The sequence below is a fragment of the Cheilinus undulatus genome, linkage group 7, assembly GCF_018320785.1.
Source record: "Cheilinus undulatus linkage group 7, ASM1832078v1, whole genome shotgun sequence".
In the NCBI taxonomy this organism is placed as follows: domain Eukaryota; kingdom Metazoa; phylum Chordata; class Actinopteri; order Labriformes; family Labridae; genus Cheilinus; species Cheilinus undulatus.
In genome coordinates, this window is record NC_054871.1 from 22,051,126 (window position 1) to 22,195,304 (window position 144,179).

Sequence of the window (144,179 nt, forward strand, 5' to 3'; positions counted from 1 at the left end):
AGAGAGCTTTCAATATCTTGTCATGTCGTATCATATCACATGGTATCGTAATGTCCTTCTATAAACATTCAACACACCTGTTAGATAATATTTGATCCTGTCTTATTCTGAACCAGCTTATAAAGCCTAATGCTGACATAATGTACACTTTAAACTTTGTCCTTTTACCTCCTTTATCCCCATCCATCACAGATAATGCTGCACATTTAATTCACCCTATCTCATATAATCTACCACTTTCTCAGAGCTAGCACTCTTCCATTTGTCCTCTCCTCATGGGACAACACGTTGAAAATCTTATCAAACAATGACTATTCTCTGATATGTAGGGCATCTTTTAACCACTATAGAGAATTGAGATGTCAAGGAAGATTACAATGTTGGCTAACAATGGCACATACAAAGCAGGAGACACACACCTTGGTGTCTTGTTGCTCAACATAAAGGAGGAGCACAGAGACATGATGGCCAAGCCTTAACCTTCATCTTATTAGGTAACCAGAGCCAGATGGTTGGAGGTGAAAAACTGTGACTGGTGAAAATGATGGCTGCCAGTAATGAGTAACAGAAGAAAGTCTGAGACACTCTGTGAAAAATGCAGCAGAAATTACATTTATAGTAAAGGAAACTTAATTTTAGCAGGATGTGTATATGAAAGATTAATTCATTTTTTTGAGGTGAAATAAAAAAGATACTTGAACTCCAGGTCATAATCAAAATAACAGAAATAACTGCAAGGGCCCTCACACCCAGGTGCATGTAGAGGTGTGTCGTAACTATGGATGTGTAGCAATAGTCTGGTGTTAGCAACTCGTACAGTCTGCATTACCATAGAGAGACCATGTAGATCCTTCCAGGATTTTCATTTAATCCAAAATAATCAGCATATTGCACTTTATATATGAGATAGAACTAGCTGTCAACAGTAGGTGGCAGTATGACAACGTAAGAGGCTAATATGTAAATGTGATCAGACCAGGACTGAGATTTATCATGTAAAATTAAATGAAGATAGGGTATTTGATGTTGGAGGTGTTGGCTTACAGTATGTAGAGGAGCAGACTATGATCCTATACCAACATGTGAGATTTGAAGCCAGTCAGATGTTTCATATGAGAGTTACAGTGACTTCCTGTCAAATGGCGAGAAATAGAAATTCTTGCCATCACCAGTGAAGCGTCCCTCAATGATACATGTCTGTGTTATGAAATACAGAGACCTTTATTTCACAATCTAAGGTTAATAAGTTCAGCACTGTTAAAGGAATTCATGTTTGCACATGTGCATGTTCAGTATGATACTGTTGTGTTGCCAGAAATTTTTGAAGAACACACACTAGCCAATACACAAGTTATTACAGGTTAAAGTCAATTAGAGCCATAAAAATAGCCTTATTTTGAAACTGAGATGACGCCAGTGGACTTCTTTGGGTATGGGCCCAGTAGGCTTTTTAGTAGGACTAGTGATGGTCCATTTGCAGACCTAAACTTATCACATTAGGTTGAATGTTGTGCAGGAGCTGACTGTTTGAAGTGTAGGAGGGGAAAATATCATAATCCAAATATTGGGGTCATATTGTGGCCCCACCGGAAGGTGAAAACTCAAGCTTTTGATAACTTTAGATGTCAAACTTGTCCAAAACCAGCTAAAAAAATCTGACGTCTATCAGATGAGATCCCTTGAACTAGTTTGTTAAAATGTGAAACCTGTAAAACATCCAAAAATAGCCAAAATTTGACCTTTACCCTTTATGATACCACTTCCAGTTCATATTTTTAACAGACAGTAATTCAGTTTATTGTTTGTCTGGATTTGATGCATATGTTCACAAATTTATATGTATCCAGCTCAAACTTTGAAACTTTGGGTCTGAGGTCATGGCTCTGGTCCTATGGTTATTATCATTGTGTTTTAAAAATTCATATGTCACTGGAAAAAAGGACTGATATCATTTAATAGGGTTTCAAAATAAGACACAGGAAACCTTTTAACCTTGTAAATTAGCTTGACAATACAAAGCTATCACTGTAATTGCCCTGTAGTTATTATGCACTGCCTGCATTTCCACCTCACACAGTGAACCATACATTTATGTCTTGGGTATTATATAAACACTTGGTAGGGGGTGAGACTTAATGAGAAGAGACCTGTTAGCTATGCTGCTGAATGATTTATAGTCATGATGAAGATTACGGCCTGTTAAGTTACCCATGACTTGCAACATAGGACAGTAGAAACTTATCAGAGGGCACTGTTTTATTTTGATTTGATGCTCAATGTTTCATCATTTGTGTTTGTCTTATTTCATGTAAATAAAGTGAGCATGTGTACATGTCAAATCAGTGTAATTGAGGATGAAAAAATCATGAAACTAAAGAAAAGTCTGTCTGAAACAGGACATGGCAGGCAATGAGTGCTCATCAGATTCCCCCATATGGGAATTAAACCAGCATCAGTGCCCTTTGTGTACAGACTAGATTTTCCGCTTCACCATCCCTCCTCTCTGTCATGTGGTAAATACTTGAATGAGGTCCCAGTGTTCGTCATGTGTCCCCTCCAACTGATGCGCACTGATATGCAAAATGGCAGCGATCTACTCTGGAGACAAAAAGGGAGACAAAGCAAATGTCAAACTGTGCTCCTCTGTACTGGGACTGGGGCTTGTGGGGTGCAGAGGCGGGGGCGTGTTGGTGTCATGGGGAGGTTATGCAAAATTTCCGTATGTGCGTGCATGTCTGTTTGCTGGTGAGGGCTTAAGTGTGCAAGCAGATGTGCTTGGTGTACTTATGCATGGGTGCATGTGTTTGTATATGCAATTATCAGCTTCATCAGACATTACCTTGTCACAACTATCCCCCCATCCCTGTAAAACACACATGTCTCACAAGGCTTGATACTTAATGCATGGCGGGGTTGGGCGGGGGGGGGGTCTGGTGTGACTGTGGGGCCCTAAGCCGGTTAATGACGCCGGGCACCAGAAGCCCCACAGATGGCTAATCTAACCATTGTCTTCCCCACCCAGCCCCTCCGCACAAACTCCCATCCCATTGGCCCCCCATGCAGCATGCTACTGTTTACCCCTATTCTAACCAATTCTAATCCTGTTTAGCAACATTCTCAGAACTCTGAATGGCCTTTCCCCCCTACCCTCTCCCCTCTCCTTTCTCTCTGTGCTCCTCTTTTGTTTTTTCAAATGATAAAATGGGACGGCTGGGCGAAGAGGGGCCTCGGTTTATACTCACTTGTGTTAAAAAGGACAGATAGGGCCACTGGGGAAGAGGAGGGGAGGGAGCGGGGATGAAAGCAAGAGGGAGGCTGGGAAGACCTTGGAATGTTCAGGGTTTCTTTCAAGGCGAGTTCATGCCCCAGCTAATTAACGATTATGCTTCATAGTTCTTGCATACACTAATATGCTGGGATGATGGATATGGTGCTGACATCTTCAGCCTCCTGATGCTGCTCCCGGAGCCTCCCTCTTTTTTTTTTTCTTGAAAAGGCTGTGACTCTTATTTGGCTATGTTAATCTGAGCCCCAGTCTGGTGGACCGATATTCCCTTTCTCTCTATCAGAAGGGTGGAGTATGGCATCTATGTTGCATATAAAAAGGCCTCACTTTTAATGCCACTGCATGCAAAATGAGACTCACATGCAAACACAATGGCTGCCTGTAACCTCTACCAAAGCGAGAATGTCATAAAGCCGCCTAGAGAGGATCAGTGGATGGGGCCCGTTTGTTCACATTGCCCTCTCTGCTAGCCTTTTTACTTTTGTTTTCATACATATCAAAGCATTTTTCAGCGCGTTTTTTGCCTAGCCTGCTAATATGACACATTGCCGTTTATACTGATTTGAATAAGTGGATAAGGGGGCACAAAGGCCCACGCAGACTAGGGAATGACTCAAAACTCTTTCATCGACCGTTGAAAAAGACATTGTGACTGTCGACCTATTCGCCGACTTCCACAGGCGTTTCAACAGAGCTGGGAGATTACAGGCGACGAAAGAATCCACTTAACAGGTTTTGTTTTGTACGTCTATCTTTTCTTCTCCTCCTATTTGCTCAGCAGCAGACCTATGAAAAGGGGAAATTTACGCAAATGGGATTGCTGTCTATCTGTTGCGACAAGGTATTGGCACGCTATGACTTCAAAGACCGATGAAGGCTTTGATGTGCAGCTTGAGTGAGACACCTGTTTTTTTTTTTTTCTTGTCATGATAATTGTTTAACACACTGACACTTAACACCATGGTGAATGACAGACTTGGATTTGGGGAACATGACAATTGGTTTGGGTCACAAAATCCTCGTATCCAGTGACATAGTAGGAGGAAGCACTCCAGGAACAACAAACGGCAACTTACTGGGAATTTTTGGCCTGGAAATTCCCTAAAATGGGAAAGAAGAGCTAAACAGTGTGTTTCTAGAAGTAAAATTCCCATTCTTTTTCTCAGTAGCCAAGCCATTTTGTTATTTTGTATAGTATCAAAGTTAGACTTATCACAGGCTACCTGAGAGTGGAGTATACGCTATAGGAGACAGAAGTTTTTAAGACATTAACCTCTTTTTGAAAAAAAAGAAAAAAAAAAGGTTTATTTGTGATGTCAGCCAAAAATACTACAATACTGGGCGCTCAGATGGATTAGTGGTTTAAGGCGTGATCCATATACGCAGGCAGCCTGGGTTCGAATCTGGCCTATGGCTCTTTGCCGCTCTCCCGCTCTCTTCCCCGTGTCCAACTCTATCCACTGTCCTCTATCCAATAACAGCACAAAACGTCCAAAAATAAATCTTTAAAAGAAAAAAAAATACTATAGTACCAACAATCTCCATGCTGCTGTAGTGTTAAGAAATATAAACTCAAACTATGATGAATCATAGCATAATTATCCAAATATAAACACTAAAAAAAAGATATGCTTTGAAAAAAGGTACATCTGTGGTTTAAAAGCTTAAGAAACTATCCTTAACAGGTAATAAAATGAATCCCAGTGAATTGTGGGATATGTAGTTCCTTCATCCTTGTAGCGTATTTTTTATACAGCTTTGTACCTTTGCCTTCTTTCTGATTTTGAATGCCATTTTCATTGCAAATTTTAAATAGTCGTGAGAACTCAGGTAGCTGGTTATTGATTCATTAATGAAAAGTGTTGTTATAAGGATTTTTGCAATGTGTCAATGGAGGATTTGAACACTGATTTTCACTTACGGAACCAGAGCCACCAAAAAGTTGGTAGATACAGTTGAGCTCTATTGTTATTTATGTGTTCAATTGAAAAAAAAAAAAAAAACATTAACACATCCTTTCCTTTGATTTACTTCTGTTATCTTTCAGTTGTGAGTGTTGCTGTGGTAACAGATACTTCTCCGGAAAAAGAGTTCTGTTAAAAGTATAAGTTTGGACCCCTTTCTATGCATCACTTTTAATTTGCACTTTTGGCTCGTGCATAAGAAAGTCTGAATGGAAATGCTGCAAAATCAAAATACCTCAGTATACTGCAAAAATATTTTCACGTCTGAGGGAGGTGAAAGCTTGCCATGGATAAAGGAAAGTGTGATCTTTGCAATGGAAACACACTGAGCAAATAAAAAAAGACATCTTTGGATTAACATGCTAGAGTAAGCACCTAGGACTGTTACTAGAACTCTTAAGAGCACATAGTTTAGAAAAAGTTGTTCAAAACTTGTTATTTCTGCAGATAAAACTCCTCACTACTTTCCAAATCTAAAGGTGCTGCTCCACTCAGAGGCAGACCTGACCATTAGGAAAAGGTAGGCAGTCGTCTGGGGTGCTTGATTACTTGAGGCTCTGTGAAGACATAATTAACTTAACCCTTTCTCCCACACCAGCCGGTATTCTGGATATTTAGAATTTCAAGGGCTTATTAGAAGTGCAAAATATGGAAATAATATGTCTATAACATGTTAGACACACTATTAATTAGCACTGAATGCATTAAAATACTGGATAAAGAAACTGAAAATGAAGTACATAAGGCTGAAAGGGCAAAGGAAATACAAAAAATTACATTTTTATACTTTCTATAGTGATTGAATTTGTTTAACTGTTTCTTTTTTTTTAACAGTCCGTTCTCTACAACCATTTGCACTGGTAGCACTGATTTATCGATTGAATGGATGGTATGTCCTACTCCACTAAAGTAAGCCCAGCTGCATTGTCTAGGTGTAAAATGTATATTTGTACAAAGTCTGTGAAGCTAAAGCATGGATGTGTTTTTATTAAATACCATTGAAGTTTGACTAATACAGTGATTAGACTTTTTTATATTATGAACATGCTGAGTGATTTTCCTTTGGTATGATTTTTTTTTCTTTTAGTTGGTAATACTAGAGTGTATAGGCAATTGGAATAAACAAATATTGTCCAAGCATCTATAATTTTCCCTTTAAGAGCCTTGTGAAATGCTGCTCAGATCATTAAGAAAACCTATTAGAAGCCTACCTCGTTATTCACTCTAAGATACTGAAAGTTTCCTCAGGCGTTCTTGTTGTTTAAGAGTTTTCTATGTGAAGATGACGGGGTGACCCGATGTCTGCTTCAGACAATCTGCAGCCATAATTGTGACTCCTCCGTCTCGTCTGTAAGATGAAAATAAAACAGTATTATGTTTCTGACCTCCAGACAAACAAAAACACTCCCTACTGCTCTCAAGTGAAAACTCTTGAAGCATTTCTAGCATTCAACTCCTGTTCTCTCCTTTTTATACTGCATTTGCTTTTTTTTTTTTTCCAAAAGACCTTACAGTTCTGAAAATGAGTGCATGTTTAGTATGGGTGGCAAATGCTCTAATTTAAACCCTGCATTAATTAAATCTCTTCCTGTTATTTTTTCCCTGCTCTAACACAACTCAACCTTAAATTGGAGAGACAGGGACTCTATGCTGAGTAATAATTCTAAATTTGGCAGCATGGGACTGTAAAGCTATTCAAGACAGATTAATCCAGATTTGTGTTTTGTGATATTAATGCTTTACAAAATTTGCAATTAATCACAAAGCAAGTTTTAATATCCGATGTTGATCTTGGATTATCGTCTTCTTAATAAAATATGTTGCTTTGCTGAGTGAGATTTTATTGTATTACTGAATGCAATAGTTTCTTTTTTCCAACCATGCATATTTGAATACATGTTACACAAGCATACAATACCAGTTTATAGCTTAAAAGGAATAAAAGCTGAAGTGGGCTTTCCGTTCAAGCCTGGAGAGCAAGGAAGTTGAATGGATGCCAATGAATAATAACTATTTATTCCTTTTTATTATCTAGTTGAGGCACTGATTTGGTTCACATTTCAAAAATATGAGGTTAGATAACTATTTTATTCATGTAAATGTCTCTATAAAGATTATAATGAAGAATTTGCTTTTCATAAGTTGGATGTTATGAAATTCCAACTTTCCCCTCTTTGAAACTGCAGTATTAAATCATGTCAAACTGCTTTGCCTTCCAGTAGAAGTGTTTTTTCAGCATTCTGTTAGCAATTTATAGTGCCTATAAAAAGTTTTACTCTTTATTGATTTAATCGATCATGGTCAATATTTTTGGGCTTCTGACAAAACTCTCTCTTAAATGTCAAATCAGAAACAGATTTTTACAAAGGAATGTTAATTAAACAAAAGAATGTTTTGCATAAAAGTGATTGCATAAGTATTGACCCCCTTTAAAATGACTGACCTATTTCAACAGAGTTCATGCCAAGTGGTGCTAGCAGTCTCACAGTTAGTGAGATGGGGGATCACCTGCAGAGCCGACCCTAGCCATTTGCTTCCCCGGGGGACGTTCAGTGCTTTAACATCACCAGTGAAGAACGCCACCAGTGAAAGCTTAATGGGAAACTGGAAAAGAGATGAAATCTGGACTACAGTTCGCAAAAAGGCATGTGGAGGACTCCATGTTCAAGCAGGATCTTTGGTCTGATGAGACCAGAATGGTGCTTTTAGGTCATCAGACAACACGTTATGATGCAGCACATCACCACAAACACACCATCCCCACTTTGAAGCATGGTGGTTGCAGCATCATGCTGTGGGGATGCTTCTCAGCAGCAAAAGCTACACAGAAATGGTTTAAAGACAACAAGGAGAATGTTCTGGAGTGGTTGAGTCAAAGCTCAGACCTCAATCCAATTAAGAATTTGAGGCAGGACTGCCTGATCCCTGTGCAACCTGACAGAATTCGAGTAGTTTTGCAAAAAAGAATGGAGTAGAATTGCAGTGTCCAGATGTGAAAGGCTGATTGAGACCTGTCTACTCAGACTCAGTGCTGTCATTGCAGCCAAAGGTGACTCCACTAAATACTGACGGGGGGAGTATTTTTGCAGTCACTTTTTTAATATATTTTTGTTAATTTACATTGGTTTGTCAAAATCTGTTGTCACTTTGACATGAAAGAGTTTTTTGTAACATTCATTTTTCAGAAAAGTTCAAATCAAATTGACCAGGATTAATTTATAAAATAAATAAAAGGGTCAAACATCCAAGGGGTGAATACTATTTATAGGCACTGTCATAGTATTAATCATTCTAAAATTTTACAGTCCAGTCTACCACTACTCAGGTATCCCACCATGACTTATGTCAACAACAATGGCTGCTCAGCAGCATCAGCAGCATGATACTACAGTATGGTTTCTGATCTGAGCATGAAGAAGGTTCCAGCACAAAGAGAAGCTCTGTTCCCCTGCTGATGAGCCAGCACAAACTGCCAGTCCCCTCACTGAATCATTCCCCTAGTAAATGTCCTTCACCATCGGCTTTTATGCAGCGCGGCTCCCTCCCCCAGACTGCAGGCACTGTAAACGGCAAGCAGGGTCAGAGTAATTGAAATCATTAATCGTGTTTTATTCCACTTTGGGGCAAAGTAAGCTTGAATTGGAAAGAGGTAGGTAATGGCTCTGGATAATGTAGCAGTCTTTGAAGGAGGCGAATGAAACAATATTGAGTTGTATAGAATATTGAGTTTCAAAGGTGGATTAGTTGTACATCAGGTACTATTATGCTGTCATTATAAAATCTTTGATTTATCTTTTGGAATTAATGTCATGGTGTATTTATTTATGGCTTTTTATTACGACTACAGACACAAATAGAAAGGAGAACACAGTCCCTCAAATACATTTTCCATTATCATAAATACAAAACTGGGCTGTTTTCCTGCACAGCTGTCAAACAATGAAACACTGACAACACAAGACAAGCAAACAAAGAAAGGAAAGCCAGTAACCAGCTTTGCCTCATACTACAAAGGTGATTTTTCTTGTTAGCCATGTGATTTCCCATCTAACTTTATTAAAGACATCCTTTCAATATTCTGTTCACATTTTGCTCCAGTTCCTAAAGGCTGTACTGGTAACAACTATCATATGTCTAGACCAGACAGGGCAAAGGTGACTGTATAGTTGATTGCATGTCCATAGAGCAGAACACCCTGAGGTGCAAGGGCACAAAATGTCCTGCACACCCTGGGAGCTGAACGGCATGCTGACCTCTGGCGCCACGCTCCCAGTTTTGCTTTCACCTTGTGATGTTCCCCCACTGGTGGAGACATGCCAACAGTGTCAGCTCATGTCTGACCTGTCTCCACCTCAACCTGTCTCCAATTTCAACATCAATACGCTCACTTGAAGAGGACTCTAAATATGGTGGCACACGATTTCCCTCGAAAGCAGCTCTTGATAGAAGTTTTCTCTGTCTTTAATGATGGCACAGGATCATTACCATCTTTGTTTTTCAAGACATATTAGAAAAATTACGAGGATGTTAATAATTAGGTATAAAATCAGTCATATTCCCAGTTAAATTCTTTTTGTTGTTGTCAAGGTTTGAGAATGTTTAAGGGAGATTTCTGAAAATGTGCCCTAAAGTTGTCCAGAATTTTAGATGGAAATTTTCATGAAACATTCATAATTTTCATGAAACATTCATAATCATCCCCAAGGTGGAGAAAAACTCCAAAAATATTCAACAAATTTCCTGTTTACCCTTTCAGGTTTTTTTCCCTTTTTTTTTTTTTAAACATACTTGTTCATTGCTGATTCTCTATTCCTCCACCCTTCTTCTCAGAGCATCCCTTTCTCCTTTCATTCTTCCTGTTCACATTTTTCTCAATTTTTTTCCCAATAGCATGGAAATTTAGTAATTTTTCTGAATCCCTATTCATCTTAGGAAAATCAGCTTTGTTATCCAGGAAATTAAGATAAGTTGAAATCTTGACAAAAAGACTATCATCTTAAGAAAACCTAAAAATTGCATAGATACTCTGTATCTCCACTTGGAATTTTATTCACCTTATCTTTTACTGCACATATGGCTGGATAGCTCAGTGGTTTGCATTGCTGACTGTGGTATGGGAGATTGGGGATTTGAAACCCAGTTAGAGCATGAGTGTCCAGTGTAGGTCCTTGGTAACACCAGGAACATCTGTCCCAAATATAAGTCTCTTTGGATAAAAGCGTCTGCTAAATGGCATTGTAAAATATTTTTTCTTGGAATACATTCCTGACCCACTGTAAACAGATTTGCAACCTGCTTTTAGGTCCCGACCCACCCCTTTAGAATCAGAGACTTAACCCCTTCCCCAACAGTAAACCAAGGGTTAATCTAGTTTTGTTTTGAAATTTTTTGCGTGTATTCCCCTTCTGATATATGCAGTCTAAGATGAAGGGTCTGGAGGACAGGCCATCAAAAATGAACGGTCTGCAGCCTACAGGATGCAGGATAAACCCTTACACCAATGTGCCGCTCGTCAGTCTTTGGTTTTTAGGGGCTGGTGTCCTGTCTATTACTTTACAGCAGCTCAAAACCAAGTTTTTGATACATCTAGTGAAGGCAGGACCACTCCAGTTGTTCCCAGCTGGGCTTGAAACCCTGAACCTTTGGAGTGCTAAGCACTACACCAGGAACCAAACTTCCCCACCAATCATCTTATTCTAGGAAAATCTGTACCTCCTTTTCTTCTGAATGCCACTACCACATCCAAATCTGATCTCAATCAAGATTTATTAACCATCTTTAGTACAACTAAAAGCTTCTAATCATTCAAAACAATTAAAATGATTAATTACAAACTACTTTTAAACTATCTTAACGAAGACAAATTTACAATTAGGGTTGCTTTGGGAACACATAAGCCTATGAACCCATCCCCTCTGCTCTCTAACCAACATGGTACAGTCTGTCTGTCTACAAAGACCATTGGTACCTTCTAAGGTACTTTTGACACATCAAAGCTCTTTCCCCTTGGTTTTCTCCTTCAATGTTTTTATGCCCGGCTTTTGCTAGCTACAATGCAATCTAAATTTAACCAGACTTCTCTATTTGTGTAAATTTCTTCTATAACCTGTATTAAATATCACAGCTTAACATTAGCCAAGGAGTCACTCAGAGGATATTTCTCCTTTCCACTTCACTTTTTTACTTGTTTCATATATTAGTCTTTGTTACTTTGAACTTAACTGAGCAGGTAGAATAGAATGTGTGAAATGCTGCTAAGGCTACATATTGTAACCCTAGCTCTATGCAACCATGTTTCTCGTCATTAGTAACTTTTGAGAAGCCAAAGTAAACTTGTGAAAGTCATAGATTAGAATTTAACATATCATTCATCTCCCCTTTTTTTAATCCATAACCACAAGCAGAACACAACTTGACTAAAAACATTAACATCCTCTGATCATTATTTTAATAGCTTTGTGGTAAGGTTGGGCGTGTGTTGATTACTGGCCCGGGGCTCAGAGAGGATGTGGCTCCATCCTGCTGTTCCAAGGCAAGCTGATCGCCTCAGGACAGGGCACAGCATGCCTGTATGCATGCTGACAGTTTGTGCCACAGCTGGGCAAGCTTTAAGCACTAAGTGAAGATTGAATAGGATTGCTTTTTCTCCCATCATGCCAGCTGGCGCACCTGTCCTTATCAGGTTAACCAGCTTAGGACAGGTTAAATTGTGCTCTCTCACTGGCACAGAAGAGGAGTTGAACAGCAAAGGTGACAAAGGAGGGTGACAGCTGCTTTTGAAGGGCAGGTTTCTTTTTAGCTGTCTAAAAAGATTGTCATTGTCCTCTAGTTTGTTGTGCATGATTGCCTTTTCCAGACAGCCTTGCTCAGATATCAGTAGAATTGAAGTTTGACTCGTATTTCTATAGGTTTTACATGATAAATGCAAATGATAAATGCCAACTCAAACTGTAAAACCATACCGCTTTCCTATCTGATTTGTACATTAAATCCACCTCATGCTTTACATCAAAATACAAATGTGTATCCTTAGTTTGTACCAACCAATATATATGCAGGTGCATAACCAATGCCCATATATTTTTCAAACACCATTGTGGATAAAAACTCATAAATCTCCTGTGATGAATTTAATTGATTGAACTGAAGTGATGCAAATCAATTACTTGAGGGAGAGGAGCGTGATGGCAGCCAGAGTTAGTTGTGTCAACAGTTGTGTCACTCAAGGTCAAGCCTGAAGACATCTCTTTTTTCAGGCCTTTGTACCTCTGGTGATATGACCAGAGACCACTGGCAGTTTTTGGTGGGCCCTTGGGACATCCAAAGCACAATCAGGGGCTCATGATGACCCTACTACACACCCGGATGGTACCTAAGGCCATGCTTATTCACCACAGGCCCCCATGAATCTCCCCTTAAGGTGTGGACTTTGTTATTTTTTCAAAAGAGTATTAGATGGATGGATGGACAGACGGATATATAGAGCACTTTAAAAGCTTTAAGTATAATGCTAATGTACTGTAGAAGCCTCACCCCATAATCTGCCCCTAATGCTAAGCCCTATCCCTGCGTATTGCTAGTTCCTGTCTAGAGATGTGTGTTTCCCAATTAATTTTGTAAAGAAGGGGTAGGATGATGTGTTAGAGCTACATGGTCTCTTTAAACAGAAACTTTCCAGAAGCATGCTCCAAACGAAGTGTTGTGGGAATTCTCCCAGAATGCCTTGAGAATCTTTCGCTAGACTTGAAAATGACTACTAATGACATATCAGGAACTTGAAGGGTCATCCCATTTCATAGGGGATGTTTTCACCACTACCCTTTTGTAACAGTTTCAAAGGGCAAGGGAGGGAGGTTTGAGGCACTCATAATCAGGGGTTTGGGGTAAAAGTTAGACATGGGACTTTAGGCTCATTTATGCTCTACACACACATGAAAATAGATCTGTTGTCATACAGAAATAAAACAAAGCCCCCCCTAACCTTGACAACCTTCAAACCTCACTCAAATTAACTTTAACTCTCACTGATCATAGGTGAATACAAATGATCTTTAAAAAGGGCCAAAGAGGCATTCCAATCCCTCACAAGGTTAAATATTTTTTATACTTACTGATGAATCCCATCAGATTGTAATATATTTCTGACAGAGTAGTCCGAATAGACTTTCTCCTGAACAGCAATTATGTGACTAAACTCCTTCCCAGAGGTGTGTGAACTCATTTTGCAGCTTGATTGAAAGCTATTCATCACATCTGGCAGTATTGTGAACGAACATGTGCCACATCTCAAAAGAAAAATCCACTTTTCAGAATAAAGTAAAGCAGTCTGCATTTACTGAGCAAGGCAAGGTAAAGGCCTTCTAGCTTTCAATCGGCCAAACACTTGATACTTAGAGGATAAAAACAATCTAAACTGGCTTACTGCAGGTGTATTGATGGTGACGGTGACATTGGGATGTACTTGTCTCTCTAGTCATGGTCATGAACCGGTGCCACATCGAGGGGCTGTCCTTACTTCTACATCTTATGTGGTGTGGTAGAGGTGATATATAAGACACTCTGCCTGCAGGAGGATTAGAAACCGTCAAAATTGTAGTAATGTATTCCATTTCATTCTGAAAAAACCCTGGAACCAGACCCCTGCAACCACATTGGTAAACAACCTGATGACAATACCTCACAGTACAATTAAAAATTAGTACTAATAAGTGATAAACTGATGGGACAAATAGTAATGCATAATCTGTATAACCAGCAGAAGAAGGTCATAATATCAGAAAAACATTTGGCTTTTGGTGTGAGGTTAATTTGACTTTTTTTATATTTACATATTTATATAGGACAGTTCATTGGAGAGAAGCAGGGGTAAGAGAGTGTAATATGCTTTAACCAGCTGTGGATGGTGGATGAGGGCCCAGCCAAATGGAGGTCAGCAAAATCATGGTCAATTGTAAAGTTAACCTGTTATTACCATATTTTTTTTTATTTTATTTGAATTGTAACCACTCATCGAAAACAAACAAACAAACAAACAAAAAAACTTTATTTAGTTACGCTGCAGTACAATATAGTAAATGGGTGGTCAGAAGTGGTGGAGAGTGGTTACAGAGTGTCAGAAATGGGTTAAAAGACCCATGAAATTCAATAACAGCAGCATAAATGGGATAAGAAAGGCAACACAGGGAAAACATGGGCAAAAAAATGGTGAAAAGTGGTTAAAAAGTGGCAAACATTGGAAAAAGTGGCAAAAGGGGGGTAAAAGGGGCAAAAATGAAATAGGTGTAGCAAAATGGGTTAGAAGAGACAAAAGTTGGATAACAGTGGCAAAAATGGCTCAAAGGTTTTGAAAGTAGATTGAAATTTTTTTAAAAGTGGCAGAAATTGGTCAAAAAGTGCCAAAAATGGGTGGACAGAAATGGTGAAAGGTGGTTATAAAGAGGTGGAAATGGATAAAACGTGGCAAAAATTGAAAAGAAGTGGACAAAGATTTAAAAAGAAAAAAATAATAAAAGCAAAAAATTGGATTAGAAAGGCAAATCATTGGCAAAAATGGGCAAAGAATGGTGAAAAGTGACCAAAAAAAAATTGTAAAATGTGGCAAAAATAGGCAAGAATTGGCAAAATGGGCTAAGCATGGCAACAGTGTGTTTGGGGGTAGAAAAAAATGCAAAAAGATGCAAAAATTAAAGACTAAAGCAGTTAAAATGGGTTTAAAACGTAGCAAAATAGGTCAAAAATGGAAACAGTAATTAGGGGTAAAATTGGTAAAAAGTGGGAAAACTGTGGCAAAAATGGGCGGAAACGATGATAATAATAGCTTGTCACACTTGATCACAAACCTGCTAAATTTCTTTAAAAAAAACAACAACAACAACAACAAAAAAAAAACATTTCTTTTCCTGCGATTAAATTCAAGAATTGAAATGGTAGATAAAGCTCTGTAATACTATGGGGGTAAACCTGTTATGGTAGTTTTGGCTTCACTGTGAGCAGGTGCCAAGTCCTGCTGGAAAAGGAAATCAGTATCTCTGTAAAGCTTCTCAGCAGATGGAAACATGAAGAGCTCTTAAATCTCCTGGTGGATGGTGGATGGCTGACAGCATCAACTCTGGGCTTGATAAAGCACAGTGGACCAACAGCAGCAGATGACATGGAACCCCAAACCATCACTAACTTTGGAAACTGAAAACACTGGACTTCAAGCACCTTAGATTCTGTGCCTTTCTTATCTTCCTCCAGACTCTGGGACCTTGATTTCGAAATGAAATTAAAAATGTACTTTCATCTGAAAACAGGACTTTGGACCACTGAGCAACAGTCCTGCTCTTTTTCCTCTGAGATGCTGATGACGCCCGTGGTTCAGGATTGGCTTGACACTACCTCCAGCCTTAGTCCACTCTTTGTGAAAGTCCCCTACATTCTTGAATCTGTTTTGTTTGACAATCCTCTGAAGGCTAAGCCCATCACTGTTGCTTGTGCTCCTTTTCCTACCACACTTTGTGCTTTGACACAGCCTCTGAGAACAGCCTGCCCCTTCAGCAGTGACCTTCTGTAGCTTACTGTCCTTGTAAAGGGTGTTATTGATTGTCCTTTGGACAACATTCAATTTCGGAGTCTTTTCCATGATTGTGGTTGTGTGTACTGAACCAAATGAGAGATTGAAGGCCCAGGAAACCTTTGCTAATTGGACTTTTCCACAGTTTTCTAATATTTTGATATAGTGGATTTTTGATTGTAATGAGCTGTAAGCTGTAATCATCAAGATTAAAACAAAACAAAAAAAGTCTTGGAATATTTCACTTTGTTTAAGATGAAACAAGTAAATCACAGGAAAAAACAAACTTTTCTATGATATTCCATTTTTTTTTAGATGCATCTGTATGCTCATGTTCTTACTCAGAACTTAAAAACCAAACTGTTCAGTTTACCTAAAACATACATCTCTACAATAATCATTTTAATTCATTGAGTTCAGACACAAAAGTGTTGAATTTACATCATATTCATTTAAATCAAAATAGTGGGAAGAGATTTTGAATTGACGTCATGTGGAAGTGGGCTTCCTACATTCAAAATACATGAGATTTATTTTGTAAAGATTCAGTCTGTTTTGTTTTTCCCCTGTGAATTATGTTAGCTTTTATGCATGTTGAGATTGTGTTTCTTAATTTAGTAAAAGTAAATATACTTAACTTAGTGATACCAGCTCTGACAGTGAAGCATATTCCAGTTGCTGATGAGTTTGTGTTCATTTGACAAAGAGTTAGGATGTGAACCAGATGATACACTATTAAAGTCCCTCTCCAGCAAGTGGAAGGATAATGCAAAGAAACCCAGCATTGCACAGTTACTCTTCTAGGTGTAATGAAATGCATGGACACATTATTTTTCTTGCAGAGTAAATACAAAGGCAGTAAGGCTTTGAAGCATATCCTTTGTCTGCAGGTATCCCTGTGGAAGAGGACAAAGGAGGAGGGAAAACATGATGAGAGCAGGAACAGCACGGCTTTGTATAAAACCTACAGTACATCATAATTTTTCACCAGAGCTGAACTCACTGACCACTCTTTGACCTCTGTAGAAGGGGGCAGATGGAGATGAGGATTAAAAGGAAGGCAACAGACTAGGGAGGGGCGCTAAAGGCACAGCGGATCAAAGCAAAACACAACAAGAGGGGAGAGCAGTGAGAAATTAGCGTCCCTTTTTAGAGCTAAGCTGCGTTTTTTTTTCCTCTCTATACGCCATAACAAAGACGTATTACCATAATCACCGCTTCTCCACTATCATCAAATCGATTCAATTCCCCTCCACTGTGCTCAAAGTCCTTTGGGAGAAACATCAGTATCTTTGTGTTCAAGGTGAAGCGTGCATGCTCCTGTGTGTAGGAATGCATGTGTTTTGTGCATGCTTCAAGTGGAGACGGGGGGAATGTTCTCTGGCAGAGGCAATAAAGTCTGGTAATAATCAGCAGTCCGGTGAGGTGTGTGTCCTGAGAAAAAAAGCAGCTCTGCCGGTAACCACAGCCACATTACTTTGACTACACAACAGCGAGTTAACAGTGAGAGAATTGAGCTTTTGACCAGAGGGGCCGACAGTTCAAACCGATTTTCTGTGTCTAAACAGGAAGGTGTACAAGATGTCTGCTTGCTTCTCAAACGCACCCTGTCATTACGGGTTTTCCACCCTTGAGCGAGGAGATGTGACAGAAAGAGCGATTTATTAAGCGGTGGTGCAAAAATGATCCATGTGGGTTGGTTATCAAAAATATTTTAGATCTGATCCTGCCAAGAAATAAATGACCCTATCACTCTTTGACTCAATTCAAAAGGAATGTTTACGATTTGAGCATTTTTGTACCTTGTTATTTGGTGCTGTTTTTCACAGTAGACATAGTAAGTAGACGTCATAGCTGGAGTTCCAAGAAAGCCTCTAAAAGAGATGGAAAGAGACACTCTTGCTTTATAAAAATGACATTGAGGATGTTTTCTTGCAATATATCTATAAGCTGCTGGCATTGTACATTACAAGTATTCCCCAGGAAACATACTTTTTGATGATAATTGCATTCTAGAATGATCCTTTCTAAATTTTCATAAAGTAGTTTATGTTTAACTTTCTGACCTTGGAATATATTTGATGTAAGTAACATTAACTCATATTTCTGCATAGCTTTTCCATGTTGTTGATCTTTTTTTGAGTAGTTTTAATATAACCTGTGTATATTTTGTCATTATGCATGATATTATTGTGATGTCATCAGTATCAGCAGATGTTAGCTTTAAAACTTAAGAATCTGTATCCGCAGATATTGAAATTTCTTGATACTGATAATCGACTAAAATATTGTCATACTGGATATCTGCAAAAATCATCCAAATATTCATTACATTTTAAAAAACATCATTTTCTGTAAAGTTGGAGAAGGATTCCACATTAAATACAAAAATCAGCTTTTTCACATCTGGAGGCTGCAATTTTACTCCTTTCTTCTTTGCTCTACTGCTCAAGCTCTGTCAGGTGCACAGGGATCGGGCATAAACAGCCATTTTCAAGTCCAGCCACAAATTCTCTATTGGATTGAGGTCTGGGCTTTGACTTCACCACTGCAGAACATTCACCTTGATGTCTTTAAACCATTTCTGTGTAGCTTTTTCTTTTCATTTTCCAGCAAAAATGCTTTGGCATTTTTGCTGGAAAATAAATCTTATCCCAAATAAATAAATCTTCTCCCAAGCTGTAGTTTCTTTTGCAAACTGAGTAAGATTGTCCTCCAGGATTTTCTTATATTTTGCTGCGTTCATATTACCCTCTATCTTTACAAGCCTTCCAGGGCTGGCTGTCAAGAAGCATCCCAACAGCATGATGCTGCATCCACCATGATTCACAGTGGGGATGGTGTATATAGTGACGTGCAGTGTCTGGCGTCCACTAAACATAGTCTTGTCTGATGGCCAAAAAACACCATTTGGTCTCATCACACCAAAAATCTTCCTTCCACTTGATCATGAAGTGTCCTACATGTTTTTTTATTGAACTGTAGTCCAGATTTTAATTATTATCATCATTTTTTTTAAGTGTCTTTCTCCTTGCCACTCTCCATAAAGCTTTGACTAATGAAGAATCCGGGCAACGTTTGTTGTATGCAGAGTCTCTCCAATCTCATCTTAAGCTTATAACTCCTTCATCATAGTCATAGGTGTCTTGGTGGCCTCTCTCACTAGTCTCCCTCTTGCAAGGTCACTCAGTTTGTGATGATGGATTTATCTGTATTCCAGATGATGTTCAGTGACTTGAAAATGTTTTTGTATCAATCCCCTGACTTATACTTTTCAATAACCATTTCTCTGAATCATTTAGAGTGTTCTTTTGTCTTCATGTGTAATGGTAGCCAGGGATACTGATTACTGACTGGACCTTACAGACACATGTGTCTTTATACTACAGTCACTTGAGACACATCCACTGCTGGTGATCCCAGTTTTATTGATTGTGTGACTACGAGCATCAATTGGCTGGACCTCTGTTGAATTAGGTCAGTCACTTTAAAGGGGGTAGATATTTATGCAATCACTTTGTAGAAATATTTTTTCACTTTGACATTACACACTATTTTTTGGTCTAAAAGCCAGATTATATTGTTGATGATTGACTTATAACCTTAGTAAAAGGGTACTAATACTTTTTGCATATTGCTTGTATATTGCATTCAACTTAAATTCTTAAAACAAACAGCAAAATGATCTTTTAAAACTCTGAACATATTGACAGCCAAGATGTGGACTACTGCAAAAGCATGATACCCATAGTGAGGGGTTTAACATGAAAAATCATAATGAAATATAATGAAATTTTCCCCTTTGTAAAATCATTTTCATGAGGTGCAGGTGCTCACTGTGCACATAATGTGCAAGCCGAAGAGATAGTCATTGGATTATGCTGTGTCTGTGCATGCCTTCCAACTGTCTGCCATGCCTCTCAGGCTGTGTGATGGTTTTTATCACATCACACGGGACCACTGGAGCATGTGCGGTAGGAGGTGTGCTTGTATTGTTGTTGTCATGCATGTCTGGATTTTTTTTTTCTTAAACCTGCCGCTAATCCTTTTTTCTGCTCTCGTCAGGGGAGGATGGTGTTCATATGTCAACACAGCAAAACCGTCTCTTCTGAAGACACGCACACTTCTGCAGCTGAGTGTGAGGACATGAAAAGTAAACATGCACAGCCAGAGGTATGACCACACACAGTCATAGTCATCTACGGATACACAGGGTGCCTCGTAGAGGTGTAACCATGAGAGGAAGGCTAAAATCACAACCTGTGTAGTTCAACAAACATGTTTGACTTAAGAATAAGAGATTGTGAAGAAGCTGATATGCAAAATTCACTGGCTTCCTTTTATTCTAACTCCGAATGCTGCCAAAGCTATAGCTCAAACTCACTGGCTTTGTAATTAAAGCTTCCTCTGCTTTTGCAAACCAATACGGTATACTCTTAATCATCAAGTGTAGGATTAAGGGGAGGAGGATTAAGGGTAGAGGAGAACACACAGGACATCACGGCTGTTGAAATGCTCTTCCAGCCATTTTCCTTCCTCGCTGAAGTTTTCTTTCTCCTTTATCAACATCTTCCCTGATAATGCTGCAGCACAAATTAGCACATTCCAATCTTATTATAGAGGCTGAGTTTATGGGCAGCCTTTGATGTGTGGAGCATCGTTTTTATTTCACATTTTCCATGTGTTTAATATGACGGCTCTAACGATGTAGAATGTAATGAGAGGTAATTGCCAGCGCTAACTATGCTTCTATCGAAAGCCTTTATTGTTCTTTATTGGACACCATTTACACTCTGATAGCGCACTCTGCTAAATTAGGCTTGATGCAAATCTTTGTTAATGAGCGATATGTGAGCACTGTGTGTTTAGGCCCGCCTCACTACAGCTATTAAACACAGAGCTCAGTGGTGTAGCATGAGGGCAACTATCCCTACAGCGTGAATGTCTGATTGGTTTATTTAAATCTGTGTCTAGTTAAACAGAATGATGGCTTCTCTGTTTACCAGCTGTCCTACATTTCGCTTTCACAACTGCCCTCCTCCTCCTCAGAAAAGAGGACACATTTTTACCCAAGATGCATCACGATCTGGCCTTTGTATGACCCTGTTCGCCATGATGCGAACGTCTGGCCGCGGGCGGGGTCACATATCGGTCACTTCCGTCCAATCAGAAGCTTCTGCTATAGAGGGGCTGGCTGTGGTAGGTGGGAAGTGAGCTGAGGTAGTGACGCGAACGAGTGTCTGCAACAAATGTAACGCTGATTTTAAAAGTCCGACATAACATGGTCGCTCCTAATCTGTGAAATTGGACGGCGTCCCACTTTTTCGTGATTCGTGTTATTTTATCGGACAAAGAACTCTTTGGATTTCCCGCTGTGTTTAGCTTACACTCAAGCTGCACTTTCTTACCCCACGCCTTTGTTTCCTGACAACTCTGGGCGACTCGTCCTGTTTACAGGTCATTGGCGGTGCAGGGAGGTGAAGCCAAGTTCGTAACGAATTGACACTTGGTTCCACACAAAAACACCTCGCTTGCCTACGAAGCCACACAGCTGCACGGCCCACTGGAATGTTGGCACATTATCTAACACCCCCCACCGCCTCACCTTTGTCTGGCTGCCACCTGAAATTAGACTGCTTCACTTTGGCCTCGTTAGAGGTCCTTAGTGAGGTCAGGGGGTAAGACCGGACACCCCACGGTAGATTTAAATGTATTTAACAGATTTAAATTCAGATTTTTGTGGAGATATTTTGAGCATGCAAGGGAGTGTGTCTATAAAAAAGAAAAAAAAAAAACAACTTTTCTTTTGTCTTCTGGAAAATCAGTTCAAATTTTTGACAGTTTTTTAAAACATTAATATACAATCATTAAATAAATGTGGGTTCTTCTGTATTTATTCAGGATATAATGGCCTAATATTACATTTTTATTATCTTTACTATCTTGACTGTCAAATTTCATTCTTACTTAAATCTGACAATACTACCCGGAGTACCTTAAGTTGGTTTAATGATTTCTTTTCTTTTTTTTTTTGGGAGGGGGGGTCATCATTTTCTTCTTTGGCTGACTGCATATTAACAATATTATCTAACTGCTTTATGCTGTGAATTTGGGTGTCCTTTGTTCGAAACTATTCAACGTGCCTAAATGCAAAGAAAAGAATTGTTCTGTCATCCACGTCAACATTTCTCTGGAACAGACAGAATGAAATTAATTCCCACAATATACATAATTTATGTAGGCCTATTTATTTATACATGACATTTATTATAGGGGACAGTGTACATTAATGAACATGGACATGTAAATGTGCCAAATTGTAGCCATAGGTTAATGTCCATCTGTAGGTTGAAGGTACACATGTAAAACTCATCAAGCATGTACATGAAAAAATTAAAAACTAGTTTCACGATAAAAATACAAAACTGATTCATGCTGTTTAAGTTTAATAAAACTGTGATACTGTTGTAAAATTGACTTAATCACATATATTTCACATAATATTACTTTTTTTTATAATTACAACAGAAAATGTAAAAATCAACACAAAAACTAAATTATCTAAATTAATGTAAGCAGAAATAAGGCCAGGAGTAAAAATAAAAACTGATATGAACCACGTAAATGTAATAAAACTTTTTATAAAGTTATATAACTGACTAAAACTTGTGGCTTATTTATTAATTATGATTTGAAAATGTCTATAAATCAGCCAAATTTACCAATGGATCACTCTTTATTTTTTTACAAATATGTGGCAACATTCACCTACATCATAGAGTACTATTATCCTACATTATGATGAGTTATTTTCAAGAAAATAACCTAAGTGTGGTTGCTAGATGAAACCGCTAGATACCATTTCACACCTGTAAATGGGCATATGTCCAAACATGGTTCCTCCATTTTCCCACTAAATTTCAGTAAATGCTAGAAATTCTACACAAACAAACCTATCATGATATTCATTTCTACTACTCATCTTTATAATGTGTGAGTTTCATCAGCTTATCGTGGTCATTCATGATGTTAGGGACATTAGTTTGGGACCAAAAGAGACGGAAAACTGCATTTTGTGAGTTCTGGAAGAAACGGTAAGTTTGGCCGCTGCTGATGGATAGTTAGTGTGATGTCACTTTCCCGGATGTTGACTGATCTCCACTGTTCGGCTGAGAAAAATCATTCTGGTTCTACTATAACACAGACAGATGAGAAGTGGCCACAAAGGAAGTTGACCACAGTGACCCTATATGATTCCTGGCCCCATAAAGGGTTAATGAACTTAATCAATTAGGAAATCACATTGAAAAACATACATGTTTATTTCAGTTAAAAATGAATGCTCATTTTGGGGTGCTCCATTTAGAATAAAATGGCACAAATGTGGCTGACAGGTAGAATATGTTAACATCCTGAGATGTACAATTGTGGACACACAATGATTCAATCCTTCTCTGACTTGTGAAGAGAGAAAACCTTGTCTTCTCTCCATATAGAGAGATAAGGCAGGAGCTGGGAATGAGCTTCTTTTCAACTCCATCTTTTTTCTGGTCCTTTCAAACCTCCTCTTACATACGGGACTGTTTTTCCATCCGTAAATCAAGGACAGTGGGGAGGACGAGGTGTGATTGCTTTCACACCCAGGAAGTAATCACAGCAGACCTGCCAGTGCTCTGATTAAGACTGATAAATATCGACAAGCAGTTAATGACATGTCAGGCAGGAACAAGGCCCTTCCCTTCATGCCTTCCGATGACACCAGTAGAGAGTTGGAAAAATGACCCAGACTTGGCAATGTCATGGTAGTCTTTCAGCAAAGCATAAACTATTAATTATCAGTGGTTGGTGAGCAAAATATTATGGATGCTGGGCTGGGTTATTCCCATAAAAGAAATAGTGGCCAACAGATGTTTGCTGGGATATTATACTTCATAATTACATTAGCTAAAGTGAGACTGATTATTGTGAAGTTTTATTCGGTACACCAACTCTTTTCAGTTGTCAGCAAACACAACTGAAGGCAGCTGTCTATAAGATCGTTTAAAGCAATTAAAAATATATGTATTAAAAATGACTTCCATGATTTTTTTTTAAATATATTTAAATTTATCATTGAGTTTAAGGCAATAAAATCCAATTCAAGAAGGGACAGATTGACGTCAAATATGTTTACTGTTAGTATGATGACACAACACTATTTTTTCTCTAAAGCAAACATTCCTGAAGCCTCCTGCAAACACCACACTGCATAAAATTCAAATAAAGGCATGCAAACACAAGCCTGCTAGATGTCTGCTGAACTATAATGAGGTTATGTTCTCAGTAGGGTGCTGGAAGAAAGTAAATTCATTATCTCACCGAGCATCATGTATGCATTGTCGTACGTGTGAGCTCCATTCCCCTGAGCAGCAGGCTAACGTCAGTGCGGTTTCATGCTAGACCATGTGATTTATGCACCACTGTGCTGGCATTACGCTCTGTTTAAAGTAAATTAAGGCTCTATCTTGATAACAGCAGCCACGAGGACATCTTATCTCTCCACAGCAGCGTTTTGATGTTCTTGTTCAATGGCCCCGCTGTACCTGAAGGCCGCTGCACCGCTTGCATCTGATAGATTCCCACCAACTGTCCTGCTCTGACCGTGAACTCCAGGTCACCCTTATGGTTTTCCCGGGTGCAGTCCTGTCGAATCGTGTTCCTCTGGCAGACGTGCTCAACTCATCAGACAGAAAGACTGTGCAGCTGCACCCAAACACCCAACAATAGGATGCTTGTTCTGGGACAGCAAAGGTCGGGTCCCCTTTTTGGGGGATGTGGGTGATGTGAACGGATGGTCAAATATTTCAGGGGTTTTGCAATTGGATAATCTGTTAGGATGTTTCTCCGAATGGCAGCAGATTTCAAAGACGTTTGGAGAAGTTAAAACTCATGTTTCTAGTTTACAAAAAAGCATTTTTATTATTTATTTAAATGATGGCAAGCCACATGGGACAGACACATCTCTGTGGATCCTGGATCCAAACAAATAAGCATAAAAAAACATTTATATTTAACACTATAAAGACAATAGCAGTCTTTTTTGGCTGTTTTTACTTTAACAATTCTTATAACTTTACTGAATTAAAAATACTGACTTGTTCCTGACTTGTCTTGAAAATGTCAGTTTATTAATTATACATGTAATTTATACAAATTTCACTGAAAGCTAAAAAAATTTAAACTAATTTGACTAAGAACAATGGATGTCCAAACAATGGCCTGGGGGCCAAATGTGGCCTTCTGTTCATTTTTGAACACATGGGTTAAACAGGGGATTGCCGTTTTTAACAAACAACACTTGCTAGAGTTTAGGAGCACTTTTCAGTGCTGATCTGAGCAGATGGGGGAGAAAACTGACCTGTAGCAGTGAGTACATGCTACTCCCAACACAGCCAGAGCCTCATTTTGGTTTAACTTGTTTCATGATGCCAATGTTCCTTGAATATACTTCCCTCTTTAAGAACTTATGTAGGCCTATGATTTAGCATCAGTGATGAGATAAAATAGCATTACATTGCATGCGAAATTCTATAACAGTACTGGTAAGTTAAAATGTTATCATCTTTCATGTTTTGAAAAATATAGAAGCGGGTATTTATGTACCCAGATTTGGATCTATAACCTGGAATAAATCCTCTGAGATGAGGAGTTTGTAATCTTACCCTTAGCATAAATACCCTAAGAAACCTCTAATGTCAGAAAATCCTGTTGCTGCTGCTGTCAATGTACTGTTATGTCTTTTGTATGATCTCTATGTATTTTATTGTTTTGCTATTGTTGGACAGACTTTGAAGGAATTCATCCTGCGTAGCCGTAGTTTGACATCCTAACCCTACATCAACATCAATCTGACACCTACCAATAGTTGAGCATTTGTTCTGACCTTTGTATCATCATTGACCAGAGTGACATAAAACGAGTCCTTACTTTTCTCCCACTGGGGATTTATGTGTACCTTTAGCAATTTCCTGACATTTTATCACATCAATACCTCAAGTGCTATTTGGAGGAGAGCCGGTCCATATTGCCCCCTTCTTTATACATCGGGACATAATTGTATCATAATTGACAGCTAACATAATGTAGAGCACTTCTATGATTTACTCTCTCTCTCTGAGTCTACAGTCTTGGAGACAGTTGTGTTATGGGGACCAGAGTCTTGTCACTTAGTCTGACTTGATGCCAGGGTGAACAACCAAAGAAATCATGTAGTTTGAGCTGGCCTTTAGATGGCACTAAAATAAGTCCTATCTAATGTTATACTTGAACTTCTATTGCGATTTCCTGGTCGTCTGAGTACTCAGAGTGGTTTTACAACACAGGTCAACCTACCCATTCACTCTACATCCCTACACTAATGGCAGAGGTAATTGTAGGGAATTTGCCATCAGTATTTGCTGATCCCATTCAAATGCATCTATACACATTTACATGCAACCAGCGCAGCAGTGGGAGGAAACTGGGGTTACGTGCCTTGCCCAAAGACACATTAACATGCGGCTGCAGGAGCTGGAGATCAGACCCATAACCTTCTGATTGCAAGTTGACCAACTCTACTGAGCCGCTGGGGACACACAATGCATGTAAGAAAAGCCCCCCTCCGTCTCATATTTTTCAGGTTTAGATGTTATGTAAGTAAATTCCCAACTGTGTCCTGTCAATGGAGAAAAAGGCAGAAATCTATACTACATTTAAAACTAATTTAGAAAAGCTCTCAGAGAGTGCAGACCTCTGCCTTTAGCCCTATCTCCCACTAGTACAGAATCCTTCAAAAAATTCCTGGATCCAGACGGTGATCCAGATCACTCCCAAAATCTAATCAGTTCTTCCTCACGCCATCTCTGACTTTTCCTGAAAATTTCATTAAAATCTGTCCACAACTTTTTGAGTTATGTTGCTAACAAACTAACTAACTAACAAACCCTGCTGATCACATAACCTCCTTGGCAGAGGTAATAATATTAAACTAATGCTGGATATAAATAGTCTCTAAGTTGGTTCATGTGTTCAGAAATTTACATAAATTTATAAATAAAAATGTGGAAAGGCAAAGGTGGTGGTGTTGGATGGGGGTGCTGAACAAGCTTAGCTAATCAAGCATTAGTTTTAATTAGCATTGCCATGACGGAAGGCAAAAGAATATAACACCAAAAAAAAGTGACTTGTGACACGCTGAGACTGACACAGATGTCCAGAGGAAATGCAATTTACGGAAAGTTAATGACACATTTCTAAAAACTTAGCCAATTCTCATCATGCATTTTCTAACTTTTTTTTTTTTTTTTTTGCTCTGTGAGAGCGTTTTATTGAACCTTTAAATAAGAGAGGGAAACAAATGTCCACACACCCAACCCAACGTAGGCACACACACATATTTCTTTGTTGAAAGTATTTGCCAATTAGCAAGTGGGGCTGGAGTGGTAATTAGGCTTTCCAGTCGGCTGGTGTCTGTGTACAGCTTAGCTGAGACAGGTCCGAAGCTAAACGCCTCACTATTTGTCCAGCAATTATGTCAGGTCCCCATGTCACAGTACAGACGTGACCAATTAGCTGTGCCAAACCAAAGTGAAAGAGAGGGATTATGGCGGAGGAGATGGGAGAGGATGAAAAAGTAGACAGAGGACGGCTGTGGGGGTGTTAGCGGGGAGGGGGGGTGGATGAGGGGGAGTGAGGGATAGTCTGCAGGGAATAAGAGAGAATAAAGGGAGATACAGTTTGGTTTTGGAAATGAGGCAAAGGCAGGGTGAGGAGGCTGTAAGGGAGCGGATTTCTTCCTTTTTCTTTTGCTGTGTGATCGTGTTCTGCATTGATCCTCCTCCTGACCGACATGTGACTAAGACATGCTAATGTGTAACAATATTTATGCTAACGCTGCCTCACTGACCGAGTAGGGATAAGAAATTGATCTTAATTGACGTCTCAATAATTCTCTCTGGCATGGTACGACATATTTTGATAAAACACGCCAGCATACAATCAATATTCTCCCGCTTGGAGTAATGTGACACAGTGTCAACAGCCGTAGGAAAGTATGCAGTGCTCTAGTTCATCTTGGCATGTGTCCATATTTGCTTCAACCTGACAGATTACACTATTGTATCGAGCAGTGAAGGAGCCGCTGCTAGTCAAAACAACTCAAAAACTGTAAAATGGTCCTCAGTCTGTCCTGGATACATGTCTTAACTGTGGCTAATCTAATTTTATTACAGTCTGCTTGATTTCATTATGGAAAATACAGACTAGATAGAAGAAATGTAGGTTTATGAAGTGCTGCTGAACCTTCATTATGTGATCCCATCATCTGGCAACAACAGTGAAGGACAAGAAGCTGTGAAAGTCACTGAGATTTGAGATTAAATGTACTCTGTCTGCTGCAGTGCAAAAAGAACCCAAATAATCCTTAGTTGAAACTTCACTGAGTGCATCTTGGGGGGAGCGTTTCGAAAATATCTGCTCTACCCAGACACCGAGACCACCCGATGCAAGGCTCCGTATTTAATTGGACAGGGAGAGAGAGAAGAGGCGAGCCAGGGGACAGGCAGAGGGGAGGATGAGGTAGAATCTATGATCTGAGCATCTTTCCCCTCCTTTTTTTTTTTAAAGCTGGAAAACAAGACTGCTGGCTCGACGCCTGCAGAGATGAGTGGAGCTAGTATAAATTAGCAAGCTTGAAAGACAATATGAGGAGCTTTAGTGTTGCATGGTCGTGACACAGCTCCACTGGGGATTGCGAACTTTTTGATTAGATTGTTGCGACGTGGATTGCAAATCTGTGAAGCTGAAGGCAAATCAACTCATTTTTGAATGCAACTTTTGAGGAAATATATCTTATTTTGAATTTTTTGTTGGTATTTGACTCCTTTTTCCAGCTAAATTTGGGACTTCAGAATGATGGTGTTTAACTCATAGAAACAAGTTCAATAACGGAGGAGAACTTGGCCACTGAAGGAGGTTTAGAAATAGATGAACTCTGGGTACCTTCTCCCAAGGATCAATATCCATTCATCAGGTGCCTGTAGCTATAAAGATGAAAGACAGCGTAACAAAAAATATCTTTTTCTACAGACACTGTTACTCTAAATGTCCTCAGGCTTTTCCAGGACGGGGGGAATAATGCAACCTCAACCTGTCTGAAAAACAAGCATCAAATCAGAGTGCTTTGGATGAAAAATGAATGTTTCCTGTTTGCAGGTGCGCTGAGGACGTTAATACAAACATGCAGAGGTAAATCTAGGGGGGTGGTATGTTTATGCTGAGCAGATTGCTATCTAAGCTCAGGATTTGGTGCTGCTTTTAGAAAGAATTGCTAATATGCAAACTGTATAAAAACTACATGAAGTGCTGGTAATTATTGAGCAAGCAAGAGATGGCCACAAGTGATAAGCAATGAAATAGAAAGCGTTCATCTTGGGTTGTTAGTTTCTGAGAGAACATCAAGACAACTACAATTCCTATCAAAAGTATTCATCCCCTTGGATCCCCTTTTGTTGATTTTATTTTATTATTTTTTTTACAATAAAGCCTCTTTAATGTTAGTGAAAGCAGATTTCTACAAAGTATTTTCAATTAAATAAAAATATGTGATGTAAAATAATGGACTGCATAAATGTTCACCCCCTTCAAGTATGCATTTAGTAGATGCACCTTTGGCTGCATTTTTACCCTCTACCTTTACTAGCCTTTCAGGACTGGCTGCCGAAAGCATGATGCTGCCACCCTCGTGCTTTACAGTGGGGATGGACTGAAGATTTTGCTTCTACTTGACCATGGAGTCTCCCACATGCCTTCTGGTGATCTCTAGTCAAGATTTAATCTGAGTTTTCTTCAATGAAGCTTTCTCTTTGCCACTAAAGCTTTGACTGGTGAAGAACCCGGGCAACAGTTGTTGTATGCAGAGTCTCTCCCATCACAGCTGCTGAAGCTTGTAACTTCCTCAGAGTAGTCATAGGTGTCTTGGTGGTCTCTCTCACTAATCTCCTTTTTGCACGGTCACTCAGTTTGTGAAGACAGCCTGATCAGGACAGATTTACACGTGCCATATTTTTTGCATTTTTAATGATGTATTTAACTGAACTCTCATGGATATTTTTTGCATCCATCCCCTGACTACTACGTTTCAATAATCCTTTCTCTGAGTTTCCTTGAGTGTTCTTTTGTCCTCATGGTGCAATGGTAGCCAGGAATACTGATTAACCAGTGACTGGACCTTCCAGACTCAGGTGTCTTTATACTGCACTCACTCGAGACTCATTCACAGCACTCAGATGATCCCGATTTTACCAACTGTGAAACTACGAGCACCAATTGGCTGGACCTCTGTTGAGTTACGTAGATCACTTTACATGGGCTAATTTTTTTGTGCAATCACTTGTTTTACTTTATCATTATTTTTTTTTATTTAATTGACATTACTTCGTACAAATCTGGTTTCACACTGACATTAAAGAGTTTTTTTTTTGTAACTTTTTTTTTTCAGAAAAGCCAAATTATTTTGACAATGACTGATTTATAAAATCAATAAAAGGGTAAAACAACCAAGGGAGTAAATGCTTTAAATGCTGGCTTTCATGGATTCATCAAAATACAACATAAAGACTCAGTCAGAGATCAGTTCAAATTTCTTAAATAATTTAATTGCAAAAGGGTCTTTTAAAAATATTTCTACAAGAATGCATCATCATTTTTTTTAGTAATTTGTTGTGTATGTTTGCACCATTAAATACATCTTAATGCTTTTCAAAGAGGAATTAACAATTGCATTTTTCAACTTTATCCCACCCCCCTCCCACTTCACTATACATGTACAGTACTCTCTAAAACTTCCTTGCAAGAAGAGGGGGTTTGCAAAAGTGACAAAAAAGATGTGTGGAGTGAGCTTGTTAGAAGACAGAAGAAGAAAAAACAGAAATGAGTATATTTATTTAAAACAGATAACTGAAAAAAGTTAGGTTGTGTAAGTAAAAGGGGTATTTAGGGAGGAGGGGGTGTATTGTCTGTATGATCTTAGAGGATGGTAAAAAAGGGGAAGAAAGGAATGTTGGGCTTGTTTAAATCTAGTTGGCACACGTAGAGAAAACCACATTTGACAAAGCCTGAACTCTGCAAATCAAAGTATTTCTGTATAAAATGGCAATCCTTTTATTTCATACACTCACACACACAAACATAACAGTCCATCTTAATTTCAGCAGAAAGATGAGCAAGAAAAAAAACACACAAAAAGAGTGTGTTCCTGTCCTCTCTGTGAATGTTGAGAATTAAACACACCAATGGACGTGTGAAAAATCCACTAAGGAGATAAATGGTTTGCAGTTGATGTGGTGGCAGTTTAATCGTTTTAAAATGTGCAACAGTGCCAGTCGAGCTCATCACTCACGGCTGGTTGACTTTGGTGAACACAAATCCAGACCCCAGTGCGCCATGTGCACCTCATCAATAGTTCATGCAAGCTCCAAAGCACTGCCATTTTTCATGAGTGGGAATGTCTGCCATCTGATTGTGTTTAGCTCCCCATATGCCCCCCTTCTTTACTCTCATGCTCATCAATTGTGTCTTTTTTGGTGTCATGTGCGACTCTGCAACAGTGGAGTTTACCGACTGATTAAATAATTGAGCCGAGTGCAGGAAAAGTGAATGTATACTCCTGGGAGACTTTGGGTAAAAGCGAGCTTCTGATTGCATTAATTCTGCTCTTTTTGCCATCTCCAATTGCAGTCAGAGTTTTCTAATCAAAATACAGTTTTTCTTTAGAGGTAAACAAACTAATTCTGCTGAAAAATATGAAGCAACATTTGCTCATTTAACAGGCACTTTCATCACTTTCAGCATTATGACAGATTCGCTCAAATCTAAACTGACACTTTGATGAAAAATAAAGAAATACTTTGAGTTTCCAACGGTAAAATTACTCAGTGGTGTCCTGCAACTGTTCCAGGTTAGTACACCCTTTGCAGAGGACAAGCAGGAGTGTACGTGGAATAAGATGAAACAAGATAAAATGGGGAACACATTGTGGTTTTGCATAATCTCCTCCATGACTTTTGAAGGGACTTAAGAGAGGCTGACAAAAGTAATATGGGAAGACACTGCATGGCTGCTAACATCACGCTATCATTACACATCTAACTAATAGTATTCACATATTGCATTGATCAGCTCCAACCCAAACAATATGGGGACTTCATGGAAGATCATCTTTTAATGCGCCACCTCATAGGGAAGTCTAAATATCATAGTCTCCAAGATGCAGCTGCTATCATTTAGGATGAGGGGGGGGGCTGCAGATTTTGTGTCTGTCTGTGTGCCCAGGCTGTTGATCCTGCACTGTACTAATCATGCAGCAGCCCAAGCTGAGACAGGATGATTGCAGGCCAGACAGGAAATGAAGAGAGATAATGATAGGTCAGCACTGCCGTATGTCTGCGCTCGCTGCATGCGCATATCCTCCCAATGCCAGATCGGCTGCTGCATTAATCAACCTGACAGAAAAAGACCAATAGGTTTCTATTCTGACAGGTTTGATTGTGTGATGAAGGAGGCAAAGATGGTTTTCTCATGATTGGCAGATAGGCTGCTTCATGAACAGTCCTCCATAAGATGTGTTGGGAAGGTTCTATCATTAGATGGTTATTACATAAAATTATAATACAGGGAAACAACCATTTCAAGATGAAAACAATGTGCTTGGAAGACTATTTGTAACAGCTCAGTGCCTTACAAATGCTCTGTGTGTTGAATGAGAATGGATTTTGGAAGCTTAACAGCCATTTAAGGTGTCACATGCACACAATCTTAAACACTCACAACAATGGACGGAGCAAAAGGGCGACACATTTAGAATTTAACACAAGTGATGTGAATCTCCTCTTCTTTCAAAATCCCCCCTTCCTATTTTGCTTTCTGTTAATTTCACTCTGAGTCAAACATTTCACAACAGCACTTCCATTTTTTTGTCAAAACACCATTTTTTTCTTTTGTTATTTATCATATTTTTGTTACAAAACATGTACAGGCTGTTTAGAACAACAACAAAAATACAATATCCAATTTATATGCCATTTCTTTTAGTTTAATAGTCATCAATTCATTGGGTGAATCCTCTCTTCCCTCTGATTGTTCCAAGTCCATATTCCCAGATGGGACAGTCCATCTGGGTGTAGGTTGTGGGGGGGCTGGGTAGGGGGTTAAAGGTGAGGTACAAATAAATACATAGGGCAGGATATCAAGAAATTAAAACAAGAAATTTGATTATTTCTAAATCCAGGTAATAGTAAGTAGAAAGTAAGGTGTCCGTCTGGGTTTCTCTGTTTCTGCATGATGCATATATATATAATTCTATATATATATGTATGTTCGTCCTAAGTTCATTTTTTGGATTCAGTAAAAAAGAAGGTTTAACAGTTGTCCACAGAATATAGCGTAATTGTTTCAGATATATTTGCTCCTTGACACGGTTCAGTTCATGCGTTAATTCTCCACGGTGGCAAACAGCGGAAGCCGTATTGTACAGTATACTCGTGTGCAACTTTGACACACCCACACATCCAAGCACGCCGAATCACAGATACACTCACACATGCGCACACGCACGTACAAAAAAACACACAAAAAAAGGCCAAGTGGTCTTTCTCTAGTGTTGCCACAGTCCTTGTCTCCACTTCATCACAGGAAAGTGTCCAGTGGGGGGTTCTCAGGTTTGACCGGCCGTTTTGAAAGCACAAAATCTCCCCAAAAAAAAAAAGTGTAAGAAAGCCAAAAAGGAAGGGAAAAATTGCTGTGTGGACAAACAGAAAAAAAAAACATTTTTATGTGTGACAACACAGTTGATGAAAAGGTGATCCCAAGCTGTGGAGCAATCCTGAGTCACGTCAGGTCAAGAGATGGTTGAAGAGGTCTCAGCAGCCTAAACGTCCAGAAATTTTGGCTGCCCACCTCTGAACTCTGTCATCCTCCAGACCTTAGACCTCAGCCAGTCTTTTCTTCCTCCCCCTTCATCAGCAAGTGCCATTATAGATAACACACCTTCAATATGAAGATGGAGAATGACACACATGTGCATGGTAAATAATCAGGAAAAGGACTGTCCTCTATGTCCCCTGGGTCCAAAACACCTCCACTTTTTCACAGCAGGGTGTCCATTTCTCACTTTGTCCATCAAAGCTGGGTAGAGAGGTGAAGGTGCATGAGGATCAGAGGGTGACACTTCAGTTACAGGGCTAAGGCCAACCTCACTAAAAACACACATGCATGCAAATGCAACCTACACCAGAGCTGGTGTGGCACGCATGATGGGATATCAGGGGGGCTAACTCCTCTTCCTTTCAAAGATACACAAAATCTGATTGGATGGTGACAGATCAATGATGAATTACAAAAACAAAGCAGGAACAGGTATGGAAGTGGTAGTGACATAACGAAAATTAAAGTCAGAGGCACTGCAAGCCAGTTTCAAAGCATCTAATTGGCAGAGTTGGGTCAGGCAGCTAGGGTTTTTCCAATGGCTCTCTCTGGCACAGTTCCTCCCCCCTTTTTTCCTGTCTGGTTGTCCTTTATATTTCTAGTGCGTCGGTGTGTTTGTCCAGCCTCTCACACCTGGACAGGAAGTGTTTGGTTCATCTGTAGTCTCATGTCCTGAATGCTACCAAGAATCTTCTTCTGATGGCCAGCCAACGTCACCCCTATCCGCAGCAAGTCTCTGTGGAGGGAGAATAAAAAGGAACAAAAATAAGAACAGGTGGCTGGGTTATAAAAAGAAGCGGACAAGCACTGCATGTCCAATTTCACTTTTCATTCAAAAGTAAACACCCTAACAGGCAAAGGGCAGAGAAGCAGGCTGGTAGCCACCTATAAAAGGGCTAACAGAGCGTAAGTCAACAAAATGCACATTCCCCTCCAGTGAATCCTGCTCTTAATGCGTATACTTCTGTTACCAGACAGGTGGGCGAGAGAAGGGGAGTCACATGGCTATAATGTGATAGTTAATGATTAAAGAGGATACTATGCCACTGTTCGGCAGCTGGCAGACTTTCACAGAGTTCAGAGCAGCCTGCCAGGAACAGGGAAGCAGAAAATCTTCCTTTTTCAGTAAGATACTAGACTGATTACCCAGTACGGAGCCTGTCATTCATGCTTTAGAATCACTCTGTGAAATCAGCTTAAACTTAACACTGAAGCACAACATTCCTCAGTGCTTAAACACATCCAAGAAAACCTACGGCAAATAAGACTGAGGAGTGTAAATGAGTCTTTTAACTAGAGGCTACCAAGAGCTATAGTAGGATTTTGTTAGAGTATGTTAAGGACTTTGACCACAGTAAGAAAATACAAATGTGTTAACATCCTCTAAGGGCCTGGAGAACACACCTGCTTTGGCCGTCATTACCGTAACGACCATGTTAGTTTAAACCTCTATTAATAATAATACAATGTGAACCCTCTGTCTGATTTCCTTACTTCATGGCTGGAAAAGAGCACTGCGTCTGGGGTGGTGATTAGCTGATTGAAGGGGCTCTATAAAACTGTGTGCCCTCTCCATTTAGTCACACACACACACACACACAAACAGTGGATAATCTAATATCACACACAGACGGCATACACTCTGCTTGTCTCAATGACTCTGTAGTACCATTTGTACTACAAAAGTGTGTAGCTACACAAAAACCCACACTGCACATCCATCCTCTCCAAAAGCTAAATAAGGTAGCATCACAGCAATTTCTCACAAATAAATGGTGTTTTTCTGTTTTTTCATATTGCGCCGTCCCCATCAGTGCAGCGATGGAGGATGAAATGATAATAAATGGGTACCATTAGAGGAATTACTGGCCATTAAGGGCAACAGAGAGCCACGGTACAGAATACCTGTCAGCCTAGCCAAATTGAAACAAATCACCCCCACCTCCATCTCCTATTATGCTGCTAATGAGGATAATTTATTTATCATTATAATCCTAATTCCTTTATTTGATCATCACTGGCCCTCCAATTTCCATGATTTCTATTACATCATTTCCTGTTTGTAAACACAGTAGAAGATGGGTGGGTGGTCAAGGTTAACTGGCAAACAGGTCAAGTAAACAAATGTGAGCGCTTGCTAAAAATACTAAAGGGATGTTCAATTTGGGGGTTTGTTGATTGCAGTGTTTTTATTTTTGACAGCTATTTACAGTTTTATTCTTAGTTTAAAGGATTTTTGATCATTTCTACCCTTTAAAGTTTTTTGTCTTTGAGAACAAGAAAACATTTTGGTCCAGTTTAAGTTCATAAAAGATGATAATATTTTTGTCCTCTTTGCCTGAATCTGGTGCCAAATCATACTTTAGTGGTTTATGTTGCCTCCAAAACCTGGGATTCCTGCTTTCTACAGCAAAGAGTCAGAGGAACTACAGGTTTGTTTTGTTTTGATGAATTTTCATACAGTGGAGAAATATCATGGATACCGAATGCCCTCCATCTACATAACATTTTGGTCCCTGTGACGAAAACTAAACTTACTTTTTACTAGAGTTTTTGTCTTTTGTAAGAGTTTAATCTTAAACATTGTTCGCACGGGATTAGTACCTGTAGACCTTTGATAATATACCCCCTGATGTCAGTGTTTGGTGTGGTACAACCACACAGGATTTGTGAAGTCTGTAATGAACTCAACTTTATGAAATGAAAACACAAAGATGCTACAAAACTGCAGCACAGAAAACACAAGGTCAAAATTGACTACAAAAGTTCATACAAAAAAACTGCATTGTTCTGCAGGCTATATTTCCTGCATGTGCCCTTTACTGTTAACCAGAGTTTCCACTGGACAACATACACTTAAGTGTTTTTTCCTCTCTCTATATATTTATTTTAACTTTTTTTTTAGATATGTAGCAAGCTGTATATTACTAATAAACTATTGAATTATCTCCTCTAACTCTCCCAATATGCTTCAAGGTTGCTATAGTCACCTGTGCATATCTGCTGCCGATCAAAACAGAGGAAGAGAGAGAAAGTCCCTCTCATTAATGGATGAGAAAGGGAGACGTCTTATGTCAAATATGAATCTCTCCTGTTACTTTTAACAGTTTTTATGAAGTTGATGTTATTGATGTTATTCTGTGCTCTATAAATTTTGGGATCATTACGCATCCCCAAAAGCCCTCCCCTGCGCAGATCTGCTGTTGTAGCCAAATTACTGAATACTAAGCGACACATTAATGTAAATTTTGTTATGTAGTTTCAAATGTACAGCTAAATAATACTAACATAAGACTAGGCAATTGTAAAAAGAAGCAATGGATGGCAGATTAAAGGTGCTGTGTGTATTAAGAGAGCAGCAGTGAATGCCCATAGATTTGGACACTGAAGTTTAAATAAATAAGTAAGACAAAGCCATTTTTACTAATAAGATGAAATTAAGTGGAAGAGAAGCACTATTAATAACCTGTATGTGTCAAAAGTTTGTTAACAGTCTCCTACATGCCTCCATCATTTTTTCAATCAGAAAAAAGCATAATTACCACCCTAAATCCCAGAGCTACTGATTCTCATGGGATTAGTATCACCTGGACCTATGTATGTGCTAAACAATTATAACTCCACAAATTACAGGCATGGATGATTTGCAAGGGATTAAAAATACAGACATCCTGGGCGATTATCACAAATTACCAGAGGTCTCTCTTGGTAATACTAATCCTGTGCAATGGGGCTTTATTCTTGTCTTTCTCATGGAATAAAGGTTGTAGACATACATTTTTTGTCATAGTTTTAGTCTGCAAAATCAACACTGACTGTGTCTGTTTCAACCACTTGTGAATGTGATTTTACAACCTCCTCCTGATAAAAACAGCCCAGATTGGTCAGTTATGTGTTGAAATACAGGAAGAGCAAGGAGGACTTTGTGGTTTTTGCACTCCTGCATAATCTCCTGTGTGCCTTTTGACAAGTTTTGTTGCAAGAAAATCACAAATTTTCTTAACGTAAAACTAGTGTTAATACAATAAAACAAGCATGAATACTGACATAGAAAAACACAATACATACTGCTTCCTATTTTCAAGGCATAATTTATCTCCAAACATTACAATTGCCTATCCGAGACATCTGCTAAACGTACTAGTAGAGTAAAATATGTTTTCCCTCCTTTATATTAGTCATTTGATGAGCCTAATCAGAGCCACTTTTCCTCATCTTATCAAGTTTGATTAGACACACAACTATTTTTATTCCCTGAAGGTCAATCTTTATATCACTAATTTGACTCTCAGACTCATCCTAGTCAATCACTGCGGGCCTGATTAGCCGAATCCACTCCCTCTCCACTCACTCTGCTGTCATCTGGGCCACCAGGTCAAAGGAAGCAAATCCGGCGTTGACGAAGTTGTCACGGTAGCGGCTCATCTTGATGGCGTCCAGCCAGTCCCCCACAGTGGTGAAAGTGGTATAGTCTGGTACACAGCGGTCAAGCAAGGGCTGGGATACCCTACATTGGAGAGCAGGGGTGGAGGAAGAGAAACAGAGAGAGAGAGAGGGTGTTAAGGTCGTCAATCTACTGCCTCTAACGGCTCAACCTCACCCCCAAACGCCCCCCGCTGAGCGCCACCTCTCCATCTCTCCTCCTCTCCTCTCCTCTCCCCTTCTCTCCCCTCTCCTCTCCTCCACATGTACGGAGTTGTGTGCAGGGGGTTGGGGGGGGTTGCTTATTTGGGATGGGGCGGGGGCTTTTTAAACTGTGGAGAGACTGGCTGGAGGCTTGGGTGGTGGAAGCTGGCGCTGCAGCTGGTAAGGCTTGGGTGGTTTTTTTTTTTCATAGAACAGATGTCAGATCAGTTCTTGAATGATGACTCAGCATATTGTCATTTACGAGGAACCAAATCACACTTACATTGAGGGAATAAATCTAAATCAGTGCTATTAATAAACAACAGGTGCCAGAGTAAACATGTGGGCTGTTTCTAAGTCAAGGATGCATTTAATTGGCAGCATCTGTGATTTAAGAATGCAGAATGTCCAACATTTACAGTCACAGTGCTCATGGAAACCATGGAAATATCTGCTTTTGGTGTGTTATTTTTGGGTTTCATCTAAAAACGAATCTACTGGTAATCCAATTTGGAATGGATGAACCATCTTCATATGTCTGTATATCTACAAAATGGTTTGGATCTAATAGAAAAAAATTTGATTTCTTTGTCTTCTGGTCAACTTATATCAGAATAGGCCCATGTGAGCCAAACTAAAAGGTATAGAAGAATTATCCCAGGGTTTGTAAAAGCCCTGAGACAAAGCTTGGTTGGCTTGACACAGAGATTTATGCCTGACAATCCCACAAAGGGTATAAGACTTTTGGGAAAAAGGTTCTCGACAATGAAGAACTTTCTGTGGAATTTAAACAAAAGTGGTCTTCATGAGTTTTTGCACTGATGTTGCATGATGCTTGCAACATGAAAGGATCATTTGCATGTGCATTTGTTTGTATATCAATTTAATATGTGTAACAGGTGCATGTTTGTTCTGAAAATGTGTTTTGCATGTTCCTGTGCACCTGTTGACAGCCCAAAAAGTCTTTCCAATGAAAGAGCAAACCCCTTGTTCTGATCAATGCTGCAGATAGGGAGGCCACCTTGGGAGTTTTAATAAAACTGTGCTACAACTCAAAGTGAAGTGGAGCGGATGAAGAAGAAGTGGAGGTGGAGGTGGAGAGGGGAAGGAGGGGTAGGCAGGGAGGTGAAGGAGGAGAAACAGATGAGGGAGCGAGTGAAGTGAAAGAACACCACTGTCTTCCCTCCTCTCTGCTCGGCTGATCCCTGTCATCCTTTTTGATGGCATTAGATTCATTAACAATTAAAAGAGGAATGGAGAGAGAAAAGAGGGAGAAAAGAGAAAAAGGCATGGGGAGTTAATAACAGTGATACAGAGGCTCCATTGAGTGGTGTAGATGGAGTGATTTTTAATAAGGCCTGCGCTTCGGAGCCCAAGGCCTCGGGCCGTCGTTAACACCAGACTCTGGCTTCTCTTAATGGAGTATTGTTAGTGTTCCCTCACTAAAGCTGGCTTCAAAAAGGTCCACGCCGATGCTGGCCACATGTGAGCTACAGGCAGAGATGATTTTGTATGCTTGCTGGTGGAACAGTTACAGAGCAGGCATGGTTCAAGGTCAGCGGTTGGGACTTTTGCAGTCTCACCAGGGTTAAGTTTGTTAGAGAACTCTACAACTCTAAGAAGAAGAGTGGATATGATTCAGTTTTAAGCCTTATTTCTGCATTTTCCATAAAAAAATTAGATAGAAATGTGGCACAGATGGCCTAGTGGTTAGTAGCGATGAGTATCAAAATCCAATACCAGTACCAACACATCTGATACCTAGCTATCCAAATTAAAAAAGACATTGATACTACATTTAGATACCCTGCCACCCCAAATAAAAGGAAAAATATATGTAATGGGATTTGTATGATTTTAAGTTGAGATACACCAGTTTCCTTTTCTTATCCCATGTTTGATTGGCCTCTTATAAAACTAGAATCATCTATGATACACAGACAGCTTTTTATTCTTCCCTGACTCTCAACACACTTTGTTCTTTCAAAAGTATCGATTCAGGCACTGTTTAAGTACTGGCACTGTATAAGAAGTATCGATTTAGCACTGGTATCAGAAAAAACTTAAACGATTCCAGCCCTAGAGGTTAGGTTAGGTTAGCCCCGTGTACATGGGTGACACCGGGTTCAAGTCCGCCTGCAGCCTCTTTTCTCCATTTCTCATCCCTATTTGCAACTCGATCCACTTCCTCACAAATAAAGGAATAAGGAGTCTCAAAAATATATCTAAAAAAATAGACAGAAATGATTTGAGTAAAGCCTTAACTTAATTTCTCCCTAAACCTGAAATCCACATTGCCCCAGTGCAGCCACTCAAAGAACAAAAGAGCCAAATGACTTTTACACCAGACAGTGTTAGCTAACCTCCAGCCACCCTTCAATGGCAGCCAGGATGACAGTCTCATCTCTCACTCTTCCCTTGTTAGGTTTGTCGGCAGGAGGCCACCTCTCCGCTGGCCCGTTTAAAATCTCGTTAGTGGCTAATTAAAAGGCGCTCCCAACTCTTTTTGCATCGCCCTAATCGAGCTAATTAACCGCAAGCTTAATCTTCCAAGAACGTCACTTCGGTAGCCAACCGAGACCTTGCTTTCCCTCATGAGCCCAAACCAGGATTGTCTGTAGCCCTCCCTCAAGACAGTAAGACCCTGTTGCAGGGACAGATAGGTAGGTCACCCACACCCCCACTCACTGTCTCTCCAACTCTGCCACCTTCTATTCTTCGAACTCTTTCCAAGAAACAGGTTGTAGAGAGAGAGAGAGAGGCTAAATGTAGATGTGACATCATTGATCGAGCTCCCGGTTGGCAGGGGAGTTGCTTTAAGGGCTTTATTGAGCGATGGTAATTTGGATTTGCATAATGGCCCTGGCTGCATTTGTGAGAACTAGAGAGTTGCAAGCGAAGAAATTTGCACTTTATAGGTGTTAAGAGATTGTTACAGCTGAGTCAGAGTGGCTCGCAAACGCCATATCAACTTGGATATGGAATATTTGCACAGAGGAAATTATTATTGCCTAATGAAATGGCTCGGCCAGTGCTCTAGCGGCTAGAAAGTCAAGCATGTTCTTGTGATAAACTAATGACCTTATTACTGCAATCCATCAGTGGAGTCCTGCAGGTCTACTCTAATGTTTGATTTAAGAAAACTAGAGAAGATTTTTTAGAAAGCCAGCAGCACAAATATTATAATGATATGGTTGTAATTAGACATTAATGCCCCTCAGAAAACCATCTAATAAAACTTAACAAGGACCTCCAGGGAACCAAGATCAAAGTTATACTCCACTTTCATACTAAAAGTTCCACCAAAAATACATATCACATAAATTTGCTCTAATCTTTGCATGGCAGGACTCTCCGTTGTCACTGACACTTTTTGTATTCCAACTTACCCAGTGGACTGTGTGCTGTTGGTGACCACCTTAAGGCTGGCAGCATTACGAATAAGCTTATCCAGCGTGGCCACAATCTGGGTGAATTTTGGTCGCAGATTCCTCTCCTTCACCCAGCAGTCCAACATGAGCTGGTGCAGCGCCGTGGGGCAGTCCATGGGTGGGGGCAGTCGGTAGTCCTGCTCCACCGCATTTATCACCTGGTGGAGGGACAACAAAGAAATCAGAATCATTTCTAGTCGCAGAGGCTGGCATACAGTGAGGATGAGCAATACAGGGAGAGTGATCGGTCAATTCAAAGAGCAGGTGAGCTGTAACAGAAGATGAGGAAAAAGCTGGGAGAGTCAGAGATAAATAGGAAAAATGCTTTAGGGAATACATAGAAATAAAAGCTGGAAAAAGATTATCTTTGAGTGGTGGTGGTGGGTGGATTTGAAGAGAGAGAATGGCTTTTAGACAGTGAAAGCTTAAGTGGGTAGAATCTATTATAATTTTAAATATCTACATTTATTATCTTGAAATGCAAAATGCTACCGCTGCTGCTGAATTTTTCAGCAGAACAGCCCTCTTTACAAATCTATCTAGATTTACTCTGCATATATTAAATGACACAAAGCACACTAATATCAGCTTACATCTTGATTGCTCATGTCCCAGTACGGCCGTTCGCCGTACGACATCACTTCCCACATGACGATACCATAGCTCCACACATCGCTGGCTGAGGTGAACTTCCTGTAGGCAATCGCCTCGGGAGCTGTCCAGCGGATGGGGATCTTTCCTCCCTGTGGATATGCGAATGAGTAGGTGAGCATGAAATACTGGAGGGATGGAGCACAAACACAGAGTCACAGACATACAAGAGGAAGAGAGAGGGTGAGAAAAAACACAGTCTAAGGGAAATGTCGATGCACAACACAAGGGTGCATGCGACCCAAACGCCACATACACACAAGGTTAGTAACACAGTTACAGAAAATGACAAGTACGAACATGAGGGGTTATAATATTTAATGTGCTACTAATTGTACTTTTCAACATCAATATATCATCATTTTATCCCTAGTTAACCCTTCAAAAGGCACTTGTTGAAATACTTGGAAATAATATTTAAGCCCTACACTTTTGTAAATGTTTGTGTTTTTTTTGTTTTTTTTTTTAATGGTGAAAATCAAGGTCAGACACAGCAGTGGTTCTCAAACTAGGGTCCAGGGGTCCACAAAATAATCTTAAATAAATTATTATTTATTAGTAATGCCATGTCATTAAAAGCAATTAAATACTTATAAGGACTACAGCCCCACAAAACAACCATACTAAACCAATGAGTCCCACATAAGTCAGCTTTGGGCCAATAAAAACTTAGATATGATTGTGAGATATCACGTAAATCTATCACTCGTCATGCATCAGCCATTTTGCTGAGGACACATTTGGTGTGCAGGTCCAGGTAGCAAAAATGGATAAATATTTAAGAGCATCCACTTCATTAAGTAATGCTAGGCCCAAACCAGCTAAACTGAGAAAATATGAAGACAGCTATCTGGAGTTTGGTTTTATTAAGAACAGCGATGGAAAACCAAAATGTGTTGTTTGTCTTCATGTGCAGCGATGCAGCCCACCAAGCTAAAGTGTCAGCTGATCACAAAGCATGCAGAGTTTAAGGACAAAACGTTTTTTTTTTTTGTTTGTTTGTTTGTTTGTTTTCAATGAAAGGTGAGGAATACATCCGCCAGAATACACGAATGGCGAACCTGACCACAACATCAGAAAAAGCACAGAGCGCTTCTTATTTGGCTGCTCAAAGGGTCGCAAAAAGTAAGAAGCTATACTCAATAGGACAAGAGCTTGTATTTAGGTTGAAGAGTTTAAAATACAGCATCTAGTAGTACAAATAGCAGTTAGCATATGTTTAATCAGTGCATGTCCAAATATATTTCCTCCATTTTTCATTTCTGGCACTAAAAGAGACATAAAACTGCATTTTTTTTTTAGGTTTACAGAAAACAGGAAGTTTGAGACACTCTAGGCCACTGCTGATTGGTCATACGATGTGATGTCACTTTCTATGATGTTGACTGATCTATAAAAGACATTCTAGCGCTACTGTATCACAGAGAGTTGTGGGAGGGCCACGATGGAAGTCAACTGAAGTGACATTAAATAACAAGGTAACCAACAGGGATGTATGGGTTTAGTCAACTAAATGTCATCCTGGCTAGTCAATAGTAAAATCTGTACATGTTGGCTAGCATTTCCATTCAAATATCATGTACAAGTTCTATATAACATTTAAGACAGGACCCCAGTTTTTAGCCGGGGCTAGAGCCGTAGACTGGATTAGTTTCCCTACTGCCAAGACGTAAAACAAGCACAGTTGGCATCTTGTAATGCAGTGCAGTTTAAAAATATTTTGAACTGGGGAATAGAGACTAATTGGATGTGAGCCATGTCAGGTTATGCTGGCGTATCAACCATAGCATGCAGCATAGGTCTGTTCATGTTAACCTACAAGGAGGACTGCAGACTGGTAGTACAAAGATGGCTGATGTTGATTTTGACTGTTTCCTGAGTTTTATTAACTCTAGAGTAGTTTGTTAGTCTGAGTTTAAATTTGCATTTTCTTGACTTTGACTTTATTTAGGTTAATCAAAGTTAGTTAGTTCGTTAATCCGAGTATCAATCTGCCTGAGGTCATCAAACATAAGCTTGCATAGTCATTAGGGTTCCCAGGCTTGTGTTATGTCAGTTTCCCACTAAATGCAAGAATTAACTCCCTGAGCAACCTTTCTGTTGCTGCACTAACAGCACAGAGAAGAAGAAGTAGAAGAATCTTTCACTCAGCTTAAATGACCTGTTTTAAGGTCTGACATGGGTACATATTCAGAAAAGTCTATTTGCTCTGGAAGGAAAGAGACATTTTTCCTGTTTAAAAAGTCAATAAACCTAGAGAACTCAAACTTCCTTTTTGTTTATACAGTATGTCTGAGGCTGAGCTCTTGCTCATTCATGATGACTGAACCTTGCCTTTACCTAACCTCCTTTGCCAATTTTTCAAGTTTGGTCATGTAGGATTAAGAGCCTGAGTTATTCAATTACATCAGACATCCGATTAATTTGTCAGGGAACAATCTTGTTTCATTTCTGGCAATCTGCTCAAAAGTACAAGCAGAAACATGTCCTGAGAAATTTCTCTACAAAGTAAAATGTGTGTTCAAAACAGTCACTTTGAAGATATTCTTGGAACCAAAAATGCCACAAATTCTTCTCTTTTCTTATTTTATGCAACATCTCCTAATTCTCAAATTCAGTCTATAATAATGTGTTTACACCAAAGTGTTTTTGCAAAGTCATAAATTAATCATGATTTATTGATGTTAAAATGTGAAATGCAGCACCTTTAAACATTGACAATTCAAACATGAGTACACAAACACATAAACTACACATGGGTATGTATGTCTGACTCACCAGGGAGCTGGTGTAAGTGGGGTCTGTGGGGTCATCCTCGAGGAAACGAGATAGGCCGAAATCAGACACCTTGCACACCAGATTACTGTTGACTAAGATGTTTCGGGCTGCCAAGTCTCGGTGCACGTAGTTCATGTCTGACAGGTACTTCATACCTGCTGCGATGCCGCGCAGCATGCCAACCAGCTGGATCACTGTGAACTGCCCGTCATTGAGCTGGCAGAGGTAGAGAGAGAATGAAAGGGATAAATTGGACGGTAGATCAAGGTTGAATATTCAAAGAAATAAATATTTATGTTTGTACCCCTTTCTACCTTGATTTGTCTGACCTCTACTCTGTTTTCTTTGGCTCTACAAGTACTTTATGTCCTCTTGCATCATGTTAAGTCTTTTTCAGCTCTATCTACACATACCGTATTTATCTCTCTTCTATATCTCCCTGTATCAGTCTTCTTTTCACTGCAGACAATGTATGATGTGACTTTGATACTTTGATTCATTTCAGGCTGAGCTCTCTTTAAATGTCACCAATTGCCTGAATGCAGCATTTGCCAGATATCCTTTTTAAGCTCTGCAACAGAGTTCAAAAAGGCCTTTCAAGGGTTGGAAAGAAGTGAAATAACTCAAAACAAGATCAATCAGATCTGGATGGGCTCATTTTCTTGATAGTGCATTACTGATACAATCTAAAAATGAATCTTTTTTTAACTTCAAGCTAACCAGAGATCATTTAAGAGGCGTCTGGCTGCAGACCTCTATGGTGGGGGAGTTTGGGCTCATATACTGCAGACCTCAACATAGGATGACCTCCACAATGGGGCAGGAAGTGACGTACTAACCCTTGTTGGGTTTTTCCTTAGTTTGTGGTGTTATTTTTAATCTCATTCCCCTCCCCCTTACCCTAAACCTAACCTTTAGGGCTTGGGTACCTGACCTTAACCCTCTTTGGGTTTTCCTTAGTTTGTGGTGAGTTATTCAGAAAATAGCCTCTCTAACCTAAGCAGAAATATACATCATTCAGTAAGTCATCTTTTTGTGAGTCATGTCTTTGTGTATCAGATTTACTTACCCTTAAGAAAGAGTCCAGTGCTCCATTTTCCATGAACTCTGTCACAATCATGACAGGCCGACTCTTTGTTACCACACCTTCCAGGCGGATGATGTTGGGGTGGTCAAACTGACCCATGATGGAAGCCTCAGACAAGAAGTCCCGCCTCTGGCGATCAGTGTAGCCCACCTTGAGAGTCTTTATGGCTACGATGATCTCTCTGCGCCCGGGAAGCTTTAGGCGACCACGACACACCTCCCCAAACTCTCCTGCGAGAGCCAAGGCAAGACAGCAGGAGAAAAAAAAGAAAAAAGAGGAATAGGAGAGATGGGAGGAGAGTGAGAGAAAGAGGGAGGGGAGAGAGGCATGACGGAAGAGTGGAGGAGAGTGGGGGAAAAGAGGGGAGAGGGTACAGTTAACTGGTTAGAACCAAGGAGCCAGGGAAGGGTAGCAGGGAAGTGGAACAGGGAGAGGACTGCAAGAAAAGCCAGGACTTCAGGCCAGTGTCAATGGATGGTGGTGGTAAGTGGAGCATTCAGTGACTTTGAGCTGTTAAGCTATGGATTAAAAGAAAAGCATGACGACTGTGAGGCATGATGACGGAGTGTAAGGAGATGGAAAAATGATTGCTAATAAAAATGGGAAAAGCAGGGTGATGTGGTAATAGGTTTGAAGGGGACAAGGGGGGGGGGGTAAAAATCAGTGGGGCGTTGCTAAGCTTCAGAAGGGCTGGCGTAGCGGGCACAGGAAGAGGAGATAGGAGGAGAAAGAAGCTTTGGTGTTTTTGGGGTTGTGGATGCTTTACGTTTAGAGTCTACACCAAGCGTGTGCACGAATGCAGTGTGATGAAAGCGTTGTATCATTGACATAGGAGCAGAGGTGACAAAAGTGAGGGATGTCAGGGTTGAGAGGGTGAGGAATGGAGGAATGGGAGGGATGGATTTAGGAAGGGGGGGAATGAGGGGGACAGGAAGGACAGGGGTTCAGGGTTTGTCACTTTAAAGGCGAATGCTGGGGAGCGACGGGTTTCAAGTAGTAGCCTCAGCAGTAGAAGAGCTCTCGTGGTGGTAGTAGTAGCAGTAGTAATGGTAGTAGCAGAAGCAGTAGTTCAGACTCCCATCTCTGCCATCACAACGTCTTCCAAACAATGCTAAGAAAACTCAACCGCATTTGGCACAAGTCCTGCAGCTTTTGAGCAGATATATATTACTATCAAGAGAATCAAAATCATAAATATCACTATCTACAACATCAAATGTTATGGAGGGATTCTAAGGGAGGGGACACATGGACATAGTGAAAACAGTGCCAGGAACAGAGGTCAAATGGAGTGATCCAGTAGAAGCACTCTTTAATAAAGAGGTTCTGGAGACACTTAAGAGTGGACAGAGTAAGGGACAGCCAATCCTGGAAACTTTAACATCTTACACCCCGTCCAGACAGGATTTAACTTGAGGGAAATTAAGACGCTCTGCTTTTTTTTTTCTTGGTTATCATGAATGGCTTTGTAAACCTAATATACTCTCTTTGCTTCAATCTACACCCATCAGGCATAACATTATGACCACCTGCCTTATATTATATGTGTCCCCCTTTTGCTGCCAAAACAGCCCTGACCCATCAAGGCATGGACTCCACTGGGCCCCGCAAGGTGTGCTGTGGTATCTGGCACCAAGATGTTAGCAGCAGATCCTTTTAGTCCTGTGAGTTGCAAGGTGGATCAGACTTTTTTGTCCACACATCCCACAGATGCTCGACTGGTTTGAGATCTGGGGAGTCTGGAGGCCAAGTCAACACCTCAAACGCGGTTTGGGCTCCTCAAACCATTCCTGAACCATTTTTGCTTTGTGGCAGGGTGCATTATGTTGCTGAGAGAGGCCACAGCCATCACAGACTACCGTTTCCATGAAAGGTTGTACATGGTCTGCAACATTGCTTAGGTAGGTGGTACATGTCAAAGTAACATCCACATGGATGGCAAAATTTCCCAGCAGAAAACCGCCCAAAGCATCATATGGCCTCCGCCAGCTGGCCTTCTTCCCACAGTGCATCCTGGTGCCATGTGTTTCACAGGTAAGCGGAGCACACACACACACATGGCCATCTACGTGATATAAAAGAAAATGTGATTCGTCAGACCAGTCCACCTTCTTCTATTGTTCCGTGGTCCAGTTCTGAAGCTCACATGCCCATTGTTGGTACTTTCAGCGGTGGACAGCGGTTAGCACCCTGACTGGTCTGGGGCTATGCGGCCACAAATGCAACAACCAGCAATGCACTGTGTATTGTAACACTTTCCTATCAGAACCAGCATAACTTCTTTAGCAATTTGAGCTACAGTAGCTCATCGGTTGGATCAAACCACACAGGCCAGCCTTTGCTCCAATGAGCCCTGGCCGCCCATGACCCTGTTTCTGGTTCCCCACTGTTCCTTCCTTGGACCACTTTTGATAGATACTGACCACTGCAGACCAGGATCACCTCACCACAGCTGCAGTTTTGGAGGTGCTCTGACTCAGTCACCTAGTCATCACAATTTGTCCCTTGTCAAACTCACTTAAATCCCTACACTTGTCCATTCTTCTTGCTTCTAACACATCAACTTTGAGGACAAAAAGTTCACTTGTTGGGATATATATATCCCACCCACCAACAGGTGATGAAGAGATAATCAGTGCTATTCACTTCACCTTTCAGTGGTCATAATGTTTTGCCTGATTGGTGTATTTAACAATTCAAGAACCCTATCTTCAGCACATTTGGTAAGCCTTATATCCCCCCTGGTTCTCCAATGACAAATTATGGTCATTAACCAAGACTTAAGTCTTATAGAAAGACCTCAGCTATGGATGGTTGTAGAATTTCAAAATTGAAAATTGGGGAAATTCAGATGCAAATACTCAGAGAAACATCTTGAGTCTATCTGTCACGAAGGTTAAAAATGGGCTGCAAACAAGTGTGCCAAAAAATAATAAGGCTGGAAGAGATAACAAAAAAAAGCACATTTGCATTTGGAGAGGATTAAACTTCTCTAGAGGAACAAATCCTGTCTGTATGGAGATGTAGACTTGCATTGTCCAGACTCTGCTTACATTAAATTCAAGACCAACTTTTAATCAGTTAGAAATGAATGCTGATTCCAACTTATTTCAACCAAATGAATGTCCTCACACTGCATCCGTCTTGTTCCAGGATTGAGGTTTTTTTTAAGGATTTAGGTGGAATGATAAACCTGTAGAACAAAATGTTTAACATCTACTCCAAAATCAATGTAGGAGTGGTAGGACTGTGAGTCTAACTAACTAAAAGAGGACACACTAGTAATGTTTGAACATAGGAGAGTGCTGGAGATGTCTGTAAGACTAGGAAAAAAGGGGGGGGTTTCCTAAAAGGTGACGAGTGTGGGAGGGGTGGGAGCAAGGAGAGGGCTAGCGATGATTTGAGTGAAAGTACCGCTTGGTGTGAAGTCCTCTAACGGTATGGCCTGGAGGTGACTAGCAGTCTTCCCCCTGTAGCTCAGGAGCTTTGGTGGGTTACCTGCGCCAATGACCTCCTCGATCTTCACGCAGGACACGTCTATCTCCTTGGCAAACTCGCGCACTGCCTCATTGGGGTCCTCGTAGGTGAAGGGGTCAATGTAGACCTTCATTCCCGGCGTTACTATAGGGGATTCAGTGGCAAGAACAGGAAAGTGAATACATGCCATCAAACACAATTTCAACAACAGATTTCAGTATGGGACGCTCTGCTTTATTAGTAAAGAATATGTAATTTTCAGGTTGAGGCATAGGAAAACAGCACTTGGTGTTTGAAAAATGCTAAAAGGAAAGGCATCTTAGCAAAGAGACTTACTGTACTGCTGCAGTTTCTCTGTGTACTCAGACTCTGAGCCGTTTCTCTGCTTTCTGTAGAGAGAGATGAAAACAAAAACTTAGTCATGTGGACTCGACGCAGCAGGGTGCAAGTACTGGAAAGAACAAAGACACATGGAGAAAACAGATCCCTAATAATGTCTGCAAAAACGTAACCACAGTACAGTGTGGCTTGGTAAAGATGTCTCTGCTTTAGGAATACAAGGTAGATGAAGACTGGATCAATGCCTGTCGGTAAAATGATTCATACTTGGGGACTGCAACACAACTCTAAACAAAAGGATATCATCCCATTGTGTGAAGCAGCAAGAGAGAGATTCACCCGTGGTACCTCCAAAACTGAGCAGACGAGACAAAAGCAGACTCAAACTGCAAACTCAGCTGTCTCGCCGTATTTGCCCTGTAGACACCTAGTGCTCATTTTATTCAAACTGCTTATTTTCTTCTCCTGGACTTCACTCTAGCTATTTTGCCTTCCATTTTCAGCCTATAATTTTTATTTAACTTATGTTTCATAGTTTGTGTGTCCTCATGCATGTGTACAAAGATGATGACAGGGCAAGGGGGCTGGGATGTCGGAATTACATGTTAATGTGCTTCCTTTGTTGTCTAACCAGTAACCAGGGCAATAATACCCGATGGTGATTTGCATCTTATTTCAAATTCTAATTCTGATCCGGAATATGCTGTAGCTCTGTGTTGTGTATTATGACTATTTTCTCTGTCTACTGTGGCTGTCAAAGCAGTGGCTAAGCCAAGACCCTGAGAGAGACACAATGTAGTGGTGTGAAAATAGAAGAGAGGGTAGAGGCAGGAGGGAGCAGGAGAGGAGGGGAGCCAGGGAGATTATTATTCAGTCTAGTGTGACTGATGCCCACGCTTGTCAGCCACAGCCTGAACTGGCTTGTGGAGGGAACCCAGTGAGCGCCAGTCAGCGGTGGGTGCCAACCTTTCACACCTATATACGCACAAGCACTGCATTTTCAGCCTGACAAATGAGTGGTATAAGGATAAAAAAAGTGTGGTTAGACTCAGCTGAAGCAGTGTCAGACTTTCTGAAAGGTCTGAGCAGCCGCTCCCATCTTCCCACTCAATTGGGCCCAGCAGACAGGGGTGCATCTGGGGTTCTTTGTGGTCGGGAAACTGCACAGATGATTTTGAGTGCTGGGCCATGAGGGCAGGCCTATCAGGCCTAACAGCTGCTCCACCATGCTGTGTCCAGTGAGCAAAGTAGCATTTTGGCCAAAGCTTTTTACTACTCGCACATCCAGAATGCTAATCTGAAATTCACTGGCCTCACAGGTGGCACAGGCATCCGCAGAGGCTATTCTGGGGTGGTTTGGAGGACATGCAAACAAAGCTGACATTTGAAGGCATCTTTACTTTTTTAACTCAAAGGGAAATTTTTCCATGAGATGTTTTTGCAAGTCCTTGCTGTTAGAACAAATTCTTCGAGACAGACAAAAGTAAATGAGTCAGCGTAGAAATGTTTTACCAAGCTGTTTTTTGCAGTTGATCACGCTCGGTCTTTCACAAGTTTGGGCTTTTTGAGCAGCGGATTGGAAGTTATTTATTTACCTGAGGCAGACAATAGCTATGACCACAACTGCGATGATGAAGACCAAGATGGTGGTGGCTGATCCAACAATGAGTGGCAACTGCTCCTGCCATGGCTTTGGAGGGTCAGCTGAAGTAAAGACAGGAAAGTGGTCACTCAGGGAGCTTTAACTACATAAACCAATACCAGCTGCAAACCACTAATTTAAAATAGCATTCACTTCACATGCAAAACCATACACATGTGCTCTTTAGTGGTGATAGATGTTTTAAAATTTGTCTTCAATATGACAAGGCATATGTGCAGCAACATGAAGGCAGATTTCTCAACTGATGTCAAAGAAATGGAAGAGCCCACCAAACCAAAAGTCTATTAGGATTTCTGTTCTTTTGTCCCAGAAAATAGTCATAGTAGCTCCTCTGTCCATAAGCTTTTGAGCCCCAATTATGTTCATAAGCTTATGCAGCACTTTTAAAGAGGTATTGCTTCTAAGCTCCAAATATCCCAACATATCCCTAGGTAATGAAAGTACGTATTGGATTGACATACTTTGCAGGTTGGTGCTGAAGTCTGCTGGGCTGCTGTAACGGCCGTAACCGGCCACAGTTCGGGCACGGACCTGCACCACATAAGGAGTACCAGCCTTGAGACCTTCGATGCGGGCGTTGCTTCTTTGGGCAGTCATGGTGTGAGCAATGGCTTCACCCTGATCCTACAGAGAAAGAAACAGTCAGTAATCAAAAGAGCCATCACCAGATGTCTGGGACAATAGCCAGAAAGAGAGGGGAATTGAACAAGAGCAATTGTGCTTTAATCCGACAGGAGAAAGACAAAACAACAACAGTAGACATAAAGAGAGCCTTTATGTTCTTCCTGAGGCAGATCAAATCTCAAGTTTCTGGACACCATAGCAATTACAGAAAACTTTTTAATGTATGCAACTGGAAAAGAGCAGAAGGAGAAATGGTGCAGAAAAGGGCAGAGAATAATATAAATACAGGTGATTGAGAGGAAATGGAGAAAAAGCTAAGCAAGGGCAAAATGAGAGGATGATCACACAGGCTCAGATTCAAAACTTTTCTATGTGCAACCATGTGTTTATCGGCAGAAGCATTGCTTTCCACACTCAAAGAAACAGATTTAATAGAAACCATGCAATCATTGAAATTGGATCAAATTAGAGGAGTTGACTTACATTGCCACTCACCTTCTCATGGTATTTAATCTCATAATCCAGAATGATGCCGTTGGGTTTCTCTGGGGGTAGCCAGGACAGGCTCATGGTGCTCGCCGTGGCTGCCATCAGGTGGACTGTGGGCACTGCGGATGGAGCTACATAGTGGGGAAAATTGAAAAAAACTGTGTTTTTGATTGTTTTCTGTGTTATGTCTTTACAAATTCAAAGCCATTTGTTTATCTGCACAAGCCTAAATAAAAAAGTCTTAGCCTCTGGTCTTTATGAAAGCTTCACCCAGTCATTAGTATGCAGACCCATGCCTCATTAATGCTTGAATACTCCCTCCCTGAGATCTTTGGGGAGGGAGGAAAGTCTAATTCTCCTGTGATGAGAGAATCTAAATACAAAACTGATGGATAAATCTCTGGGACATTAAATTTCCTAAACTTAAGACCACATTGAAGCAAGTCTGAAAATAGATAGATACTAAAATGTATACAAAATGAACTGCTGCTCTATGAGAAATCATGTTTAATATACTTGACAAAAATGTTGAGTTGATGCTTAAGAAAATTTGTTCACTACTCAACTGCTATGCAATTTATATTATTTGCAAATTATGTAGAAGTATAAGACTGCATGCCTTGGTACTAGGACACAAACATTGCAGAAGAGCATAAAACACTGGCCCGCCACCCACCTGAGCTTTTTATGCTCTGTTCACATGTGCCTATTAATGGCAAAGTGCCATCTGCCTCCCTGTCTCCCTTTGCTCTTTTTAAGTTCAGGCTTGTTCCATACCTCTGACTCACCACCTCCCCGCTGTTTACACCAGCCCTTTGTTTCAGCTTTACTGTCTATCTCTGTCAGTATCTTCCCTTTAAAAGTAAAGTTGCATGTTTGTTTTTCTACTTGCACAACCACCCGCTTTCCATAAAACTTTAGACTCCAAACTATCCATCTGTATCTTTTCTTCAATCTTTTTAATCCCCACTTTTTATTCCTTTGATCCTCTCTCTTGCATTTACTTTCTTCTTCTGCTGTCTGTTTATGTCCAGACATCCTTCTGTTTCTCCCTCTATATGCTCCTCAAACCTTCCCTTTCCTCGTCTTCCCTCCCACGCCAGCTCCATCCACCAAGGCCCTCCCTGTCTCTTTTTTTCCTCTGAAGACAATGCTTCCTGGGCAGATCCCCTGGTTACTCCAGCCAGGGGATTAGGGGCCCTGCTCTGGGAGAAGACGTTGGAGTAACCATGGAGGTGGCCTCAGGGGCTTAGCACCGCCCTCGTATTTATTTAGATTCTTAAAAGGTGAATGCACATGCAGGGATGGTTTGGGGACTACACCAAGGGATAATCTGATCACAGTTGATGTGCTCTTGCCCCATCCTTTCCCCTCACCCCTCTCTTTCTCTGCAGCTGACTGACCCCAAGCACCCTGGATGGACAGCCGTCCCTGTCAGCTCAGTGCCCAGACCCTTCGTAAAACAATGAGCCCCTCACATGAGGCCCTGTAGGGTCTTTGGGCCCTAGACCCACAAACAGAAGGCATTTCTAAAACATCTTTCAGGAGCAGGAATTCAAGGCCAGAGGTTAGAAGGACAAGGCCAGAGAGAGAAGAGAGGGATGACGGGAGAGGGAGAAAGGGATAATCCTTGGTGTTGTTTAAGCCTGCAGATATAGCAAACTTAACATAGCCACTAAACACAGCCACGGCCTGAGAGGACCTCAACAAGCAGAACTCACAGAAGTGTAGCGAGCCCAGCAGTGGTTGGTAGACCTACTTAACCGTGACGCTAAAATGCCATTTTATTTTTGTATTAAAAGGCACACAACAATGATGTAGCTTACCATTACTGCGCAAAATCATTCTGCAGGGTTTCTGTACATGAAAATTTTAATCTCTGCAATGATTGCTACATTGGCCTAGTTACTGTTGTTGCTGTGGGCTGGAGGAGTGGTGGGTTGGAAGCAGTGGGCAGCTCAAATACTGAGGGTTCAACACTTTGAATACACACTGCCTCGCTATTGCTATTTGCAGCCGTGTTAGTACAGAGCATGCTGTGGGCGTGTGAAAAAGGTCTCTTTTTCTAAGCTCATTCAGAAGAATGTCTTCTTTCTCAATCCCTGTTCAAAGGGAATATATGTAACACACTCCTACATGCATTCAAGAAATTGATCTCTACTTCTGAAGCGCAGAAGGCATCATCTGTCATTTTTTTCCACTGTTTTCTAGCCTTTGACAGCTGGCAGCGCCTACAAGTTGAGTTCAGATCTCTGACATGCAGCCATGAGGCTGCAGCTTCACCTACCTGCTTGATTCGTGGTGATGTTCACTGTCGAGAACTGGGGTGTGTACGGGCTCTTGTTGGAGACACCATTCACTGCTTGGATCTCGAAGCTGTACTGAGTGTGGGCTTGTAGGTTACGGACTGCCACCCTGCGCTGGGTCAGGCCCAAGTGGCGCGGCGAGATGTCGACGTTGTCGTCGCACCTTGAGCACATCCCCCTCTCTGGCAGGCACTTCTTACAGATGACATTGTAAAAGATGTCTTCCCGGCCGCCTAGGTCACGTGGCTCACTCCATTCCAGTACGAGCGAGGTTTCATTCACGCTGGAGATGACACTGCGTGGTGCAGAGGGAACAGCTAAAAAAAATAGGAGAGGTAAAGCATGGATGAGATGAGGAAAATAGGTTTGGAATAGGAATGAATTTAATCTCCATGCACAATAGGTGTAAAGAAATTTGTCTTGTCGGTGGCACAGAGACACACTGACAATACTGAGAGATTCATATTGCAAAAGGCAGTTTACATACCATTATTCACACATGCATTAATTATTTCTCAGCTGCTATCAACACAATTGTGTGCTGTGGTATTGGTGAATATTTAATGCATTAACAAGACATATTTTCTTCCACATAACAAGAGATTGTAGCAGCAGTTCTCCAGAAAAAAAAAGAGGACAGGAGTTCAAATTTGAATTGCATGCTCATTCCCACTCTGCGAGTCTATGTGTGTAAACTGCTGGGGGGGAACGTGCAAGACAAACTATTGGCAGAGCCTTGGCAATTCTTATCCAATTACCGCTGCCTTATCTCTCGTTGCACTGAGGGAGAATCAGCCCCCCACCCCAGCAACACAAAAACAGATCTTCTTCTCTCTTCACTAGCGAATGAATTAGCTCCTGCGTGTGTGTTTTCTCTTAGCAAGTGCACTGCTGCTAGAAAAATTCCTGCACTGTCTATCTGTAAAGAGACAGCAGCATTGGGAACAAATAGGCCTTGTAGTGAGGCAGGCGGTGGAGGGGGATGGGTTAGGATGATAACATTTTGGGATAACGCCGGGAAAGCAAGCAGATTTGTTCTGTGTGGTGTGGTGGGAACACGCTCCTCAGAGCATTTATCACCAATTGAGGGCACAATTCAAGTCTGAGAAAACACATAAAATTGTTTTATTTCCTCCAATACATGTTATGACTGTCTAATTATGAGCTATAAAACCCATTTCAGTATTTTGACAAAGAAGACATGCAGAGGTCTGGATTTCTAAGAGAATTGCTATGATGTTTCGTTATTCATGAAGATGTGAGGCAGTAAAGCGCAATGAATCTGAACTTACTGGTGCAAGGGGAGTCTGGAGAATCAGTGTCAGAGCGGTAGTAACCGTTTCGACAGGAGCAGACACTTGATGCCCCTGAGCTGGCACGGCTGTTGGCTGGACATGGCAGGCAGAAGCCGTCTCCCTGTTTGGACTTGAAGGTGCCAGGGCTGCAAGCTTTTGAAAAAGAGGGAAAAACAGGGATAAACATATAAGTAAAGACGTTATCCGATGTTGGAGTTAAAGGAATGCACAGTATTTACAGTCACATTATCTGAATAGGCAGTAGGCGTTCATCTGGAGTTAAACATTTAGGTGTATTTGGCTTGTTTTTGTGGTCTGTGGTGCACATGATTTGTTCCCCCCCATTATGGAAAGTGTATTTGCAGCTAACCTAAATAGAAAAGGTTTCCTCAGCAGCATGTAGCTTTTAGCATAAACTCAAGCTCAAATGATAGACTATCACCCGCATAACACATACAACCCTTCTGGCATGCTGCTCACATCTGAATTCAGTCTCTTATAGAATGCACATGTAAATATAAACAGAGAGAATCACTTCAGACATGCTGATGTGTTTGCATACATGGTGCTGTGGAAACTGGGATGCGAGTTATTTCCGTACATGCACATCAGTACCATCAATAACATCCCTCATCCTGACTAAAGCCATTATTGAATCACTGGTGCCCATATTGATATTTTAATTTCAAAATGACAGTACCCTGAAGATTTCCCCGCCAGTTAATGCACCCTGTCATCACTTTATGACCAAAGAAGAGGGTTGGTTAAAGAAAATGAAGATAGTGATAATAGTGGAGGTGAAAGGAAAGTCAAACCAACCCTTTGCTTTAACTCGAAGGACAGACGTACTCTGTGCAAATCATGAACATCGTGCACTGTTTGTGCATTTCGGGCCACTAAGCCAGTGGATTTCAACAGGTGAGTCAGACCCAAAAGTGGGTCGTGAAGCTGTTTTTAGTGGGTCACAAGGGCGTACCTTAAAAAACTGTAGGACGAAGTCCATGATGTTCCTTGTATAGGAACATTACAGTGGCTAATGCTATGCCCAGTATCAGCGCCCTGGTAGTCGAGTGGTTAAGGCGCATGCCATACACGTAGGCAACCCGGGTTCGAATCTGGCCCATGGTACTATTTCCTGCATGTCTCTCCCTGCTCTCTTCCCTGTTTCCAACTCTATCCATTGTCCTATCCAATAGAGGCAAAAAGGCCAAAAATAAATCTTAAAAAAAAAAAAGATGTCAAGTATCAGAGTTACCACTCTAAATTTAATCTTTAAAGACCCCTGAATTTCACTAGTTCCAGGCTCGCTAGAGAAGCATCAGTAAGAGCTCTGAAGGCATGAATAGCATCATTAGAACAGCAAAACAAAGGACCTCCAGAGGGAAAGTAAAGTAAGTGGCTACAATTTATGGTTAAAAACTTAATTAACTTTTTGTAACCTGTGTCTCTTCTTGTATACGACAACGTTTTACTCAGAGGGTTAAGATACTGTCTGACAGTTTACAAAGAAAAAAAAAAATGCCCCAAAGTTGGAGATTTTGTTTGTGGCTCTGCTCTGATTAAGCAAATGTGTGCAGTCTTATGAAAAAAATAAAATGCCATTAATCCATCCAACCAGTGGAGAGGACCTAGTCAGGTCTTGGTTGACTGTACACTGAATGACAACAGATGGCTGAACGTCGTTCCAACTTCCAAGTGAGTTATGTGACTCAAAATTTTTGTCTGAATTGGCTGAAAATTGCACAGTATATATCTGGCAATAGGTGGCATTGTACACCCCAGTTAATCAAGTGTTAATTTTCACTATATAATTGTCCCCACGTATATGACAGATTGCTGTATTATGATGTGACAACATATCAAAATGTATTGGATTGTATAATGCTGTATCTTTTCCCTACCCTGACACTCATACACCATCATGTCTCTCAACTGAGTACTGTTCTTACTAATAAAATGCTCTCAAAGCACAATATGTCTGCATCCTTCTGATGCTCTTTTCCTATACGGACCTTTGTAGAACTATATTCAATGTTTTTTACATAAGCTGGTTCTTCTAGTGTTGATCACATGAAAACACTGCTAGCCTTTGTTAATGTCCTATCTCCATTTATAGCAACTGTTAGGCCGTTTATAACTCAGCTGATAAGTTGCAAATGCACTGGGAAACACTTACAGGGGCTCTGTGAACCACAACGCCATGGCAGGCTCCATATCTTTGATAAACAGTCTCGTTAAAAGATGAATGAGTTTGCCGCAGTGCTTAATAAAAAGACAGGAGCGGGCAAGACAGTCAAAGTTTACAGGGACCTGCTGATTGGCTGACCCACTAGTGCTTTAGCCCATCAAAGTCAAGGCCGCAGCTCTGTGTTTGTCCTCCTGAATGATAATCATCGCCACAGCTCCCACATTCGTTCTGTTGTGAAGAAAAAAACAAGGTTGGAGGTCAAATCTACAGCAGACTGCTTCCTGCTCCTGCTGTTGTCCAGTTTTTGAAAGGTCAATATTAGCACAATCGGCTAGTTAACTGGACCGTGTACATTAGCACTGAGTGTATTTGTTCTTCCACCATTAATCAGAGTCATCCACACCTCTGGCTAACAGAAGAAGCTGTTGATAAAGAGATAAGAAATGACCCTGAGTTCTACCAGGTGGGATAACCGCTTCTTGTATTTGGCATCCTGACCTATACAGGTTCATTTGAGTTCACACAGCAAAAGTAAACTAAAAAGCCAGTCCTCATCTGGCTGGGGATGTGAGTATTGGTTTTGAACATGTTAGCCTAATGAAGGATGTTGAGGGAAAAGCTTTTTTTTTCCAGTAAGGGGCTGAAAGTGCTGATCAATCACTTCCAGTGAGTAAAGGGGTCATCCTCTTTCTTTCATCCATTTTCCCCTTAGAGGGACGGCTGAAGAATGAGGAAGAAAGAGAGACAAGGGGCTGGAGAAAAAGGGAGGGAGAGGTGGAAGAGGTGGAGGCATTGAAAATGTTAATCCTGCAGGCGTTTTCCCCCCCGTTCCCCTCTCATTCCCCTGTGTCTTATCCTCTCATGCAGAACATAGAGCTTAAGGAACTGATTAGAATGTATGCTGAAATTGGAAAGTGTGGAGCATGAAGGGAAAAAGTAAAGACTATTGGGGTGAAAAATGCGCAGCAAATGACTGGAAAAGGAAAAAAAAAACCCTCATCAATTAATATTAATGCAGACATTCTTACAGTTACTCCAGTGGCGTATTAATGAGAGCAATGGATTCCAAATTAGGAAGGAGTGGGAGAAGGGGAGAAAGGCAATGGTGGTGGTAGGGGCGTGACAAAATATCAATATGGCAATATTTCGTTGTCTTTCTTGTCCGACGCAACTATAGACTTACTAGAACCATATAGATATTTTATTTTTTAAATTGTACGACTGGTAAATAGGGATGGGTATTGTTTGGGTTTTTTCCAACACTGGCCTGAATCAATACTTTTGAGAGGAAAAAAAGTGTGTTGAAAATTGGCGGAATTGGAAGACTAAACGCAGTCTGGGTATAAGGAACATCTGTCAGTCGAACATGGGAATTAGCAAAGGAAACTGGTGTAACTTAACACATAAATCAGACAACTTCCAGAGCAATTTTCTTGCCTTTCATTTGGGTAGTGAGGTATTGAAATGTATCGATATGCATTTTAATTTGGTCCAGTGGGTATCGGATGTTTTAGTTCCTGTACCATGACGGTAACTGATTTTGATTTTGATACTCATCCCAAGTGTTAAATGAGTTTTGGGCCAGTTTGACTCATCACATCACTATTTCATGAATCTTCATAGTGGCAACTATGTCATGTATGAGTAGAGTACCAGTGACAGTGGAATAAAAGACAAAGAAAAAGACTGATTTGATTCATTTTGCATTCTTTAGTTTAACAGATATTGTGATGTTTCATTATATGAAAGTCTTGCTATATGTTATTTATTGTAGAATCACTTTTTCATTGTATAGTTGATAATGTGGGCCAGGTAATGTATCAAAACATCATATTATGACTTGCCATGTGCTTTCCACCCCTAGCTGGTGAGACAGAAGTGGATATTCCACGTTCAACTAAAGATATAAATCAGAAAATATAAGCGCTATGGCAAGTACATGCAGTGGATTAAACTAGTTGGAGAGGTTGGACCTGAGAAGAGGTGAAGAGAGGCAGATTTATGGCTTGTGGTTTCCAGCGCAGCTTGATTAGAGAGCGTTTTATCAGGGCCCGCTCGCCACGGCTTTAACCTTGAGCTGCCAGGAACAAACAAATGACTTTTAACAATACACACCAGCCTCTAGATTTACCCTCAAATCTACACGCTCTGTCTTGAACTGCACACAAAGATATTCAGTGCACATTAAGGGCTTTATCAAAGGCCTGATCACCACTGTAACCAAAATGTCTTCCAACCTCATCACTCAAGAAGAATGAGCCTCCTGAACCCAGTCAGGCAAGGATGATGCACAAAACATACATAAACTGTCCATGCTCAGACACCTCCAACTCAACCCTCTAGATCAATATCCCTGCCAGCGCACCTGTCTACCGCTCATTCTGCCATCTCCTTTTGACCTGAGCCTAATTTTACGCCCCCGTACCCCTCAACACACACGCATTTTCCCATTTATCCTTCCCCATCCTCCTGCTGTCACCTGCACTCCATTTCAGCTGAGACCTTGCTGTTTAAATTCACCTTGCTCTCAACCTCTGTGAACCCGTCATGTTTTCCATCAGACCTGAAACCATCATAGAGCCTTGGAGCTTGCAGAGGAAAACAGCCTCCCCTGCATTTCCATTTATTTAGCAACCAGCTGCCAGGCAAAACTGAGGTCAGAGGGGTGAACAGTCACCTGCTGACACTGTCATCTAGTGTGTATTATTCTACCTTGTAGTGGTTGGATTAATGTGTCAAAGAATACAGGGCATATAAATAGCTCATAATAATGTGGCAGCAGGACAATCTAGTGATAGAGGCTGTAAGCTGTGGCCAAAACAATACCGATTCAATCTCATTGTGTCCACAACAGTCTTGAGTCTTGAGGCGTCCTTCAGCAACTACTGATATGTTGTATTACACTCCACATTGAAGCCTGTGATGCAATGCACCTTAAATGCAAATGTGACTTGTCTCAGCTGTAAAAAATGCAATAAATAATGAAGCGCTGAAGGGTAATCCCTTCAATCCCACCACCATTTTCAGAAAGGTAAGGAAGACAAACCCACTGATTTTCCCTTAGTCACTTTTGTGAACAAAATGCTAAAAAAACAAAAAAAATGCCTCTAAATTTCAATTCATCCACCATCACTGACTCTTGAGTCATAAACCCCTAGAATGACTAAAGGTATGTGTTGTGGAAACACTCACCTTGACATTGTGTATCCTTCATGGCTGGTTCAAAACCAGCTGAGCACGTGCAAGCCCCTACGGGAACCATCCACTCGCCATCTCCGTTGCAATAAAGCTTTAGTGGAACAGACACCTCCAGAGCATTGGGGACACATGTTCCAGGCGCAATGACCAAGGACGTTGCCTCAGCCCCAGTCGCTGTCTCTGGGAAAACTGCAAAATTGGCAATAGTGGTGGAACACTTCTTGTAAAAAACCCTTACCGAGATAAGGGACATACAAGCACCAAGGTCCTGGAAGGCCAAGTAGAACCCAGCTTTGGACAACGGCCCGAAACTTCTCACTTTCGTGTTTACTCGACCAGACTCGAGCATAGAAAAGCTCTCATCTGGGGCAATAGTGTCCACCTTCACATAAGGGTTCTCCATCCAGAAAGGACTGGTTGCTGTGGCCGAGTCTGAGTCCGACTCGTAGTAGAACAGGTTGAAGGTCTCTTTGCAGGAACCTGGGATGTTTGGAATGCTGTTGCAGTCACGTACTGTGAATTTCATCTCCACGTATACTCGTAGTACATCCTTTCGTGGGATAAAGTCACTACGTAGCCAGTTATTCTGGTTCATCTCTCGTACATTGCAGACTTGATAAGTCCGAATGGGGTTCATGGCGTCATCGTAGCCACTCACCTCTTCCCACTGAAAAACAAGAAAAGACACAAACATATTAGTTGTCATCTTTGACAGATTTAGTTCGACAAATGTCTTGACTGCCTCATTTCTGGCACAGTCATCCATCCATCCAATCCAGGTGCTTCTTACAACTTTCCTATAGGATACAGCATTACGGCAGACACAAGGTCAGCCCCTCTTCCATGTGGAGTCCCCCAGGCATCCATACTTGGCCCAATTGATTTTTCATTGTATATGCTCCCCCTGGGGTCCTTTTTTTTTAATATGACATTTCTTTTCCTTTCTATGCTGATGATTCACAGCTGTATTTACCACTCAAAGTTAGAGCTTTAAACCCCTTGGGCTGTCTCCTGGACTGTCTTAGAGACATTAAAGCCTGGGTGGCCTTTAATTGTCTAAAGCTCAAGAAGAGAAAAAGAGAGTTCTTGTTTTTGGACTCCATGGAGACTGCACTGGCCCCAGTACAGATCTGTCCCTTCTCGACACCTTTCTAAAAGGCCCATCTTTGGCTTTTATCCAAGGTTAAGTTTTTTTTTTTTTTTTTTTTTTTTTTTTTATCCTTCAATGATTTTGAGAAGGTTATGCAAGCTTTTATCACAGCTCACCTTGATTATTGTAATGCACTTTATTCTGGTGCCAGCCAAGCCTTTCTTAATTGTCCTTGGTGGCTCATCTTTTAACTGGTAAACGCAAATATGACCACATTTCTCCAATTTTAGTGTCTCTTCACTGGCTTCCTGTGCATTTAGGATCAATTTTGAAATTTTATTATGGACGTACACATTTTTTAAATGGGCTGGTACCTTCCTATCTCTCTGACCTTTAAAATCCTGATACTTCACCATGGACACTCAGATCCACCGATCAGTTGCTTCTGCCTGTCCAGGGGTTTGGATTGGACTGGACTGGATACTTAACAAACTTTCAAGGTAAAGAAAAAATGAAAGAAACAAGGCAAAGGTTATGGCCTAAGGAAAAGAAGCAAATGCTCTTTCCTTTTTTTGGGGTATATTCAATTTACTCTCTTGCTTTTGCCATGCTACGCCTTTCATCTCTGGTTATTGTAGCGAAAAGCCAGGGACAGGAACTGCAAATTCATCACAATTACAGCAACCTGTCACCTCCCCGCCACAGAGCCACCACAGCGTGTTTACCTCATATCTGTTTGGGAGTAGCAGCCACATTGCTTCACAACCAATTACGCTTCAATTACAGAGCAATGATCGCAACGTCCTCTAATAAAGACGCCGGTTAACCTTCATGCTTCTGTGTTTTTTTACACTCCTCTTACATCTTTCAATGCTACCATGGTACCCAGGGGGTGTATTACTTGGGATAAAATGGGATTAATTTTTCTAAACTTTGATTACCAGCTTCATTAAATGAGTGCAAGCAAAGTAGACTGTAAAAGCTTTCTTTGAGACATTGTAATCTAATGCATTTTCAATCTGGAATGAGGACACCACGATTAAATCATTTCACTTCAAATAGCGATTCCTGTGTGTATAGCATATCTTTGTGAGCGTACATGTGTGCTAAGGGATGTGCTCCCCTTTCCTATCACAGAAATGGAGTACATTTAGTTTTTAACTAAGCCAAGGCTCTTGCAACTTTATTTGCATAGAGCCTTTCAAATACAAAGCCAAATCAAACTGTTTTGCATAAGGCTTGGCAGGGCCTTAAAAAATTTTAAAGACAAAGAGAATGGAAATTAAATGAAGCAAAATACAATCAAAGGAGTCAAACTCAAGGTGTAGTCATAAATGATAAACAGGATACTACTCTACATGTGTCATTGGATTTTGATGGTGCTCAACATAGTGTCCACAGCAACATTAAAATACAAATACCAAGAAATGAAGTCTAGCGTTAGTTCATACAGGGCACAGTAGTCATACACCCAGCCATGATCAGCTGATGGCCAGCTGATCCTAATTATCGCACCCACAGCCAATCAAAGCTCTTTATCCAAACACAGTGATGTATTTATATATGACGTACTATTGATTGCATTAATGCTGATGCACCACGCTGCTTCCGGCAAAGCTTAACTTCCTCTACCCCAGCCTCCTCCTTTATAGCATAAAGCTTGTTGCACCCTCATATTCACATTTATGCAACTATGGATTAATTGAATTTGAAAAAAAATGGATTGTATTCAATACCCATTGTCATGAATGTATCTATGCATATGAGGTTTCTAGCCATGCTCTCTCTGGGATGTCAAAGCATGCTGCTTGACTAACCCAGAGCAGAGCCTTCTCCACAAAGTCAAACTATACATCCATTTAGCAAAAAAAAAAAAAAAAAAAAAAGTTAAATGTATGACAAAAGTGTTCCTGACTGTAAAATAATTTTGTGAAAATAATATTTCAAGACCAAAGTTTGTCACAGAATATTTGACTGTCTCTAAACTCGAGCATGAAAACACAAATTTGTTTCCAGTTGTTTCCATTACAGCTCTGAGCATCTTAATTAAGGATGATATGGATGTGGTGGAGACAGGGCTATTCATCCAAGACCCTGGAGGCTGTGATGGAGAGAGAGCAAGAATGGGCGTACTTCTAATGCAGTGGCATTAAAACGATGGCCCGACGAGAGAGCAAAGGAGGAGGCGACCAGAGGGAATCGATAATCACCAGCCAGGTCAATGGGATGGCTAAAAGCATGAAGTGTCAATGGGTATTTAGTTTGCTATAATAAATCACCCACCACTAAAGAGCAACGCAGCCAAGTGTTTGTGCGTGTGTTAAGATGTTTGCCTGAGTGTCTTTTAGCTATGTATATATATGTGTAGGTGTGTTTCACAGTGTCTGTGTCTGTGTGTGTCTTTAGAGAGAGGTCATCCCCTCTGAGATACGCACCACTGGCCAAACATTCTCAGCGCCTGCTTACCAAGCCTGAATGAATTAAGTAGGTCATGTGAAAAAGGGTCAAGTTTCTTGGCATCGATTTCTAACATGATGAATCGTTATGCAAGATTTGCAATCCACTCCATTTTCTCTTTGTCCTTTCCAATCAAAGCTTTAAATTTAACTTAAAGATGACAGAGAACAATGACTGTGACGCACTTAAACCCTCCGTGAAGGTCCAAAAGTCCTGATGGGACAACTTATGTGGAAAGTTTGGGCAGAAGTAAGACACTGAGAAGCAAACTATAAATATGAAAAGAGGCATTCAGTTTTTTTTTCTAGGGATTTTTACTAACATTTTGCAAAGTTATTTGTTGTTTTGCCTGTAAATCCTATCTAACATTAACTGTTAGCAGCCTCAGCTGGCCAGTTGAGCTTATTATTATTAGGATTTTGCCTGAGGCGGATCCAGACTTTATTGGGATAGCCGTACTGGGGTACTGCCTTATTGAAGGTGGCATTAAGTTTATGTGGACACAAGCTCAGTGATGATGAGCATTTATTTACCCATCCCATCAACACTAATCATATAAGTTTAGTTACTAACTTTTAAGGATGATGCAAGGGAACTGGTCGTCTCGTGGTTATGTCAATGCGCCTTATATGCAGAGGCCCTCAAAACAAATCCAACCTGTTGGCCCAGTTTCTAAATCTATCCAGGGTGCTATCTTTCTAATAATGGCACAAAAACTAGGGATGCACTGATACTGCTTATACCAAGTAGGGGCTACTATATGATGTAACAAACAGTATGAGCCTCAAATAAGTGAACAAAAGTCCCACCTCTGACAACGCACATAGTAAATCATAATTTAGTTTTTGTGGATAGCCAGCCAGACCAACCTTGGATCCCCCCCTAACAAAAACTGAATAGTTTTAGTGCCAGAAAATCCACACCTATGGCAATAACAGTCCTTTCATTTGTGTTTGTTGTTGGTATGAGTAAGCTCTCCAGGGCTAATTTTTAAGACATCTTGGCTTGTTCATAACATGTATTATCATGCTTGAGATCTCTGCAAGCAGACAGTGATACAGCAACAATAATTATTATCTCCACAGACAAACTAACCTGGTATATTGTTATTAGTGAGGGTGTCATTCCTAGTCTAAGAGGAGCCATACTGTAAAGTGGAATTCCCCCTTTATAACACAACTGCTTTAGGAGATAAATGATACAGTGTAGGGGAAAATATATGAAAAAGAGGGAAATGGAACTGAGAATACAGGGGAAGAACAGAAGTGCAGCTTAAGAAAAAAGTTGACATGCACACACACACACATGCCTAAACATGGATTTGAAAGGCTCACAGGTGCTACAGACTACAGACATGAAACTGATGTATGCATATACCAAAGAGGAATACATGAACACACATGAATCCTTCAGTCATTGTACGTGAAAGCAAGGCACTCATCAACTCAATACTAACTGAATGTAACCCTACAAACTTTACTTAATGCCTTCCCACTTACACCCAGGGTGGCTGCATTCATATAGTAGCACCTACATGCAGGTCGTCTCTGGTTTCATTGTCAAAAATAGACACAGCTTATGCTCCTTCTGAGCAGCTTTTTATCTGTTGCTTTATCTGTGTTGTGCAACCCTCGGAAACAAGAAAGCGTCGCTGTGACTCACACTTGGCTGGACAGCATCCCTGGGAGAGTGTCTGTAGTCTGTGAGTGGGTCTATTTCTAAGAGTTTTTCTTGGAAATTGATTTTGTTTACTCTTATAGGCCCTCTCGCTCTGTATGGCTGTTTCTCTGGATTTCATTTTATCCCTGTCTTACAGCTTTCCTTCTCTCTTTCCGCTGTCTCTGTTTGCTGTTTTGTTGCTTTATTCTGAAACGGCATCAGTTCCTCTTAAGCACTCAGCACCCCGGATAAAAAAAAGGCTGCAAAGTTTTGTTTCAGGACCTCAAAGGCATACAAATACACATACATTGTGCAACAAAGGGGAAGAATAAAAAGAGGAAAATGGTGGAAAGATAACTCTGGGACAACCACCGTCTGTTGTAGAACAAAAAAGAAAGGGGAGAAACTTCTCTCCAGTGGAGTTGGGCGGTAATGTGGAGTGCAAAAGGCTCTCGACTGTATGTATATCTCTGAAAAGGAGCATCTGTTGCAGGCTTGCTTGGAAAAGAAACTGGGAGGCATTTTTTAGCTCCTGTGCCATTCTGTATAGGACCGGTGGGAGCATCTCTGCAGCATTGTAGCTTAATGAGGAGGAGTGGGGGCATATGGAGGAAAAAGAAGATCGGCGGTTGGGAGGAGGGGCGGAAGGAGGGCACAGAAGGCTGCAAAGGGGGTTTGTCCTACTGATTGTTGCAGCTGAGGTGGCTTGTGTGCCTGGCTTCATTAGTGCTTAGTTACTTGGAAGTAAAGGATGGGGAGAAGACAAGAGGGCGAGCGACTTTCGAACAGCTGGGGTGGACTCTCCCTGCCAGAGTGTTGTGGTACGAAAACAAAATGTAAAAAATGGGGGCCCAACTTTGAAAACACAAGGTCCAAGTCAGAGGGCCACACAAAGGGGAGGGGAGGGGCGCCAGGGGTCTTTGAAGTCTATCTGAGGAAGGGTCAAGACTCTTTCTACCCCTCTTTAGGCCTTTGTGGCAGCCACATGGGAAAGCAAGAAGAGGCTGTCACTGGCACTTTGTCTGCAGTAGATTTGGATGCCTGGATGTGCAATAGGTCAACAGCAAGAAATATTTTAGAGTTTAAAAGGATTAGTTCATGAGGAAACTGATGTTTTTCACATGTTTTAAGTGCGCTGAGGCATGAGGAAGGGAACATCTGCGACTGGGCGGGTCGGTGAAATTGGATTGCAGTGTATCTTTTTTGCTTACTAAAAAGCGCAACCTGATGAATCCTAAAACATATCCTGTTGAGTGACCTCCTAATAAAAGCATAGATGTAGTAAGTAGGGAATTTACCTTGCAAAGCCACAAATTGTCGATCAATATCAACATTTTTCATCTAATTTCATTTCAAACCGTTATTTATTCTCGGAAGGATATTGAGGTATCCCTCATTTCCAGTATCGTCGAGATTACAAGCACATTAGAACAAGCAAGAAAAAACAACAGTCATATACAATCAGTCAAAACCAGCAGAAATCAATTAAAACAATCACAATTGAAAACAAAATGACTGGAAACCAAGGTCTTAAACTCTGCAAGAGAGGGTAGGACTTCAATCTTTAGAGTTTGTTGGAGTTTGTTCCATGAGCTTGGAGCATCGAAGGAAAATGCAGTTTTACCAAGTTCAGTAAAGCCTGAGGAACTTTTAAGAACTAACCAATCAGTGGAGCGGGTCATGTGAGAGCTTGAACTCCACTCCAACAAGTCTAAGATGTAAGGTGGTAGTTTTCCAATGAAGGCTTAAAAAATGTATAAAAACCACCTGCTTTCAAGGGAAGGCCAACCAACCTTCTCATATAGGACACAATGATGAGTGCTGTATTTATCACCAGTTATAAATCTAAGAGCGGAGTGACAGACAGTGTCCAAGGGCCTGAGCGTTGAAGCTGCTGCATGCCTTTAAATTACATCGCCATAATCAATAACTGAGAGGAGCACAGTTTCAACTGTTCTCTTTCTACAAGACAATGGAAAACTTGATTTATTTCTGTAAAGGAAGACAATTTTCTGCCTCAGCTTGGAGGTCAAAGAGTTCACATGAAACTTAAAGCAAAAGTCCTCATTAAGCCACATGCCAAGATATTTATACTCTGACTCAATTTCTGAGCCATTTACAGTATATATGTGCAAATCATCAAAATCACGCTTTCTGGCTCTGGAAAACAACATGAATTTTGTTTTACTTGCGTTAAGTACAAGTTTATGATTTATTAAAAAGTCCTGTACAGAATTAAATACCAGCTGCAAGTTTTTGACAGCTAATTGTACAGAGTCAGCCACACAATACAGGTGGTTTCCAAAATAGGTGGTTGCCCAAATGGACGTGAGGCTGGATGTGTCACTGTGTCATGTATCAGGTCAGCAGTGAATTGCAAAAAAAAAAAAAACATGCATTTATGTTCTTATAAATCAGTGCTACTCTATGCAAACACACTTACCCCACTCTCAGGGTGTGCAGTCCAGGCTAATTCTGTCGTGGCCCACTTCGTGTCCATAAGCGTCTCTGTAAGCGGAAGAAGAGAGAAAGCGGTCAGACAAAGACAAACAGTAACAAACAAGATCAATAGAACCTTCAATAGTTTTACAACAACGTCATAAAAGTTGTTTTGCCGGCGAGATAAGAAGATTTAACCCTAGCTGTTAACTCGTTGAATGAGTCAGTGTCAGAAAAGCGCGGGCTGAGAGCTCTGTAAGACACAATCAGACAGGAAGAGCTGTATGTCTGCATGTGACAGGAACAAGAGATGGTGGGGGAGCCAGGCAGAGATCTAGGTGGGTGATCCATGAGGTATTGTGTGACATTTTATAGCAGCTCCTTGTTTGGCTAATTAGTCTCAATTAGACGTTTGCTTTTATGCAGGGGAAAGGAAACAACAGTCTCGGTCTCACTAGGGAACGGTTCCGCTTCCAACAGGGCGCTGCGGGACACACACAATTGACACAGGCACACACATGCAGCAAGTAACAGGTTGTAAAACTCAAGAAGATATACAACCCAGCAGAAGGCTTCAATGTAGAGAGGGGTGATAAAAGTTGGTGTCACAAAAGAGGCGCTCTTGAGTGGAACAGGGGTCAATACAATTCAATTGGTTTCACTTTTTTTGCAATACTTGAGCATAATCGCACTTCTGCCTAACTTCCTTCTTAGCACACTAAAAAATAGCACAGACATGATACAGACAAAATGGTGGACAATGATCTCTTTTGAAAACCCCTTTTCTCCTTCTCACTTTCCACTCTCTTGTTTCTACTGGCAGAGACGGCCTCTTTGTCAGAGCAAGGGAGGAAGACTATAAATGCTGAGTCTTTTACTACCTGGCGCTCAAGGCGCAGTACGCAGTCACCGTTATTATCTCAACCACTGTGCTGTTCTACAAGATAGTAAAAGATGATGAAACGGGCACTGCCAGTGAGTGAGCGTGCACTGTCCCTTGTCAGGGAGAGATGTGCCATTTTTTTCCTGCAACAGTTGCAGCGAGATGAACTGATAGTCGCACTGTATCTCTGAGATTTTCTCTCTTTTATTCTTTCATCTTAAAAAGTGAGCTGACAGGAAACAGGACTTGAGAGAAGAATAAAGGAGTAAATCTTAGGATTTCACTCTCCTTTCTCCAAATACCTGCTGCTGCATTCAGGTGTACCGACAGTGACAGACACCCCAGAATGACCCCTTTTGAGCACCTATGTGAAAACAGCAGCTGGAAATTCCCACTAAAGCACACCTCCTTTGTGCTTCAAATGACGTCTCCAGCATGCCTATTGCAACGGTGAGGTAACATGACTTCTGAGAGAGTTCAAGCCAAAGGGAGACAGCTATTGAGCAAAAAAAACATACAACCAGATTTTAAATGTAGCTTTGGCTCAGTGGTCTCACAAAAAATGGTCTGGATCTTCCCTGTGAGCCAGTTCATGCATGAGATCTGTCTCTGGGAGTGGCTCAAGGAGCTGGTTCAGCACAGGGTCAAATCCAGCTCTCAATCTTTGCCATTAACACTTCTTTTCTCACTGTCAGCAGTGGCAGATGTAGCATTTTTGGGGCCCTGGGCGAACACAGGCATGGGCCCCTCAACATCAATCAAGAAGAGTTATTATAAAATTGTCTGTTAAATACCAGTTACACTAAATTACTTGTTTTGGTGGTTTAAAAATGAAAAGGGTACAAAGCTTTAATTCACACAAATATTGTCATTTTTTATATTCTATTAATTGAAGCTTTAATGCCACCTAACATTACAAAGTTTTCTTCATATTTTGCACGTTTAATGTGTGGTTACCCCTTAAAGTCCCTTTAAAGTAAAATACTGAAGACTGTACCAGAAAACAGTAAATTTAATCCCCAACTTCTGTCTCTCTGCTCTGGCACAGAGCCAGGCAGTTGTGCTTTGATCAGAAGCATTTTTTTTTAGAACTTTAGAGGATTGTATTTCTCCTGAGTGGGTGTGACTTCAGTTCATTCAACAGATAAGCCTACACCATCCTAGAGCAGACTTTACTGCCTCATTTTTCATGATTTTGAAGCTTGATTTGATAAACTCAGAGATGTTTTTTTATGACTGAAATTTGGTCTGGGGGACCCCTAGTAGTCAGGGGCCCTGGCAACTGCCCACCTCTGCCTAATGGTAAAGTCCACCTCTGCCTATCAGTTGCTGATTTCTCCTGTGCTTACAGTGTCAAACTTTGACAAAACATCAGGAATATAGTCACCTTTTGCCAAACACTCTCCTTGCAATAAGCCATATGTGTCACTCAAGCAAATAAGAGCCTACAAGTGTTTTTATCTCCGAAACTGTGTCAGTATATATTAGCTGTGGGACTTCCCCTGACTCACTCAGTGACAGTGTGTGATTTGGGACCTGTTACCTACAGCTACACAGGCAGGTAAGCCAGTGTGGCTGGGAAAATGATACACCTCAGCTGCCTGCTGTTTATTGTTATGACTGGGCCGTGTGTATGGCTGGTTTGTCGGCTTGTCATTAGGGCTGACCTTGCTGAAAATGACAACACAGTGAAACACAATGACAGACCGGGAGGGGGGAGTCAAAGAGCAGAAAGGGGGAGACGGATGAGAGAGAAAGAACGAGAGCTGGAGAGTAGAAAGACAGATATGCAAAACGTACATACAGCTGCACAGTCTGACTCAGTGATTTAAACAGTGGGTCATTCGGGAGCGTATGTGCGGCAGTAACCCTTCCCTTCTCGCTGCATCTGCATTGTTTAACCTCAACATGTCAGTGTGTGTGTATTGTGCAAAGCCCTGTATTGTGCCCAAAGTGGAGCACCAATCCTGAGTCAATGGGGCAAAGCAAAAGCCCTGATTGACCCCAGCCTAACCCGGCCGCTCCCTCTCCGTCTGCGTGCCCGTTTGTCTCTGCATTTGTACCACTGTGAATAACACATCAGGTTATAGAGGTGCTCTGTAATATTCATGGCTGTACAGCAAATCCAGGCACCTGCACAGTCACACACAAAAAAACACACCTACACGAAGGAAACAAAATAAACTGGATAATAAAGAGCTAAGTGCCCACGCACAAAGCAGCCGTTTTTCGTACGCTAAACTGAATAACTCGTGCTTTGTTGGTGATAAATGATGACAGGAAGGCAGAGTAAGACAGATTAAAGTGAGTAAGGTATTTTTTTAAAGAAACAAACACCCAAAGCTTGTAAGACCATGCTGGCAGTTTGCCTAATGGGACAGGTTGAGAAAGCGAGGAAACAAAAATAGGCTGGAGAAAAACCAGAAGGACGGGTTGTGGGAGAAACTGTGTGACAATGAGACCCTCCCCTGTCCACAGAAAGTTGTTTGTTTGCCTGTTGGCTCTTTAACTTCATACTGTAAGGGTAAAAAAAATCAGAGAAAAGGTACAGAGCTAACCTAGGCAATATAACGTAAAATTACCTGTCTATAACACACACAGAGAAGAATGCAGACAATTATTTCAGCTTTTTCTCATCATTCCTGCACTTTTGTTCACCACTTTCACTCTCTTTTTACTCAGAAATTTTAATCTTATTCCTCATTCTGCTCTTTCGCTTCCCTGTTTTTTGTGCTGATCTCTATACTATCTATGCTACTGCATCCGTGTTTTCATGCTGTGCTGTGATGGATGTGACGTGCGGCTAAGAGGGGAATGTTTTTCAACCCCCCACAGCTCACAAAGACTGTTCAATTAGCAAGTCACTGTTTGAGTAAGCTTACGATTGCTTTAGGAAAGTGTTATTTACGATGCAGGTCAAATGCACCTGGGATCAGCATAACAAACGCAGGGGAGAAAATGTCACTGACATTTGTTTTCTCTGCTTGATTGTGTGAGGAAAACTGCCAGAATACAGACAGGCTCAAAGAGCTCATACGCAGGCAAATATGTGTACATGCACATACACACGAATAAACTCACGCACAAAAAGCCAACCCCTACACTCTAATCCCGTAATGACAGGGCAGGCCTAATAACAGAGGAGGGCACTGAGGCATTCGTCCCTATGGCCGCATCTAACTCACACTCACATGCACACACACAGCAGAGTTACAAGCCTTTTAAAATATTTCTTTGTTCAAACAAGTAGACTTCTTAAAAGAAAAAAAAGGACAGAAAAAGGAAAAGAGGAAGAAAGGCTATTATTGAGAGGGAGGAATGTGGAGTTGTTTCACAGAGCTAAGTCCTTAGGTTGCAAGGAGCAGACAGGTGAGGGATTTAGCTTGGATCTCACCGCGACTGCTTTGAGCTTTTTAGCATGCTCTTCTTTGTTAGCGTGACCCCGCCAGATGACAACTGAAAGATAGCCGAACCCAAGCCTCGGGGAGCTAAAAGATGTGTCTGGACAACCTTGAAGACATGATTGTTATGGCAAAGAAAATGTTACCTTCAAGATTTTTTGTTGAGCTTTCTGTTAGCTGAAAGCCTTGTTTCCACATACACAAGAAAGTTACTTTTTTAAAAGATGAATAGAAATCTGATTAAAAAAAACTACCTGTAGCCAGGGGAGGAGGAAAAATTAGTCATTTTTTCCCAATCAGTAGCTTGGGATATGTGTTAGGGGAATTACAAAGAAATAAACAGGACTAAAGGTGTTCCCACACCTGAAAGTCTGGACCAAGATTTGCATTTTTTTACATTGTATACATTTGGTTTGATTGGTTTTGGTTTCACACTGTAACTATGGCAAACAGAATAACAGACTTTAAATGACAAGCCTACATGATGAGTTGGCCCCTAATAACCTTGTCAGAGCCCATGTGCCTCCACTGCTCATTTTGTTTTGGTGTCGGTTTTGACATTAATTCAAACCAACTGATAAATCATTTCTTATTTCATAACAAAGTATTTAATCTGACAGTATTTTATATCAAGCTGATAAATCTGACTCTTCTTAGCCTGTTAGCTAGTTAGCAGCCTGTAAGTTAGCACACTGCCAAACGGGCTCTCTAAAATCCACCACAAAAGTGGATCACATACGAAAATATTATGTGGGGGAGAGGAGTTTCACAGGCACGTCAGTTATCAGAGATTCCCATACGAATGAATTTACTTTCTTTGACTTGCCTCTGAAACTACACCTAAGTGGAAATGAAGCATAACTCCCAACACAAAATGGCTTCTTCTTATGTTAGCATTATCTGCTATGTTACAGACATGTGATGACAGAAGGATTGTTTTCAGCAAGGAAAAGTGATGGGGAAAATAATTTAAAACTTTCAAACCCCCTCATGACTCCTTCCCTGAAATACTTCCCTACAGGCTCCCTGCTAGTTAATTATCTTCTCCCCACCTCTTTTCCGAGCTGCTTTTGTTGTGTTCTTCTACAGTCAAACAGACTGAGCACATGGCAACCTGGCATGGGGTAACCACTCCATTAAAATACTATGCTGCCTGGTTGCCAAACACTTGAGCCTCTGTTTAGCCACAGAAAACACTGAAATGTGTCAACATTGAGAGCGAGGACCCCACGCTCAACTTATTAGCGCTATTAGCCTGATTGCTTTGTGCGCTAGCTTTGTTCCCTCCGCTTTTGTCATCCAGCATGAAGCAGAGGAAGAGAAAGAGGAAGAGGAGAGAGGCAGAAAAAAAGAGAGCAGAAGGAGAGATGCTATTCAAATTCAAATCGTCCGAGCAGCCTTTTTACCTTTGTGCGGGGCCAGAGTGCCATGATTAGGAGAAGTCCCCTCCATTTTATGGCCAGACTTCCCCTTCAGCACCCACACACATACACACTCACAGTCACAGTAATTGGTTGCTGTGACATGGACGGGCCAAGGAGGTGATTCCTCTGTGGAATTCCTAAACGGACCCATGACAAAGTTCCCCCCTCCCCAGAAGCACACACGCACATTTCCCCCTGCTACCACTCACTGTCAGTCATCCCACAATGGCTGTCACACAAGAGGTTTGTCCTGTGTGTGCTAACAGGGTTGCACCGTTGATGCCTCGGAAATAAGCTCTCTTTCTACCTTTTATGTCCCTTGACTCCTAATTTTTTTTTTTTTTCTCACTCTGTCTTACTCATCATCTCTCCCGATGTAGAAGTCTAATGAATGCTAGTCTTTGCCCTCTGTGTTTGTCAATGGCCCCCTCCTCGCCCTCAATTATTTTTCCCTCGTCAAAAGATACCTCAAGGCACAATGCTATTTGTGCTCCAACAGTGTGCCTTTTTTTTTTTTTAATCGGCCAGCCGCTTGGCTTTTTCATTTCAATATAAGACAAGCAGCTCTTACCCGATGACACTAAGTCTTGTCATAAATTTAAAAAAAAAACTGTTTTCTCAGTCAGTCTGAGGTAGCAAAATGGAAAAAATATAAAAGCTTTGAACACAGAAAGAAATCTGAGCTAAAGCATTTACTTTGTGAAATTACAAAAATGTGCAAGAGTTTCTGCAGCAATCAAGGTTTGTATTGCTTCTTTTCATGCAGTCTAGTCTAGTTCCTGTACAGCTGATGGAATGGGCCTCTTTGTCTTTACCCCTTTCCTTCTTTTTTCTCCTCTCACTCATTTGTGGCCCCCTCTCTTTTTACCCCTCCCTGTCCCCTTCTCTCACTACCTCCCCTAATTACAAAGCACAGAGGATCTGAAGAACAGGTAGGCCTTAGGGCAGCTGTCTACAAAACCAGGTGTGCCTCTATATGTGTGTAAATACACATACGTCAGCATTAGTGTTTCTGGCTGGGTGTGTGAGCATGTTTGCATGTTCCAACTTTTTATTGAATGTATGCCTGTTTAAGTCATCAGTGTATGTGTACATGTAGGTTGTTAGAAATGAAGCTTGTTTATGTATCGTCCATAAAACCTTTGCTCACGCTCCTCTAAAATAGTGGTTCTCAACTGACGGGTCAGGACCCAAAGGTGGGTTGCTTGCCTGAAAGCAGCTGGAGACAGGATTTGATGCTGCACACTCCCTGTATCAGTTCCGCCCATGCCTTCGTGGTGATTGGCTGTTAACTGTGTGACATCAGAGCGGTAAGATGTTATTTTTAGGCAGGACATTTGTTGAGACTGTAGAGTGTGGATAAAAAAAAGCCAGAGGGGAAGACACACTTTGCAGTGGTGCCAAAGCAGCTTATTGCTGAATGATTGATTTGATCGATAATAGATCAAAGTAAAAAACAATACAGATTATTGTCTAAATGCCGAATATCTGCATCAATATTGGTCAGGCCAATAATTAGGAGGAGCTTTTAGATGCTTATTAAACTGGCTGGAATAAACACTGATGCGTCTTTCTGAGCTGTAATTGTTAATGAGACCATTACTGACAAGGATTGTAAATTCTATTCAGTTATTTTAAGTGGCTGAATCAGACGCCCCTGGGTAGGTGTAAAGTAATGTGCGTCATCATGCCTAACATATAACAGCATTTACTTTAATTTTCACCACAAAGATTCTCAACAAAAAGACACATTTGACTGCAAAGAATAGAAAGATTTCTTTTCTTTCCATATTTAGTTAATAAACAGTTACACATGCACAGGACAACATCAGAAAAGAGATACCACTTTGTCCACAGGTGGCACCAAATAGAAAGTCCCTAACAGGAGCTTTAAATTCACAAAAAAAATTTCTGTTTTATTTTGAAGGAAAAGTTAAAGTAAGGGCATTTTCTAACTACTTGCCCCAGTCTCATTAGTCTAAGAGTGCATGTGTGTTCATGTCTGTGTGAACGCACTAATTCTCTCCTTTTACTTCTCCTACTTCCTTGTTAACCCGTCAACCTCTCACCCTGCCTCAGACCCTGCATTCACAGCTGCTTGCTTTGTCCTCTGGGTTCATTAAATCAGTCCTTGTTCTGTTGTTATTCAATAAGTTGTCATCAACAGTGATGACATTACATAAATGCACACATTCTCAGTTATTGGTTGAAGCATTAGCACTTGTTTTATTGGCGATTTACACTTTGTCACGAGCACTACAGATTACCCTCAAATATCAGATTCTTGAAAGGTTTGATGGTATCTTTGATAGTGTCGGCATTTTATCAGGAATGCCATCACAGCTGTTCATGTACCTTGAACTAATCAGCATTTTTTTTTCATTGTTTGCCTTTAAATGCAAATGCTGATGTAATAACAGCACAGCAGATTGCTCGTGACACGCCACCTATTTTACAGCTGACTGATGTGGTGTTTTCCGCTGAGCACTTCAGCTGCAGCTTTGAACTTGCAACCTTTTACTTACCGCTTCATTTCCCATACTGTTAGGGCTGCACTTAACATTTTGCTCTCCGAAGGGAATTTGAAAGCTTTTGTTCACCTCCAGAACATTCCACATTTATCTTTATGTCTCTGCACGGCCATCTTCACGTGCTTCTGCTGCTCTGTCAAAACTGCTGACTCCTGCGAACTAATAACAGAGTTCAGGGCCTTCGTCTGAGAAGTCCTAACCACTTTGTTGTTTCTTTTTATTACAGTCCTGCCTCGCTGCGTGACATGAAGTTTACTGGGTTTCATTCCCCACCAAAATAATCCTCTGAAGGAGTCATCCCAGACCCTGCTGATTTATGACACTGAGATGTTTGGCCTTGTCATGTGGAATCTAATTAGACCTGCCAGTGCTTTAACTCACCTCTTACTGGAAAACCACGCATGGGGCAAAATATCTGATTCTGACATCACTGGAAATGGAAATAAACATACCTACACTGACGGTAAATGAGGGTTTTATTAAATTAAAAGTGTGATTTTTAAACCATTTGAGCAAAACTACAAAGAGTTGTTTCATAATTGCGTTAATTTTAAAAGGTTTGCTGTCTTATTTACCACTTAAACCAGCTTGGAAAGGCATGTTCCTCATTTGCGAGTGATTATGTTAAGGGCATCATGTGTTCCTGTGTTTAACCACCACCAGGAAACGGGCACACAACCAGATTTCTGCAGGGACATGGGATGTTTACATCACCTGGCATGGAAACTATTGCCTCAACTTTAACTATAAATGAAGTGATTTTTCTCTCACAATCCTTTCTGGAAATGCTCCCACTCCCTGTATTTTACTGCATTTCATAACTCAGACAGGGGATATATGTATATTTTTTCCTCGCATTAAATAGTGTCACATGGTGACAGTAAACACCGTTTAAGCATAACACTGTAGTTATGAATTAGGCTGCTAAATCCAGGCGCGTGGTGACTTGTGTGGTGTGCCTCTGCGTGCGACGCCGAGATGCCATCATCTGATTTCTTGGCAAATGACTCAGCCAACTGCGACTGAAAAATGCAAACAAGCAACCGTGGAGCAGGTTCTCTTCTGCCCCAAGGATCTGCATATGGAAATATGGATCAACTTGTCGAGTTTTGTGGGTATTTGTGCGAGTGTGTGTTTGCATTAGTCAGAGTGAGAAAGCAAGCGAGACAGAGTAATTTGGCTGTCTATTCGCGTGTGTATTTGTGTATGATAGAGTGTGCCTGCATGTCACTCCAGCTGTTGATTTCACCTCACACTCCCCGGGGGGGATGGCAGTACCTGGAATAGGATTCATATTTAAAGCACAATATAGTGTAACTGCAACCTCAGCAGGCTCTGATTGATTTTCCAGTCTGCCACGCAGATGAAAGGCGAACGAATGCGCCACACATGAACACACGTAGGTGCATATTTTACGTCTTGGCTTGTATGAAAATATTTCTTTGGCACATAGCAAAATAAGAGGCAGGAAGCACGCCTCCTGACATCAAATCCACTATTACCTTGCTTTCAACTGGGACTATTTATAGCAAACAGTGTGAAAACTGCACTCTGTCATTTATTCGGGCAATACCTTCCTTTGAATGCGGGGGTTCAAAGCCTTGCTCAAGGGCATGGCAGTGAAACTATGGAAAGAAAATGTGCATTTACTTGTCTATGATATAAACATATAGAAAAAGGACACCAAGAAAATTCTTTTTTTTTTTCAAAGTAAGGCAGCAACTGAATGATAATATTCCACATCACCTAAAACAGATAATAGTCTTTTTATCAGCCTATCCCGTATTCCATGTTCTTTGGCATTTACTTAAGTCTTGTCTCTGATGTTCAACAATGGCCTCATTATATGTTCATCTACAAAGAGAAAGGAATAAAAGGAATAAAAAGGGGGGCGGTGGAGTAATTTACTCTGCAAGATAAATCAGTGCCAGTATTCTTTGATTTAACTGCTTTGTCTGGCCAAACCTGCAGACTGCTCTGATGACTCTGGTGGATATGGCTGATGAACAAACAGCGCTCGGTAGCTTTAAATACTGATAAGGTACGTGTGAGGACACGCGTAATAAATATTAAGTGCCTAAAAGGTCAAACAACAAGACGAAAAGATACATCATGATTTAATTAGGATTGAAATGGCTTCCTTCTCAGTCAACTGTGTCATTTAAATGTTAGAATAATCAAAAAATGTTAATTTAATTAAAGCATCCATGTTTACACACATAAATTGTATCTATCTATTAATCTAAGATAACAGCATCCCTTCATTATGGTTCTCTGTGCTTGTGTCTGAGTAGAAATTCACCTGGCGCCTCTGTCTCTCTGGAGGATTTTGGGTATTAGCGGTGCAGGCTAACATTGTGACAGGTGAGTGTCAGGGCTCGCTAGACTCATCCAAGTCACATTTAGCACGTCAGGTCTGCCAATGGAGTTTTGACAGCCAACAATCTGCCCTTATGCTTTGCCTTCAACGACCCTTACAGCAGTCACATTTTCACTCATTCCGTGTCCTTTAGAGAGCAAAGACTTTCTCAGAGACTTTACAGAAACTACGTTGTTTCTTTAAGATCACAGGTCCATCACCATAGTCAGTATGTGTCAATAACTGAATGAACGATTTGCTTTACAGAGAAAGTCAGGCTCTGTATGATCACTGAGTGGATGTCACACCGAGGAAAAGTGGTGTTGCACTGGAATTAAAATGTTGGAACATCCACAGTAAACAAAGAAAATGTGCCAACAGTGTTCGACACAGGCCTGCTCACAGATTTGGCTCCACTATCAACCCATTTTCCTGTTTTTTATGCCTATTTTTCTCATCTTTTGCCACTTTCAACTCATTTTTACTTTTTTTGCCTGTTTTATTCCCATTTTTGCCACTTTTTTGCAACCTTTAACCCAACTTCACCACTTTTATCCCAGATTTTCTACTTTTGACATTTTTTTTAACATCTTTTAACTTTTTTTGCCCCTTCTTGCCCATTTCTGCCACTTTTTTTTCCTACTTTATGCAGAACTTAGTTTTTTTTTGCCACTTTGCAATGATTTTTGCTGCTTTTGACCTATTTGTGCTTCTTTTTTCCACTTTAAACCAATTTTTTGCCTGTTTTAAGCAAGTTTGCTGTCCCATCCAGCACATTTGTTGTCACTTTCAACCCATTTTTACAATTTTTATGCCCATTGTTGTCATCTTTTGTACCACTTTTAACCCATTTTTCCCAGTTTTCACTCTTTTTTGCCTCTTTCACAATTATTTAAATATTTTCCATTAAAACTAGCATCCTGATGTTTGTGCAAATTATTGCTTAGCTATGAAGTCTGATACTACTTTCCTAATCATTTAGTTCAGAGTGCCCATTCACATTGTTAATATTACCAATAAAAAAAGTAATTCTTTTTCAAGAGAAGGGGTTTACCTCTGTATTACAGCATAAATAGATTAAATTCATTTGTTAGTTGTTAGATAAGAGTGGTTATTATTTGGGTTAAAAATTAAACATGCTTATCATAGCTTCACTTTACAATGGACTATGATTTTGCTGACCCCTGTGGGCCCCATGGATATCATTGCTTCTGCATTTTCACTCTATTTATTCCCAGCCTTATACAGCCACAACACTAAGGAAAGAACTCCTTAATATAGGTCTATTTGTTGAGATAAGTGAGGTAGAGGCGAGTGGAACGAGACTGAAAGACAGGAGAGAGATTCCCAGTTTTGGGTGTGGCGGCTGGAAAAAAAATGTCATTCAGCACGCAGTCATTTATCCCAGCGTTGCTTCAAAGTCTCCACAGTGCCACAAAAGCAGATAGAGAGGAAAAGGGAAGAGTAGGAGTCAAGGAAAGAAGTGCGGAATTAAAAGAAAGTAATTTAAAAGGAGGGTTAGGCGCAAAGCAGGAGAAAGAGATGGGAATGAAAGGCATGAGGAGCCAGGAAGGTAACAAAGAGGGGGGAGCAGGAGGGAGGGACGAACACAGAGGAGAGAAAAAAGGAGTGAGAGGAGAGGATGGAGAGCTGGTACGCACTCTCTTGTATTCCCAGCAGCCCCTGTGCTTCTTTCATTGCCACTGTGTTTTTGGCATGCTGACATGCAGCGGCCTTCAGAGACTGTGTGTAGATGTCTGGGTGTTTGTGTGCGTCTGCCTGAAGTGTCTGTGTTTAACATGCAGCCTGATGGGAACTGTTTTCACTCGTTGCCTCACTGTAGCTCAGCAGGGTATCGTCTATTTCACTGCTGTCCTTTTCCTCTACAACAGCTTAGCACCAGACAGCAGGGGAGATAGCAGCACATATTCCCAGACCACATATATGAAAACATGATGGCAGCAACCTGCCCTTGGGGAGCTATGTGGGAATTTCAATGGAAACATTTCATCAGTACTGATTATGTTTGTGTGTACATATGCACAGTCACCTGTTTGGATGCTGATTATCTGAGTGTTGCAGAGGCACTGGAAGCCCAAATGCACAATCTTTTGTTCAATAGCTGGGCTATTGTGCTCTCGATGAAGTCATTTTGTGAGTGTGCAGTAACCTCACAGCTCTAATAGCAGGTTTGAGGCAGTTTTTGTGCAGGCAAGTCAATCACAAGGGAGCACAACCCTGCACTGTACTCACTTACAATGATAATATATACGAATTATGCATGATACACAGATAAATCAAAACTATTATCAAGACTGGGACACAAACTAGCAAACACACTCACAAATCCTGTTTGTTCACGGGGGGTGTAGCCTAGAAAGCGCTGGAACCATTGAATAAAAGCCGTGCCTTTTTGAATGGCTGAGCAGCACAAGAAAAGGGCTTAGCACCCGGCTTTGCCATTCTGTTTCAATGGCCACTGAGTCTCCCTCACAAACACATATCCTCTCTCTCTCTCTCTCTCTCTCTCTCTCTGTGCCTCTCTGCAATGTGTCCCTCAATACAGTCTCTCCTAATACAGTCATCTGCCAACATATCAGATCACCTTACAATGCACTTCCCATGCCGCATGTAATGATTGTGCTGAATCTAATTAAAGATGGCTACTTCCTGCTACACCCGGAACAGCTGCCCGTGTGTCTGCAGCCCCACATTTTCCGCATGCCAGTGGCCTCCAATTACTTTCAAACAGTTTAAAAAATACTGCGGTGGTACAAAACCAAAAGTCTTTGAGGTTTACTTGTTTCTTTTCTGCTTCTCCTCGGAAACTAGAACAGACAGGGTAAACATAAAAAAAAAAAAAAAAAAAACAGATCCAAAATAGGAACTGGGGACTACCCTATTAAAATGAGATCCGGCTAGACGTAGTAAAAGCTGTCTTTTGGCTCATCGAGCAACCACTCATGATTTATGAAGATGTTGTAAGGTAATTATCAAGTCAATTATCACCGCCAGTCATGTTAATTTCCCAGGTATGCCCTCGTTTACCTATCAGCGAGGAAAAAAAAGGGTGGGAAAAAAGAAAAAAGGCAGATGGGGAGTTTAAGTAGATGAGTAATTATACACTTCCCCTCCGCCGACGCACATGCACGTCACTCTCCTCTCTTTTTGAAAGGGAGAATAAGGCGATCCAGGTGACACAGAAACCCCACAGGGAGGCTTTGCTTCTCACACCATCTCGTTAAGCAGACAGAGGGCTTGTTACAGTTTACCTGCCTGCCCGCACATTAGCCATTCAGGTCAAAGACACGCAGAACAAAAGGGAGGTTAGGGCAGTTGGAGTCAGGAATGCAGCCTGCCAGGTCAGGGCTCTGCGGGCCTGTGCGACTGAGACGCTCTCACACATGCACACACCCTTTCGCTTCATAAATCCATACAGACAAAGGTCGCATAAAAACGCAGATATCTCCGTCTCAGTACCCTCACTTCCAAAGAATTCAGGGAGTGGCACTTTATGTAAAACCATTAAAATCCTAATGTGGCAAGCTACATTGCAAATACAAACAGGAACAACAACCCCGGATGGACTCCAACAACAGATGCTGTTTATCAAACACTGGGCACGGTAAACCAGGCAGGTCACTCGGTTTTGTCCTTTCTTTTTAAATCCTTCCTTCCTTTCTTTTATTTCCCTTTGTCCCTACTTTGTGACCGAGTCCCTCATTTACACATGCAACTGCTTTCTTTTTTTAATCCTCCTTTGGTGTGTGTACAGGCCCTAACTAACCAAGAATCTTTAAGGCTTTGGAGGGAAGTAGTTAAAAGTTTTTAACACGAAGCAGCGTTGCTCTCTTGCGTGACAAAGCGGCATGCAGCCTCATTTGTTGTTCTCTTTTCATTCTTTGCATTTTCAACACCAGTTAATGGTCTATAATGACAAACAGCGACAGATTTACTACTTAAAAAAGGCTGTGTATTTATTTTCTAGGCCATGCTTTTACTTAATATTTGAGGCAAATGGCGGAAGATAAACCTGCCTGAGAGTAAAAGCTGCAGAGGGGAGCTCATTATTATTTATGGCTATTTTGCTTCTCACTGCCACAAAGAGCTGTGTGAGATTAATCATGGTGATCTGTTTTGGAGCGGGGTCTCTCTGTCTCTCTTGTATACACTGTGCATCTTTCCTCTGAGACTTATGTCGAACCTGCATTCTTAATCGGCACTGAGATAATTAATCTAACACTTGGCTGATGTAATAAGTTGACATGTTAGACCTCCTCTGAGCAAATGGACGTTTGCCTTTTTAGTAGCTGAAAGCGTCTGTAATGAAGCATTCAAAAGAGGCAGAGAGAGCGTCAGACGAATGTACAGGCGCACGAATGCTCTTATCCACTCTACCTTACATTTACATTTTAAGCACTTAGCTCCTTGAAAAGTTGCCTCTTCTACGTTAGCTCAGATGTCTTGATTGCTTACTTTGCAAGATGACGTGAGAAAATGCACACATCGGCGACAGGATTCTGACTACAAATGCTGCAAAACCTTCATGTGACTGCAGCCGTATGAGTCAAATTAAAGGAAATAAATACCCAAGGATAAGGGGTAGATGTTTCTGGCTTTCTGGCTGCACTGTAGTCAAAAACATGTTTTTTCAAAGGCATTAGTATAATTATCTTAATAAACAAAATCACTGCTGTGAGGGTTGGCAACCTGTAACCCTCCCAAAACACACTTCACATTTTAAGCCACATAGATTCCAGGCTGTATGACTTTACAGTACAAATGGGGATTGATTTTATGACATTTATACAGCAAACAATACAAAACAGTGTTCGACTGCCACAGAAAGATGTTCCAAATATACTCTTGGTTTGGTATTTTTTTATGTTTACTCTTAAAACAAATAAGAAGGGTGGAGGCAGATCAAATCTACACCTTATTTTAACATATAAACTGCTACAATACTTCAGGACTGCCCACAGAATTGGCTGGGCCTGGTGAATGGGCCCTTCCCAGTAGTGATTTATTGATGATATCAATGCACATGTGTTGGATCAGAAGGATTGGTGCTAGCCCCCAGGCTAAAGCTTATTTATTCATGATGCTTTTTGACCCTATTTTATGACTGTTTCCGCCCATTTTACCACATTTGCTTCCACATAACACCCATTTTTTCCACTTTTAACCATTTTTTAAAGCAACCATGTTGCAAATTTGAACCCATTTTACCACTTTAATTCATATTTGCCTCTTTTTAATAGCTTTTCATCCATTTTTTCCACCAATTTTAGCCCCCTTTATTCTTTCCTTATCCATATTTGCTACTTTATCCAAATGTTTTGCCGCATTTAACCTTTTTTTTTTTTTTTTTTATCAATTTTAACCCATTTTATTTTATTTGCATTTATTTTTCAATTATTTTCATGGCTTAGCTATGAAGTCTTATACTACTTTTCCAAAAGGTTTACTTCAATGTGCCCGTCCATATTGTTTACATTAACAAAAAAGGTAATCCCATTTTAAGAAAGGGTATAGATTTTGAAAATGCTGTATTATACAACATCATATTTTTTTGTTGTTGCTTTGGTAAGAGTGGTTATTATTCAGGTTAATTATAAAATATGGTTATCAAGTGTTAACATTACAATGCACTGGGATTTTCTTCATGGGCCCCCCAGGTGGCTGGGCCTCAGAAAGCTCTACACCCTTTATCCCCCCTTATGGGCAGTCTTGGTTCTTCACAAACCACCAGAGAAGATGCAAATAAAATGGTAGCAACAGTAATAGGGTAGAGGAAGTTGCATCTGCAGGCTCAGCCCAGCTCAGCAGTATCTGGTCATTTCCATGGTCAGGGATTTATGGAGGTCCCAAACCTTATTACATATTCATGTATTTAACCTGTAGAGAAACCACTCGATAGATAGCCACAGCACAGTCCATGCTCTGGGCAATTAAAAGGAACTGATAGATGGACAAACAGACAGAAAGACATCCAAGGCCGCCTTGGTACATGTGGCATAGGGGGCTTCAGAGGCCCACTTCAATTACATAAAGACCTCTGTGTATTGGAACTGCACATGAAGGACCCAGGCAGCAACACCAGAGGGAGACGGAATAAACCATACAGCAGTAAGTAGCACACACATATGGAGTCAAATGAGTGAAACAGTCAGACTAGCAAGGACACACGCATTGACCCAATAGACAAAGACACACATACACAAACAGAAAGTCAGCCTGTCGTCGTCACAGTAAGATGGATGTCTAAATAATTGCACCATGATTACAGAACCGCCTGCATCAACGATCCACGCTCAAGGACCCTTACACACTTCAGCAGGCCTGAAAAACCCAGAGCCAGCTGACTGGGCCAGAGTTTATGCCTCGTCTCCTCTTTCATTTGAAGGTGTCCTGTTGTCCTTAAAGCACCTGAACAGCAGCATAAATCTGAGAAAATGAGAGGAGGAAAGAGATGCAGTCCAAACAAGATGAAAGGTGGGATAAGGTCTGATGGGTTGAATTAATGATGAGGATGACAAATGAGATATGAAGCAGGGATTTAAATATCTTCTTTTGGCTTATTTTGATATAAACTGTCGATTTTTCTCTGTCTACCTCCATCCCTCTGTCTTTGCTCCTGGGACATGTAGGAGGACTATAGGCTGCCCTGGCTAATGTATTATTCACCCCTCATTGATGTGTAACTAAACCTGGCAGTTTGGAGGGAGCAGGGTGTCACCAATTACCCCCACACCACCACTGCCTACACACATAAAGGCACACAAAAGTAGCCCTAGCCACAAGGCCGCCAGCCACCAATTGATTTTAGTGCTGACACTCAGTGTGTGCCTGACATATACACACATGAACACAAACATTTCCCATCATGAATAGTGCACATCCATTTGTGCGCCTCTGTGTGCGTAGAGGGGTGCAGAAGGTCATTTGAGAATTGCAATGAGGACACAAAAGTATTATAAGAAAGCTACATTATCACTAGAAAACACCTGCGGCTGTGTTGTGTTTGGGTGATTGTGTGAATGTGTGAGAATATGTGACTTTCATGATTTGGTGGTTCAAGTCAAATAAATGTAAAATTAGGGCTGCCAGCATTAATGCATTAATTACAACTAAGGTCCATAATGAGTGCAGTGATTTTTGAAATTGTGATAAATAACATGTTTTATTGTTCTTTTAAGCAAACTTTGGTTAGGCCATTGCTACATCTCCAGGTGGTGCAAAATTAATAAAAAAATCTGCCTCAATGTTTCATTTCACTTCAATTCAAGTCCGGCCCAAGGCTCCTTTCCTGCATTTCTTTCCTCCACTCTCTCATTCCTGTGTCTGATTCTATCCAATGCCCCCTCTTTAAATAAAGGCACCCCCCCCCCCAAAAAAAAATCTATAAAAAAGAAGCAAGTTAATGCAAAATGATGGACTTACTTAAATTACTGTAACTGAGTAGTACTTTTAGTAACTGTACTTTTACTTGTGTACAACACTCTTGTATTTGGTGAAATAATGATTCCACATCCCATCCCATCATAGCTATTGCACACATCAGAAAAAGGAGCATTGATATCACTAGGATAAATATTTCACAGTTGATTTTAACTCTCAAAGTTTAATTTTAACCTCATTCTAAGTGAAATGGTCTGTAGTGTTGCAGTTATTTGACAGTTTTGATCTACCAGTGTCAGTTCAACTTTGTAGAGTCAACTGATATAAGCTCCGTCCACTAGGATTTCAAATCTGGGGGGACTGGGTGGGTGTTCCCCATCATGCCTGGGGCAGAGATTTTAGTTGTGTTTGGGTGTTTCTTGTTGCACGGTGGGCTTTGAGCTCTATTGGTCAGGTTTCTGTTGGATTGATGTTAGACACTTTTCCACCATGGGTGAAGTTATCTAGTGAGTTAGAGTTTTCACCTGTGACTTAAGGTGCTCCTAAAGGGGGCAAAATGCATATTTTTTATCAGTATGCAGTCCCTTCACCTTACCACAGATTCTCAAGATTTATGAAAAATCTGTTGTACTTAGAAATATTTAACACTTTCAAAATGTAACTATATAAAGTGTGGACTAGTATAGGTACTTTTAAAGTGTAACATTTAACTCTTTGAGTTTAATAAAACTGACATTTGTTCCGTGTATTTTCATTTTTTATAGAGAAGAGGAATGGAAAGGTCTTATTTTACTGTACAACTACCCAGTAGCTACTCAGTACCTAAAGTGAACTTTATAAAATACTTTACTTGTACTTGAGTACAATTGTTTTGTACTTTTTCCAGTTAATCAGCTAAAAGGGGCAATGAAGTAGAGCCAGGTTTCTCTTTACGGTCCTCTCTGTCTTTTTGAAACATCCATGCACAAACAGAAACTCATGGGTGCATTCCAGTCAACACAAATGAGGGGAAATCTGCCATGCAATGGTTAACTTTTCCTAACTCAAGTTTTCCCCACCTACCCAACCTGCCTCATTGTGATCCTTATAACACAGCCGCTGGCGAACAGGGCTAGTTAAAAAATAACGATCCCAATGTTTATGCCTAAGCTCACCCATTAGCTCAAGTGTTCAGCTGGGCCTAGTTCTGTTGTGGCCTGTGGCGATACAGTCTGAAGGGAATAAACAACAACGAGTTGCAGGTTTGTTTTTCTGCAAGGACTAGGGACATGGGAAACAGAATGCTCCAAAAATATCTGTTTGTTTCCATCCCGCTAAAATGCGCTCCATCTACCTTGAGCACACACAAAAAAAAAAACCACACCAAACAAGACCTCTTGGTGGTCCGAGAGAGCTAGGTGGGGTTGGTAATGCTCCAACCACAGGGTGTGGATCAGCACTGACCTGATTAGTCATCGGCCCTGACCCTGAACCAGCCTGAGTGGGTAGAATACAGATGAATCCCCAGGGCTGTTGGCCAGTAAATCTGACTCGGGAACAGTGTTTATGGGATTCAAACCACACCACACAAGGCCACAGCGGATGGGCTCACTGGCCTGGGCAGTGACTTCATTAAAAGGAAGAGGAAAAAGCTTTTGGGCAGGGTGTTTGTAGGACCAATTGGTAGTTCCAGTAATTAAAAGATTGTGTGTGCAGCAGTGATGTCAACATCATTCAAAAAGGTGTTATGAAGTCACCAGCACACATCTGTTGTTTTTCCGTGCTTGTGAAAACCCCTTGTTTAAAGAGGATACATATATCAATAAATCATGGGTGAGTTAATTCTGCAAAACCCTTGCTGCTCTGGGAAAGCGTTAATATTTCAGCATGAAGCCTCCCGATCTGTTCCTTCAGGTGCTCTTCCATATGTAATGACTGTTGAGGCTCGATACATCCAGGCTGCTCTATCCTTGGGTTAATGAACAGGTGAGGAATTACTAAGACAGACGGAGATGGAAATTGATTTTTTTAAGTGTTGCCTCATTATCCCATGTGGGGCACTTTATCCAGTACCACAGAAACACAACACCAGTTGGTGTGGTTTGTGTAACGTCAAGGTCGCATGGGTGTTATGGTTCCGTGTGGGCAAATGACTGAATGGGGGGGTCGGCGGCCTGAATTGAGATTGTATGGATTGTCTGGAAGCTGAGCCATTAGTGAGGGACTAATTAGGAGGAACCAAGTGGTCTCCAGTACCGGTCGAAGCCAAGATTCATAAATAAGTAAGTGTAGGGGCAGCTTGGTCGCTTAATTAACAAAGCGTGAAAAAAGGGCGTGAATCCCAAGTGGCGCCAGCCCAATCTGGTTGCAAGGATTGGCTATCGGCACCAATCCTGTCCATCTTGGTGGCATTGATTGATGGCAAGCCAAATTGAATCTCTAATCATCACTACCCTTTTATATCCTCCCCCGTGGGAGTTTACAGAGGCCAAAAGTGGCTCAGGGGCTAATGCTTTTGTATCCCTCTTCTGACACTAGCGGCATAAAAATTGCAACCTCCTGCACAACCCCGCCCCCCTGGCTCACTTGACCATCACCATCTGGTCAGGGGTTATCTGACCCCCGTGTGTGTTCTCGCTCACACTTTTATGTCTCAGCCGATTGTTTTCACACTCTAAGCTGTTTGGCTGAGGTATTTAAAACCCAGACACCTCACGCAACTCCCACTTAGACACCCTCTGCCACCTAAAGCAACATATTGTATTACAGCGCTCTTCTCTTTTCTGTTTAGTAGGCGTTCCTTCTGCTCTAATCTCTTTTTATTGTCCAAGCTGTCATGTTCTGCAGAAGAAGCCAAGGGCGACAATGACTTTGCTGAAAGAAAAGTGCATGTCAGAACTGTCATGTAAGGAAATGTTTCAGCCGGTGGAATGAGGGGAGATTTGCTATGCCTTTCAAGTGCAGACTTCCCTCTCCCAATACACAATAGGGAAGTCATCTTGACACTCAAGACCTTATCAAGTAGTGGGCAACAACAAAGGGTCCCCAAGCAGTAAATAGCATCTGTCTCCCAGCTGCTTACTCTTTCTGTTGGGGTTTTGATATCACAAGGACGTGAGATAAGCGCAAAGGGAAAATAATACTGCAATTAGTACGTACTGTAACCGTGATAAGCTGGGGTCACTGAAGAGGGGCAAGGGGGCAGAACGATGGACAAAAAGGACAGGATGAAAGAAGAAAGGATGGGGATGACAGTTAAAAAGGTTGGGTGAAGAGATCATTGGCTGAGAGCAAGGCTGGGAAAGGAGTAAAGCTGAAGAAGTGACAGCAAGATGAAGAAAGGGAAGGTAAACAGCGTATAAAAGGAGGCTTTGTCTGCTGAGGATTTTTGTTAATGCCCACCTTTTTTGGTGGAAAGCCATGAAACATTTGGTTCTTCCTCTCTGGAAAGAAAGCGCCAAGCTGTCTGGCTGGCACAATACCGACGGGGACCTTGAAGTTGGTGGTACCTGATTAACCTGAGTTAAACCTGCAGAGCAATTATACAACCTTAGACCTCCTTTCAACAAATGACAATAAAACCTTTTGGGCCATATTAATCACTGACCCTTTCAGTCAAATGACACCATCCTTTGTTCCTGTTAATAAGCACATTTAACAAGGCTCTAGGCTCCTCAAACATTTAACTAAGAGCAGGTCACTGAAAGACAATGCTCTGCTATCTGTAAGCCTGCTATCACAGCTCATATGAAATATGTGTTTACTCGAACACTCCCTCCTCCTTTTTCTCAAGTCTAATTATTTCATTCCATCTGCCATTGACTCACCCATTCTGACACTATCGGAGACTGCATCTTGAAATTGTCACACAACATTTCAATTGATCGGCACCGGCTTGCTTGTCATATTCATTAAAAACCACTGGCAGATTCCTTCCAGGCTCCATCAAAGCCAAGACCGTTCATCTGGGACCAATGTGGATATATGTGCGAGAATGAGAAAGACTGAGGATCTAAAATAGTGAAAGGTGCTATTGAAATGCATCTCCCTTCCCAGGCACTCTCCTGTGTCTGGGATGCAGCTGCATGGTGTGAAAGGGGAAGTTTGCACGACAGGTTGGTAGAAAGTTTCCAAGTCAAGAGATAACTATGGTGGCCTGGAAGTGTAATACATAATTACAATGTATGAAACACTTTTTAAAGCTTGAAACTTATTTTCATTAACCAAATTTAACAAAAAAAAATGTACAAAAGACTGATCACTTAAACATAAGATGACACAAATTTACAAGTTGTAGAACACTTTTAACAATTCTGAAAAAAATATACAAACAACAGAAAAAGGATGTACCAAATGCAGGAAGTGACCCAAATTTGGAGTTTTATAAAAGTGCTCCAGACATAATTTTGTTTCAGAGTTTGTACATTTGTTTCAAGTTTTGCAAGTGCTTCAGACTTTGGAATGTCGTATCTGACTTTGTAAATTTGTTTTAGGTTTTGTGAAAGTTATTCAGACTTTGTAAATTTGTGTCAAGTTTTGTTTAAAGTGCCTTAGACTTTGTTATTTTGTATCGGACATTGTTAAATTTGTCCCGAGTTTTGCTAAAATGTTTCAAATTTTGCTATTTTGTTTCAGATATTGTTAAATATGTTTCAAGTTTTGTACAAGTGTTTAAGACTTCGAAATGTTGTATTAGGCTTTTTTGTAAATTTAAGCTGTAAAATATAGATTTGTCTTGTTATTTGTAAAAGTGTTTTGCTAATGTAAATTTAATTTTTAAACTCTAATTATTTTTAATGTTAATTTGTTTTATCACATTTGAAATCGTGTGTTTAATGTAAATTAATTTCAAGCTTTGTAAAAGTGTCTCATATATTTAATTTTCTATTGCACTTCCAGGCCACCGTAGATGGACCTTAGATTGATCTCAGTCTCAGAAGTTCTGCACCACTTTCTTCTCAACCCCAACGTGGCTGACCTTGACTTCCTGCAGCCTCTGTCCTGTCTCTCTCAACACCTTTTAAAATGAAGTGACTGGCCGATAGACAGAACTAAGTGGCTTTTTAAAAATGAAAACCCCTCTTTTCTTGCCTCCTTCTCTCATTCATGGCCTCACTCACACAAAGCTCAAACTTTGAGAGGCTCATTACCTGATAACCTTTCTGACTTTGAGTCAGTAGGTGGAGGGAGGAACATGGCCAGAGTTGAACCAACCACATGCATGACTCAGGTAGCCAGTATATGGGGCAATTTATACCCAGTGGCACAAAAAAAGGGCATCCCTGTAAGTGGATGGCTGAAAATCCACCTCCTGCTATCTGCATCCTTCCCGTGATGATGGATTCCACGGTGCTAACACGCCAGTCTTGCAAAGGTAAAAGAAAGGTCAGATACTGTGAATAAATTCTAGGAGAAGACATCGTGCCTTCTTGATCTTTTTTTAATCCCTTCTCTCTCTTTCATTTCACACTCATATACACACCCCCAGCTACACACCATCAAAACACCACATTTCTGGGGGACCAAAGCGGATGAGAAATGAGGAGTCTTTGAACTGCCAGGATGTTTCAAGCCCCCTTCTTCTCTTCCCCGATCTTTGAGCTCCCCTGCTGCTCTGTTGGGACGGTGGAGAAAAGGGGGCTGATCGATGAGGTTTGACAGCGATGAAATGAATGGAACCAGCTGATTGATTCATTAGCAGAGAGGTGACTGGATGTGGATATGGTCATGTGATCTGACCCTAAGAAGCGGGTGGGTGCGATATTGGGGGAGGGAGGGTCGAGAGCATGTGTATTGGGCGGAGGTAATGTGCGTATGCATGTGTACCGCTATATGGTTAAGCAACTGTCACCATTCATGTGTGTTAAGTGTGTGTGTGAGTGGAGAGGTCAGAAGGGATTTCCATAGGGTGTGAGAGGGGAAAGGGAAGCTGTTTATGGCCTGACTTGGCACAGAGGGAGGGGATCGGCCCTATATTGTCCTGTGCTTTCATCTGGTTCATTGCAATTAGTCTTTCAAAGTGCTCATTTGTCAAATCCCTGGTACAATCACAGCTCACAAACAGCATGTCACAGAATGTGCATTTATGTTAATTTACTGAAAAATTGGGCAGGTTGACCTTAAGATAGAACAAAATGTGTAAAGGAACAAAGAAATGAAGACACATCCTTCAAAATAAAAGCATATCATGGACATGGACTGCTTTTTTCCAGGCACACATTCGCAACCTACTGAAAATGGCTTTGTGACCCACTTTTGGGTCCTTACTCACCAGTTGAAAACCCCTGATTTAAGAGATCAAGTTTAGGATTAGATGAAAAATGGACCTCTGTAAAAACAAAACAACCCTGAAACTTAATAATGTCCATCTCATGAGGTTTCCCTGTTGAATTAATTTAAAGCAGATTTAAAAGTGAGTGCTTAAAGCTCCTGTAGGGACTTTCCAGGTTGATGATATTAAAGATGAATTATAGCAACACAGAAAATTAAAGCCCTTTCTTAAAGCAAAACAGCACTGAAAAATAAGAGATTACCCTTTTAGATAAAGCTTTAATTAGAATAAATGTAAAAATATAATTACTTAAAGCTGCTGTGAGGATTTTTTTTAGTTAATGTTAAAAAAAAGTTACAGGAACAAGAAGAAAAGACATACTTTGTGAAAACAAAACAGCCTTAAAAGTTAACGTCATTCATCTCAAAGGAGCTTCTGGTTAAATTAAGCATACTAACACAAATTTAAAGCTTAAAGCTCCCATCATAAGCTTTCCTGTTTGTTGCATTAAAAACATACCATAGGAACAAAGATGTAAATAGTCCTCTGCAACGCTAAAACCTACAGGTTTTATCTTAAAGGCTCCCTGTTTAGTTCAAGCTTCAAATCAAGGAAATTCAAACATATTAAAGCTCCTGTGAGAAGGTTTGGTTGATTTTGGTGACCCTTTTGGAAAAAGCAGGTAAATCAGTCTTTTTTCAAAATCTTGTCTGGTTCATTCAGACTTCTTAAATATCTAAAATGCTATTCATATTAAATCTTAGGCATCCTGTTCATTCACTCGGTATGACACCTACCCTGTGGCAGGGTTTTAAAGGCACAGAACAACTATGTAGGAATAATCAGTCGTCATCCCTATGGTTTTATCTGCTGTTCTAAGTCATACGGTAGTACCAGGATTGAATTCAGTCCTTTTCATGACTTGTATAAAACCCCTCACAGGAGCTTTAAACTGCTGCAGAAGTCCACGTCTCATTATAACAAAAATCCTCTAGAGAATAAACTTTTCTCCAGAGTTGGACCTACAGCTCTGTTGACTGACTGAAGCTGATGGCAAACACATGGGGTGGCCTCCCATCCCTTCATCTGCCTGCTGCTGTAAACACACTTTATTAGTGTATCTTCACACTCACACACCACTTTATAGCTCTCTGCCATCTACCAAATGGACAGGTGTTAGGGCAATCTGAAGAACAAAAGCAACACCTCCACATTTGCTAAATTGCTCTCCTTTGTAATCATTTGACCTTCCTTCAGTTGCTGTTTTATTATTGTACTCTCTTGAACATAAAAATCACTGTGTCAATGTATTTCAACCTGAGATAAGGTTAAATAAATGCTCCCAACAGCTGCCTGTGTCTCCAGGAGCCTGCAGCGTGGAACCATGGGGATTATGTAAATATCTTGACAAAAGGTCATGTGTGATTGGTGCTGCTGCCACTGAAATGTCTTGGATTTGATGTGTGCGCGAGGGCCAAGCCGTGTGGAAGAGGGCGCGTTTAAGATGTTCAGAGTAAATTTTAGTGCACTGTCGATAAGAGAGCAGGGGTCTGGTTAAACCTGCTGCTGTTCTCAAGAAGACAAAAAGGGAGAGGGAGAAATATTTAATAGATGTGGGGAGCCCTTTTCTTGCCTGCGGGGCTTTTGAAGTGTAGATGAAGTGCAGGTGGCGAGTGTTTTTGACACTGAGGATGAGAAGCGGGGTGGGATAAGGTGTGCCGGCGGCCTTCCGCTGCACTCTTCACTGGAAAACTCACATAAAGGGAAATATACACTGCTGAATGCTCACATGCATTATTGCGATGGACATTTGAGCCAATACATCAGTCATGACTTCAGTCATTGAAGCTGTTACTATCATCAAACATCAGATTGGCAAAACTGAAAGAACCAAGCATCCAGCTATGGTTAACCTCAACAAAGAGAGTTTCTCCAGCTGTCTTTCCTTCTTATAAGACCAGCAAAGGCTAAAAACCAGGTGATGTGGCCTTTCCCCGCTCCTTGAGGCAAACCATTTTACAGCAGCCTCCAGACACATGTAACCGGCTATTTCTTAAAGAAAAATATCAAAGATCTCTTTCTGCTCCATCGGCAAAATTTGTTACAAGGGTCTGCAGCTCGTAAAGAAGTGGTGGGAGGAGGCTCTGAGGTGGATCAAACTGCTGCCAGGAGACGTCCACCCCCTTTAAACTCCACCCTGCCTCTACTGCGCTCGCCAAGAAGCATAATGGCCGCCGCCTGTCGTTCTTCATAAGCGCTCCAGTTACTGTATGCAAATAGTAACTGCCCTGATATGCAAGCTGCCCAAAGACGACAAAAAGAAGTGAGCGAACATCTCTGACCCAGTCTCCGACTGTGCCCCTGACCCGGCCTGTTTGTGTTAGTTTTTATGTGTCAGCGAGCCGTGGAAAGTTGCACAGTTGGTCTATCTAAATATACACATCCTCTTTCAATGTATTTTGATTCACCACTGGAAAAGGATAACCCCTGGAGCTTGATTGTGTTAGGAGGGCTATTGTTGAGAAGGAACAAGACTTTGCAAGCCTTTGGGAGTGGCCCCCCTCCCTAAAAATCCAGCCATATATACCCCCGCTTTTCACCTCCGGATTGGGGTCACAGGATGTGGGTGGAAAAGCCCAGCAGGTCCAGGATCTGTTAGAATCTGGACAGTTTGACACATGGTAGTTTCAGCTGCACTTTATGGACATTTGGTGCTGACAGAGCCTGTAAAAACTAACTCTGATGGGCATAAGTTTTATGATTAACATTTCATCCGTATTTTGAAAGCCATTTACAGGTTTGTGAGAAAAATACACTGTCTGGCAAAGAGAGCAGTGTGAAATACCCATCATACAGCCACACAGACCAGAGATGCTCTTGCAGTATAACATTAGTTGGTTCCAGATAAAGTTAAACCATCATAAGTTCACATTTTTTACTCCAGGAAGGAAGAAAATCATCAGGAATAAATTGGATCTGGTTCTTTTGTCTGGTCTGAATTTTTAAAGTGAACTTTGTTAAAGAAAGGCTTAGATATACAGCGCATTCAGAAAGTATTTAGACATTTTCTTGTGTTGCAGCCTGATGCCACAGTCAAAAAATTCATTTGTATTCTCATTAATCTTCTCTCAGTACTCTATAATGCCAAAGTGAAAACAGAATTTTAGATATTTGGCAAATATATTAAAAAAAAAACTGAAATGTCACATTTGAGTTTGCAAACACTTCATGTGAAAGCTGAGTAGGCTTTCATGTGCTTTGCACAGAGGAAAGGCTTCTGTTTAGCCAATCTGCCATAAAGCCCACATCAGTGGAGGGCTGCAGTGATGGATGTCCCTCTGAAACTTTGTCCCATCTCCACACATGATCTCTGGAGCTCAGTCAGAACGACCATCAGGTTCTTGGTCACCCTTCTCACCCGTTGCTCAGTTTTGCCGGGCGACCGGCTCTTGGAAGGGTCCTGGTTGCGCAAAACCTCTTCCATGTGAGAATTACAGAGGCCACTGTGTTAATGTAGCCTTCCCCAGATCTGTGCCTTGCAAAAATCATGTCTCTGAGCTCTGCAGGCAGTTCCTTTGACCTCATGGCTTGGTTTTTCTTTTGGTATGCTTTGCTAAGTTGCTAAGCACTTGAGCTCAATTTCAAGTGTTTTATAAAGGGTCTAAATACTAATGTTAGAGTGACATTTCAGTTTTTTTATATTTCAAATATTTGCAAAAAAATGTGGAATTCTGTTTCCATTTTGTCATGATGGAGTACTAAATGTGTAGGTTAATGAGAATGAAAATGAAATTTTTCAACTGTAGCAGCAGGCTGCAACATAAAACACGTGAAAAAAGTGAAGGGGATCTGAATACTTTCTGAATGCACTGTATCTTATTGATCACAGGGACTTTTTTATATTTCTCATTTATTTAACCATGAAATGCCTTATTGAGATTATCAACATCTCATCTAAGTCAGAAGACCTGCAGCAGCAGATTCTACCCAGCATGCAAGCGTTACAAACAGAGAAAATGGCATATAAAGGGTAAAGATTCCTGCTGTCATATCCATTTTTAAAGCCAATCCACCTTTACTTGAAGATTATTAAAACCCTGAACTATACCCAACAAACACTCACTAACCCCTGTGACACACTTCTATCTCCCATTTGCACCAACCAACTTGCTTTCCCCGTGATCACAAAATCTCTCCCTCACTCTTCCTCCCCTCCCTGTGGCCTGTGTGTGTGTATCGCTCTCTCTTGTTCTGCTCGACTGACTACAGACACCAGCAGTGTGTGTAAATGCAGCAGGGCAGGCCCAGACACATTGGCCCTCCTCTGCTCTGCTCGCTCTCGACAGTGTGTGTCAAAAAAACCTGCCACCCCCAAGGCCCCTCTGTCGGATGCCAGGATGGACTGCTCACAGGCGGATGCCTTACACATCCACACACAAGCTGCAAACACATGGACAGCTTTGAAAATTGTAAAAGGAATATTCTAGGAAGGTTCTTATAAAGCTGAGATTGGCTTATTTTTCTCCTGAGCACAACGATTTCACTTTAAATCACTGACAACAGTGGTAATAGACGGGAAAGGGCTGCTTTAAGCACAACAAACCACTGTATACTTACAGTATTTTACATAAAAGAAAGCTTCAGTTGCTACATGCATATGTTGTGCTTGCACTTAACCATTCCTGTCTTTTACCACTATTAGAATACAGAGCTAGGTCCAAACAACAGCTTTAACTCTTATAATCCATACCAGCTAAAAAAAGACATGTAAAGGTCACTTTAAAAAACTACAAAGTCATTATTCCTCTATTATTAACATCATTTCACACATATTTCTCTCACAGCAGACGTTTTCTGCAGGTTTAACATTCTGTCTATCCTGTTTGTTAAGCTTCAAATGCTACTTGTAAAGCCCTAAATAAACAATACAGCAGACATGACTTGACAGCACCCCTGAGTCATATTTGTCTCATATTGGATAAAAACTCCACATCCTAGAGCGACAGAATCCAATCGAAGTTTACAACATCCGCATTTTCATTATTTCCACTGGTCATCCTGTCCCGTCCACTTCCTGGTGTGCGAAGGCCCCAGCAGGCCGGACACGGCTGCTGCTCGCCTTCCATGTGAAATTCCAGCTCGGTGAATCTTTCCGAGCTGCCATATGAGCCATGAACCATCGGTGGGTGCACATGAGCACTCCCGCAGGCCCGATGCATCTGTAAAATCTGTCAACTCTGCTGTTCTCAGGGTTTCTGGTCCAAATCTGCCCCCGACCACAACACCTCAGTCACTCACTCACTCACTGCACCCCCACCTCCCCCAGTGCCATCCCACCCTGACTACCAACATGTCGTCATCCGCTCCCCCCTTCTTCCTGAGCGCCTTAGGCCAATCTGAACCTAAGTCACTGTACATCTGTTCAACATGGCTGCCGCTGAGCGTTTGACCTATAGAGACGGGCTGTGCTGCCTGACGAGGTCAAATCTACTATGAAATGGTCCTATTGTTCCTTCTTATTTGTGTTGATTTTTGAATGTAGGTATGCATTTATTAAGATATGTGAATTTTGATACCAGTCTCTGCTACTGTGCCATTAAGGCTGGTACAGAAAGGTCAAAGGCACAGCCAGTCTTTAAAGAAAATGAAAATGAGGTGGACATGTTACATGTTAATGATGCCTTTTTTTATAGTACTTCTATAGTACTAGTAGTTCAGTCAATTAGAAAAATAAATCTAATAAATTCTAAGCTTGAAATAAATTCATTAAATATGTGAATAATTTGAGATGGATTGCATTACTGGTACATTATAAAGAGAATAGTAATAAAACAGTCAGAAAGGACATGTTTCTGAAAGTCATTAAACTTTCTATTAGCTTTGAAAACAGAAGAGGTGGAGACCGAGGTTGGATTGTCCGTTTGGTAGTGAATCTAGGATGGTGTTAATCTCTAAAATATGGATCTTATCTCTGAGATTATGCATATGAAAATCACATCAAAGTTTTACGTGTCCCAAATGAAGTTACAAAGTTATTTTAGACAGTTGTGTGATGGTATCAGAGTCCGATTAATCAGCGCACATTTTTTAATTGCGTTTTCCACCCCCTGATTAATTAATCGAAATTAATCGAAAGTTTTGGCGCAATTATTTTATTCATTGATATAATTATAAGAGGGGGAGAAAAAACAAGGTTAAGTACCTAAAAATAATTACTGCATATTTGCTAATTAACAGGATATATTTTTAAACAATATATAGACAAATATTTTAATTATCATTATTAAAAAATGCAAATGTTTGTATATTTATAGAGAATAATAAATAAAGCATTGTAATATTGTGCCTATTCCTGATAATAATAATTATAATAATTAAAATAATAATTATATATATATATATATATATATATATATATAAAATCGTCTTTTTTTATTCATGCTGAATATCTGCCTGGTATGCATACGTGGCAATTTGCACCGGAGGCGGAGTCATCCTTCACTCAGCCAATTGATCAGAGGCTCATTGATGAATATCCTTGTGAACTGGTAATTGCTTCTCGCGCCTTGACTGGGAAGCAGTCGCGCGCATCAGACCTGAGTGTGGTTTAAAAGGGCTGAGCTGAGCTGATTCGCTCAATCGATGTGACCGCATCAACTGACACTTTGAACATCACACAGAGGTGTGAGTTGTGTACGTGCATCTACATGACGGTCTGTTTACACCTGTGCAAGCTCTGGTTTATAAGATGTCGTGAAAAGTGTGGATTTGTGACGAATAAATAGAAATTATTCAGCAAATTATCGTTTTTCAGATGATAGATAGATAGATAGATAGATAGATAGATAGATAGATAGATAGACAGATGGATAGATTTCACATTTTGCTGACCTTCCTAAAACCATCAGGATTGATTCATTGGCTCAACTGCCACAGTGACTTTGCTTTTATTTTGCTAATTCACTTTCACGCCTCTTTAGTGCGTTTCCACTCCGCCTCTGAATGCTCTGCGTGATTGCCACCATAGAGCCACTAATAGTTCCCTTTGTCCATTCACTTGTCACTCTAAATCCATTTGCTTAGTAGTTTGCCTTTGAATGTAACGTAGAGGACCTCCTAAAGTAAAGTTTGAACGCAGCAGCCTGATGGTGAGCCCTGCTGGGGCCACGTAGACTCAAATGACGCCTGCACGGAGGCCTAAGTGTGCCGGACATAATGCCCGTAGTTTGAGTTTTTTTAATTGCTGTTGTTGTGATTTAGCAAAAGGGGAGTCTCCTGAACCAAATTAAGAAAGGGTCTGGAATTGACTTTATGACAAATGTTAAAATGATGTCACTTAAATATCAGTTCATGCACATTTCACATGATTGCAACTTCATTGTAAGAAACATCACTATTTTCCTTATGCATTTGATTGAATGTTAAATAAATAGTACAGTAAAGTTCCCCCTAAAATAAGCTTAGATTGCGTTTGGGGTCGTTTTTTCCTCGTGTTAATCAACTGTAAATAATCATTTAAAGACCTAAATCCCAGCCGTTTATGATTCCTCTCGGCATAAGTCTGATTATCTTGGTAATCAAGTAATTTAAAAAAACGAAGAGGGGACATACTCTGCTTCACAAAAAGACCCTAGGAGAATAAATCACGTGAGCGAGTTTGAGGAGAAATGTGCCAACTGCAAACAGGCACAGGAAAGCTCCTGTGGAGGTGTGATCTCACCCACGTAAAAACATAAACATGTGCGCTTCAAAGGCGCTGCTTGTGCGTAATCTCTCCCCAAAACACACACCGCCATAAATAAATAAAAAAAGAGTATGCAGAGCTGGTGGGGGAACCCTGAGCTGTGACCATAAAAGCCCATTTGTCTTCGTTTGGACTGAAAATGAGTCCAGGTGAGAGCTTTCAGTGGAAGCTGTCTTAAATGTTTTTTGGCTGAAGCGCAAGCATTACCAAGTCTGTGTTTTTGTCATAATAAAAACACGCCAAACTTTTTTTTTTATTTTGCACAACTCTTTACAGTTTTGACAACTTCTGTGGAAAGTTGGTGCGCCTAAAACTCCCCCGGAGTGTGAATAACAAACACAAAACAGCATTTTTTTTTTCTGCCAGCATCCTTCACCATATAATAAAGGATCCGTTTAAACTCGGATAAATTGCATTGATGTAGGTTTACAGCCCTTTGGCTGGGCCTGAATATAATTATGGTGCCTGTTCGTGTCTTTTGTCAGTGCTTCCTCCCTTCATCACGAGTAATTTACACCCAACACTAACCACAGCGGCTGTGCGCCACACAGGACTGTCATCGGCGCAATTTGTCTCCCCAGCACACTGAGCGGCCTCAAGTTCAACAGCCACGGCCCTCTGACACCCGAGGAGGCCAGAGTCTGACCCAAGAAGCATCAACGACCAATTTATCATAATGAAAATTAAAACAGAACTGAACTGAAACTGAATTAAAGTGGCATAGTTTACGCACTATAAAGTGTTTAAGTAAGTTTAGAAACTTTCTCATTTCAAAGATATGGCACATGATTTTAAAATTACGCATCACATTATGGCACAAACGATTTCCTCTCTTTTATGGTCTTCATTTAAGCCACGTAAAAGCAACCAATAAGATGCATGGGGTGAGGTTTTAAAGATCATACATTATTGTTATGCGCTGTGGTAACGCATGATTCCCTGGACCGTAATAAAATAATTAAATCAAACTTAACTAAACAAAAGTGAAGGCGTGGGTTTTTACTACAGCATCCCTATTTAAGGGACGGATGTGAACAAGTAAAGAAGGAGGGAAAAGAGGGCGAAAGAGGGAAAGAAAACATGAATTCATTAAGAGTCTGTCCCCAGGCGGTGTGACCCTGAGACCCGGGGAGAGACGCACGGTGGGACCGAGGAAACTTCCTCAGCAGGCCGCTTGTTCCTCCTTAAATCTCCATAACCCCACACATCCCAAAAAGAAGCCCCAGCTGCGACCATAAATCACCCTGCTGTATTAAAAAGCTTTGCTAAAAATCCCCACATAGGTCGGTCAGGCGCAATTTATGGCATCACTTTTGTAGGGAAAAGATTTTGTTCTAACCGTTCGTGTCTACTTGAAGCCTGTGCGTGCGCGTGAGCTACTGAGATCAAGAAAACACCAAGCTCTCTCCACCTCTCTGTTTCCCCTTTATCTACCTTTGGAAGCCCCCAGCTTGTGCACAACAAGAATCCACTCATCCATTCAAGCCATGTGTTTTAAGTCAGTGGTTCCCAACTGGGGTCCGGTGACCTGCAGGGGTCACAGAGAGCTGTCCGGGGGAGGCCCAGGCAAAATAAAGAACTAGGGTTTCAAAATAATTTTGTTCAGAAGACGTAGATGTAAGAAAGGTGTAATTCAAGCCAGGTTTACCAGAGAGGGGTTGGTAATTAATGCAAGGCTTTATTCAGCAACTTTTCAACTGCAACTAAGTTCATTTTGTTGTCATCGTGTCTCTTATCATGACCTACTTCTATCTGGCAGTTATTACAAGTCTGCCAATAAAACTATAAATTTCATCAGATAAGCTCCACGCTGGACCTGACTGAGGAAACGCGTGGTTTAAGATGCAATTTGATCAGAAAAAGTGATTTCATTAAGAGTTCAAGCAGCAATGCGATCTGTTCTCAGACTGTAACAGGCCTGCGGAGGTTTTCTCATATTAGGGTCAGGGCTCAGGAAAATCTAGAGACTTGAAATCAAATTAGCACTCTCCAGTGTCGAACCAGGCTGCAAAACATACATTTATTTTAATTCAAACCGTTTATAAGAAGGAAAATTACGCCACAGTATGATCATGCAAAATGGTTTCATTGTTACTGGTTGCGTTGTGAGTATTCACTGTTTTACGCACGGTGCATAACTGATGTTTTTGTTTAATTTCAAACCCCTCTATATGAGGAGAAAATTGCAGCTCAAAGTAAAAGCTGCCCTAATAATAAATGTCCGTTTCAAGCCCCTATTAGGCGTTTTATGATGAGACAAACTCCAGAGACTTGCAGCGGGCAGGTTGAGAAACAAACCGACAGAGAAAGGCGTTAACTGAGCCACTGGCCCACTGTCCTACTTTTCCTACTGGCATCTCGAGCCTTCGCCGGAGCTCCAGCCGTCATACAGTGTCAAGCTTCGGGGCTCCTTTCAACCTTATTTCCACTCTTCAGTATTCTCACAGAGCAGAGAGAAAGATTTAGAAATAAAGTAGAGAAGTGGGAGGCTGCCTCGCTGGGGGGGGGGGGGCTGCTAGAATTTCGCATCGATTTTTACGCACGGCAAACATCAACACTCAGCTTAAACAGATGGCTTTGTTATTGGAAGCGACTGCTATGAATTATAAGTGCAGGCAATCAATCGATGCAACTAAAATGTCGCGTAAACATGAGTTAAAAAGAGATAAACGCAAAGAAAAAGACTTCTTTTACATTCAATATTTGACTATTCTGATATTTTTGGTTAAATAAAAAAAAACAATCAGCCAGTTTCAACAGCGAAATTCTGCAAACATACACCATTTTATGGCTTTCTTGAGTTTTTACTTTGACCTTACACTGCTAGTCCACATGTCAAAGGCCACCACTCACTCAGCCCTAAAATACACGCAGCCGACCTGAGGGAAAGTGTCTGATGGGGGTCTTGGAGCCGCGGCTCCCCGATGAGATACAGTGCTGAGCTAATTTCCCCTTAGTGACGAATAAAGCACTAAAGCTGATCCAACAAAAAAAGAATACACAACTACACTATTGAAATGGATGAGCTTTGGTTCACGCGCATAACAATTGTGTGGTGAAACCTGCGCCGGCCACAGCGCCCGGCTGCGTAAAGCCAATAATGCCTTTAAAAATCCCGAAAAGAAGCCAGATGGCCACTTTGGGGATGAAATCTGGTTTTTAAATCGAGGACAGCGAATACTGAAGAATTTGGGGAGACAGGAGCCTCACCCGCTGCGGCGCCCATGCCGCCTTAGACAGGCAGGCATGGGTGCCGTCTGACAAAAATACGCTTTAGGCATCCTGCAGAAGAAGATCCAAAAAAGATGGGATTTCTTACCTTCGACGGCGGACACCACAGGCAGCAAGAGGCTGCATAACAGCAGAAAGTAATCCATTGTCATAAAGCGTTCAGGTCGGACATGTAAATAGACCCACGATAGGGAGAGAGGAGGGAATAGCCTACAATCCTGGGCGACACTCCACGCACCCAGTCCTCCTGTCCCGTCCCAGTCCCAGTCCTGGTCCCAGCGGTGTCAAACCCACAGGAACTATTCACCTCCCATTCACCAAAACGCGACCAGGTGTGCGCTCGGTGAAAATAACACTCCTTTGCATAAATGTGTGAATAAATCGTCTCCCTTTTTTTTTTCTGCGAACTCCAAAACGTGCCTGCTTAAACCAGAGAGAAGGCAGTGCGCTCAAGTCACCCAGTCCTTTCCCCTCGCGTGGAGCAGAGCAGCTGAAAACAGGTAGTCCAGTCCAGGGTCACCATTCGGAGAATATTTCCAGCAATGTGTCGTTTATGGAAGAAAAGAAGAAGTAGCAGCGCTCACAAGGAGATCCAAAGACTTTCTCTGTGGTCACAGAAGCGCAGGCACAGACAGTCGCTCTTGTAGCAGAACCATGGTGTGTAAGTCCCACATAAGCATGTGCGCTCTCACATGCGTCCACGACCAAGTGGCGTATTCCTTAATAAGAAGAAAGAGCCGCGCGGTTTGCAGATATTTATTCCCTGAGCGAATTGATCAGCTTTGGCTGCTGCGTGTGAAGCGTCTGTCTGTTTGCTGTCGCTCTGCTCTAGCTGTACTGGTATGTACGGAGCTCAGGGCTGAGCAAGAATAACGGAGAGAGAGAGAGAGAGAGAGAGAGAGAGACGGGGGGCACCAGCAGGAGGAGGGGTTACGGTTAAAGCAGCTGCATTGAAAATAAAATGTCTACTTGATAATCACTGAGTAAAATCAATAATAACCTATTTATAAAAAATTTTCTCCTTTTCCATGAGAATCTTTATTCCGCATGTCTCACCAAAATATCTGCACTAAAGGATCTTCTCCTAAGCAGACTCAATAAAAAAAAAAAAACATGTTTTATGACAAAAAAATGATTTTAAATATCTTCATGATGACTTTAAAATATCATTTTTTTTATTTTCTAGTATGTGACAGCTCTCTATAAATGCCTTAGCTGTCAGGCTGGTGTGTTTTCATGTAAAAATGACTCGATCTCTCAGTGCAGCGTGGCACTCAGCCTCTCCTCTTCCATGAACACACACGGACGCACAGCGCCTCCCTGCGGGTTGCGCAATTTGGATGCAAAGGAGAGGAAGTTATTCCTGTGCTGCTGCTTTAATTAAACCAACATTCCTACTAAAATGTGCTATATATGTAAATATAAGCAGTACAAAACAGAAGTAGATTCATACAATAGTGAGGCAACTTCCTTCTTTAAAAATAAGAGCGTGCGTAATCGTCATGGATCAAACTCATCTGTTCAGATGAGCAGAACATGTAACTGCAAAGTTGTTCAATGCATTGCCTTTTGAGATATATGATCTCAATAACTGCGCAAAAAGATATCTAGTAATGTGTTTTTTCTCTTTGCAAGATAACAGACAGACTTCCTCTCTCCTCTTTTAGATACATTTAAGAGTTACGCATCTGTCACGACCGCATTTTACAGCCTTCCCCCTTCATTTGTCCGTGGTCTTGTTCCAGCCTAGTGTGCGCTTCAGTCCTCTAAAAGAAAACAGTTGACAAGGCCAAACAATCTAATGACAAAATTTGCACTCTAGTGCACAATGCAGCCTTATCTGTGACTTTTTATTTAGAGAAAAACGCTTTCTTTTGCACATTATTCAGTTTTAGAGCGTCATTATGGGCTTTAAATTGCTGTTTGGTGAGTCATATTAAATCCTGTGATCTACACTACAGCTGACAAAATAAAAGCCCCTTGTAACTCAGCACATAGCCCTTATATTTATGCAAAAGCAATTCTCCAGTAATTTTAAAAAATGAATAAGTGCTGAGCAACATTTTGTCCATCATGTTGAGTTTAATGTAGTAATAAGAGACAGTCAGATATATAGAACATGTCCAGAGAAGGCAGGCAGAGCTGTGAGCTCAGCACAGTCAGCATTAATACAGCACAGATACTGAAGTCCACTCCATTATTAATTATGTTGAATATTGATGTGTTCACTGCTGTATTTGGAGATAAGAAGGAAGCGAGGAGCTGAACACGGCTCCTCAAATAAAGTTATTAAAGTCAATGTAAATGATGTGCAGTATGGAATCAGGCTCCTGCTCTTTATTTTATCCTGCACGCAGAGAAATAACAGTTAGGTTGACACAATGGAATTTGTCACTCATTCAGCAAAGAATATAAAGAAAAGTTGAATGTGTGCTAAGAGGAAACCAGTCCTGTAAAATGTCAGAGCGAAGCCAAATGTGAGTTGGTGTAAAGTTGAAAGGTGATTGGATGTCATTTCCTGAGAGGTGAAGGCAGACACACGAGCTCTGATGTGGCTCTCTGTTTTACGGTGGAGTTACTGTCACACATTTGTCGGTGTACTAATAGAATCAAAAGAACTTTCAGGGTGATCTGGCTTATTATTAGATTAAAGTGCAACAGTGGTGGGAATCATGATTGTTAAACTTTTCAATACTGTTTTTGATAGCATGAGCTTTAAGAACAATAGAGAAGTAACAAACTTATTTCAGAGGAGATGTGTGTAGGAGAGGAATGAATGCATTAAAGTTGAAAAAAATGTAAAAAAAAAAATGAAAAATAATAAATATGCAGGGTGCCTAAAACATCTGTTTATAAAACCATGGTGTCTAAATGGGTATATGCTTGGATTTTTATGAGTAAAATATAAGCAAATTAGATTTGTCAGAATTATTAAAATATTATAACTTGCATTTGCTTAAATGAGATTTGGCAGGTTTCATGCCTGCACTTGTGGTTAGGGGTGGAAATGTTTTAACTCCTGATTTTAAAATGGTAAATAATTCAAGGGAAGCTTCATTTTAAAGAGGTTTTGAATACTTTGTTGTTGAACAATGAACTGAAATGTCCTTAACTGCTGAATGAACAGTGTGTAAATGTTGCAGTGCATTATGTGAGCTGGTGTGACCAGAGAAGAACCTCAAACACCACACCACGACTGGCACGACTGTCTGCACATTAAAAATAAGATTTATGATAGAACTTCTGCATTTCTGCCCATCATTTCAAAGTTAAACCCAGTTTTTTAATATTATTTTTTGGGGCATTTTGCCTTTATTTGATAGGACAGTTGAAGAGAGACAGGAAACACTGGGAGAGAGAACACCACATATGTGCCAAGACCAGGACTCGATCCTGCAGCCAGTGCAGTGAGAACTAAAGCCTCGGAATATGGGCGCCTGCTCTGCCTACTGAGCTAAACTAGAACCTTATTTGCCAGTTCTATTTTGTTCTCTAATTATTATTATTACCAATTTGTACATTGCTTTGGCAATGAAACAGATTATGTTTTCCATGCCAAGAAGGCCAATCAAAATTGAATCAGATTTTGATATAATTCTGCCTTCAGAATGGAATCATTTAATTAGCTAAAAAGTTGTGACACTTGTAGAACTGACCTTAGTTTAAACTTTAGATTAAAAACTTTGTTGATGAAGAGCAGAGAAACAAAAAAAAAACACTTTCCAAATATTAGTATTTGACCACATATGGTTCCTGGCCCCATAAAGGGTTAGATTAAGAAGAATGCAGTAAAATAGAATTAAAAATTCTATTTTATTGTGGATAGTGAATTAGCCTATTGGGCTCCAGGCTGTTCATGAAAAAAGTATCCCAGACCAACGTGTTAAATGAGAGTGTTGAGATGTGCTCCCTCATATCTATCAATAACTTTAATAATTGTTTAAAATCACAGTTTTTGAAAGACAGAAAAAGACAGCAAAACAGAGAGACAATAAAAAATATAATAAATTCTAAAAGCAGTATAGCACTGATTTATAATTTTCTGGGTTGAAAGAAAAAGTGTAGATAAACAGTGTAGTGGTATTATAATCTCTGTAGGTAGAAGAACAGTACACTGGGAATATTGTCTTCGAACAGTCTTTTGTATTTCTTTCCCATGTTGATGTCTGTTCTGCTTTTCAGTGATAGCGCTCTGTAACAGTAGTCGTTCTAACAGAACATATTTTAAGAATGAATTGTCTAATTATTTTCAACTGAAAGTGCTGCCTTTATAGTTGGAAAACTTGAACATTAAGTGTAATAACAGTTTAAAATAAAAAAAAAAATTAGTTGCTGACATGTAAAACATAAAGAAATGATATATACACAGGGAAGAAGAGAAAATGATATTCTACAGAACTTTTGGTATACTGTAAATGTTGGCTGGCGTTTAAGAAACACAACAGCCAAAAAGAGTTTTTGAAAAAAAACCCTCAACAACAAGAGGCTGAAGAAAGGCCTAAATCGTCCGTCAGATTTTGATTGAACTCTCACTGACATAAAATTGTCTAATTCCCCTCTGAATTTCTGTCACAAGACATAGCCTGTTTGAAAGGAAAATTATTTTCTAAGTGAAGCGAGCGACACGGGTAAGAGGATCCGTGGCGGCTTCAAAGCAGACGCTCTCGTTTGTTGCCAAAACCACTGCAGCCCCGGCTCTCCTGCCCGGCTGCCATTACAGGGCAACCAGAAGCACACGGAGTTCACATCGGCCACCTCTGCTTCTCCTCTCCGCTTCTGCCTACTCTTTAAAGGAAATGAGCTAGAAAGACTTTAGAGCAACTCTGTCAAGAAAAGAAAACATGGATTTTAGTCGGGGGGTCTGTTACACCTTTGAAGGTCTCTTCCAGGAGATCACAAGGAGAAAAAATCTTGGTCTTTGATAAACAAAAGATTAGCTGGGGTAAGCCTCTGAGAATTCCCAAACCCCCAACTGTTTGCCGATGTGAAGAAGAAAGTGTGTCAAACCATAAATATGGGCTCTATATAAACCAACACACTGAAGGAGGGGGACGTCTTCTCAATGAATGGAACGTCCACATTAATAAATCAACAGTTGTGCATTTAAAAGCAAGGCTTTGGTTTTTACAAACTTATGGAGCAGGTTTATTTTTCTACATTTATCGTGTGTATCTCTGGGCTTTGGTTTGACCGTTGTGAATTTTCTCGTCTATGAATGGCAGCAGTAAAACTGTTCATACATTTCTGTTATTATAGGAACACTGTAAAGGGCAGAAACGGTTGTGAAAACATCAACCTGCTGCTTATTTCTGCACTCACTGCATTGTTTTTCATAGGGCTAGCCATAACCATCAGCTATAAAGAAAAGGTCCAGCTCTAACAACTGCCCTTATCTTCACCCTATAATCCTTCCAGAGGAGGATATTTCTACTGTTCTTGACACGTACCTTATACCAGCAGTTTCGTCCTAAAGCACCGGCTGATCTGGTTTGGAGTCCAGCAATTGTTGCAGCCTAAAACCAGGATCAGAAAGACACAAAATGCATTTCATTCCTAAAGAAAAGTTTGTAGATTTCTCACAGTTTTGATTTCTGCAGTATTTTAAGCATGGACATGGATACAATGTCTTGCCTTACTTGTATCTTTAAGAAGAAGCAATAACCAATTTGTTGGCCTTGTTTGAATAGCAGTTCATTAAACTTGTTACCACGGTTTCCTAAATGCTAAGGATCACGGACAAATGAATGATTCCATATCACATCCAAAATTTGCTGGTGAATTGCTTAAATTATAACAGTGTTAAATACAGTAAAGTGGTTGGATATTCATTTTCTTTAAAGGGGACATATTGCGCAAAAATCACTTTTTCAGGCTTTTCTAACAAAAATATGTGCCCCTGGCCTGTCAACAATCAAATTTGCTTTCTATCTTTACTAAAGTAGCTTCATAGATGCACTAGCTATGCTAATGCTCAAAGTTAGCGAGCGTTAACATACTGTAAAGTCTAACTTAAGACAGAGTTTATGCTTCATTGACATTTATGGTGGTGCACCAGCTGAAATAGCTCCAAAGCAGTTAAAGGTTATAACTGAAGGGACCGTACACACAGAGAGACAAGTTTAGGAGTATCCGCTAAAGTATTTTATCGTATTTTGCGTTTCAGCCACACAGAACAGGCATTGTGGAGCTCAAAAACACTACTTTTTGGTCCCAGAGTGAACAAATCCGTCCCCAGGTGTACAACCAAGCGCATCTTTCCTGAAAAGATAACATCATAGCCCACTTAGCCCGTATGCACATGCCCAGCCAACAACAGCAATAATGACCAATTACAGGATTGAGTTTGCGTCTTCTGCTCCTCCACAACCTCTCAGAGGTCATGGACAACAAGCATACACCACATGTTAGTATAGGTCCACACAATGGACCTATACTAACATACGCCACATGTTAGTATAGGTCCATTGTGTAGTGCAACCAGAGCAACAGCTAGGAGAAAGTTTTGAGTAAGAGAAAAGTTTTGGGTATGCTTTCTCCATAATCTTCTTCTCTGTTTTTGGTGCATTTCTCGTAGCAGCGTTACAGCACCACTTACATGCCTGTTGTATAAACTACGGCATTTTCAGTTGTTTTCAGTGGTGTCATGCTTACGTAGACACTTCTTGAAACAATGCCATGTTTACGGAAATACGTCCTTTTTGTCTCCGTGTGGACAAAGCCTAAATCTTATGTTTAGAAAGTTTAAAGTTATCCATAAAATATGATTGTTATGGTGTATGATTGAGAAAAGGGAGAACACGGAGGATGAGGAGGAGCAGAGGGTTTTATAGGCTGATGCTGCAGTGCATTTTCTGTTTAGCTCATTTCCTCCAGAAATGTATGTTCACTTTTTTCACTCCCGTTTTTTGTTTTCCATGAGCAGAGAGTATCTCATCTACCCAGTAGTAGAAGGTTTTATCATTTAATTGAACTGTTATTTTATACTAGTGGTAGATTAAGGTAGTTATGGTTATTTTCACCAAATCATAGTAGTTTGCCATATTTTAGATACATTTTTGTGTGTTTGTTCTCTACTGTCAGCTGGCAGAAGTTGCTGTCCTTGATCTCAGATGCCCTCTCCTGCAGACTGCTGCTGTGAGACACTGTCTCTGTCAGAGCAGAAGTACCGTAATTTGCCTATACAACATATTTCCAGTTTTAGAATTTTTTTAGGATATTTTATTCATAAACAAAGTCTAGCAGTTACCTTTGTGAAATAACCACATTGCAAGCACTGCAAACTAAACAAAACTTTATAAATAAAACAGAGAAAAGCAAGCAGACTGTTTACTCGGCTTCATTAAACTTTTTGTAATCAGCTTTTGCAGGTATGGTTTTTGTCTCAGTCTGTGAGAGAACCTTTCATCCCTGTGGTGCAACCAAACAATCGCACAACTTAAGAAACTAATTTGTTTAAATGCAGTACATTTTACACCACAACTGAAGACAGAACCAACGTTGCTGGTGCAACAGGCCACTACTATTTTACCTCTGCATAGTAAAATGTAACACCTTAATACCTTAATTTAGTACCTGTACTTTTACTAGAGTTTAATTTTCTTCGGCTCTTTCTAGCCTTGCTTTACACACACACATACTGTAAACAGACACAGTGGAATGGTCCATTAAAAGCTCCAGAGGAGCACCTGGCCTGCATTAGAAACTCAATAAGTAAAGTGGCAGACATTTTACTGCCACATGGAAATTTCTCAAGCTTACACCTTGTGAGCCCTTGCCAGACCTTCACAAACCTCATCCATCCATCCTCCCACTCATCTTGTACATGATTTCAGCATCTCTGCTTTTGTTTTTTAATGCATGTCACACAGGCACAAACATGCGCTATCAAATTTCTCAATCCTTATGTCCTTCAGAAATCACATCCCCAGACACAGACATTGAAAGTTGGCCCCTTTAGCATGCATAAAACTCTGTCAGCGCTCACACACTATATATGTAGCTCTTGTGTCTGGGTATGGTCTAATAGCAGCACTAATGTGATGTGAGTGTGAGGGGATCGCTTTACTCTCGCAATATTAAGGGAATGGTGAGCCGCTGGTTATGTTAGAGTGTCTTTTGACTTGTGTGTGTGTGTGTTTTGTGTATCTAAGTGTGTACATGTGTGAGAGAGAGGGGGAACAGGCAAAGAGGACTGGTAGAGCGGGTGGAGGAGGTGGAGTTGCTGGTGGGTTGCTCTGGAGAATCTCACAAGGGCTCAAAGCTGGAATCCAGGCATTGAGGAGGTGTGTAGGAGAAAAGGGGGGCTGTTTACAAGATTTTTAGGCATGGGGAAGGGTTTGGGGGTCTAATCCTAAAGGCCTTCACCACTGACCGAGCACTTAACACAGGATCCCAGATGCAGCCCTGGCTGAACCCCCTCAAGACCACCGTCATCCACCCTCATACCTAACACACATCCACCGTCTGGCCTCCAGCTCCAGTCCTGCTGCAGTAAATCACCACCTCCTTACCAACCCCCACCACCAACAACACCCCAAACTTGTGCCACAAACAGCTACTGTCTGTCTCTGGTGAGTATCTCCCACCTTTCAGCACCTCCTCTACCTCACCGAGAAAAGATATACCTCGCTGTCTCTGCCGTCTGCAGATTTATGACTCACCCTTCCATCACCTCGACCCTAGCATCTTTGTGCCGACATGCAGACAGACAGGCAGTCATAGATAGACGCATTCATACGTGTGAGAGGATCACCGTGTCTCGCAGGCAAACACATACGCAGCTGACAAACAGCCTGAGCAGGCACGCAAATTACACGCTGTATGGACTAAAGGTGAGAGAAATAACCTTTCACCAATATGTCAGGGTTACGCAGAGGAACATGGACAGAAACAGACAGTTTCGGGTTTACAGGTTGAGTTGGTGGAAGAGTGATTACATTCCCTTTAAACTTTGAACTGAGGTTTAGTTTCAGGGCTCAGAAGAAGGTTTAGTAGCACGTAATTTCTAGGTGGTCATAACTTATTCATAATTTAAATTTTTACTAAGTAATAACTTGGTAATATTAACAGAGTATTTACCTATGAATGATGTATTAATCATCCTGGAGTTCCTCTAAATACTGCTGTAGTTCTCTGGAACTTAGGTGGCATTTTACCAAGTCATTTCTTTGAAATGAGATCACAGTTTTCTATATAAGCTGAGATCATATGCCACAACCAGTGCCTTTTCCTAAACTTAACCTGCTGTCAGCAATGTTTATTTTGTCCACTTAGAGTATAACTTTTTAACATAGGGAGGCAAAACTAAGACTGGCTAAAAATGAATCTTTGATAATAAAACTGTGACCAACAGTAAATATGTGTGCATAAAACACAAGATGAGATGGAGTGAGAGAGCAGTCAAGGTTTGTCAGAATTTTCTTCAGCATTTTTAAAAGTAATTTAAAAATTGATAGTGCCATAATATCATTGTTTAAAGTTTAAATTCATTTTACAGCGTGGCTAATAAAATTAGTTCAAAGAAAATAATGGTTTTGACTGAAAATAAAGACTAAAATAGAAGGACTTTTACTGACTGAAACTAAACAATAACTTTCAAACTGAAAATGACTAAAATGTGAATAAAACCAAAGGGTATTTTAATCTAAAGACTTCTAAGCTATCAAAAACATCATCATCATCATCATCATCATTATTATTACTAGTAGTAGTAGTGTTAATTATAACAGCAACAACAACAACAACAACAATAATAATAATAATAATAACTTTATTTTAACTGCACCTTTAAAAACAGAGGTTTAGAAAGTGCTTTGAGAATGAGCATATTCCTAAATAAGCCTTAAAAATATCCCAAGTATGAGAGCACAACAAGAAAGGCAGAACCTCAACACTGAAAACACCCATGGAATCAGTCAACATTGCAACCCCAACATCATAATAACCCAACAGATACATTTTAAAACCCAAGATCATATCATCTTAGAAAAACATCACAATAACCCAGAAACAAAAAAAAAAAAAAAAAAAAAAAAAAAAAAAAGAAAGAAAATATATAAGATGAAAAACAATGAAAACCCAGAACAACCAAGACAAGTCCAGGCAACACGGGAACCCAAGGACCAGGGATTTAAGAGTATATACAAATACAGAATAGAACAGAACTCAAAACAGTAAAAACAGATAAAAACAGTTAAACAACATGTGGAAATAAATAAACCACAATACAAAAAATTCAAACTAGAAACTGTAAATAACAATAACAATATAATAAAATAATAGTAGTAGTAGTAATAATAATAATAGTAATAATAATTATTATTATTATATCTGATACAGGTTGTTATGAAGATATACAGAGGTATTAAAAATCAAATTAATAAAATACAGAGTCAAGCAGAGTAGACATAACAGCTTTAAGATAAAATGATGATATTTAGGAGGGAGTCTAAAATTTAAATGGAGAAATTTAAACCAAAAGAGGGGGGAGACAGTAAAAAAACAAAAAAGTCTTTAAAAATGAGTTTTAAGAAGTGACTTAAAGGAGGCAACTGAATCTGCACACCTTATCCTCTCAGGCAGGTCGTATCACCTGTAGTTCAAAGTCTCGACTTTGGAACGACCAGAAGGCTCCCAACTGAGGATCTGAGCCTGCAGGCTGGCTCATAGGGGGTTTAAAGTTCTGCTAAGTAGCTTGGAGCCAGACCCTTAAATGCTTTGAAAGTAATGAGTAAAATCTTAAAAATCAGTTCTAAAACTTGCAGAGGGACAATGTAAGGAAGCTAAAACTGGGGTGATGTGATGCTGTCCATTAAAACCAGTAAGCCGCTGCATTCTGAACTAGCTGGAGGCCTAATATGATATCACAGGTTAACTTGCTTTAACCCAACTAGCAAAACAGATGAAACAAAAATGATGAGAAACCCTGTGTTTATAAAAGAAAGAAAAAAGATAACTAAGATTCTTTCAGTCAAGAGTATTGCATGGTTCCATTGTTGTGATATAAAACCATCAGTCTGCTCAAACTGAGAGCATTACATCATCTGCATAGATGTAGACATCTTCTGCCAATCAGCTGAACTTTTGATGGGAACGTTTTTTTTTTTTTTTTCTTTTTTTATCCAACAAAAAGTTATTTTAAAATTTATTAGGGGCTTTTTATGCCTGTATAATAAAGGAAGTCAGCTGATAGAGTCAGAAACATGACGAGAGAGAGGAAAATGACGCATAGGAAATGAGCTAAACATTGGCCATTGTCTTAGTTGGTGGTCATCTGTGCCCTTTTCAAGAATTTTTAACTCAGTAGGGAAGGCAGGCTTTAGACCCCATGGAGTTAACCTTACATTAAAGTTACATAACCATGGAGATTCACAGCTGCAGTGCTCTGGGACAAGATAAAGTGAAAGCTCTTGCTTCAGTCAGAGCACACATTTGGAGGCCTAAGGTGGGTGTCAATAGGATCAGATCCGTTTAGGTGGGAGTCAACCCCAGCAGGGAAACCACAGATGCACCTAACTGACCTCTGTTAGTCTCCAGGGTTTTGCTCAGCCCCTGCCTTAGCCGTATTGTCACACTGTGTACCCATTCATCCCCTGTGCTAAGACTGCTGTTAACACTATTTCTACCATAAAATGTGTCACCTGTTAATGTACTCGAGCCCATATCCATTAATGCTATTTTTGTGCTGCATTGCCCATTTTCTGTGCAAATTCAGGGCAGTTCAGCATTTTTATACCCAGCATCCTGAATGCAAAAGCATCCTCAGTGTCAGCTTTTTCTTGTCGCTGAACTCTTAGCACTGTCAGTGGAAAAAAGGTAAAGTTTTGGAACACCTTCACTGTCTCCCTAGATGACCAATCAAACTCAAGATGGAGTAGGGCTTCTGATATCAGCTTTTTCAACAGCAGTAAGACATGTCTCCCCAAGGGTCCAATTTAAAGGTTTGTATACTGCCAGTGTCAAAACAGGATTCCTTTAATTTAATTATATGTTTTCTTGGTGATATTTCAACAATTAAATGAAAATATTGAGCACACAGACCTAACAGTCTCTACCAAGGGAAGCAGAATTTATCTTACATTATCTGGCAGCAGTAAATGTCAGGGAGAAGGTGCTTTTCCTGCACATTTGCAGCTAATTCTGTTTGTGTGATTTGTTTGAGACTTCTTAGAATGTCTCTGTTTCTGAATTTGCAGCCTGTTTCTCCTAATGGAAATCATTTGGTCTGTCACATACATATCTCACCTTCTCTAATCATTCATTTTAATCAACTAGTTTCCAAAATGGGCACAGTCTTCACTCAGAAGTGCTTGCTAAAAGTCACACATGCAAGCATACATCATTCCCTCTTCTTAAGCCTTAATTTGTCAAGCATGTTTCCTTTGCCTGCTCTTTGCCACCATGCCCCTGCTCGCTGTATTTTTTCTGGCCTCAGTGGCAGAACAGGTAGGGGAAGGTCGGGGCAGGTGACAACACAAACTGTATGCTTCAGAGCTTTTCTGATAACACAATGGAAAAAAACCTGTCTTGCAATGTTGCTACCATCATTACCGTTGTAAATGCATGGCTGCATGGCCTTCCCAGTGTGCAACCTGCTCCCTGGGTACACTTCCTTTTACTTGTATCCTTTTATTGAATTATTAATCAGTCATGGTCAATATGATTTGGCTTTTTTGACCAAAAAAGAATTTACAAAAGAAGCCTCTTTAATGTCGGAGTGAAAACACCTGTGTCTGGAAGGTCCAGTCACTGGCTAATTAGTATTCCTGGCTGCCATTACACCATGAAGACAAAAGAACACTCAACACATCTCAGAGAAAAGGCTATTGAAGAGTGTAAGTCAGGGGATGGATACAAAAATATTTCCAAGGCACTGAACATCCCCAAGAGTTCAGTTAAATCCATCATCAGAAAAAATGAAGGAATATGGCTTATATGTAAATCTGCCTATACAGGCTGTCCTCACAAACTGAGAGACAGTGAAAGAAGAAGACTAGTGAGAGTGGCCACAAAGACACCTATGACTACTCTGAAAGAGTTACAAGCTTCAGCAGCTGAGATGGGAGAGACTCTGCACACAACAACTACCTGGGTTCTTCATGGCAGTGGCAGCAACATGCTGTGGGGATGCTTCTCATTGAAAGAGAAAAAACAGTGATCGTTTTGACGTTGAAGATATTTTTTGTTCTTGTTTTAGTCCAAAAAAGCCAAAATATATTGACCTTGACAGATTTTTTAAATCAATTAAAGGGTAAAACATCTAAGGGAGTTAACCCTTTTCATAGACACTGTATATTACAGTTTTTTCCCTGCTTCCTTACATCCACAGCTGAGTTTGAAACATCTTAAAGTTCAACCCTTGGGAGAGAAATTACTTAAGAATTTAAACTTTTCTAAAAGTTTGTGTCTTGTCAGTAGAATGCACAGTAGATTTTATATTTCTCAGAGGGAGACCACTTATACTTCAATAACTCAATGTTTTGAAGAAAATGTGCCAATGACAAATACCCAAAGACAAAGTCCCAACAGTGAAGAAAAAAAGGAGGCTCATGCAGGAACTGTCTGACGTCGGCTAATAATCAAAGGTGCAGGATGAATAATCACCAGTTCTGGTCCAATAACAGAATGATTGATTGGCCCAAAGCCCCTCACTGTCTGAGATAACATTGTTCAAAGTGTCCAAACACAATGTCAACACTGTGCCTCCCTTATGGGCGCCGTTCTTCCTCCATACCAAGAAACCCTCCGTTGATCTTTGACCCTTCAGCATGTCCAGCTGCAGATTGCAATCTTCCATGCAGTGTTGGGCCCTTATGGTTTCCAGCAGAGGCAAACAGTGGCAGATGCTCTCTTCTGTAGGTTATTGGAGGTCACTATGAACAACGCTCAAAAAACAAGACAGGAAATTCAGCTTATAAACAGTCCTGGAGGGATTTTCAACAGCATTACATTCTGTAAGAGCATTGTAACTGCTGCACTCTACATCATTTGGAAGACTGAACTGAGGCCATTGACGGATGCAGAGGTTAATAGCTAGCTGCGTCAGCATTTTATGAGCATCAAATGACAACAAATCGTCCCTGTCTAGTTACTGTCAGTCAGGTGAAAAGGGATTTTCTTCTCCCCCAGTGTCCAGTTCTGCTTCCACTCTCCCAGAGGTAGTTAGTCATGACAAAGTTTCTAACCACAAAAGCACATGGTTTCAGTTTAGCGCTTGCTACCATTCAACATGGTTCCTATCCGGTTGCTCTCTCTCTTTGCACGATCACAGCACTTGTATACGATGTGTCATGACCCAAAAGCTGCGTAATGGGAAGCAGAAAGCCTTAACCACCACCACCTCAAAATCTGAACATCCAATAGGAAATGTCAACCACATCTTTGGGGAAAATATTTCTAATGACTCTGCCCTTATGAATAAAGGACTCTTTGATTCGTCTTAAATGGTACAAATGCCTCTTAATGTGTGTGGACTATTTTGCAGATTTGGGACTTGTTCAGTGTATCAGCTGGTCACTTGGTTAGCTGGCTGTGACTGTAGAGCTTGTTGGAAAAGGGCAGACATGGCAGGACTGTGTAAGACTGTAGTCATTCACTGTGTATGTGTGTGAGTGTGTTTATGTGCAAGCCCAGCCCTGATGACTACAGTGTGTGTGGGTGTGAGGTGGTCTGTGTAAGAGGGCATGTGCATGCTAAGAGCTTATTACCTTAGTGCATTATTACCTTTGCATGCTCTTTAACAGGTCAGGTTTGTCACACAGAGACAAAAGACTTCATAAGATGTTAAATCCTACAGTGCATGGTTGGTAAAAATAAGAAGTCACATGGCTCACTGCATCCTAATCATCTGGTTTCTGCTTCCTGAATTAAAAAAAAAAAAAACAACATCAAATTAAATATATATACATCAAGTTAACTAAATATTTTTGTATATACAGAGAAAGAAATATGCCCCATCACTTAGGACAAGGTAAGAGGTACCAGAAGAGAAGAAAATAATGGTGTATTTTGTTTAAGGTTTTAATATTTTCCTTCAGTATAACTAGTTTGTTAGATAATATACCATAGTAAATAGTAAAATCAGTCTATTCTAACCATACTGGGAAAAGGCTCCACTACAAGCTAATTCCTTTCATTCAAAGTAGGCTACATCAGTATTTCCATTACTATGATCTTCAAGTACTTAAAGAATTAATACTGTGGAAATTAATTCTGTGTGAGTATTTGATTATTTAATCAATTTGACTATGCATTGAAAAAGCAACAAATTGCATCTTGCAATTTATCGTATGAGTTTTGAAAAACTGCCAAACAACCTGCTGCTTTTCTGATATTTTGCTTTATTTAGGCCTATTAAGCTGAAGAAAGATAATTTCCCTTCAGCCTCCTTTAAAAGGTAATACCACCATTTTTTTTTATCTATTTATTTATTTATTGTGATACAACAAAGATAGAGGAATTAAGTATGCAAGTTTATAACTGAAGAAGAACATAAAAAAGATATGAGTTGTCAATTTGACTGCAACAATGAAATATTAACCCTTTAATGTGGACTATCTGAAGTCCTGGGTGTAGGTCCAAAAACTAAACATACCAGAAATCGGATTTTTCAATCTTGAAGTTTATTGGATGCAGTAAAACACAGTATTAAAGCCTGTATAAAACAGGGAAACAGAGTTTCTTTCAAATATAGATAAAAGAAAGACTTGGGTCAAAAACTATCTGAGCGCCAGCTGGGGACAACTTAAGCAGAGAAAGTTCCATCGCATGTCTTTGCAATAACAGCAGAACAGTGTCATGTTCATATGACTGATCTGTCTTTACTGATTTTTTTCAGTTTATGCGTAAATATGGCCCCTGTGAGTACTGGATCACATGAAAGTCTAGCCATAGATGAAACACTCATAACCATTCTGCAGTTTCACAGTTGTCTTAGCTTCAACTAAACTTGAGACAAACAAGGCAGAGTACGTGTATTGTTTGGCTTCAGGGCTCTGACGTGTCTGTGCACTTACATATGATTACATCATCAGTATTTGGGAGCTACTAGGCTGCAACTCATAACAGTTCATGTTATGACTCACAACAAGCAATGCTGTCATTGATACAAGGAGGATTGTTTTGCATGTAGTCACCATATTATTAAGTCTGGTATCAGAGGAAACAGCCACTATAAGCAGTAATCATAGAACGATTTTCAGTGAACGGGGTCAACTTCTTCTCATCTTGCCTGTTTTGGGACTGTCATGTATCTTTGTGTAAATATCTTTACCTCCTGTTTAGAAGACATGTTCAGTTGTTTTGCATCCTTCTATCTTTTAAAACACTTAAACTTCCACCCAGTGCCTTAACCTCCTGAGACCTGAGCTTTAGTTTGGAATGCATTTTTGGTTTCTCCCAGTTTCCCCGTTTACATCTGTCAGTGGCTTAAACAAATTTTAAAGCAATAAAAAGTGTCAAAAAGAGGCTGACAATGCCCATTCAGTGGTGTTGTGGTAAAGACCACATGATCCAAGGACAAGACATGCCCAGTACAAGAGTGCACAAGACCAAGACCAAGACTTTAGGTGGATGAGGCAAAGACAAGACCATAAAAATCAATTTAAAAAATGAAATTACTCATGAATGTGTTGTATTAGAAGGTGCGTATCCTTATTATCACATAATGGCATTGAAGAATAGCATATCAATGGTGGTCATGAACGGTCTTGATGGAAAATCCTGAGTAAGGCCAGTCTGATACTGAGACAAGACCGAGTAAAAATGCCCTCAATTCCAAGACAAGACCAAAACATTCAAAACATGTTCTCGAGTACTACAACACTATTATGCAGTGTTAAATTTATTGAAAAATACAATGTTCTTATCATTCTTTAAATGTGGTGATTTTGGAGATACAAGGTTTTGGCCTGATACCAGCATTATTTTGTTTAAGTAGGACCTGGTGAGTTTAAAAAAGGAATTAACAGAATTTCTTGGAAATTGCCTTTTCTAAAAACTACACAAATTCCCTAAAATTTCAAGAAATTGCCTAAATTTCTGAGAAAATTCTAGACATATTTCGAAGTATCCCACAAAATTAACAAAAAAACGTGAAAAATACCATGAAGCCAAAGCATACAATATTACATTTACCCCAAAATCTCTATAAATTCCTGAAAATTTTCAAAGTTCCCAAATTTCAATGTAATTACTCCCATAATTTTATGAAAATGGCAAATCATCCACATATCCAAAAAGATTATCTGAAATTTCCATGAGAATTCTCGAAAACTGTAAAACCACGCCACCTTCAATTTCTCAATTAAATTAACAAAAATTACAAATCAGTTTTCATGACCAGGCCCCAAAATTCCCAAATTTTCCCAAACATGCAAACAACTTTCCCAAATTTGCATGAAAATGCAAAAAAAAAAACAAAAAAAACAAAAAAAAAGAAACAAAACAAATTAACCCCAAAACATAAAATGACTGCCTCCAGAATATAAAAAAACAAATCCCATAAATTGTCATAAAAATACTGGGAAATTTCCAATAAAATTCTCCAGAATATTCAAAGAGCAAGTTTCAAGAAGTCACTATAATTTCTATGAAACATTACAAGTACCCAAAATTTCGTGAGAACATTCCCAAAATGTTTCATTGAAACGTAATCACAAAGACTAAACATTCTTATCGGAATTTCTGAAAAAAAAAAAAAAAAAAAAAAAAAATCCAAGTAAATTCCATAAAATTCACAAGCAAAATTCCCAGATTTCAATGAAATCACCCCAAATTTTCTGGCAAATTTACAGACATTTTTCCCAAAATTTCATGAAAATGACAGAAACAAGGACATATCAATAAAAATTATTTTACAAATACATTTCCATGAAAAGAACGAAGAATTTCCAAACAAATTTCCCCTAAAAACATCCAAACAACTTTCTCAAATCTGCATGAAAATACAAAAAAATAAAAAATAAAAAATAAAAAAAATCAAAGCAAACTTTCCTAAGACTTTTTATGAATGTCTCCCTAAAAAATAAAAATAAATCCTGACATTTTCATGAAAACACTGGAAAATTTCCAAGCAAATCCCTGATCTATCCAAAGAGCAAATTGTCCCTACATTTTAAGCAATTTACTTCAACTTTGATGGGCATTCCAATAATTGCAAATATTATTACTGTGATGTAGGATAGCCAAAATGATATGTGCATGCAGGGTCTTAGAAGGTTAATGCTCACAAAATCTAAGCTATAAGTCTGCAGCTGGTTGTGTTGGATTAAATTTAAAGTTTGGAATTTTGTTTCTAACTTCCTTTCTCCACTCATGCATGCTGAGACAACCATAAGAGGGGAACAGCAACATGCCTGGCACAGAGAGTAATTCAGTAAAGCAAATATGTAATCCAAGAATGCACGGCCATGCACAGTCAAGGCTGCACAGTCTGCACATGGCAGAAGGGCTGAATGTTGTGCAGTTGTGCAGGCGCGCTCAGTAACACATGACTGTAACCAACAACCATTTGACAGACAGCGACACGCAGGAGGTGGCCGGGTTAACCACTTTCCAATTCCCCATGACATCTTCATGACGCACAGGTTGACTATGAAAACATTAAACATCACTGGTTTGGAAGTGATATCGTCCTGCCATTTACTTTCTAATTTTAAAAAAAGCATTGCATGCAGAAGAAAACAGGAAACGTAAAGGCTGTACTGTTTTTTTTTTCATGGGTGCAACCTATACTGACATAATTCAACATTAATATGACACTAAGTATGCATGCTTGAATGCATGCATGCACAGACACATAGACGTGTTATGAATGTGTAGACTTTTCCCTCTAAAGCAGCCCCACCCATTATCCTCCATGGCACAGATAAACACACACACAGAGGGAAACAGTTGCACTGCCAGCTTCAACCCACACACACACCACCCTAACCACCATTCAGCCGCCTTATGCCCGCCGTTGATACAAACAGACAACGCTAAGACGCGCTGCCAAGAAGCAATCAGTCAGAAGGAGTGCCTCAGTGATTTGTTATGAGCAGGTGCTGTGAAGAATTGACAGGCGATGTTTTATCTCGACAGAATGAATTTACAGCCAGTAAATTGATAGTAGACATAATGAAACAATAAAAATGTCCGCAGAGCCAGTCGGGACAAGGTGCTCTGTGATTTCATGCATAAGTGTGTGTGCATGTGTTGTGCGTGTGTCAATTTACCAACCCATCATTACATGCTCTCATTCATGCCCCATTGTTTTCTTAACTGATAAGGAAGTGCTTGAGCTGTTTGCAAACAGAGTGCCAACAATGAGGGACAATAGAGCTATTCAAAAACCCTGAATGAAGGAGACAGAGGTTAGAAAAAGCAGGGGTGGAAAGTCACTGATTGCACGTACTCAAATTACTGTAATCAGTAATTTGTTTTTCTTTTGATACTTGTACTTTCTTGAGTACATTTTGAAATCAGTAACTTTACTTCTACCTGAGTAACCTTGAACTGGAGTAAATGTAACTTTACTTGAGTACAATAGTCTAGCACTTTCCCACCTGTGTTGACTACACAGTAGCACATAGAAAGAGAATGATTCCACATCACAACCCAGTGTAGTTTTAACTATTCTGAGTGAAAAGGTCTTCAGTGATGGGGTTATTTGGCAGTATTGTTCCACTCTGCAATAAGTCAATTTATCAAAGCTTTGCTCACTGGGATTTCAAATCTGGGGGTATGTGTGGGCAGAGTTCCCCATCATGCCCTTGGGCAGAGTTAAGATATATTGTATATGTCTTTAGTTGTGTTTGCACATTGCCTGTTGTACAGTGATCCCTGCTGGGGTTGTATTTTGATGTGATTCACATTTGCACCATGAATGATGCTATCTACTGAGTTAGGGTTCCTGCTTGTAACTTTAGGTGTTCCTAAAGGACGCATAATTTGTATTCTTCATCATTATACTTTCCCTCTTGATGAAGTTGACATCCCGCTTTGTTCTTGCCAGAGGAGACTCACTTTGCCTCCGATTTTCAAAAGTTACTACAGCTCTGTCATATTGTAAAACACTTTCAAAAGTGCAGTTTAAAGAAATGTGTGTTTGTTAGATTATTTCTTTGTTATAACAATGCTTCTTGGCAATAAATCTCTTACTGCTGGAAAGTCTGTTTATTTCCTTTTTAAATAGTGCCACATTTGTAAGGAACATGCAATTGTGGGATGAGCAGCAGAGCTGAGCATGTGGGTCGCACCTATGAAAAAAAGGCAAATCTTCTCTGCCAATGCCAAACTGCTTATTCTGCCATTGACTCTTGTTTGGTTTCATTTGGTAGATATGATGATGAAAGTCTGAAGACATATTTGCTTTTTAACAATTTATTCTTTTATTTTATTTAACAAACAGGAGCCTCAGTACTGTGTGTAAAAACCATACACAGCCACAACAGCCTGGCACCTCCTCCTCAGGCTGGTCACCAGCCTGGTCACACACTGCTGTGGATGGCATCCCATTCTTCAACCAGCATGTGTCACAAGTTAGCCAGAGTAGTTGTTTTGGTCACTCTGGCATGAACAGCATGTCTAAGGTGATCCAACAAGTGTTTCAATGGGGTTCAGGTCAGGACTGCTGGCATGCCATTCCATCATCTTTACTTGCAAATTCTGGAGGTAGTCTCTGATAAACCTTGATCTGCATTGGCAGAGAAGATATGGCACAACCCACATACTCAGCTCTGCTGCTCATCCCGCAAATGCATGTTCCTTACAAAAGTGGCACCATTTAAAAGAAAAATAGGCTTTCCAAAAGTACAAGACTGATTGCCAAGAGGCATTGTTAATACAAAGAAAACATCTATGAAACACAAATTTACTTACTTTTTGTGCTAAGTTAACATGTGTATCAAAATAAACAGTACTGAAGTATTCAATCTAACTACTGTATATTTGAGTTTAACAAGCACTGCCAGTTTTTTTTTTATGGAGTTGTAACTTTACCTGAACAGCCTGACTGGAGATCTATTCTCATGTTGCCAATAAGATAAGATTGTATTTTTCTCAATACTTTGATAAAGTGAACTTTAATACTCTTTACTTTCACTTGAATAGATTTATAGACCAGTACTTCTGCATTTACTTAAGTCCATTTGAACCAGAGTAACTGTACTTTTATTTGAGAACAATATTTGTGTACTTTTTCCCACCTCTGATTAAAGGAAAGAGAAAAGCAGAGAGTGTGTTTGAGTGTGATTATGTGGTTTGTGGGGATAATGAATGGTTGCTATTCAAACAAACAAATGTCCCAAAAGTGGTTCATTTTCTTCATTGTTGCACTATATCATGTCGCCCTGCTGCAAGTCATCATAAGGTGTTTAGTGACTTTACCCATTGCTCTCTTTATACCTCCACCCCTACCTCGACCCCCACACACAGGTCTGTCACCCGTGGCGCTGTGAGTGATCTCTGTATGGACGCTGGCGAGCATCTGGTCTTTTTCCCTTCTCAGTCGCTGAAATGTAAACACCCCAGTTGCCTGGATTTGCCAAATGAGCACCTGGTATTTCAAAGTGGCCTCCTGGCTGTGACTTTTTTTTCTATTCAAGTCGGGGCTGTTCTGCATTATGTAGACATACACACAAGCATGCTCGCACGCACTCCCGCTGTTGTTCCCCGCAAATGTAGAGAGGGAGCGGAGACGCGGGGTGAGACAGGCCAGCAGGCCCACACACGCACACCCACACACACTTTGACACAGCTACTTCAGCTAAAAAAAATGCATGCTTACACACTCTGTCATTCCCTCACCTGGCCTTGTGTTTAGTCTGTAGTGAGTGTAATGGTATACGGTAGGATTACTGTGACCCTCTGAGGTGCTGCAGCGCAGCGGCTTGGTGTGTGTCAAGACTGTCTGTCCTTGTCCCTGAGGGCTGCTGCGACTTGTCATCATAACAGTTCGCCACGCAGAGCTAAGCCAGATCCCAAGCCTTCACACTGTTAATCTGAGAAGAAAAGGGGTCATCCTACTGAATATTCAAGGCAAAAATAGAAAAGAAAATGTCATTTCATAGTGTCAGAAAGAAGGCTATTTTCTTTTCTCCTTAGTGTGGCTACCTGCTCGGAACAGAATCAGTTTTAAAGTCTGTCCATAAGCCACTACATGTGTTGGCCCCCTCCTACATCTCTGAACTCCTGTTCCCATATCATCCTGGCAGATAACTGCGGTCATCTGACTAAAGACTTCTGTCTGTCCAGAAAACCAGGACTAAAAGTTTTGGAGATGGGGCCTTTTCCATCTGTGTCCCAAAACTCTTGAACTCTTTTCCCCCTGTAGCCGATTCTCAACAACTCTTGAGATCTTCAAGAGTCATCTCAGACTTATTTTTGCTCATTAGCTTTTATTTTTCCCTAACTAAACAAACTCAGGTTCCTTTCCTAAAGTATTATCGTCTTCACACTGGATCTGTTATTTTTGGATGTGTTTTTTTCAGATCCGTAATCTGAAAAAAAAAAAAGAAATCTCTTACTAGAACCTTGCACACTGAATCCGTTGCGTTTCTATTTGCATTCACTGTGAAAATTCTTAGAATATAGCAAATTGTTTCGTACTGCGATGCAGCAGGCGCAGTTTTAAATCATCACTCAATGACTTGGACTGATGCTTAAATTTGCATGAAATTGAACCTGTTCTGAAAAAAAAAGAAACAAAAATGTTGGCATCAATGTGCAAACACAATTAAGACAACATGAGCTTGCTTTTCTTTTTCAACATGCAATAAATTTAGAAAAAAATTGACTTTTTGCAACAGCCTTTGGTTTTGTTATGCATTTAAATCCCATTTTACCAATCTTTATTACTCCTGATTTTACTGCTTTTCTTCTTTACTTGTCTTTCCATCTGTTAATGTCATTTATATGTACTCTATAAAGCACTGTGCTGTGCGTAGATTGCTATATAAATAAAGTTTATTTAATTTGGTTTGGCCTGTAACCATTTGATTTCAGTTTGATTCATTTTGATGTTAATTAATTCAGGCCCATTCTCAAAACATTGCTCTGAGAAAACATGTGGCCAAGCTTACAAAATTCACTGCTCACTGGAGAATGAGGTACCCAAACATTCAAAGAACTAAATCACACTGATTTCAGGAATTTACATTTTGGAAAAATTTACAGCACAAAGAACATCTCCATTAAGATTGCACCAGACACATACAATGTTATGTGGAGGTTTGAACGACTTCAAATGAGATTGAATGCAGTCACATGCTCATGCTGCTGCTCCCTGTGCACAGACCATGCACAGCGCGTAGGGCCTCGGCATCTGTGGGGGTCTAGCTTTGAGCAAATTTTCTCTCTCTCTCTCTCTCTCTCTCCAAGAGGATCTGGCTGCAGACCTCTATGGTGGGGAGACCTTGATTATAGGTACATTACCAAAGCCAGAGCTAGAATGGCGTGATGAATGACATACATTTTCCACTCTGGACACATGCTTTAATGCCCATATGCGCTTTTGTCTATATTGGCTGATTATGAGCTATTATTCAAAGCAGTTCCTGTCTGCAGAGACACAGAGGACCGCATCACAGGCTCCCTGTTTCTTTTTTCCTTCATTATAAGCCATTCAGGGTGTCTCCTCAAGTTCATAAGGGTATATGCACATGCTGTTTGGCAAAGCACGCTACACAGTGATGCAGGGGTTAGTGCTGTTTTGTTACAGCAGGAAGGTTTCTGATCTTCCTGTGTGGAATTTGCATGTTGTCCGTGCATGTGTGGGTTCTCTCCGGGTTTTCCAGCTTCCTCCCACCACTAAAGACATGTTCATTAGATTAATTGATGAGTCTAAATTAACCATAGGTGTGTGTATGAGTGTGCCTGGTTGTCTGTCTGAGTATGTAAGCCCTGCAACTGGCTGGCGACAAGTTTGGGGTGTACCCCGCCTCTCACCCAGGGCTCCACACCTCCGCAACCACGAATGGGATAAGCGGTGTAGACAATGGATGGATGGATGTTTGGCATAGCATGACATGATGACCAAAGGTGACATCTATTTTGGGAATTCAAGATGGTGGCTAATGCTAAGCTTGCGTGAGATATGACCGAAAATTAATTAAAAATGAATCAAAAAGGCATTCAATATCAGAATCAGTGGTGTGGATTTAATCTTAAGAGACCCTGGAAAGTCACCTAAGTCCCAGGTTTGCTAGATCCACTACTTTAAGGGCTATGAAAGAGTGAATAACTTCATTAGAAGAGTTAAAAAATAGGGCTTTCAGAGGGGGAGAAAGTAAGTGGCTACAACTGATGGTTAAAAGGTTATTTTACTTTTAATAAGGTCTGCGTGGTAAGTCTTTGTTGTTGATGTAATGTAACTCAGAATTGCTATCTCAGGCTGTATAACGAAGTGCAAATACATTGCATTATTGATTTTTTGAAATTATACTTTTTGGACCCCCTTTAAAACAAGATGATTCATTTTAAGGGGCTGTCCCTTCAATAAAAAATTTCAAATAATTTTGTGGGTGAGTAAGTAGCGTTGGTGTTGGTGTGGGGGGGCCCTTAGCAACTACTGTTTGCTAAGGGCCTCATTTTGGCCAGAGGCAGCCCTGCAAATGCTTGTCAAACAACACATGGTAATATCATACTTACAAAACGCGCATGACTTATCATTCAGTTATTTTCTAGCATTATCTGTAAGTCATTAGTTTCTATTAGCGTTCTTCAAAACTTCTTGTCTTTGTACCCTTTTGTTCCTTCATTACAAAGCTGCATATTTTCCATGCAGATATGCACACCCCTGCTGTTCTAATATCTGCTAACAGGCCTAATGTCCCCCTCCTACCCCCTCTGCTTCCTTATTTTACCCACTTTCTCTTCACTTTCTGTTATTTATTTATTTATTTATTTAACAAAATAGCAAAGAGAGAGGAGAGACTGATAAAAATGTGCTCAGGTTTTTTTTTTTTTTTTTTTTACAGTTCTGGGGACTTAGTGCCCTGCACCATAAAGGAGGATGCATTCCAGTGTGGTTTAATTGCTCATTATTTTGTTTATGGTCACACTTGCCAAGCTGCCTCTTGGCTGGATTTTATTTAGAAAAAATAAAATGTCTGGGAACAGTATTTTTGTGCTTTTTTTGCCAGAACAAGAAAAAAAGAAAAACGCTGCAAACAAGAACAGCAATAGACACTACAAAACAAGCAAAAATCAACATTGAATGTCATTTTGAACACCTGCAATAGTTCACAATATGCACTCACTTGAGACTGTACTGCAGCCTGAATAAAAAAAATCTACCAGCGTCATCTCCATTTAGCCTGGGGAACCTTTACCTTCATCCCAAACCCTTTCCTAAATTGGGAAAATGTTGTCTTGTTGTATTGCTGATTTGCAGCGTGGTGCTTTAGGGGTTGATTCACACGCATGTGACAACTTAGTAAGTCATGTCACTGCATGCCTCAGCACTGACAGTGTATGTCCAACATGGGCTGTCTGTCATTGTTACACTCTGATACATCCTGGCCTACACCCACACAGACCTGGATGAGTCATAGGAAGTAAGGTGTCTCTTTTTGGTTCTCAATCAGCAGTTTGGCAGACGAGTCTTAGTTGTGTTTATCATGAATGTGTGAGCATTTGTGCTGATATGTGCTTACTAGACTGGATAGAAAAAATTTGGTTCAGTGTTAAACAATCTGTTCAGTGGGGAAGGTGCCATACATCAAAGTATGTTCTTAAGCGTGAATTCTTGTAGGTACTTCTGCATGTGCGTGAGTATCCTGACATGTTTCAGTGAGCAAAACGACACTCTTCCCCCCTCTTATGCTTTCAGGAACCTTTCCACGAGGGACTGTGATACTCTCCTCCAACCACTTCACACAAAAAAGTGGTGTTCTTGTCTTTTTAGTGAATCCCTGCTTTCTCAACTGGCTGCATCCACCAGGGAAACACAACACAATCTACAGACAAGCCTGAGAAACACCCTGACAAAACCGACTACAAACAGCAAGCACAGCTACAGAAATGCTGATAACGTCAGTCTTCTGTTTTCATCTCTTCTCCCTTGTCTCTATCTGCGACTGTGGTATCAGTCATTGTTTGGCACTTTCTGCTGTTCTGTGTGAATGTTCAGAAGTATCCCATGGGTGCTGATGGGAGAAAAGTACTTGCATCACATCATATGGATTCTAAAAGATTGCAGGACCTTCAGCTCTTCTCCCTGCCAGACAAAAACCCTCCTTTGTTTCCCTTATCCTCGCCTTTCGTTATTCTCTCTTCTAAAAAAAATGTACTTGAACCTCGTGGTCGCTGGGGGCAAAGGTGCTCTAGATTAAAAAGAACTTTGCAAATTGAATTCACACTTGATGAAACAAACAGATTTGCATGTGTCTACCCACCTGAGACGGGTTTGGCCAGCTCCAGGCGACGAACTGTCCCACCTCTGAACACGGTAATGCGCTCAACTAATTAATGGGCTGTTATTGGAGAAATGTGTCAACGAGTTTGAGGTGAGTCGATATAGAGCGCCGCGACCCTGGTCCAATAAAAGGTTGAGGTCCTTGATAATGGGATGGAACTGGGTCATTTCTTAACCTTGTGGAAGTTTCCTCACTCAGTTAACTTTTGTCTCAATCTACATCGTTCACATCTCGGAGAGTAAAAAGGGATTTTAGCCCAGTCTAGCCTCAGGTCGTTCTTGTCAATAGGCCTACATCCTCATTTCTTTGTATTATGGTGGCAATATGTAAAGTATTCAGGCTGCTTTGAAGCCATATTGTGGTGACAGCTGTGCATTCGAGTTGACAGCTGAGTCTATTATCCCCTTCCTTTTTTCATCAAAGGACATGTTTCCTCACATTACATCAACTTAGAAATCACAGTGATATGCTGAGGCAATAAGTATGTTAGAATTCTCCGCGCTCTCTTTTGTACATTTATGTGATACATTTCCTTCATTTGTTGCCCTTTGGTCCCAGCTGGTGGTGTTGTTTTATGATGTACTATTTCAGTAATGGTCCAGGCCACACACCACTTCAACAGGGCCGCTTTTCCTTGGTCTTTATTGCAGCCTCCCTGCTGGTTGCCAACAGAGGTCATCGGAGAGATCGCTTGGTCCGGCGACCACGGATAAACCCTCCTCTCATCCAGGGCATGATGGGTAGGCTCACAGGAGCAAGAGTGGGCAGACAGGCTGACGCTTTCCTCCCCCTTGCTGTCCCTTTAGCTATTCGCCAGACGGGGGTCCCAGCCAAACAGGAATTTCACACCCTATTGACAATGTGGCTTCTGTCAGCTGCTGCTCCAGCACCCATTACCGGGCTCATCCTTTCTTCCGTTCCTTCCCTGTTTCCTTCTCCGTCCATCTCTTGTTTTAATCCTTCAGCTGTAAAGGTTGTTGAAAGAAAAGCAGTATCCGGGTTTTTTAAATCAAGGATCAATTGTTGGTTGGGGTGTGTGGTTAAGGGTGGGGCTTTGTTGTGTCAAGGTGCTCTGTTGGTTTAGGGGGAGGAGGTTGTCGAGGGTCAGTGTTCAGAAGAGACAAAATAAGAAGTCATGTGACCTCACTCGCAGCAGTTTCCCAAAAGAGCACTCAATTATAGTCCTCAGGATGATTTATGCGTGGCAAATATCACTGAGGAAGCTTGTTTATCAGCCACTTGTAAAAGAGGGTTTGTCCCTCACACTAACTTTCCAATCCAAGTTCAGACAGTAATTTGACCAGTAAGGCTTTCACATCTCACAGTCATCCAGCCTTCTCATGAAGGTGTTAGCCTCTCTGAGTTTGCCTGAAATGTAAAAGCATGGGTATGAATGTTTAGGAATGTAGATTGATGATGTTTAAGAGGAACTTCACCGCAGGCTGAAAAGCTGTGTTTGTCTGCCCTCTCTCCTCTCAAGATGTTTCGAGCATGTTTCACATCTTACTGCAAGACAAAAGATAGTTCTAGCTGGGTGTGCTCTGCTGCACCTGTAACCATGCCCAAAAGTCATGTCATGAGGTCTTGAAGTCCACCTGCAGCCAGGTGAAAGGTTAAACCACTGAAGGTCAGCTGAGAAAGAGAATCCCAGGGGCTGGGATTTTTACTCGGATTCCTGTTGAGACGGATTATCCAGACAGCTTTACCGGACATTAGAAATGGACAACTGCTCAGACAGCTTCATTTAAGATTAACTGGGATGGATGAGGGACATGGGAGTAATCATTAAAAGATGGAGATTTTATTTTCTAATTCCAAACATTAAAATTGTGTGAGTTACAAAATTTCTCTTTTTCATTGCATTTGTTCCAGAGATGAACTTTCTTTTCATGAGACAATGAAGTGAACATATTGGTCTTTACAGCATTATTTTGAACATATATACACCTCTTTGTCTGATTTTCTCTTTTAAATTACCTTTAAATACTATTTGGTGATTGATTTTTTTACCCTGTATATGGTTTGAATAGTTGAACAGGGTCTCATTTAAAAAAAAAAAAAAAAAAAAAACTGTGCAAAGAATCTGCGATACAAGTGTATGTGCACTCAAGTTTTGGGAATGGAATATAATTAAGATTTATAAAACTGTGCCCTTGCACATCATCATGTATTGTTCTCTTCATGAATCCTGATTCACCTGAAAAGTGTGAACATAGATTTGCCACCTGTCTTGCCCTTTAACACGCCTACGTTCAGCCTTGTACGGTCAATACAAAACTCCTCATGAACCAAATGCATATGAATAAGCCGCTGAATGGCGCTTAACCACGACAGCAAGGAAGTTAAAGAAAATAAACCCTCTGTCACAGAAACAGAGGTGTTTGCGAATGAAAGGACTGTAAAAATACTCCTTGTTATGGGAACATTCATTAAAGATAAATTGATAAAAATAAAAAAATCAAACCTCGATGCTGCTGCATGCACTCCCCTTACAGTACCAAAAAGTCCACCATTCATCATTACGCGTGAGGGTCAGTGCAGTTTTTATTTGTTTACAGGCCTACACTTTTTCTTCATGTCAGGAGGGAGTTGTGATTGATCACTAGAGGCTATTAATACATAAAATTTTGATTAATATACAAAGCTTTTTACACTTTTCTTATTCTGGTGAGCTCAGCATGAACTATGACTGATTATGAGAATATATTATGATTGTGTGAGAGCTGTACAGGCTCCATTTACACACTTAGCCCAATTATAGGATTAAATACATGCAGATGATAAAGGTTTGCTCAGTGACAAGAGGGCAAAGATGAATCTGTGTAGAGCAGACACAATGTCCCAGCTTCCTCGCTGCATCTTGCAGAAAAGTGAAATTTATCCTACACAGATAACAAGGAAATATTCGTTGACTTTTACAATCTAAGTATTATTGCTATGGCCATCTAGCATCAGAGCAAATCAATGTGAGACTTTGATAATGAAACGTATCAGGTTTTTTAAAGATAGATATGAATACATTTCATATTAGAAAGCATGCTCACTAGGCATGCATAGAAAATGAAACTTTATGCTTTTGATGATGTGGATAGTGGAATAAAGTTTTGTATATAGTGAAATTAATTATTTCAGATTCATTAATTAATAATTTGGCTTCAATTCACCACCTCCATGAGTGTGTCGCCAATTTTCCTCAGCCTCCAAAACATTCGTACGCCTAAGTCAGAGTCCGTTTAAAGGTGTGCACATTTTACCATCACTTCTGTTTTTATATACATCACATACAACTTCTGGCCCTGTGCATACACAACCTTTATAAATTAGACCCTAGGTGCTTAAATTTCAATGCATTCACTTAAATAAAGAGTTTTTTTGGTTCTATATAAGCACTTTTATTCATGATTCTATTGTTTTTTTACTGAATGGATAGAAATTATATCAGTTTTGTATGTGCTCCCGCACACCTCCTCACTGTGGGATTAGGAGCAGAGGTTGAAAAAATGATACCCAATCTGTGAGCAGCTGGAGCATTTGAGGTTACACCAAGAATTGAGATCCCACGAAATAAAATGCAGCAGTCAATGGTAATATATTTATAAAAATGGTGATGCCAGTATAATGCAGCCAGTAACTCCTGCAATCTCTACATAATGAATTACAAATCATTTATTCATATCATTCCATCATGGATCATTGGATCAGACGGGGTCCAAAGCCTTGTGAGTGGGAGGGGATGGTTGGACCAGGGTTTGCAAAAGCTGACTTCAGGAGCCTTATGTCTGAAAGTGATCAGGACTACTGAAATGTTGTTAGAGCAAAAAAAGCTAAAATAAAAACTTTTAATGCTTATTAGCAGGAGGTCTGTAGAACTCACTGTTGAAAAATAGACACGCAACATGTTATCCAGACTTTTAGTCTCTCCTGAATCACATTCACACTGTAGTTTTGCACTTAGTTCACGCTGGTTTGACCAGGGGTTAACCAAATTTAAAAGCTTGAAAGAAAGGTTCAAACCCCTTCTCACATCTATAAAATCAAGGCAGTCAAATGAATATTAATGTAGGACTGTTGAAAAGAAGCAAATGGTCCCAATGCAAATTTAAAAACATGGCTCACTTTGACAGCCAAATAATCTAGAAAATCTTATCTGATTTCTTTCTAAAGCTTTACAACAAACCCCAAAACCTTTGTAAACTAATGGAGCTGTCTACGGTGTTCAAACTGAGCATTTTTTGATCAGATGACTATGTACAATTAGATCTGGATTCATTATTTTTTAATATTTACTCTCAGCTTGGTTATGAGAATAAGAAACACTACTATTTCCTAGAGCTGCTTCTCTGACTTAGATGTCCTTTCAGCACTTTTCACCTGTTAGTTCATTAACAGGAAGCTGGTTGTGCATATTTGTGAAGGCAGTGTAAAACATACCATACCTGAATAATCCTACCTGCATGTTTGTTATTCTAAAAGGAGGGTAACCTGGATTCCCTTTGACTAAGGCTGTCATAAAATGTCTCTCATCACACATAAGTGTTCCTTCCTGAAAGGGAAAGGTCACATCCTCTCCTGTGAGGAGACGTGTGCTGCAGGGAAGGGGAGGGTCGCTTTCTCTTCCCCTCTACTGTGTTTAAATTTGTTGATCCAAACACTGAAACTGAGAAGATTAAAGATAGACTGCACATGTATTTTTCATGTAACTTAGCAATGAATGGTATGTGGCATTATCAAGGGAAATGCCAGGGTGAGTCTAACACAAGGGTTTTTTTAAACTAGTTTTGTGGGTTCTTTCAGTTATTTAAACAAAGATAACGTTCCAATTGTAGCTGATCTTATACTATCCAGACAATGAGTGGTATCTGATACACAATTATTAGAATCTTATAGTTGAAACTAAACTATTAGGGCCACTACTACTACTACTACTACTACTACTACTACTAGGGGTGCAAACGGCACTGAGCGGGCCCTTGCATTCTGTCATTAAACACAACATAATACTCATATTACACTTTGTAAATGAGGAAGCACTGGCCGTCAACAGTAGGTGCCAGTATGACTAAGCAAGATGCTAATATGTAGATGCAATCTGGGCGGGACTGAGATTTATCATGTAAAATCAAAAGAAAATTTGACTTATGTTAGAGGTGTTTCTTACAGTAGGGGGCTCGAGGGCAAAACCATGAAATGAACATTTAAATGTGTAGAGGAGAAGACCCTGATCATCGTGTGGGATTTGAAGCCAGTCAAAGTACAAGTCAAATTTTTTTCATATGAGAGTGGCACTAACTTCCTGTTATATGGCGAGAAATGGAAATTCTTGGCATTGCCATGAGGCGTCCTTCAGGGAAACATGTGTTGGGAAATATTCAGACCATTATATTAAAACATGAACTTGATAGGTTCAACATAGTGTGGGTGTGTTCAGTGTAATACTGTTGTGCTGCCAGAAAATGTTGAAGAACACAGAATTATCAGTGCAAAAGTTCTCACTGGTGAAATGCATATACAACCATAAAAATAGCCTTATTTTGAAATTAAGGTGAGGCTGCCGGACTTCCTGTTGGGATTTGGGTATGGGTCTGGTAGGCTTTTTTGAAGATCTAGTAATGATATAATTGCAGATCAAAAATCATCAGTTTAGGTTGTATGGGCTGATGTGGTCTGAAGTGATAGGTGGAAAAAAATATTATTCAAACATCGGGGCCAAAATTTGGCCTCGATTTTTGGTGAAAACTCTAGCTTTTCATAACTTTAGCTGTCCAACATGCCTAAAATCAGAAAAAAAAAATCTGCAGTCCATCAGATGAAATCCCTTGGACTAGTTTGTTAAAATGTGAGGCCTATAAAATGTTCCAAAAAAAAAGCCAAAATTTGACTTTTACTTTTCATGATCTCCCCTCCTGTACATTTTTTTAACAGACAGTAAATTAGTTTATTGTTTGTTTTAAACTTGATACATTTGTGTACTGATTTTCACTTCTAGCTCAAACCTCGTTGATGGGTGCTCAAAAAAGGAAGATTTTTGCCCCTATGAGGCCATTTTGTGACAGGCATGCAAAAATGTGCTAGAATACATACATTTTCACTAGGATTAAATATCTGTGAATTTTGGTGAGTTTTGGGGCTTGTTAAGACTCCCGAATAAACAGTAAGTTTACCGGAAAAAAAAAAAAAAAAAATTAATAGAAGAATTCCTTCAGTTTCAATAGGGTCCCAATAGGCTGATGTTGGTGCTCAAACCCTGAAAATCCAGCCTCTGTTGTGGAAAAATTGTCAGAAATTCATCAAAAGAAAGGATTTTTATCAAACCAAAATTTTGGGAATATATTTAGTAAAGTTGCTTTGTTTAAAGGTTTGATAATGGCATCCGTGGCTCTATTTACTTTCCCTGCATCTACAGGAAAATAAAACAAATCAAAGCACTTAAAGAAAGATTTTTTTAATTGGTCAAAATATTTGAAATGTAAAAATCAGATCTCTTGCATCAGAAAATCCACAGCCCTTAGTCTCTTCTTTTGCTTTAAAAAGTCAAACCTTAAACTCTCATATGGTATGATACTTGAAGCTTGACTAAGACCATATTGCCATGGAAACAGAATATTTTTTGGTCTCATAGAGGCAGTTTTTTTTTCTTTCCTTTGAGGAGATACAGTTAGAGCGAACACACTGATAATGGCAAGCTCATCTCAGTCACCGCTCACATGATGCCCGAGAGCAAGAGGTTTCTGTTAGTGGTGCATTAAGTTTACCTCAAACGTGATTAAAAGAAGCGGGGGTGCGGGCTGGGGGGAGGTGGTGAACACAAATAAATGAGATGGATTGAAATTGGTGGAGGGGGGAAAGAGTTAATTAGCTTAATAAGATTTGGGAGACAGGGAGGGGTCAGAGCAGAGATGGTGTGGAGCGGGGAGACTGTGCTGGTGTTTGGGAGAGGGTTGCCGTGCCGTTCCTGTCTCCTGAACATGCCAGAGGTACAATAGGGCTGCTAATCTGGCAAATTGAAAGGTGCTCGCAGGGATGGGTGTGGGTGCGGGAGTGGCACTCGGTCTCCCATCCCTAGAATGAGAAAAACAAATTTAATTTTTGTAGCCTCGGAATAGCCCCCCCTTCACCTTACTCTCGTTTCCTTGATTGAATTTGTGCCTTGCTCACAAGCCTGCTAGTAATTTAATGAGGGAAAAAGGGCTGTTAAGGCAATATTAGGTTGGACATTTTGTGTGTTTGTAGCGACACATTGCATAAATCTATTAATAAACCAAGATAGCAAGCCACAGTATAATTTCTCTCCTTACATTTATCTTGCAAAATCATCTCAGTTTAAGGAGATATCCATTTTTATTGATTTTGCTGCCCTCTGTGGACAAAATTGTATAGCTTCCATCTTTATATTATCATGTGTTCTACACAATCAAGTAGTGTTTCTAAAAACATCTAACCCAGCTGTCTTTTTAATGAATATCATGTGAGTTTTTCTGTGATTAAAAACATTAACAGCTTGTTCTGCAGCTTGCTGCAACTCACTTGTTCAGAAATCTACCCTGTGGCTACAAGCATTAAAAATAAGTATAAAATAACAGTTTTGTTGCTGATGGTTTGTTGCTATGATTTTAAACTTGTTTCATGACTGGGCAAAAACTCCTCAATGGAGCTTTGCAATTCTTTTATTTCATTTAGCAGACAATTTTGTCCAAAGTGATGCACATCCAAGACTTAGTACAACACAAGCAAGGATGGAGACAGGAGGAATTGGCCTCTGCAAGCACTAACAAAAAAAAAAAAAAAAGCTTTGAGTTTTACAGAAACAGGTGCTGGCAGGTGTATAGAGGCAATGCACAGATTCTACAGAACAGAACAGTGAAGGAACCGGCACACAGTGTAAAGATACAGGCCTAAAACTTTGTTTTACTCATCTAACAGTTCTTTGAAGTTGTACAACCCCCCCCCCCCCACCCCCCACCTTTGGGTGCAAGTTTTGATTTCCGCATTGAGAAATGTTACCAAAAAGGCTTTAAGCTACTTTTGTGTAATGGAAAGTAATGAAATATTCAGGCAAATAGTACATAAATCCTGTTGATAGAGTCTCTAAAACTCTTCAGCCGTCTTTCAAATTCATTTTAAGTGGCTCATTTGTGCATAAAAATGGGCAAAATGCACAAAAAAAAAAAAAAAAAAAAAAAATCAGTTTTCCATTATACACACTAACATTTGGACATGGCCTTCAAATCTTTGGTGAAGGCAGGGTGAGGCGCTAGTCAGTGGCAGTGTAATGAGTGTCCACCTGAATAAGTGAGTTCAGGTAAGGAGGGGCTGTATTGTAAGTAAAGTAAAAGGTTCTGAAATTGATGAAAGAGGGAGCAAAATGAGGAAGATAAACAGCACACAGCAAAATCCTCTGTGTTAATTCAACCCCTATAGTGTTGAATTGAATGCTTTCATCAAGTCTAAATAATTCTCACTGGTTCTGAGTTAAATTTACATTTTGGTAAGTGTTAATATCTTAACTCTCTTTAGTGTTTTTTTTTTTTTACATTCACAGTGTTGTTGTTTTTTTACACAAAGTGTGATTTTACCACAACAATGTGCCATTTTATTAGATTTTCTCAGTATTTACAGTTTGAATTATTGACAAATTGCAGTGCACTTTTCATACTTGATAACGGTGGCCACCTGGTATAGAGCACCTGTGGAAAAGTTAGGTGTCATCTGGAAAGGATGGAGCAATGAGACAAATGCATAGCTTGGATGAAAATCAGCACACTGCTGCTATTATTATTATTATTATTATTATTATTATTATTATTATTATTATTATTGTTATTATTATTATTATTATTATTGACCATCCCTTGCCAAATGTGGGAAGTGATTAACTTGGTGGATAACTTCCCCCATGGTGCAGAAGCAAAGGAATCCCAGCAGAAATCAATGTGCAAACAACATCAAAACACATATAAAAACATCTCAAACACATCTGAACTCTCTGCTCAAGGGCATGATGGGTGAACTTTGAAATGGCAGTGAGCGGCGCTCCTTACACAGTTGGACTAACACTGATTGAATCAACACTGTCAAATAACACAGAAAACTGCTTCACACAGAATGGATTTAAATACACTTGTGGATTCAAAGTCAACTCTGAAATGTTTGCTGTGCAGAGTTACATGATGGTTTGATTGATTGAAGGTCTGTGTGTGCATACACTGACACCTGCAAGAAAGGATTCACAACAGTTAATGCTTGATATTACAAAACTTGTACCAGGAGCTGTGTAGCGTACGTTCACATGCAGGTCACATCTTCCAGACAGTATACAGGGTATATTTACATAATCTAACATTTGAAACCACTTGAACCGTAGGGGTTAGCTGTATATTAATCATGACACCCAGGCTCCAGGCAAACTGTGGGCATGAGTTTGGGTGGTCCTTGCTGTATATTGATCTTTGGTTGTATAGAGGGACTGGCTGGCTATGAACAGGAGAGGTGAAGTGCCACATTATGATAGGATAAAATAAGTTAAAATATTTTAAAATATCACCTATTAATAGCTGTTAAGTCTAAACAGCAGCTGTTTTGCTTTCCCTTTGGCTTTTATCCAATCAATGTAGTTCATTTGAGAAGTGTTCCAACAGCCATAAAAGCCTGATCTCCCAACCCCCAACTCTGCCTTTTAGCATTAATCAATACTTATCAAGCTGCCTAAACTCTCATCTATTAAAACGGCTTGTCACTTCTTGTTTAAAGGCCAGATCAGCTCGTTTTGTGAAGCACCTGTTTGATAAAAATCGCTTTTCCCCTGGAGTTATGTCGACTCTGCCAAATTTGACACCGTAAAAAAACAAAGGCGGCCTCATCTTTGCCTGTGGCCAGTGTCAAATTAGTAACAATCACCCCATTGTTGTCAGAATTAGATACATTTTTCTCTCAGCTCATTGGCAATAAAATGACGGGGCAGGAAGACAAATTGAATCCACCGGCTTAATTGTGGGGTCCTTGATGGATGAGGCTCAGTTCAAATAGGTGGATAATGAATGAGAAAAGAGATAGGAGAGCAGGGAGGAGGATAGATTACCTCTATGCCTCAAAGAAAGTTTGTAATGGCTGGATTTGTTTGTTAATTTGACTGCCAGGAGGAGATGGGAGGATTTTTTTCAGGTGGTTATATTCATGGTGTGAGATATGTTACCAGTGACGTAATGTCTGAACATAAGCGATCTTTTCCTCCTACAGAAAGCTCCCAAGAGCAGGAACAAGCCTCAGAGAACATAAAGTTGTCAGAGCTTTTTACAACATGGTTTCCTGCTAAAAAGTTCAGAATCTGAAAACTCTATGGTTCTGCCTCAGCTGTTATGCATCTTATATGCTGCACATATATATGGCTGAATTCAGTGTGCCTGTAGTACTGGATGTTTCCTCAGAAACTGATCAAATCAGTAAGATTTAGTTTGATGTGGCATGAATTTTCTTATCCTCCTGGATTATTAAAAATTACAAATCAAATACCACATTAAATAATGTGGTCTTTAACAGTTACATATGTAGTAACCATTTCTTTTGTTAAGTAAAAAAATATTGTTTTTACCTTTGAATCCATTGATTCATTTGAGGAGATCATGGCGATAGCAGGCACCAAATGAGTGCAGGGTGTAATTTAAGCCTCCAACCAATAAAGTCTGTATTATACTTCCTTTCCTTTCCTTTCTACAACTCCTTCATTGATGCCTCAACTGTCCTCCACCCCCACTGTTCTGGCATAGTTTTCTGCCACTGTGCCCCGGTGAGCTAACACCATATATGTTTAATGTCACTCATATACTTCAGTAAAATCTCTTCAGAAAGTTCCAGATAAGTTCCACCAATTTTTAATTATTCTTCTTTTTGTGTTTTGCTGCTCCATCTTAAACTGATGGCTACATTGCTCATCACTCCCCCTGCTGTTACTGGTGTTATTGCAACCTTGGCTCAAATCCATAAGCTTCAAGGGAACATGCAGAGAAGGAATGAACACCAAGTACAAAGACAGAGCTTTGCTCATAGCTGTATGTGTTTCCAGTGTGGAGTATAAATGAGCCTAAAGAAGGTATGTGCATGTGCAATACATTTCGTATGGTCATTTCAACTTCGATAATGATCTATTTAACTCAACAATGTCAAGTAAAACAATCTCCTAAGAGAGTAGCTGTCAGACGAAGTAGCCGGACCCCTCTCAGCTGATTCACTTCTAAGCATGCGATTGGCCAATCCCACCCATGCTACCCTTTTAAAGCTTTTCTAGCCAGCTACTCTCTGCATCTTTCTCTGTAAGCTGCTTTTTGCAAGCCTCCTCCACCCTAGCTCCTCCGTTATTATGTGTCTGACTCAGTCAGTGTCATTCTGTTGTCAGTGATGCCTTCTCTGCTGTGTCTTTCGCCTGCTTCTCTCCCTGCCTCGGGCTTTTCTTGTAGGCACAGGAAGAGTAGGAATGTGTGCTGTTCCTGCTTGATAGGCTCGTGGGAGGGCAGGGGGATCCCAGAACAGTCACAAAGCCAAATATAAACAACGGCAATAAGTGGAAATTAATACCTGCTGATAAAGAGAAAAATATTTGTAACCGCAAATCATGTGTGTTTCTTGACAAAGTGGTCCTGACTGAAATGTTTTCTTTTCTTCTTATTTCATGGTGGTTACCATGTTGCATCTAGGCAGCACTGAAAATAATAGGAATGAATATTCAGTATTCTATTAATGAATGACAATCATAATATCAGAAAATTTGGACCCATATACCTGTTAGTCTAGGACTTTGCTTTTGTATATGTGAGATACTATGCAACTGAGCTAAAGCTTCACTATTGTGGTAACAATTAGACAAATGGTTAAAATTCTGAGGGAGACTCTGTCTAGATCTCTATTTTCAGAAAATTAGAATTATCCTTTTAATATCATGAAAGACGTTTCAGGTCAGAAAGAGTCTGATGTGAGTGTGGTTTATGTTAAGTTAGATTATGGTGTCATCTTTCTTTGACAAAGCCACACAAACAAGGAGACTGGATCCTTTGCCAAAACCTGAAGTCAGACATCAGCAGTTCCTTCATGATTCCCTCTTAAATCATCAATATGAGCCTCAGTCTATATGTTACTCATTCCACCTCCTCCCAGTGACTTTACAATATGCCGCCCCACAAAACTGCAAATAAATAATGCAATGCATGATTAAATTACAATTTCCATTGTAAATGCACTCATGTAAATGTGAAAAGTGACTTGCTGGCAGAGAATCTGCAAGATTTCATTATGTAAAGATGAGCTCTGTTGGCAATGACTTGTTATTGGAACAGTGGTTTAAAATTAAGAACATGTTGATGGAGCCATTATGGAGAAAGCAGAATGACATAAAAGATGGGTTCTCTTCCATATTTCCTTTAAGAATTGTTAAAGCCAGACATTACAACACATGCTATCACTGAGTCTGATCTCCCTTTAATGTGTTTTTACTTTAACCATCTTTCGACCATTTCGCTCACGCTCTCTCACCAGCAGGAGCTCCTTTGTCCTGTAATGTGGGCTGCTCTGCATCCAACCAAATATGTGATTCAGGGTTTCCACTGGCATTTGGAATTTTTTTGCTGCCATACCATATAGAATCCAAACACCATTATGTGGTTGTCAGTAAAAAGCACATCCCTGCTGTTAAATAGACCGCAGACAATAAGGCTGGGTGTCAATCAGATGGGTGTGAAATGCCAGGAGGTTGGGGTAGAAGGATGAAGAAACCTGAATTGAAAATTTTCTGATTGAAATTCCAACTTTGGATTTAAATGTCTGAGTGGAGGCTCAGTGTGGATTTGTCATTGAAATGCAAACCATTTTGCTTGCTGTGCCGTATACTATGGGATGAAAATTAACATAAATTTTGATTTTCAGCACATAAAACTACCTCTCTTTCAGCCAACATGCAAGGCTTGAAAACGCACTCAT

At 40.4% G+C, this 144,179-nt stretch overlaps 1 protein-coding gene across 8 annotated transcripts; it reads right to left on the reverse strand.

Annotated features, from left to right (window-relative positions):
• Positions 1–30,455: 30,455 nt before the first annotated feature.
• Positions 30,456–105,662, reverse strand: LOC121512845 (ephrin type-B receptor 3-like). Of its 8 annotated transcripts, none has more exons than XM_041792342.1 (16): positions 104,912–105,662; positions 69,604–69,668; positions 61,949–62,621; positions 56,566–56,721; positions 55,255–55,590; positions 52,974–53,098; positions 52,316–52,478; positions 51,787–51,895; positions 50,189–50,241; positions 49,874–50,008; positions 46,358–46,605; positions 45,289–45,504; positions 42,453–42,602; positions 41,818–42,017; positions 38,154–38,309; positions 30,456–34,538 (listed from the first exon to the last, which is right to left on the reverse strand). In XM_041792342.1, exons 1-16 carry the CDS (start codon positions 104,973–104,975, stop codon positions 34,430–34,432), a joined length of 2,958 nt encoding a protein of 985 aa, XP_041648276.1. In that variant the 5' UTR covers positions 104,976–105,662; the 3' UTR covers positions 30,456–34,429. The 8 variants fall into 8 exon arrangements, with proteins under 8 accessions (XP_041648276.1, XP_041648272.1, XP_041648277.1 ...); XM_041792338.1 differs by having other exon boundaries at positions 49,790–50,008; XM_041792343.1 differs by having other exon boundaries at positions 49,874–49,996; positions 52,962–53,098.
• Between the last annotated feature and the right edge of the window lie 38,517 nt (positions 105,663–144,179).

Excerpts from the sequence above, each read along its gene's own strand:
- LOC121512845 (XM_041792337.1), bottom strand. The coding sequence starts at position 104,975 with ATGACAATGGATTACTTTCTGCTGTTATGCAGCCTCTTGCTGCCTGTG. Across the intron at positions 50,242-51,786 it reads ATAGCTATTGTCTGCCTCAG|AAAGCAGAGAAACGGCTCAG; the intron begins GTAAATAAATAA and ends CTCTCTCTACAG. Across the intron at positions 42,018-42,452 it reads GGGACATGAGCAATCAAGAT|GTGATAAATGCGGTGGAGCA; the intron begins GTAAGCTGATAT and ends TCCCTCCACCAG.